General features: G+C 40.1%; 6 protein-coding genes across 26 annotated transcripts in view; 3 read left to right on the top strand and 3 right to left on the bottom strand.

Annotated features, from left to right (window-relative positions):
- The first annotated feature begins 9,786 nt into the window (after positions 1-9,786).
- On the top strand, positions 9,787-10,575 carry LOC108680543 (spidroin-2-like). Its single transcript, XM_018169374.1, has one exon. The coding sequence runs from the start codon at positions 9,787-9,789 to the stop codon at positions 10,573-10,575; it is 789 nt and encodes a 262-aa protein (XP_018024863.1).
- Positions 10,576-14,449: 3,874 nt separating this feature from the next.
- Positions 14,450-21,116, top strand: LOC125178031. Its single transcript, XM_047880904.1, has 3 exons — positions 14,450-14,632; positions 15,083-15,652; positions 16,783-21,116. The coding sequence occupies exons 2-3, from the start codon at positions 15,106-15,108 to the stop codon at positions 21,114-21,116; spliced, it is 4,881 nt and encodes a 1,626-aa protein (XP_047736860.1). The 5' UTR covers positions 14,450-14,632; positions 15,083-15,105.
- Positions 21,117-24,006: 2,890 nt separating this feature from the next.
- LOC108680542 lies at positions 24,007-38,116 on the top strand. Its single transcript, XM_047880907.1, has 7 exons — positions 24,007-26,574; positions 26,936-27,104; positions 28,424-28,589; positions 30,525-30,683; positions 33,480-33,593; positions 34,926-36,732; positions 37,053-38,116. Exons 1-7 carry the CDS (start codon positions 24,465-24,467, stop codon positions 37,970-37,972), a joined length of 5,445 nt encoding a protein of 1,814 aa, XP_047736863.1. The 5' UTR covers positions 24,007-24,464; the 3' UTR covers positions 37,973-38,116.
- A 3,212-nt stretch (positions 38,117-41,328) lies between these two features.
- Positions 41,329-90,886, bottom strand: LOC108680545 (longitudinals lacking protein, isoforms A/B/D/L). 21 transcript variants are annotated; one of them, XM_018169395.2, is made up of 6 exons: positions 90,735-90,873; positions 78,415-78,503; positions 76,993-77,718; positions 76,523-76,738; positions 72,001-72,077; positions 68,403-68,719 (listed from the first exon to the last, which is right to left on the bottom strand). In XM_018169395.2, exons 2-6 carry the CDS (start codon positions 78,493-78,495, stop codon positions 68,467-68,469), a joined length of 1,353 nt encoding a protein of 450 aa, XP_018024884.1. In that variant the 5' UTR covers positions 78,496-78,503; positions 90,735-90,873; the 3' UTR covers positions 68,403-68,466. The 21 variants fall into 21 exon arrangements, with proteins under 21 accessions (XP_018024869.1, XP_018024880.1, XP_018024874.1 ...); XM_018169394.2 differs by lacking the exon at positions 68,403-68,719 and adding an exon at positions 69,463-69,795 and having other exon boundaries at positions 90,735-90,874; XM_018169380.2 differs by lacking the exons at positions 68,403-68,719; positions 72,001-72,077 and adding an exon at positions 41,329-42,469 and having other exon boundaries at positions 90,735-90,881.
- Positions 90,887-92,553: 1,667 nt separating this feature from the next.
- LOC108680547 (protein bassoon) lies at positions 92,554-107,091 on the bottom strand. Its single transcript, XM_018169397.2, has 6 exons — positions 105,229-107,091; positions 99,302-99,417; positions 97,981-98,083; positions 97,459-97,577; positions 96,655-96,882; positions 92,554-96,318 (listed from the first exon to the last, which is right to left on the bottom strand). The coding sequence occupies exons 1-6, from the start codon at positions 106,241-106,243 to the stop codon at positions 96,160-96,162; spliced, it is 1,740 nt and encodes a 579-aa protein (XP_018024886.2). The 5' UTR covers positions 106,244-107,091; the 3' UTR covers positions 92,554-96,159.
- Positions 107,092-143,848: 36,757 nt separating this feature from the next.
- LOC108680546 (protein tramtrack, beta isoform) overlaps positions 143,849-144,179 on the bottom strand; it is a 6,729-nt gene continuing 6,398 nt past the window's right edge. Inside the window, exon 8 of the mRNA XM_018169396.2 lies at positions 143,849-144,179. This exon is cut by the window's right edge and continues 598 nt beyond it. The gene's annotated coding sequence lies outside the window, so the exon portion shown is untranslated.

The raw sequence follows: 144,179 nt of genomic DNA, 5'->3' as shown, positions 1-144,179 counted from the left end.
CTCAAAGCCGACGACCGTTCGCTAGGCCCTGAGGACGAGTGGCCTTTTTTTTAGACCGTCAAGACAAGTTGTGCCTGCTAGACCATCAAGACAAGTGACACCTTCTAGACCGTCAAGACAAGTGGTGCCTGCTAGACCATCAAGACAAGTGACACCTTCTAGACCTGTCTCTTATACACATCTAGATGTGTATAAGAGACAGGTATTCCTATTATCCATCGTTAAGCGAATTAGTTGAGCTAACTAATTAATTTGAAACTTAATTAGCATGAAACGCTCCGCACTATAAACTTAAGCTAACACTTAGCTAAATTAGAGTGCGGCAGCAATGACTTTAAAGGAATTTGCAAGTGCGGGCAAATTTCCTTAATTGGCATGAATTGCGATGGCAAACTTTTTCTTTTTAGCGCATTTTCTCATTTATGGAAAAAATGCACTATTGTGCTCGCCATGTCCGTCCGTCCGTCTGTCTGTCTGTCTGTCCGTCTGTCCGTCCGTCTGTCCGTGACCTCAAGTTTTCGTCGATGAGAAAATGAGCTCTCTGTCACTCACTGCAGTGAGTACCGAGTTATATTTTTTCTGGTTTTTTGCTAGCTACACAAAATAAATTGATCAAAAAAAACGATAAGGACAAACCAATTGTGCAAAAATTCGAAGCTCGAATAAATGGTACACATTACGAGTGGGGATCTGTAATTTCATGCATTTCACTTCAAATGCTAACATCGAATTTAGTCTAGAATTTGTATTCATTATTTTAAAGTTTTTTCTAAAATAATAAAAAATAGGAAGTGAAAATTTATATTTGTACATTACGAGTCGTCAAAACAACTCAGTCTCATCTTTTTCTCAATAATTACAGTTTTTTCTGAAATGCAAGCCCCATTTTGGACATTTTTCCCATTTGGTTTCCCTCAGTCGCNGCTCTATTACTGTCCAGACCGTGCAGCACTATTACTGTCCAGACCGTGCAGCACTATTACTGTCCAGACCGTGCAGCTCTATTACTGTCCAGACCGTGCAGCACTATTAATGTCCAGACCATGCAGCACCATTACAGTGAAGCACTATATAACCGTTCATCAAACGCAGATAAAATTAAAGGCTTCAGCGGGCGGCCGCAGTTCAATCAATGGATCGACAAGTAATTTTTCAAACATAAATGGATTTTTCCAGCGGAATTTCAACACAGACCAGCAAAGAATGACCGTGTTAATAGCGCCTCTATGACAGCATTATTGATCATAAAATGCAGGTTGCTGTGCGAGGATTATTGGTCACCCTTCAGGCGGTCGATCGCTGCCGGACTTCAATGAACATAAATGCATTGCAAATGTGGCACTTCCGGCTCTGGGCGAGCTGTGTGGTGTGTAGAGTGTGGATGTGTTGCTGGTGTGTTCCGTGTGAGTCAACATTCATACGCACTGTGTGGTGTGTTTGGGTGTTGGTGGTGTCTAGTGAATAGATCAACACGCATATGAGCTGTGTGGTTTGTTGGTGGTGTGTAACGTATAAATTAGCACGCGTCTGCACTGTGTGGTGTGTTGGTGGTGTGTATCGTATAGATCAACACGCATATGAGCTGTGTGGTTTGTTGGTGGTATGTAGCGTATAAATTTACACGCGTATGCACCATGCGGTGTGTTGGTGATGTGTAGCGTATAAATCTGTGGTGTTTCTATAGTGTGATGGTGGTGTAGGCTGCATTGTTCACCGCAGTATGACAATCTCCCGTCTTAACTCAAATTTATCGGCATTGATCGCTGCAAATTACCTCGTAATTTATGACTGTCACCTTGGACATTCTCCTCTTTCTTTGTTCATTTTTACTCATGTTTGTCAGTTTATTGCATATATTGTTTAAATTTCCAAATATCATACATTTTCGTGCTATTTTCTCTTCTTTCTCTATTCTATCTACTCATTAATATTTCTGATATCATTCATCTTCTGTATCTCTTTATCTTTATCCTATTATTTTTATCTTTTTATTGTCTCTTTATCATTATTACTTCATGAATTTTTCCCATTAATATCAATTTCAGACAAACTCAAAAAATTATGTTTAAGCGAAATAGGCCGAAGTTATGACACCATAAAATTACCTTTAATAACGTCATCAAAAATTAGTGTCTGTTTTCAAAAGAATTTTTGAACGTATCCACATGTAACAAGCTAAAGAAGCGTTTCTATAAAGACAAAATTTATTCAAAGATTTTCATAATCACGTTTCAATATTTACATACAGGATTGAAAAGTGTATTGAATAATTTTGAGATGTAGAAAAATGTATTATCCAATCCCTTGGTAATGAAAGCTATTAATATTTTAATGACAGCAGGTAACCCCCGAGCGGGGTTATATCTTTATCCGTTTCATTTATATTTCACGTAATAAATCGTTTAATTTATGCATGGCGTTATAAACAGTTTCATTTATGTATTGCATCATAAATAATTCCATGTATGCAAGGCGTTATAAATAGTTTCATTTATGTATTGCATCATAAATAATTCAATGTATGCAAGGCGTTATAAATAGACCTATGTCAGGGTGGTCGGAATAAAGCCATGATGGATTGATCTTCGGCATTGGAATGCCACGGCAAAAACTGACCAAGCTTGAAAAAATCCCCTCGATAAGAGGCTAGGCAGCAGGTGCGCGAAGGGGAAGCTTTCTCCCCAGGTCGATCCCGTGGCCATAACAACCTACTTTTATAGACATGGTGCCCGCATACACTCAGACAAATGAACGGGCCATGTTGTCCAAATTTTGACTCACTTCCTTATGTATCAGCATGAGAAAAAAGCGGACGTAGCATAGATACGTCCGTTCCTTTTTCCTGGCGAAACTGGATCAGAATGACTCACACAAGTTTTTTGAAAAGGTATCACTCATTTCCTTGAGTGTCTCAGTGTATATGGCCAATGATAGGCTGGTGCCGATAAGACGAGCGATAAAGCACCTGCGCCCAGACTTTCTCTGTCGTTGTGACCATCGAAAAAATTGTTGAGACTCTCAAACCTCCTTCAGCGCATAGAAAGTTTTTAAATTTAATTTATAATTGACATAATTACTTATATTATTTACTTAACTCCCACATCAAAGGCCATATGAATATTCAAAGCATCTCTGCAAGACGACATTCGCTTGTACTTCGAGAACTGTAGCTATCGATATAACAGTAATGTTATATATAAATGTTTTCTAAAGTCGTAACATGCAATGTAATATATAAATATAAATTACACGCTTGTCGTTGCTTTTGTACTTGTACCTCGAACAGCTGCATCTGATGGGTATAATATGTACCTCGATGTCGCACGATTAAGTCTTTAATGGGACATTAATTTTTCATTAGTATTATAAGAGGGCATGTTCTTTGGTTCATATTATATTCATTTATAAAACTTTGATTTACCAGAATATAATTCGTAAATTTGGCATTGAACATATAAACTAAAATTAAAGCACAACAGACTTTAAAATTTCGGAACTTCTATAGCGGCCTTGTTGCTCCTGCTCTCTTTTGAGGCTCACTTGTTGGCTATGGTGAGGCCAGAGCCTCTCTGAAAAATTGGGTCAGAGAGGCCATTGTGAGGCCAGTGCCTACCTAAGAAAGAGATGGGTCAGAGACGCGATGGTGAGGGCAGAGCCTCTCTGAAAAATTGGGTCAGAGAGGCCATTGTGAGGCTAGAGCCTACCTATGAAAGAGATGGGTCAGAGACGCGATGGTGAGGGCAGAGCCTCTCTGAAAAATTGGGTCAGAGAGGCCATTGTGAGGCCAAGGCCTACCTATATGAACGAGATGGGTCAGAGAAGCGATGGTGAGGCCAGAGCCACTCTGAAAAATTGGGTCAGAGAGGCCATCGTGAGGCCAGAGCCTACCTAGGAAAAAGATGGGTCAGAGAAGCGATGGTGAGGCCAGAGCCTCTCTGAGAAAGAGACGGTCAGAGAGGAGATTTTGAGGCCAGAGCTGACCACCGTAGTCTCAGGTTAGAGCTTTGCCCTCCAGCTCAAAATAAGCCTGGCACTTCCCAGAAAAAATTAAAACTTGATAAAACAACGGGAAATACGTGCACAGTTGAGATACTGTCTCTTATACACATCTAGATGTGTATAAGAGACAGACCCTAGACTGCGTCAAACATTCTTACGGTGGTCGTAAGTTTAGCCCAAGCCCGCATCTCTGCCCTATACTGCGTCAAACATTCTTACGGTGGTCGTAAGTTTAGCCCAAGCCCGCATCTCAGCCCTAGACTGCGTCAAACATTCTTACGGTGGTCGTAAGTTAAGCCCAAGCCCGCATCTCTGCCCTAGACTGCGTCAAACATTCTTACGGTGGTCGTAAGTTTAGCCCAAGCCCGCATCTCTGCCCTAGACTGCGTCAAACATTCTTACGGTGGTCATATGTTTAGCCCAAGCCCGCATCTCTGCCCTAGACTGCGTCAAACATTCTTACGGTGGTCGTAAGTTTAGCCCAAGCCCGCATCTCTGCCCTAGACTGCGTCAAACATTCTTACGGTGGTCATATGTTTAGCCCAAGCCCGCATCTCTGCCCTAGACTGCGTCAAACATTCTTACGGTGGTCGTATGTTTAGCCCAAGCCCTCATCTCTGCCCTAGACTGCGTCAAACATTCTTACGGTGGTCGTAAGTTTAGCCCAAAGCCCGCATCTTTTGCAGTCGTCGTAAGTTTAACTCAATTCCGCATCAACCTAAGGTGGCCGTAAGTTCAACTCAAGTCTGCATCCATTACGTTTGTCGTAAGGTTATCCTAATAAACTAATAATTGTAATCATAATTATACTAATGTAGCGAACATTCATGCAGTAAACATTATGATTGTTTCTAGCTGTATGAATTTTTCAAGGACACCATCGTTTTTTTAGAGGAAATCAGAGTCGAGGGAAGCTCGATCGAGCCCAAAGGATTGCCGCAACTTGAGCAATTAGCGCCTAGAAGATCCCGTAGCCTTCACCGCCAAAGCGGCCCTCGCATGCCACAAACAACCAACAAACTTCACAAGCAAACTTCCCACCTTCGCCCTTCCTTAAAATTATGGACGAACACAGCAATCGTTTAGAATCAAACCGAAGATTGAGACATATTTTACGTTACAAGAAATTTTTCTTCAAGATAATAAAATCTAATTTAATAGGTAAAATATTTGAGTAACAAAATTAAGGTTAACGGTGGCTCATACAGAATATTTTGGAATTTTTAATTACGCGGATTTCAAATTGTACGGGTCAGTCTTTATTTAAACTAAAGAGCTACGCAAATAAAGTAAAAATGTTTTATTTTTCTCGCCTGGTGAGCCAAGTAATATTTGTCCTGAAAAACGCACCATATTTTAGTGGACTAATTTATTTAATTTCAAACTCTCGGACTTTTCACAATTAGAGGACATTTGAATCTTAATAAAAAAGTATTTGGAATGTAAGATAACTAAATTCTGGATTGAAATTCCGTAGATTATTCTATTCATGAGCGGCAGCTCACAATAAACGGATTTTGTTCCCGACAAGCTTTAAATTTAAGCTGAAAGTTAATTGTTGATATTTCTAACAATTCCACCTCATTAGCATGGCAATTTAACATTGAAAATATCACTGTTAACTAAGACGTATAATGATTTGCATTTGGGCCGGTGTAGGAAAGGAAGGGGTTATGGCGATGATGGTGCAGCGCCATCTATACAGCAGGTGGTGGTGCAGCGCCATCTATACAGCAGGTGGTGGTGCAGCGCCATCTATACAGCAGGTGGTGGTGCAGCGCCATCTATACAGCAGGTGGTGGTGGTGCAGCGCCATCTATACAGCAGGTGGTGGTGCAGCGCCATCTATACAGCAGGTGGTGGTGCAGCGCCATCTATACAGCAGGTGGTGGTGGTGCAGCGCCATCTATACATCAGGTGGTGGTGCAGCGCCATCTATACAGCAGGTGGTGGTGCAGCGCCATCTATACAGCAGGTGGTGGTGGTGCAGCGCCATCTATTGAACTTTAGGCTTGGAATTGTAGCTTTTTTCAGTGTTAACTCAAAAATTTATTGCCCTTTATTTCCGATCGAAAATAATATTCTGGAACAATAGTTTGAATTATATCCATTTTTAAATGATTTTTTACTACACTTTTAAAAGAATGTATGTTCGTTTATGCTGCCGCTGTTCATGTTCGGTATTCCTTAAATTCTTGAACAATCGACAAGGAATTATGTTCGGATTATCGATGTCGGAATATTGATCACTAAATTGCCAAAACTTTTCGTCAATACATCGACGGCGGGCTATCGACTGTATAAAGAGAATGTTAGCATTGATAATAATAAGAAAAAAACGAATAATTGAGCCTAAATCATTATTTCTAAATAAAATTTTTAACCTAATCAATCATTCAATCATTCATTAGAAACAGTTGAAAGTTTTTAATGTAAATAAAACAGCAAAATGTTTTAATATATTTTCAAAAAGCCGTGAAATATTCTATACTAGGTGATTTGTTTCGATCTTTGTGATAGTTTTGATAATCTTTATGAACAGTCAGCAAGGGCTTGATGTTCCTAATGTTAACGCCGTTCAAAAACCGAACATTCTATGGCCGCGTATAAAACACCTATAATTTTCACTCAGAAAAGGTAACACTCTATCTCTGCAAACGAAATGAAAGCTTGACTTGACTCGAAAACTACAGCGCTACCATTTTCTCTATTTTGCCTATTCTACTAATCATTTTTAATGTTTATACCTTGCATTCCTACATTTACTTGATTTCATCTTCTCATGAAAGTCGAGTCTTATCTTGAAAATCAAGTCTTATTTTGAAATTCGAGTGTGTTTGCATGTTGCGTCTTCTCCATTCGTATTTTTTCCCTCTATGATGCCAAAAATTGGATGGCAATTTTTACTATTTACATTCACAATCAGCCTTTCTTTCTTTTTAAGTCTCACCCCTATAGACTATTACGAAATTTAGGATTACTGGACCTTCTTGTTCATTTATTTTATTTGCTTACATCATCGTATTTTTCATATTTGATTTATCCGCTGTAATGTGATGTCGTCATGGGTGTGATGACAGCACTAATGCGGTCACAGCTTTATATCACTCAAAAAAGCGGATGAGTCTTATTGACCAAATAGTGACACAGTTTCTTACGCACTGCACATCTACCACTATATATATATTCATATAGAATGCCCTGCACCACTACCGTGCGGGCGTAGCACATGTGCAATCTATATGAACTAATATCATTTAATTCTCTTTGTGCGTGCACCGGTGAGAAAAAAAGTGTGCTGCAGATGAACGTTCACTAATGTCTTATTTTGATAAACCCGAGACTCGCTGAAAAAGATAAAACCGGCCGTGAACCGTAGCCTAGTGACATATCAGCTCCTGCATTCTACTTTTTTCCATTGTGATATATTATCGAATATATGATCATGTTCCTTAATTATCTTTTGATCTATGATCAAGTTCCTTAATTATCTTTTGATCTATGATCAAGTTCTATAATTATCTTTTGATCTATGATAAAGTTCCATAATTATCCTTTGTATGAGGTCACTTCAACAGTCGCCAAAGATTCAGTACCTACAAGCCTGGTAACTAGAGTGACCGTCAGCCATTACCACTATAAATACAATCACAAGAGTACCTACAGATTTTATCTCTTTTTATAGGTTAATCATTTACTAGGCCGTTAAGAATATCATGAACATTCATTGTCACATTCATTCATACGTGTCACATCAGCGGTCGTTGCATTAAACGTTAGTGAAGTTAACATAGCATTGAAATTTTCAATCAATGCTCTGAAATTCAGTTCATTGAACGGACATTTATGCAGACTATTAAGCACCAGAATTTATATTATTAATTTACTGTATTAAATTATAGAGTTAGAAATATTGAACTTAGTTAGATTGATTGAATATAATAATTAATATTGCGTTTGCAACGTCGCAGACTTTGCCTATATCGGCATTGGAACTTTGTGCAGAAATTGTTGGCGACCGCGAAGACTTGTTGGCAGAATTACGACTTGAAGTTCAACTAAAACTCACACAAACACATCATGTGTGATGAGCATGTCGATGTAGAGTGAATAACACAGCCCCATACATCATGTGTGATGAGCATGTCGGTGTAGAGTGAACAACACAGCCCCACACATCATGTGTGATGAGCATGTCTGTGTAGAGTGAACAACACAGCCCACACATCATGTGTGATGAGCATGTCGGTGTAGAGTGAACAACACAGCTCCACACATCATGTGTGATGAGCATGTCGATGTAGAGTGAACAACACAGCTCCACACATCATGTGTGATGAGCATGTCAGTGTAGAGTGAACAACACAGCTTCATACATCACTCATAATGAGCAATGAGCAGGTATATATATCGTTTGTTAATATTGAAGTCTTATTCATGTGGGCGGAGATGGTCATATTTAATTGCGTACTGAACGCTTTCAATCTTAATAAAACAAAGCATTGCCTTATCCGAATAACGATATTAAATGAGTATGATGAAGCACATACACCAATCATAGCAACCGTTGTAAATAAAAATGTACAAAATTTTTAAAGGCGAACGAAAAATCAAGGAAACTTGTGCTTAACACGAATTAGATAAATCGATAGGAGAGTTGAAAATATCAGAGCAAAACATTTTTTCATTGAATTCATGAGCCTTCTACACGTTTTGTTAATGCGGATAATACAAGGATAGACAAAAATAAAGCGGACGAAGAGCACAGTAGGCTGAGGCTGTTGCTTCATTGCAACACCGCACCACACTTCCGTCACCACACTTTATCCGCCACTTCAGGAGTCACCACCACATCACTGTACGATTATTGATGATGAATCGCTCATTATTATTGATACAGTGAGTCACAATGACCCATTATGGCACCATATTGTGTCCTCGAGACGCCAACGTAGCGCTCCCCCGACGACAGCGACGCGCGAGCTCAACTGGCGAGCCTGGAGGCCTGTAGAGACAGGTGCGCTAGTGCGCCTGCGCACCGTGCACCACTACCGTGCACCACTACCGTGCACCACTACCATGCACCTACCGTGCACCACTACCGTGCACCACTACCGTGCACCACTACCGTGCACCGCTACCATGCACCACTACCGTGCACCACTACCGTGCACCACTACCGGGCACCACTACCGTGCACCGCTACCGTGCACCACTACCGTGCACCACTACCGTGCACCACTACCGTGCACCACTACCGTGCACCACTACATTATCTTTATTTACGTTAAGAATGAAGCGGACTCCGTTTTTCGAGTGGGTTTCGAATTATTTTTAGCACAAAAGGAAATATGGAGTGCGCGCGAGCATGAAAATGCACGCGACATATACGGAGGATATATGTGGGTATACAATATAATGAGTCTGTAATATAAGGCCATAAAATATGGCGCTGACGGTCAGTAAATAGGAGGATACAATATACGAGTCTGTAAAATTAGGGGCTACAATGTACGGGTCTGTATTAAAGAGGGATGCAATATACGGCTAAGTAATATAGGGATACAATATACAGATCTGTAATATAGAGGGATGCAATGTACAGGGCTGAAATATAGGAGGATACAATATATGAAGCTTTAATGTAGAGGGATACATTATAGGGGCTGCAATATAGGATGTTACAATATACGGGGCTGTAATGTACAGGGATACAATATACGGGCCAGCAATATAGTGGTCAGCAATATCAGAGTCAACAATATAGAGGACAGCAATAGAGGGGATATGAAGAGAAGTGCGGCTGACATGCAGGGCCACAGCGCCAGGCTGAGCCGCGATCAAATACTGGGAAGCTCAAGGCTCGGCTGCGCTCAGGTCAACGAGACGCGAGCACGACACCACCTTCCTGCTCACACGGTAAAGGGACCTTGGACACTGGGACCTGGGACACTGGGACCTGGGACACTGGGACCTGGGACACTGGGACCTGGGACACTGGGACCTGGGATCTGGGACCTGGCATGCTTGGGCCTGGGACACTGGGACCTGGGATCTGAGACCTGGGATACTGGGACACTGGGACCTGGGACACTGGGACCTAGGACACTGGGACCTGGGATACTGGGACCTGGAATGCTGGGACCTGGGACACTGGGACCTGGGCACTGGGACCTGGGGCACTGGGATCTGGGATCTGGGACCTGGGACACTGAGACCTGGGACACAGGGACCTGGGATACTGGAACCTTGGATGCTGGAACCTGGGATGCTGGGACCTGGGACACTGGGACCTGGGACACTGGGACCTGGGGCACTGGGATCTGGGATCTGGGACCTGGGACACTGAGACCTGGGACACTGGGACCTGGGATGCTGGGATGCTGGGGCGGGGGGGCACTGGGACCTGGGATGCTGGGACCTGGGATGCTGGGACCTGGGATGCAGGGACCTGGAACACTGGGACCTAGGATACTGGAACCTGGGATGCTGGGTCCTGGGACACTGGGACCTGGAACCGACTTGGCACGCCGGGGCCTGCCAGGGACACTGGGTCACTGGGACCTGGGACACTAGGACCTGAAACCCGAGACCTGGTACGCTAGGCCTGGGCCACTGGGAACTGGGACGCTAACACTGAGGCCAGGGTCAATGGAACCTAACGCTGAGGCCTGGGTCAATGGGACCTAACGCTGAGGCCTGGGTTACTGGGACCTTGGGCACAGGGATCTAGCACGATGGGACCTGAGACATTGGGACCTTCGACACTATAGCCAACCTGGACATAGAGACCTGAAAAAAGCATTCCAGGAACAAGGTTCCTTAATTGGCCGTCCAAGAAACACTCAATAGACGAAATTTTGTTCGAAAATAAGACATTATACGAGTGCGGACCATGACTGTCGCTGAAGGAAATAATAAAAAAGGACTAGGGCTGTGAAATAAATATTACGCGAGCATAAGCAGTGACCGTCTAAGAAGCATTCCACGCTCATGGGGTTTTGGTAAATGAAGAAGTATTCTTTAAACATGGAGCAATGGCCGTAAAAAATGTAAGCAATGAAAACGGTGCCGTGGTCGTCGTAATGATGCAAAAACTCTAGACTTCATCAAGCATGCGTCTCTGGCAACTTTTTAAAATGTTATGAGAACGCGCTTTTAATCGCAATTCACGTGGCCTTTGCCTCTCAAATAAAACTTTATGTTTTGGGCCTGATTACCGGTCCGGCCGTAAACTTTTCGAAGGAGTCCCTCTGGATTGTGACATGCCACAGTGAGAGAAGTGATGCTGCCAGAGACTGTTCAAAACCTTGTCAATGAAGCAGAGAGGAGGTCGTTTACCATTAATATATTCCAGAAATTAGACGTGTTTCTAAGAGCAGTCCCTGCATGACAGCAGCTACCTCTGCGCCATCACCAGCGACAAGCAACAGTATCGTAACATCACCCGGCCCATCTGAAGGCATCAGTTGGCCCCAACTGTTGACATCAGCTGACCCAGGTGAGGGTGTCTGCCGGTCAAATAGAGAACATCAGCAGACCCAACTGTTGCCATCAGGTGACCCACCTGTTTCTATCAACTGACCCAACTGTTTCCATCAGATGACCCAACTGAGGGCATCAGTTTGCCAAACAGAAGGCACCAGCTGGCCCAACTGAGGGCAAATGCACGCTACCTACTTTCAGCGCTCTTCAAATCTCGACGATGAGGACGTCCTGCCTGCCGGCGACGTTCCAGCGTGACCTGGAACTTCAACATCTAAAACACTAACACAGAAACAAGAAATCTAATGTACTCGTCATATAAATTAAATTATTTGTGTTCGTGTTAAAAAAATATAGCCCGTGAAAACGGACATTTAGAAACCAGCTGAGTAGCATTAAAAGCTGAAAACTTTGTATTAATGGGATTTCTGTGGATATTTGTAATCATCCAAGGAGTTCCTTGTTGATAGCTAATCAAAAAATAATAATAATAATAATGTGGCGCATTCATTATGTTCCTCTATAGCAATGTCTCAAGCAACAAACGCCTTTACAATTTATAAGAAATAATGTATGTTTCTTTGCAATCTCATTATTTAAAAATGGAGTCATTCAATTCATGAATCACACATAGGGCAAGAGGACTAGTAACGAAATAAAACAAACTTCAGATTATGCTAGCATTAACAATACATTGTCCTGAAACTCTGCTTTTGCTTAAGAAAACGAATCGCTGACGCGCATTGTGATCAAGTGAATGGTAAATCATTTCATGTAATTCGTTAAAATGATAAGGGCACTTCATATGTTTTTAAAGTTTGATATTAGAATATTATTATGTTTCATGGTCAAAATTTTTATTCATCTATAGCAAAATAGCAATGATGCAGGTTTTTACCATACAAAAAAACGGTTGCATATAAAAATAAAACATTCATAAGTACTACACAAATTTGCAAATGCGCATTTGCAAATTTACCAAATGCGACTAACCAATTCCATGGACATGATCTACACGGAAATTAGAGAAACAAGAAAATGCGCCTACGTTCATGGCTTTAGAGTCACGCTCACCATTTCCTGAAGGTGAATGTTCAAGATTTGTTCTTTAGGAGGCATAAAGAAGGCTTTTACGTAAAGAAACCCGAGGGAGATCTCATGCTCGGTCCCTTTATAGAGCCGGTGCAACGTTTTTTTCCTCTCTGCGCAATCGTGCTACCGTCAACTCTCCATAAGAAGGCATCGGCGACGCTTTTACTGTTTGCTTGCACATTTTAGTTTGAAGCAGTAATAGATTCAAAATTTTTGCTTAATTTCAAGTATTTTTAAGTTACTTTTATTTGAAAGTCGCATGAAGTCATGAGCGCGCGATAGCTGAACTTCTCTCACTTCAACTACCTGCTACTGGATCTCAACTCGAGCGTTCTCTTCAGTGCTTTATCATTAAATCTTATTATTAAGCATGCCATAGACGCACAGTAAGGCAGACATCGCTATAGTTTCACCGGTATTTCAAATATACAACAACACTTTAATCCAATATCGCATTTCTCATTTTTTCAAACATTCTATCTTTTCACGCAGAAAACATAATACATTGGAAACGGATGCACGATTCTGAACTTCCTTACGTTTCTTCTGTAGAACCCGTGTAAGTCAGTTTAAAGCCAAGTTTTGCCCAGTTCGAGACTGAACCGCAACTTAGGAAATACAATTCACCAAGCTTAGGTTTCAGGTGTCGGTTTCCTTTCCACTACGTCGATTTTCACTAAATTTTTAGTCTATGTCCGATTTTCTACAAATTAAGCCTCAGAAAGAAAACGGGGTTTAGTCACGTTCACGGATGGTATTCCGGTCATCATTGTGGTTAAGTGACTTAAAGTCCACCCCAAATGGACACCCTGAAACGAAGAAGAATAGGTGGTGTTCATATTCCATATTAGTGTATAACACTCGTTCAGGGCTCTTATTTAACGTGCCAACGATATGCAAGTTACACAATTAGATTGTATTTTATTTTCAATGAACAAGTGAAGTGGCAAGCGTTTACAGCGTTTGGGATATCAATGCAGTGTCGAATGCTGGGAGGAAGAATCAATAATTTCGAAGCTAATTCCAGTGTTACTTGATCAGATGAACGTTCGGCAACAGCTGGTCAAGTGTACTTACTAATGTTAATGCAACATATGGTAATCTTCGCGTTAGCATGCGTCGTTTAATACTATAATTCATGAATTTCTGAAGACCCGCATTGACCTCTGAAAAATTTGTTCTGCAGGACAGTGCAGACGTACTATTGTAATCCTCATAATCCATATTTTCCAACATTCGTAAGTACGTTTCTTGTGCATCCTCTGGACGAAATTCAGTTCATTCATGTGGAAACCTGTTTAGTTAAGGATTAAAGGAATGAAACTCTGATCGGGAGTCGCTAAACCTAATGTCTACCTGACTAAGTTTGTATTAGTTTGAAGTTTGAACGCATGCACGCCTCGCTAGTCGTCCCGTACTGAGTGAATAGTTATGACCAATGCTGATCACACGCAATGCGTACGAGGATAGTCGAGGACAAGGTAGCTATCGGCCGTTATTGCTGTTCGTGTAATAGGAATTCTAGTTGGCGAACGGCAATAAGAAACAGGGCAAATGATGATAGTTTATTTTTATTAGTAAAATTAATCAAATATTTATATAACTTGAAAGTAAAGCACATCAAAATAAGTCAGTATAGGCTAATAGATGACGATGTAATTGTTTGAAGTAAGTACCTGGTAGCTGGACTGGATGCATCTCGTCTGACCCGGAATTCCTTGAAATTCGGATTGTTATTCGAAATTTAATCACGTTTTAACTCGAATATTTATAGCTAGGTTTTACTTCAGTTCTATGAATCAAGTTTTTACAGTGCGAAATCCTCTTTAGACACGCAAACTTTGCTAATTTGTTCAAATTTTGGTCGTTTCCAGAAAGACGGAAAACTACGTTTACCAGGCAACACTAAGCAGAAAGTTTTTCCCCACAGATTAACTTCGTATTTTTTAGCGGGTAAGAATTTCACGCCGGCGCTAAAATTTTCAAGCCATAAGGATGAGCGTCGTAGAATAGCAACGCAATTCCCCCAGTTTCAAGGTTTTTATCTACTGCCAGGGTAAGGGGTACTTATTAATGGATGTTTAAAAATAATGAATATTACTTTTAAGACGAACCTAATAGTGACTTTTAATTGATCATTCTAAGTTCGATTCTAGAATTCAATCATTGATTTTCTTAACATAAAATTTAGTAAAATATAGAAATGTATTCAGTATTCTTTGATAATGAGCATCTTTAAGTTATATCATCTTAGATCTTGCCTAAACTTTGGTCCGTGAAATTCTATTGATAAAAAATGGAAGGATTTGATTAGGCTTAGAATAAAGCTAGGTGCCCATCTTGACAATTTCTATAAGGTTCTTGCTGGTTGAGCTCTATTAGGTTCTTGCTGGTTGAGCTCTATTAGGTTCTTGTTGACGGAGCTCTATTAGGTTTTTGATGGTCAACCTTTTGTCAGAATATTTTTAGGCTCTAAGTAAGTTCTGATTAATTATTTTTTGTTCAGATCAGGCCACAAATTTCGGTTAAATGGGACGCAAACGGCGTATGCGCGAGCAGCTTGAAGCGGCAGCTCAGCTGTCTCGCGTCAACCGACAACTTGTGTTTGAAGAACCTGTGTTTGAAGAACCTGTGTTTGAAGAACCTGTGTTTGAAGAACCTGTGTTTGAAGAACCTGTGTTTGAAGAACCTGTGTTTGAAGAACCTGCTTTTGAAGAACCTGCTTTTGAAGAACCTGTATTTGAAGAACCTGTATTTGAAGAACCTGTATTTGAAGAACCTGTATTTGAAGAACCTGTATTTGAAGAACCTGTATTTGAAAAACCTGCTTTTGAAGTACCTGTGTTTGAAGAACTTGGCTTTCAAGAACCTGCCTTTCAAAAACAAGTTTCGCATGAATCGAGCCAAGTCGTGAAATTTGACAACGAAACCAATGCATTTGCTCCGCGCTCAGAGCAGCGATCGTCCTCGCAGAAATTGTCAAAAGCGACTAAGAACGAAAAAGCTTCAGCTTCTTCTGTTAAAAAGAAGAAGAAAAAAGAAAAGAAAAAGAAGAAAAAGAAACGGACAAAAAACCGTAAGTAGCTGTTCTAAATTTCTGTGCAATAATCAAGGTTAGGCACGGTGAGGTTTTTAATTTGAAGTTCAACGCTTGAGCATTTACTTTTCAGCTACATATATCCATCAACAATAATAAGAATATCAGTTACTACGATTACATTTAGGAACGTCGTAAGTTATTATACCGTCGAATGAGGATGTGCTAGGAAAAACCTCAAGCCGTATTACAGCCACACTATTTTACTATGGATGCAAGTAAACGCGAGGCAAAAGTGTTATCAGCACTGAAAGTTTGAATTTCCCTCCAGCCTAGAAGTTGAATTCCTTGTAGGTTTGAGAGTTAAATTACGAGAAAAATATTCTCTTTTACGACTAAAAATTTTTATTCATCCACTTGAACATTCCCTCACCATTTGTTGGTACTTTGAATTTACCCTCTGCTCTTAATTGGTATCCAGAATGCAACCCGATTATGTATAGTCAAGTAAGTGCGCACTTATTTTCATACCCTTACTTACATAGGCCTTATTTTTGCATCCCTACTTTCATGGCCATTATTTTCATGTCCTAGATTTTGTAGTCCATGCTTTCATGTCTATACTTTCATAACTCGGATTTTTATAGCCTTAATTTTCATGGCCCTTAATTTTTTAGGGCACGTGTGTTTTTCTATAGCCTTCTTCTTTTTTCTCTTCTAGAGCCCTTTTCTTTCTTCTTGTGTTCAAGAGCTATTTTTTATTCGTCTTTTCTCTAGCCTTTGTTTATCTTCTGCTTCAGAGCCCTTGTTTTTATTCCTCTGTTCTAGAGCCCTTGTTTTTATTCTTCTGTTCTAGAGCTCTTGTTTTTATTCTTCTGTTCTAGAGCTCTTGTTTTTATTCTTCTGCAATAGAGCCCTTGTTTTTATTCTTCTGCAATAGAGCCCTTGTTTTTATTCTTCTGCTATAGAGCCCTTGTTTTCATTCTTCTGCTATTGAGCCCTTGTTTTTTTTTTCTTCTGTTCTAGAGATCCTTTTTCTATTGCCCTAATTTTTTTCTGCGAGACTTTTACCTCTTTATTTCCATACCACTTATTCTCCTGCAGTAAACATTCTCCACATTCCAGGAACGTATCTAGTGAACGCAACCACTCTTATTATTTCCGACCAGATCGTGCCGAAGCTCAGTGCCCCCCTGCACCAACGACATTGCAACCAGAAACTGAAGCGATAAGAGATGTGCTTTTATATCGCAAAGATAGTACAAGGTCAAGAAAAAAGGAATCTATTATTGAATCTAATGTAGTCCAGTCAATGTCAGACAGTAATTCTGTGGCACCAGCAAGCAAAACGTCAGCAAGAGGTGAAAATTATACTCAAGCTGAGCCAGTCAATGAAAGCTGGAGGGATAACACAAAATCAGTGTTTCTGTCGGACCTTACGGAACCGAGTGATTTCAGCATAAAATGGCTTGTGAATCGCCCACTAATTCTAGGAAAATGTGAAGAAGTAGAAGTTCTGTACTCTCCTGTTAGCACAACAGAGAAGAAGGAAACTAATTCAAGAGGTTTAACAGAGACAGTAAACCTACTTGCTGAGGATCGAGGAAGAATTGGTGAGAGGACATCTGCATTAAAATTCAATAACTTTGAAGATGAAGAGTGTTACGACAATCCAAAAACTCCTGAGCATGATTACCGCAAAAATGAGGCCTACATTCGCCCTCCATGGCAAGATTTTGATGACGATCGCATGAGCTTAGACGATGAAGATGAAATTCAGCCAAGTAAGCCACCGACTCCTGGTAAGAATTTTCTGCCGATTTCCATGTTTTTGCCTAAAGTCCCCATCCCAGATTCTCCCGAGTATTATTACACCCCAGCAGTAAAAGAGCTCCACACCAAAGAGAGAGAGAACCAAACCAGGGAGAGAACCAAACGACCGTCAGAAGATTCCGATGAAAATGAATACCAAAATAGGAATAGATTCTCCAAGACTCGAAAATTTGTACATGGTAAAGAGGACAAAATTTCCGCCACTTCACATTTCAATGATGGCAGTCGAAAATTAACTCGAAATTTGCAACAGAATTCAGAACACCATCAACCAGAAAGGGAACCATACGGCAACCGTCGCCGAAACAATCGGAAACGTACAGCCGCTAGAAAGCGACAAAATGAACATCTGGTCCAGCCTGGCCGATGTCCAGTAAAATCTGTACTCGGAGACCTTAGGTTAAGGGAAAACGGTTTTGTCGACCATTATCATCATAGAGTAGCAATGACTACGCATCATTTAGAAGATAACTACATCGAATGCGCTGAAAGAAAACACGTTCACGATACTGAAAACTTTTTTGTTGAAGGTGCAGGGGCTGTCTACTCGGAAAACGTTGATGCAGGCTGTGCACATGCGGTCAACACTGGAAACTTGGATGCTGTCGGTGCACTTGCGGTTAATAATGGATATTTTGATACAGGCGGTGCACCTACAGTAAACACTGGATATTTTGATGCAGGCGGTGCACCTGCAATAAACACTGGATCTTTTGATGCAGGCAGTGCACCTGCAATAAACACTGGATCTTTTGATGCAGGCAGTGCACCTGCAATAAACACTGGATATTTTGATACAGGCGGTGCACCTGCTGTCAACAACCAATACCGTAAAAAGACTTATGCAAGCACGTTGGCAGCAAAAAACTATTCTTCACATCAATTCCCAGCTGATGGCAGGAAAAAAAGAATCCTAGATAATGGGTCTTCAACAGAAGAGAGCGTGCAAATAATTTTTTCGACTGATGTTTGCATAGAGAGTACGAGAATAGTTTGCGAAAAACAAGAAAATGGGTTGAAATCAAGCTACGGCTTCCAACATTCCAGTTGTCAAATGCAAGTCCAGGAGGAATCAGAAAGCGAAGACAATGATTATATTCCAAGAGCACCTCTCACTCCAGGACGAGGACTGGAAGTTACTAAAGGCAGTATCTTCTTTGCCCAACCATCAGGAAGTTCGTCTTTTTGTCCTAATGTTAGCGAGCCTCAAACTTATTTACCGTACTACGCTTCCAGAGATCTAAGTGAACTACATACATTGCCATTTGTTGACACCAATTACTTAATAGATAAAGTGCTAAAATCTTCAGATGATCACTCTTTTCCTTTCTACGACCCGTATGAGGACCAAGAGGTAATCGATGTAGACGATAGCATATTGAGATCAGAAATAATAATCCCTGATGCGTTTGAGCCTGAAGTCGGTTTCGCATTCGATCATTCACTTCTGCTTGATCGAAGTGCTGATGAAAACGAATTGTCGTCCCCGAGAGGAAGTCTTGTACTCAGCAGCGTAAGCGGCATATCGTACAGCCATTACGCTGGTTATTTAAATAAACAGAATTATTACTCGTCATATTGCGACCAAGGCAGCTTCTGTGATAGAAAAATATTGGATTTGAATGAGGATCCGAATAATTATGTGATCAGGCACAGCGTAGCGTCACAGGATACTCTAAATAAATGTTCAAATATAGAAGAAGGATATTGCGGCTTTGATACTCGACAAATGCCAATTTTCTGCGTTACCAGCGCCCGAAATTCCAGCCATGATAGCGACGGTTGGTTCAGAGCTCACTTGGACGATTCTGTACCGAATATTTCAAGTGAGCCCCTAATTGATTCCCTTTCTGACTTGAGGGCTCAAGAACGGCAGGAGACTGAAAATTTTTTGCGGTCATCGCGCTCTGAAAATTCGCTAAGGACTAAAAAAGATGAAAATCGGTTGGGCGAACGGCATTCGTTTTCAAATGGAAATTGTACACCTGCATTTACCAGTGTAAATTTACTGCCACCGGAACCATGCAAGCTTCATTCGAAATCTGAGAAAATGCGTAAAAATAGGGATGATGAGTCCGTTTGTCTTTCACTTCCACACAGATCTAATGTAATGGACGCCTCAAGTTCTAAGTCAAAAAGCAAGTGGATGAAAGATGATAAATTTCATTCGAAGGATGAAAACGAACTCGGAGAAACTGAAGAACATCCTTGCTTGAAGTCAGAATGTGATTTGATAAAGCTTCCGACTTTATTGACTGGAATTTTAATTGAGCCGGAAAATATTGAGAATACTTGTCCCAGTCCCACAGAATCGAAAAAGTTATCGACAAAAATTCCCGAAAGATCACGCCGTCAACTAGTCGAGGCAGAATCTCTCGCAAACTTCCCAAATTCTGGGCCCCACCCAGATCGTGAGTTCATCGCCGGCGAATTTGAAAGTTTTCCAAGTCTGACATCAGAAGCTCCCAATCTCTCGGCCGTGAACGCTTCTCCCACCAGCACTTTAGCCCCAACAAGAATATTGATGAGCGATCGATGTGCTCAGGAAGCTCATTCGACTTCAAGTTTTCTCTCTGTTTTCAAAGTTTCAATAGCAGGTGAAATATCATCGGATAAGTCTAATGAGGACTTGAATTTAATTAGTAGATTTGAAAATTATTCATCAGTCCATAGATCACCTAATGAAGAGTTAAATGATTCTTTTTCAGTAGAGACTGGAGTGCTTTATTATCAAGAACAGCACTTGGAATCACGTATTCAGCCAAAATGTTTCGACGTTCATCGCCCTAATTCTATGGAAAAAAAGTGCAAACAATCTGTATCTTCAAATCCCGGATCCATTTGCAACAATCAATCTCCAGACGCGTCTCCAACTCGCTTCAACACTTCGCAACAGAATTCGTGTACGAGATCATCTGTGTCGTCAAATCAGTCATCACAAATTCAAGAAGAACCTTCAAATGAATTCATAATCCAATCCATCAATCAGTCACATCCTTCATTTCCTCAAGAATTGTCATCATCAGCATCAACACCAACATATCAGCGCTTTTTCTCAGAAAATTTTAAACCTCTGCCGAAAATTAAGGCAAGCGAACAATATTCAGGTTTTTCTCAGAGGTTATCTTCAACACATGATCTCATGGACGAATTTTTAATTCACGAAAATTCAATTTTGAATGACGGATCGTGCTCACTTGAGTGCCATGCGCTCATCCAAGAATGCGACACCCTAAATACTGACCAGGACACGGTTCATGCTAACTACACTGAACAACTGGAGCATAGATTGCCACTTCAAAAAACCAATGATCAAAGAGAAAATGAGCAGCAAGAAGGAGGTCCGAAAGCATCATGGAAGAGGATGCTTGAGTCACTTGAAGGAGAGTACAAATGCTCCTTTCAGGCATCTTATCGCGAGCTGCCGGCTAACTGTTCACATAATTCAGAGTTTGTTTCCACTGGAAACTTTAGAAACGAGAGGTGTCGAAAAATCCGGAGAGAAGATTCAAGTTCCCTCTCATTACCTGAACAGAATTCGTCGCCTACACCTGACCAGAATACTCCGGCTACACCCGACCAGAATACTCCGGCTACACCCGACCAGAATACTCCGGCTACACCCGACCAGAATACTCCTGCTCTCTTATACACATCTAGATGTGTATAAGAGACAGGGCCAGAGCCACTCTGAAAAATTGGGTCAGAGAGGCCATCGTGAGGCCAGAGCCTACCTAGGAAAAAGATGGGTCAGAGAAGCGATGGTGAGGCCAGAGCCTCTCTGAGAAAGAGACGGTCAGAGAGGAGATTTTGAGGCCAGAGCTGACCACCGTAGTCTCAGGTTAGAGCTTTGCCCTCCAGCTCAAAATAAGCCTGGCACTTCCCAGAAAAAATTAAAACTTGATAAAACAACGGGAAATACGTGCACAGTTGAGATAAGAGCTAAATATTGCAGTTGAAAGTTAATTGATTTTTGCAAACATCAACACCATGACTGCTCGCGAAGATGCACGGCAGCTCGTTATGACCACCTTCATTACGAAAAACTTTATATAACTTTGACTGTTGGAAACTATGGCAACTGCATGCTATCAATTTTTTCTATTTTTAATTAAAAGTTATGAATTTCGGGATAGAATTCTCTTTTCAATTCCTACTAGGCCGCCAATTTTTATTAATTTTAGAGAAAAAACTCCTGCTAATAAACTATGGCAAAATAGTTCAGTCTTAGTTTTTTCCAAAGCCACAAGAAAGAGAATATTTCTTAAAATTTCTAGATTTAAGAGAAAAGCACATATATTAATATAAAAATTCTACGTGAACATCGGAGAAGCGCCAAGTTCTCATTTCGGAACACTTTCTTATTTCTCTAAATATTGTGAATATAAAATCATTAGGCTTATAAAGCGCGATCGCTTTGGTAATCCATCATATTTTATTTTGTATATTAATTTTATTTTATAGTTATGTTTTCCTCTGATCATCAAATTATGAAGAGTTTATAAGTAAAAAGAAGCCAACTACATTCATCAATTGCAGTCCTGCCATACTATCTTTGTCTGATCCCACTGGTTGCAATATTTTCAATATATAATTGGAAGTCGACATCGACAAATGAAGCAATCAGGAAGATGTCAGGCAAAAACTGCAAGGTTGCAAGTCTCCAGTTGCACGTACAGTTAATAGCACAGGTAAATCTCTTGCATCTCATGATATTTTAGATCCGATCGTTGTGCGAGATTTTATTTGGTTAAAATAATCATGAAGTTAATTATTTATTAACTTTTTAGTATTATGATTCATATGTTCAAATCTCTGCCTAAATTGAAATTTATTTATTATTAAATTCAGTAGTAGTAGTATTAAATTCTTATATCTCTGCCTAAGTACTCCACTGGCAAAGATTATCTTTGACACCCACATAGATGAATGACTGATTCAATGAAAAAAGAATTCTTTCGACAACTTGAAAAAGTCTTAATAAAAATTACTTCTCAAAATGAAATTATGCGAACCAATTAGCTCTGTCCAAAAAATTTCGAGGCAAAATACAGCTGAGATAGAAAAGAAAAACATCAATGGCAAAATCGTTTCTGGCAAACAAAGATCGACGGTCGAAATGAATTCGAAATGAATTGAAAATTAAATCGTGGTACCTAAATGCAAAGCTTGCATAATTACTCAGCAGGATTTTTGGATCTGCGCTTTGAGGAGCCATCATGGCAAATTAAAAGCTGGCCCAGCACCTAAGAAAATAGAGGGAAGATCTCGAGGCCAAATAGGAAATAAAAATCATTTGATAGCAAAAAAAACTCTGTCTTCAACCAAGTCATCGGGATTTCTCACGCGATCGTAAGATAAAAAATTATCTCGTCCTTTGTCCGGTTGGCCTCATCAATTCATAATGAAAAATATTAATCGACAGTCTGGTCAAATATATCGGTCGTATTTTTGTAAAAATGATCGCCAATCTTGGAAAATCCTGACGAGATAGTAACTCCGAAGCCTTCTAACGAAAACAGGAAACCCGAACCGACGTTCATCGTTGAATTTACGTTCGATGATAGAATTTCCAGGAGCGATCGCATCAAGCTTCCGAATTTTACAGAAGCCAGAAAATTGAAACTGCCAGTTCTTTTTAAGCGCCAAATTGGCTTAGTTTCCACTAAAAAATTGAAGTTTCCTCAAAGATTTGACATTTTTAATTCAAGATTTCGCTTCTTACAAAATTCATCATATTTCACTCTTAATTTAAGATTTCCCCTAACAGGCCGAATGAAAAATAAACATAAGGGTGAAACCTTAAATGATCGTCTAAGCCTTCATTACTAGGTAATACATTATCCAGCTCAGCTCGTTTATTTTGTAAACTTTAGTATTTATGTGAATTGTAATATGAAAAATTATGTGTTTAAAATACAGTTCATATCCATAATTTTGCGTGCTAGAGTATATGTTGCAAACGGGCTCTGCTGTACATGTGTTCGATCGAGCATTCATAAGTGACGTATCTATGTATCATCTATGTGTCATTTATGTGTCATCTATGTGTCATCTATGTGTCATCTATGTGTCATTTATGTGTCATCTATGTTTCATCTATGTGTCATCTATGTATCATCTATTCGTTCTCTATATTCTGCGAGTCAAGACTTTTTTATGCATTAGAAACTTCGCGTTATCCACGCATGCTCATGCCTGATAATACATAATTTTTGCTAGCGTGTACGTGGAAGTACAGTACATACATGTACGCACATCTGTACTCACACGTAAGTAAATATTAAGTATTAAGTAAACATGCACGTAAGTAAATATTCTACTGTGCACGATAAGGCTGGTGTACTCACATTGTGCACGCAACATGCATGCGGGAGACATACTTGCACGATTCAGCGCTCAGCAATGCAGCCACTGCAAGGCAGTGTCAGCTGGTCGATAACCGACCCTAGACTGCGTCAAACATTCTTACGGTGGTCGTAAGTTTAGCCCAAGCCCGCATCTCTGCCCTATACTGCGTCAAACATTCTTACGGTGGTCGTAAGTTTCATCTCCCAACATTGGTTTTCATATCTCAGACCAGCCATTTACATCTCCCAACATTGTTTTTCATACCGCAGACCAGCCATTTACATCTCCCAACATTGGTTTTCATATCTCAGACCAGCCATTTACATCTCCCAACATTGGTTTTTATACCGCAGACCAGCCAGTTACATCCCCCAACATTTGCCACTCTACCTCTGGCCAACAAATTCCATCTAACAGTATTTTTTATCCTAAATCAGACAAACCAATTCCATCTACCGATTTTAGACATCCTACTTCAGACCAACCAATTTCAACTAAGGTTTGTAATCATCCCTTATATGACACAAATCAGTCCCCGAGCCGTAAAATTGCTTCATTTTCGTATTTGAAGAAGGAAGCAATCGACTCGAGATCGGATGAAACAAACGGTAAAAAGTTTACTACTCATGACTTTCCTAATGAGGAAGAAACTTCTGAAACTTCCGGAATGGATGTTGAATTCAATATCTCACAGCAGCATTTCGTTGATAAAGCAACAAAGGAAAATTTACAATCGTTGGAAATTCAAACGATGCAAACGAATTTGCCTCAAAATCCTGCACAAAAACTAACGGCAGCTGCAACTGAAGGAGCATATCTAGCCCGCCTCTTCGATAATAGTTACGATTTTACTAATGCTTCGCCAGAGAAATGTTTCAAGAGACTTGAGAAAGGGCACAATGATTCTGTTCATGCGGTAGTCTCGCCAAATCAACAGGCACTCGGTAACCATGACGATCAGAAACTAAATGAAACAAAGACATCGCGTTTGCTGAACCAGGAACCAAAACTTCCGTTTTCTAACAATTTCGATCTTAAGTGTCCTGAACATAATGATTCTGCGGCTGCCCATCAAAATCCAGAAAACCAAGGTCTGCATGAAGAAGTTGAACCGTTGAAGATGCCCCGAGAAACTTCAAATTTCGACCACAGTCATTCCTCGTTTATCGACACGGCCAAGAAGAAGAAAGTTTGCCCCAAACTTCAAGCTCCACCTCAGCGTTTTTTACCAGGATCAAACGGTCAAAGTTCTGACTTGGGGAAAACATCACTTGCTGCTGAACTAAGCTGTCCGCAGTCCTGCAAACCAAATGCTGATGCCAATAATTCCTGTGACAGTCTTCAGTTTCCTGATTTAGGAGCTAGTGATGATGGATCAGTCTCAGCATCAGGGAAATATTTAAATGATACAGTAAACAGCATCCCTGCAGGAACAGAAAAGCAAATTATTTCTGCGTGTGATAATACTCTGAATGCAAAGGATTCACTCCTAGAAGAACCCACTGAAAGACCTAAACGTCAAGTAACATTTAGCAGCCCTTCAGACAAAATCGCGAATTCAGCAAAAAATTCGTCGGCAATCTTTGTCCCACACTCCGATGAAAGGCAATGTAGTATAGATGAAGATAATCGGCGTGTCAACTATTCGGTGTTTAATCAAGAAGGATCTGTTCAATACTCAATCAAATATCCATTCATTTCAAATGAGAATCGTGATACCAATTTTCCCACATATTCCGGGGAAATTGAAAGTTGTGGCTCGTCAAAACTGCATGCTGATCAGAATATTTCTGGGATCGATAATGCAGATTATCCAGAGATCATCAAGAGCACTGCTTGTCACAGCAGTTCCGAGCCAAGAGGAGATGTACTTGATGACATAATAAGAGAAATATTTAACGATGTTGATCAGCAAAGAGATTATTCACAGAAAACGTCGACATTTCAAGCAACTGGTAAAGAAAACCTCGAATTACCAAGTGATCCAATTTGTGGGGTCGGAGGCACGGATTTCCCTAGAGTGAGGTTTGACTTGGTTTCAAAGCCTCGTAATAACTCTTCTGCTGATACCTTCCTATCGAATGACGCTCTATCAAGGAAAGAAACTACAAAATTTTGTGAAAAATTCAAACCCTGTCATTCCTTCACCGGCAGGAATGGTTCAAATCCTGATATTCCCCCATCCTCTGGTTACGCTAATTTAGGTTCGGCGAAGACAGCTTTCTACACAACTGCACGCGCATCTTTCAAAACTTCCTTTTGTTCTAAGCATGGTTCATCTTGGCCGAAACCTAATATTATTTCTAGAGATTCTTCCACGTCTTCAGCAGTCACTCCAATATTACCGTCTGATTTACTGCGGCCGTCTGAAGAACCAAAAATAAAGAAGGATCTAATAGACGTTTCGAAAAAATCTTCTAATCTTGATCCACTGCACAGGATAAGTCTAACCAACTCTAACGAGAATCAAAACTTGAAAAAATACAAATTGCATACGAATTCAAACGTTTCAACTAATTCCTTTCGAAATGAATACGAATTCAATTCTTTGATTTCAAAATCTTCTTCTGCACTGCCACTACGCAGATCTGACGAGGAACAACAGAAAATTAACAATAATTTTGGAGCAATTTCAAATGAAGCAAAGAAAAATGCCAGCATTAAGGACGCTAATGCTAAAACCACTCAAAACCCTGATCCGAAATTGCCTAACCCTCACCAGTCTTCTAAGGAAGCTCAGGCCCGATGGCGTCATCTCAAGGAGAAAGTTAAGAGAGGTAAAATATTTTAGTCGACTTAATACAGCAACCACATCGCTGTTCGTAATCTGTGTAAATTGGCTTTAAATCTTGCGATGATAATTATTTGAAAATTTCGCTTTGATTTATTCTTTTTGGCCCGTATAAAGATAGCTTTAAGCTCTATATCAAAAGGTTCCTTTAAATTGTTCTTCGTGAAATTAATTTTGGTTATTTTCTACCATTATTGATGTCATACTAACAATAAAGTGGCGTTTATGATCAATTAAAAACAGAACGATAATATTGTAGGATTTCGCTTCTAACCGAAACTGAATCTAACCTTTCTTTCGACGCCAATTTCGCGGCATTTACCATCACTAATTGATTCCTGTTGTAGAGCTCGTCCTCTTCAGCGAGACGGGAGCTGAGTCAGCAATACGCTGCAGCTCACAGCGCCGTCCAATCCTGCAGCACAACGTACGACATTTCCAGATCGGCTGTTGTCGCGTCAAGGCAGACGAACTTAAGGGCAAATATCCAACCATGACGACGTTTTTCCAGGATAAGTAAGTGTTTTACATTACATATCATCTCGATTACTAATATTTCTTAATTATAGTCCATGTAATAAATCAGTCTAGCGTATCGTAACTCGTTGATAGTTTCGATGTTTTAGATCATAGTTTCTACGTCATCAATTCATAAGTTGTGTAATATTAATACAATTTTTGAATTCCGGTCTCGTCTAAATTATTTCAAAATATTGTTGCAACTTCTGTACACCGTCATTGAACTAAATTGCCTTTTTTAGGGTGTAATCATTGCAAATAATATTAAAATATAGTGCAATAATGTGTTGCTATTGCAGCAAAACATAATACACTACTTGTTGAGATTTTACCGTTAAATATATTCTCCAATATTTCTGCATTCCTCCAATCTCTGATAATAGCCTCGGGTCATAAACGTATCAGTCGATTAAGATGAAATTTTCCACTCAAATACGTTTACGCATATAATAAAGTTACTAATATCATCTAAAGGCTTACATTTCTCACAAGAATTATTTATCAGACTTGCCTTAACTTGCAACTTATGCTATTGAAAGTTCTTAGAACATTCACTTTTTATAGCTTTTCTCCCCGTCATTAAATGAGCATTACTGAAGCTTTTCCGCTGACGCCGTGATGCGACAGTTGCTCGGAAACTCCGAGGCGACAGTTGCTCGGAAACTCTGAGGCGACAGTTGCTCGGAAACTCCGAGGCGACAGTTGCTCGGAAACTCCGAGGCGACAGTTGCTCGGAAACTCCGAGGCGACAGTTGCTCGGAAACTCCGAGGCGACAGTTGCTCGGAAACTCCGAGGCCACAGTTGCTCGGAAACTCCGAGGCGACAGTTGCTCGGAAACTCCGAGGCGACAGTTGCTCGGAAACTCCGAGGCGACAGTTGCTCGGAAACTCCGAGGCGACAGTTGCTCGGAAACTCCGAGGCGACAGTTGCTCGGAAACTCCGAGGCGACAGTTGCTCGGAAACTCCGAGGCGACAGTTGCTCGGAAACTCCGAGGCGACAGTTGCTCGGAAACTCCGAGGCGACAGTTGCTCGGAAACTCCGAGGCGACAGTTGCTCGGAAACTCCGAGGCGACAGTTGCTCGGAAACTCCGAGGCGACAGTTGCTCGGAAACTCCGAGGCGACAGNGTTACTCACACGTCTTACTTGTTACTCACACGTCTTACTTGTTACTCACACGTCTTACTCGTTACTCACACGTCTTACTCGTTACTCACACGTTTTACTTGTTACTCACACGTCTTACTTGTTACTCACACGTCTTAATTGTTACTCAAATTTCTTACTAGTTACTCCTGTACCCCACTCTCCTCCAGACTATTTGTCTTCGAGTTCGAGCTCGACCGCGACTGCAGAGGTCGACCTCAGGAGTCCCAAGCCCTACAGCTGACCGACGATGACCAGCGAGTGTCGGTGAAACTCCTCATCAGACTCACGGTTGCTTTCGAAAGCTTGCGGCTCTTCACTCTCAACAGAGCTGTCGTAAGTGATCGCAAACTAAAATAAATTAATAAAATAACACAATTTATCTCTAAAGCTACTTTCATAACACTCGTTTATAGCTGAATAGTTTCACGATATCGTCATTCGGACAGGAGTGGATATTTCTAGATTCCTTCACGCACTTTAGATCATTTTAGATTTCTATTTCTTTCGATTTCTGTTAATTTGTGTCATGAAATAATTATTATGCAAAAATAAATAGAAAAGTTTATGTTCTTTCGACCTGATTTATATACTGTAACTCTTCGTAAATCTTGGTCGACTTGAATGGTCTGAATTTACCTAGATAGTGGATTAACTACTCTGCTCATTTGTATTCCGTTAAATTTATCACAGCTTCGGAGGGCGAGCGATAATTTTACCTTCAAGAGACCAACGCTATTCGAGTTTGAGATTTTCCATAACGTGCATAAATTAAAACATAGCTATTATTTCTTAACTTCAAAAGGTCGCAGTTAATTTAAAGAACTCTGCCACTGTGCCCTGCATAACATAGAACCGAGGTACGTGTTGTCCGAACTCGCTCAATTCGCCGCCGCTTTTACAACAAAGACTCGTGCGAGCTGAGCTCTTTGATGTCACTGAGGGCGGGTAAGCCCAGGAGATTGTCAGCTTAATAATTCAGAGTGAAAGCAATCTTGGCAAAGAGTGGCTGTAATTGAGGCAGGATTGTGATCAGCCGCCTACCTGTTGTATCCACTCTCGATATTAAGCTAGCCTCGAACTTTAGTAATTAACTTGTCACAGTTGGACCTCGGCCAGGCTTTTACGGGGTGCAGTTTCCAATACTTAATTCAATTCTATTGTTAACATTATGAGTATGGCTGTAAATACAAACCTATTTGTGGACATTTTGTTGTAATTCTAAAATTATCGAGTTAATTAACATGCGCTTCATTACTGGTATGAATTTTATGCTCGATAATAAGATTCAACGATTCTTGAATAATTTTTGTGGCTCTCTATTTTTGCCGGCCCTATGGTTCTGAAATTTTTTGTAAGCAATTGATAATTATTTAGTAAGAATTATTATTATTATTTTGGAACTAGTTTCCCAAATGAGAAGAACAAGCGCATGCAGAAAATCTAATTTCCAGGAAACTCGTTTTCAAGAAACTAGTTTCGTTTGCCATCGATTCTCCTCAATATGAAAAAGAAAAAAATTAAGTTAGAAAAATAACGACTTAAATGAAAAAATAATTTTCCTTCAACTATATTATCAATCGATTTTATTTCATGCATTTAACTCGCAAATCTTTAAATCTCAAACAACGCATTTTAATTCGCATGGTTTTGAATTCCGTACAGCGCAGTCTAACGCGAGCAATATTTTTCTGATTTATTTGAGAGATAAATTTCATTTCATTTTCTATAACTATTAACTATTATTAGTACCGTATTACGATTGCATAATATGTTCATGTTTATGTTTCACTTCACTATTGCGAATTTAATTCAATATAATTCGTTTCAAGGAAGCCGGGCAGGAGATATTTACATATTCCTTACAAAATAAATTTTTTCTTATGAATAAATTAAGGTTATCCCTAATACCATAGTTTACTGGCAAGGAATTCTGATCGCAGTTAATCAATTTCCCTGGCTGGTTTAAAACTAAAATTTATTTATGACTAGAATTTTTTACCTATGATATACTTATCAGATTCCTAAAAATCCTGCATGAATTTTCAATTTTCACTAGTTTCGCTTTAGGATCTTTGATACATGTGCCGTGTGATAGAAATTATGCGTGAATTTCTTCTATGTCTGATTTATGTAGCGTGGCAAGTATAATGCAATGCTGTCACGTAAATATAGATACTTAGTGTACAGCGAGTTGATTGACGGTAATATAATTTTTTCAGTTGGCATATATACTGGAATAATGGTTATATTTGGATAATTTTTGCCCAGGTGGAATGCGTGGTGGAGTGCAGTCCATTGCTCCAAGTGTGGCAACACTGCAAGCAACGATCCCACTCCAGTGCCAACTCCAAGGAGCTGCTGAGTGATGCTCAACGACAGTTCTTGGAGCAACTGCAGCAACAACTTCCCAGGAGTCCTATTTTCAGGGTGAGTTTTTGAAGCAGCTGCAGCAACAACTTCCCAGGAGTCCTATTTTCCAGGGTGAGTTTTAGGAGCAGCTGCAGCAACAACTTCCCAGGAGTCCTATTTTCAGGGTGAGTTTTAGGAGCAGCTACAGCAACAACTTCCAAGAAGTCCTTTTTTCAGGGTGAGTTTTAGGAACAGCTGCAGCAACAACTTCCAAGAAGTCCTATTTTCAGGGTGTTTTTGAAGCAGCTGCAGCAATAACTTCTCAGCAGTCCTATTTTAAGAGCGATTTCTTACAGTGGCTCCAGCAACAACTACTCACAAATCTTGAATACAGAGTAACTTCATTTAGCAAAGGCTACGATAACTTGCAAAAGCTCACATGTTCTCGTTCAACTGTGCTCTGTTTTCGTTCGACCGTGAATTATCCGCATGTGACTGCAACCTGTCTTGCACTATTCACTTTCGCCTGTTCACCCTTCTTGTCTGTCCTCTTTCGCCTGTCCGCCCCTCTCGTCTGTCCTCTCTCGCCTGTTCACCTCTCTCTTCTGTTCACCTCTCTCACCTGTCCACTCCTCTCGTCTGTCCTCTCTCGCCTGTCTACCTCTCTCGCCTATCTACCCCTCTCGCCTATCTACCCCTCTCGCCTATCTACCCCTCTCGCCTATCTACCCCTCTCGCCTATCCACCCTTCTCGTCTGTCCACCTCTTTCGCCTGTCCCCATCTCTCGCCAGTCCACCTCTCTCGCCTGTCCACCTCTCTCGCCTGTCCACATCTCTCGCCTGTCCACCTCTCTTGCCTGTCCACCTCTCTCGCTTGTCCACCTCTCTCGCTTGTCCACCTCTCTCGCCTGTCCACCTCTCTCGCTTTTCGCCTGTTCACCTCTTTCGCCTGTTCACCTCTTTCGCCTGTTCACCTCTCTCGCCTACCAACCTCTCTCGCCTGCCCTCCCCTTGTCACCTACCCACTTCTCTCGCCTGCCCACCCCTCTGTCACCTACCCACCTCTCTCGCCTGCCAACCCCTGTCGCCTACCCACTTCTCGCCTGCCCACCCCATGTCACCTACCCACCTCTCTCGCCTGCCCACCCCTCTGTCACCTATCCACCTCTCTCGTCTGCCCACCCCTTGTCACCTACCCACCTCTCTCACCTGTCTACTTCTCTCGCCTGTCTACTTCTCTCGCCTGCCCACCCCTCTGTCACCTACCCACCTCTTTCGCCTGTCTACTTCTCTCGCCTGCCCACCCCTTGTCACCTACCCACCTCTCTCACCTGTCTACTTCTCTCGCTTGTCTACTTCTCTCGCCTGCCCACCTCTCTGTCACCTATCCACCTCTCTCGTCTGCCCACCCCTTGTCACCTACCCACCTCTTTCGCCTGTCTACTTCTCTCGCCTGCCCACCCCTCTGTCACCTACCCACCTCTCTCGCCTGCCAACCCCTGTCGCCTACCCAGCTCTCTCGCCTGCCCACCTCTCTCGCCTGCCCACCTCTCTCGCCTGCCAACCCCTATGTGTATAAGAGACAGCCATCAAGACGAGAGTTATCTGCTAGACCATCAAGACGAGCGGTATCTGCTAGACCATCAAGACGAGCGTTATCTGCTAGACGAGCGGTATCTGCTAGACCATCAAGACGATCAGGATCTGCTAGACCATCAAGACGAGCGGTGTTTGCTAGACCATCAAGACGAGCGTTATCTGCTAGAAGAGCGGTATCTGCTAGACCATCAAGACGAGCGTTATTGCTAGACCATCAAGACGAGCGGGATCTGCTAGACCATCAAGACGAGCGATATCTGCTAGACCATCAAGACGAGCAGTATCTGCTAGACCATCAAGACGAGCGGTATCTGCTAGACCATCAAGACGAGCGTTATCTGCTAGACTATCAAGACGAACGTTATCTGCTAGACCATCAAGACGAGCGTTTTGTAGTTATATAACATTTATTCGTCCATTTTTATGCATACGTTGATAAAAAATAACAATGCTGTGACCCGTGATCGATAAAAATATGGTAATAAAAAAATTAAATGTTAAATAATAAAAAATAAGGTACTATATGGTCTGGTACCAGGTCATGGTAATCAATAGGCAGTCGATCTCTACGCGCTTCAAGTCCACAATTTTCCTTAAAATTACTGGAATTTAAGACATTTTACAGCGACCCTGAAGGCTGAAATACAAGCCTTTGCAACATCGACGAATGGCTGGTGATAAATAATTCAAATTATCCGTTCGAGTTCATGCCGTGGAAATTATCGCCACTAAAAAGTGGATTGAATTACACACTTTGGAGGTCATAGCTGAGACTATAAACTTTCAAGATATGTGACGTAGGAAAACACTAGTTCTTCAAAATATCTTTAAACTTTAGAACGGAGCCGCTTTAGTCGAGTCTGAACATCAAAGTTCTTGTCAATGACAGTTATCGCCATTGAGAGCTAGCGTAAATGTTACCGCCAATGATGGTTATTGTTAAAGTTATCGTTAACGAAAATTTTCGTCACAGTTATCGTCAATTTTATGTCTATGAATTCACACTTTATCAACATTTTTTGCGATGATTTACTTGCAAACATTATTCTACTTGAATGTAATTTATGAGCCAGAACCAGTAGAGCGCCAACCGTTATTTCAGCACGCGCAGCACTATTACCGTCCTGACCGTGCAGCACTATTACTGTCCAGACCGTGCAGCTCTATTACTGTCCAGACCGTGCAGCACTATTACTGTCCTCCCTGTCGCCTACCCACCTCTCTCGCCTGCCTACCCCTTGTCACCTACCCACCTCTCTCGCCTGTCCGTGGCAGGCGGAGCTGTGCAGCGCGGTGCAGGAGAAGGAGCTCAGGTCGCAGTTGGCGGGACGCTGGCTCTGGTTCAAGACGAGCCTCGCGCGCAGGCCGCTGCTGCCGCCTTCCCTGCAGGTATGTCGCTCTAGTGGCCGTACTACGTCGCCTGCCGCCTGTTTTTCTATGATGGTGGTAGTCATGCTGACTATGTTGTTCTGTGATGGTGGTGGTCATGCTGACTATGTTGTTCTGTGATGGTGGTGGTCATGCTGACTATGTTGTTCTGTGATGGTGGTAGTCATGCTGACTATGTTGCTCTGTGATGGTGGTAGTCATGCTGACTATGTTGCTCTGTGATGGTGGTAGTCATGCTGACTATGTTGTTCTATGATGGTGGTAGTCATGCTGACTATGTTGTTCTATGATGGTGGTAGTCATGCTGACTATGTTGTTCTATGATGGTGGTAGTCATGCTGACTACCATACGTACTATAATTAGCTTGATGACGGTCATGCTAACCATTCAACTCATAACTATTACCATCATGATCATGTTTCTGATGTTTGTCTTTTCATGATGATTTTCGTGATCACAAATGAAGTTTATTATGAAGATGCTGATGTATCGTAATTAACACTCTACCGCCTGACACGAGTAACCGGAGCAATATCGTCACAAGCCTATTTCCCAAAAATGGATAGGTTCTAGTTAGCCCAAAATGACTTGCACTGATGGTTGCTGCCACGTACGACAACTTTAAAATGTTCTCTGTTGCATAAAAACGTCCTCAGGTTGCTACAGTCAATAGTTCAAGTATAATTTGAAATTATGTAAACAAACAGTTCACGCATTTAATTTGAAAGTTATGTTTCCGGATAGCGACATACGGCGGTAGAGGGTTAAAGGCTCTGATGCCAACATTCTTAATGATAAGTGCCGAATTATAATTAAATTTATCATTGCAAATATTTGTCCTGTTTTGCCATGGATTCGAACACAATTGAACCACAGTAGAAATTTAGTCAAAATATGCAATGCTGAATGGTAATTTAAGTCAGAAATCCCCTCAATATTTTGCGTAAGATGTTTAGCCCAACGGTATTTTTTAAATCTCATGCAAACTGGTTAGTTAATTTATGGACGCATGTTCCATTGATGAATAAATTACTATGTTTCCTCTATATCATTCATTTGATGAAACAATTGTTGGAAGCTGAAATAATATCGCAATAATTTGGTACCACGCTGGCATTTAACTACAATTTCCCGCTGCGCTTTCACTGAATGTAAACCTTCAAGAATATTCGAAAATAGTTCTCACTTTTGAGTATTTTCGCTTGCATGTGTTTTAAAATATTTACTTTGATCAAATATTTGCAATAAAACAATTTTACGAATGTTTGGAAAGCACCATGATCAAACTATTCCGTTTGTGCCTCTAAATTCTGAAGCGATTCATCCAACAGGCGCTCCCAATGTGGAGCCTTACGCCTGTGTCGACCCAGCCCAAAAATGAGATCAACTCTAAATCCCTAAGTGCAATCACAAATGATTCTAAGGTTAGACATCGTACGAACTTTTCTCGTTATGATGTAAATGTGGACGTTCACAGCGCTAAGCAAATTCAGAAACCTGGCAGTAGAAATGCGGATAATTTAGCAGGTGAAGATCAATTGCATAAAAAAATGTTCGTTCAGTTTGCATCAAATAACGCGTGCACTTCCACTCCTCGACGCGGCAAGAAAAACCAGGACCTCTTTTATGCAAGTGGCGAGACAGTAAATCCCTACGATAAGAATGGTATACCGGATGTACGTGAATCTTTTCCAATTGACAAAATTGGAAATTTAGAACTCCCTGACGCTGCAAAATTAACACGCAGTGATACTCAGGCAAATCCTCTTTCCTTGACTGGTGCAAACAATCGCTTGCAGCAATTGTCTCAGCCTAACAAAGATTTCAGCAATGTTGTTTCCAAAAATGTTGAAATTAAAGCTACTTTACCAGCCAATTTAAATTCCACTGTGAAAAAGCCACTCTTTCCATTTAGTAATCCACGGAAAACTGATGGTAAAATATTCTACAAAAACCTGTCTAGTACGGCGCAAAATTCAACATCAATTCCAGTCTCGATTAATTTTAATTGGGACAAGCAAATGGGGGTCGTTGATCCCGCCGCTGCTCTCTTAAGGCAACCAACGGAACACATCATAAGTATTGAAGAAAAATCAACCAGGAATTATGGCAGTCCACTGAGTCGTAAAAGTTGGGAAGCAAATTCCAAAACTGATTCTAAGAGACTTCTTGAATGTAGCCTTGGACTTTCTGCGGCTGCTTCCGTGCGCGGAGAAAATTGTTGTTTACTAAATGCTGGTCACATCAAAAGGCAATCAGCATTAGTTACATCTGCTTTCCCTAGTACAAAAAACGGCAATGACCGTTTTTCGTCCGAAAACATGGAGCCAGTTGCTGAGTTTGCGAACTTGAAACCAGAGTCTAGAAGGGAGATAAATTTTCTGGCTCACCCAACAACTTTGAACATTGCAAAGCAAGCCACTTTCTCAGTGCAGCACGGAAAAACGTACTATAACATTCAAACTCGAAAGATCAAACGATCAAATGGATATTTTGACTTCTCAAGTATTATCACCAAAAAGAAATCCCGTATTGTGGGACGTAGGTTTCAGTGCAGGACTCACCGTCCTTCAATGTTTACGGAAACTTCACAAATTTATTGCCCTCCAAATGAAAATAAAGTAAAAGGAGTTACTTTGCTTCGTGACGCGTTTGAATCTCGTGATTTCGGATATCAATCATCGCACATTGAGACTTCATCGTTCCCAGCAGTGATTCGTAAGAGATGTAGAGGAGTTGGCGTTCCTCAAAGAGCGAGTTGTTTCCTGATTAATAAAAAAACAAATTTCGCTCAGCAAAAGTCTGAAATTCGCTGCCTTAAAATGAGACTTCATCAAATGTTACAAAAGCTCAGGAGACGAGAAGCGCAAATCGATCTTGCACGAATGGAAAATTTCGAACGTTGTCGATATTTTTATCCAAGTGTTTTGGATGACGCGAGTGATTCTCTCTCAGCGAAAGTTGTAAATTCATCGCATGCCTGGGACGCGGAAGCATTGGCATCAACCCGCAATAATTATATCGATGCGAAAAACGTATCGACCACGAAGGCACAACTCGTGACGACTGTATCCGTCTCGGAAATTACAGACTCAACTTATCCCAAAAAATTAACTATTGGCTTCCCTCATCCAACAGGTGAGCAACATGAAACATCTCGACTGCATCACCGCTAAACAATTTCTTTCAAAATCTAGTTCTGACCGTAAATCATGAACAAACATTCTCTTGATCCAATAAAATGTCAGAGTAAAATTAAATGTCTGCAGGTTTTTCCCCTCAGCTTTTTCTTAATTAAATCTGTTGCATGAGTGTCGTGAACATTATAACAGACCAGCAACAGCGCATTTTACTTCAGTATTGCATCTTCAATAATTATTTCACTTGTTCTGTTTAACAGCAAATTTTGTACGTAAATGTGCTGGTGTTCTTTCGGTTATATTCATTCCTTGTTCTAGGTGAGATCGGTTCGTCGACTTGCAACTTGAAGTCTTCAACTAGAGTGATAAAAAATCCTGCAAGACAATGCTCGAAACTTGTCCCCGTTTCTGATAGCCAACAAGCTACTGAATTGGAGTACTTCATGAAGACAAACGAGCTGAATCAAGAAGGAAATACTACACTACAGAATTCATCAAAATCCACGACGGTTTATGCAAGTGAAAGGGCTTCCGACGCATTTAACAGCATTTCAAAACCCCTTTCTCTGTTTGGTAACAGATTTCCTCTTCCAACAGCTAATTTAGAACCTAGAAATTTTCAGCAAATGAGCAGCTCGTCGCGATTAATTCCAATAAATTCAGCTATGTTGGTACCTGCATCGATGTCACAGGAGGCATCTGCAGCCCAAAAAGGATCGATCGAAATGCCTAATGATACTTGTTCTCAATTGCCACATTCAGAGGCGCCAAAACGAGAAAATTTAGAGCAGGGACCAGAAGAATTCTTTTCGGTACGCGAAACCGTCGGCTCAGATCAATCACTGCCCATTGAGTCCGATGCCCACGCATTGCCCGAGACTTCCGCGAGTGCGAAAACGGGGACACATCGAAGTACGCAGAAGAACATACCCATTATCGACACTGCAATTTTAAAATCTTTCAGAAACAAAGCTCCTAAAAACCTCAAGGTTTCCAAAGTAATAGTCATACATAAAGAGCCGGCCAAGCTGGAAGTGAATTACGATCATGAACGAGTGACCGACTTTTGCGTGCACAATCAAAGTAAAGATATCCTCGTGGATGGCGAGCGTGACCGAAGCGAAGATATCTTCGTGGAACAGCTTTCCGCGTACGACTTGCCAGGCGTTAACACGAAGACTGCAGTCATGACCATAGAAGATCCCGATGTTTATTTTAATAGGTCATTGAAATCGTAACTAAGTTAATGACCTTGTTGAGTTTTTCAGCTTTCATTGGTTTTAGTACAAACTACGATGAAGATCCATTGTAATCTTGCTCTGAAATGTGTATTCTAACCATACGATTTCATTTTTCCTGAAAGTAATTAAATACTTCGAAAACTATGAGCATTTTACCTTATAAAATACAACAGAAATTAAGTTTTTTCTTGTTGGGAGGGCAAGGCTGGGAGGACTTTAACCGGGAAAATTTTATTATCGGGAAAATAGGCTTTATATTCGAACAATTCATGAATCATAAGCATAGAGAAGTAGGTGCAGTTCTTTATGGTTGTGCAATGTGCAGGCATGAATGACAGCATAAGTACAATAACTGGAAGTGAATGAAAACGGGCTGCAACGTGGATGAGAAAACTTATTAAAGAGTAATCCCATGCGCGAGTGCATAAATAATTAATGAATGCCAGTTTTTCACAGTGCAGCTTCTAGAATATGCGTGCACAAACGAAAGTCTGCACGAATTGCGACTTCAATAAAAGATGCATAAAATGATGACTGCGGATAGACAGAGGCAATATATGATGAAAGTGAATGGAACAAAGGACTTTCTACACAGCTCAGTGAAATCATAATAGATTCAACGTTCATGTTCGAGTACTAAGTGGCGTACTGAAGGAGCGGTCGCGTTAAGGGCGCAACCTCCATACGCACCTTCATAAAGGACGGTCCATATTCTTATAGTTCTTGTGTGCTTGGCGCTTACTGCGTACAGTATTGAATTGAAATGGTCTCAGGTGAGGATATTTCATCTGCAACGATTCGGTTGGAACACTTCGTTTTGCCACCTCGATATGGAAATAAAACATACCTGAGAAGATTAAATTAATATCTTTTTAAAAGTCCTGCACTTCGAATTCACCCGTTCCTGTGCGCGCCACCGTTGAGCTCGCGGTGTCTGACTGCAGGTCTCAGTTGTGAGGTTAAGTTATTATGTAGGTAGGATGTCTTACATCAAGTTATTATGTAGGTAGAATTCATTACATTTCCCTTCTCTGTCTCTCTCGTGCGGGCGGCCGACGTCCCGTGTAAGCGACCTCTTGTTCGAGTGTCTTAGTTTCTGTTGCTTGTCACTTCGTCTCTGAGATGCTAACGCTGCTTCTTTCGAGCTAACTTCAACGGCTTGGATAATTGAGACCTTCCGCCCCTAGTGGGTGATGAACAATTTTGATTTGAGAATCTTTCGATATCTGAGACCTTCCACCTCTTTGGTGATGTTTATCTTGACTTTCGGTTCGAGATAGCTAAACAGCTGAAGCGCTAGTTACCATGTGGCCAGTGGCCACTCAGCTAACTAGCTAACTTCGATTACACCCGATCCCACAATGAATCGCTGAATCACAAAGAGAAAAAACTTATCTAGCGACTGAATTATTATGAAGTTAGGAGTAAACCTAATGTCGGTGATAAACATTCACAGTTTGAAAACTATGTTTAATTTGATCTCGCCAAATTCACAGAAATTCAAACCACAATTCCTTAATCCTAAATTAACGTGATTGTAAAGCTGCTCTGTAGAATCAAAAGGAACTTGAAAGCAGGCCATAAATGCTGGAAAAATCCGAGAGGATTTCACAAGTGATGACTAAAAATGACTATTCTTAATAAATACTAGAGTAACTCTTAACTCAACACTCGGAAACATAAGAGTTGAGTTTGGTAATGAGTTACCGGTAAAAAGATTATAATACTGCTAAGGCTAAAGAAAATCATGTATTGTAGTCCCAATGAAACCGAAGTTCGCAAATTGAGTAAACGTGCTTCACATACATGCTTCTGCCACACTTACAAAAATGACTCAGGTCGAGTATGTGACAAGAATGGAGGATTAAGGAATTCTCACTGTCTCTGTTTCCTTTTCTTCTTCAAGAAGACCTCACTACGATGCCTCATGAAGGCAAATGGCTACTAATTCTTTTGCTTTACTTAAAATAAGAGTAAAAATGAATGGATACCAACACTAAAATATCATACCGTTACAGGTTTTACTAAAAGAATCAAAAATACGTCCCTGGCACACGTAAACTTGTCTTCCGTCATAATAGTCTGAACACGTCGGATTTGTAATCATCCAAACAACTCTGATTTAAAATGAAATTACATGGAATATCGACAAATTATACGGCAACCGAAAACAAGGAATGCCAAAAAAGCTAAGAATATTGAATCAAATCACAAGCACGGCACGTTAAGAACACATTATTTCTGCATAGTTAGCATCGTCAAAAATAATTGTTTTGTTAGCAACCCAGCAGCCAATCAGGAGTCGGGTTATTCGCTTAGCCTGCCAATAACCGCACGCTGAGGTGCTCACCAGTAAAACTAGCAATTCTAAGTCTTCCTAAGTATTTTTATAATGATGCAGCTGTAGATAAATCAACTAATCGTCAGAGGAATCAAGTCTTTTCAAAATGAGAAGGTCGAGCCATCGAAAAATTAGAGGAATTCACAGGCCTTTCTCTTGATCGAATATTAACACGTTGACTCCGAAGTGGGCGTGCCACGAAGTGTATTTCTCCAAGACGTAGTTGTACATAATTCAGTGTTGCCAGATGGCCTAACAAACGGCAAAGTCCGCGAACAAAAAAAGACCCAAAAAAGGCCTATAAATCAATATATAGGTACTAGTATATTTGTAGGTTCCGGTGTAAAAATTCCATTTCTATTTTGTGCAGTTTTTTAAATTTAATTAGGAAGTACCTCTATCTTAAATTTTAGCCCGCCAACTCAATTGAAAAAATTAAATCGCGGAATTTGTCTGGAAAAAACACCGTCTGACAGCCCTATTTCAAAATAGTACAAAAAATGAAATAATAGTACAAGATGAAGCAATCAGAATCAACGTGTTAATATCAATCAAGGGACTGGTAAAAAAAAAAGATATTCAGCCAAAAAGGTTTATATCGTGGTATAAGTTTGAATGTAATTTTAGTGAACGATTGAAATGCGCGCATCTTCCTAAACCTCAACGATTCTCCATATTTGAGATATGCTGAAGCTACCAGTAAGAAATACCCATTCTTTCCAGAAATATTCCGATTTTTCAATAATTTGAAAATATAAATGTAAGACAACACTTTTTGATGATATTCATTTAAAATTGGAACTTACTCGTAATTAGGCTAGCATTAATATTTTATTCACCCTCTATAATACCTGAATCAATGAAAATCTATAAGTTACTTCCAGCCACACCGCGCTTCATTACCGAGAAGCTACGAGATTCTGAAACCGTCGAGCGATGAGGCGTGAGGCGTCATTCAATGAGTAAGAAATACTGGCACGACTCATGGAAATATGTAGTTCGATGCTGCGTGATCTCAGGGGCCAGCCGAGTGATTAGATCATATGATTAAAAACTGAAGGTCCAACCGAGTGATTAGATTCTCTGATAAAAATTCAGGGGCCAACCGAGAGATTAGATCATATAATTAAAAACTGAAGGTCCAACCGAGTGATTAGATTCTCTGATAAAAATTCAAGGGCCAACCGAGAGATTAGATCACATGATTAAAAACTGAAGGACCAACCGAGTGATTAGATTCTCTGATAAAAAGCTGCAAGTCCCCCATCAATTACAGGAAATAGCGCTATGGAGCGTCAGGTGAAGAAATGTACGACTATCGTTTAGGAATAGGCTTGCTTGGACTTCATGAGGAAGAAGTAAGGCCTTTTAAGCAAGTGAAATTATGGATCCTATGAGGGTAGCAACTCGTCCTGTGAGAAGAGGATAGCAGCCTCGTCCTGTGAGGAGAGGATAGCAACCTCGTCCTACGAGAAGAGGATAGCAGCCTCGTCCTGTGAGGAGAGGATAGCAGCCTGGTCCTGTGAGGAGAGGATAGCAGCCTCGTCCTGTGAGGAGAGGATAGCAGCCTCGTCCTACGAGGAGAGGATAGCAGCCTCGCCCTACGAGAAAAGGATAGCAGCCTCGTCTTCTGAGCCACATGGCTTCGTCTCGAGCGCCGCCTGCGCGCGGTGACGAAGCATGTGATGGTTCAAGTTGGACCGGTCCGCTGTTCGGTAGGAGCATTTAGAACAGGCGAAGGGCTTCTCGCCAGTGTGCAGGCGCATGTGTGTTGGCAGGTAACTCTTGGCCATGCCATTGCCACACACGGGGCACTCGACTCGCTTGCTGGCAGGCCCCGCAGCAGCGTTGTTGGCGGCTGATGATGAAGATGATGCTTGGCACATGAAGTTGGCACCCGCCGCTGCAAGAGTCAGGGCAGCGGAGGATATGGACGCCGAGTTGACGCTCCTGTTTGAAAGCATTTGTCCAGGGTTGCCGAGTAGCAGGGACTGCTCAGGGAAGGAACCGCCTGCAGGAGGGAGGCTAACGCCACCCGCAGGTCTGTTCACCCCCGATGCCGACGGCAAAGACAAGGAAGAACCCACAACGTCGGTTAGGATACTCGCGGCCAAGAATTGATCTGACGGTGCCAAGGAAGCGAGGTATTCATTCTGTGGAAATAAATCGCTGTTAGCAATGATAATAATGAATATATTTCAGTAGACACTAGAAATACATAAACTTTGAGATCAAGGCAAGGTCGTCACAAGTAACATAAGAAAAATAAGCGTGAAACAAATTGTGGAAATCATTTTTTTGTACTCACTAAGAATCTCTCTTAATACGTGTAGCAAAAAAATACCAAATTGTTTATTTCGCTTAAATTATCAAGCAGTACGTTTGTAACTGAGCTTTAGTAATTCCATTGAATCGTGAGCTTATTTCCTTACTTTTCTCAACAAAATTGTGTTTTCGGGTTTGATTTCATGATTTGAAAAACAGATGTTGCGAGTTGATGAATAAAATAACCGAGCCGAAACTGACATTTCTCACATGAAAAAACGGTGTAACTTTGTGTACTAAGTCAGTAGCTGTAGAGTTTTTCTACGTTTCCTATGTATACCATTACAAAATTCGAATAGTATACCTCGCCTATACCTGTGGAATGGGCACGGTTTGAATGCCCATAACGAAGTTACGGAACGAAGTGTCAATGAAACAAGTGTCGTGGCAGAATATTCTACTCTCGGTGTTTGCCGCTTCAGAATTATATAGGAGTCATTTATTTACAGGGGATTTCGCAGTACACAGATGCTTCTCCTTTTCCAACATATCAGTAGTCGTATCATTTAGAACCATGTGATCTAGATTCTAGAGCAACATGATATAGAACTGCATGAAGTAGAATGGCGAGAGGCTGACTTAAAACACAAGATTTTTAAATTGATAGAAATGGTGCAACCCTCTTGTTCAGTAACAGGAAAACCCGATAAACGGAATTCAAACTGCACTCAACAGCAGGGGATTCAAGTTCCGACTTGGTAACTACATTATAAAGCCGTTAGATTAAACTAAATCGAAGATTAAAAAACCGACAAATTTTATACTGACAACCCTTTTACGATTCAAATAATTTTTTTACACGAATCTGAGTATCTTAAAATCAAATAAAAATTGAAATAAATCCTAAAACAAGCAGAATATGCAGAAGCATTGTACCAAATAATTTAAGGTTTTTAATATATTATTAAAATGGAACACAAACACGCACTTGCATGAGCAATTCGTTCAGAATGGCAAACTAAAACATATTATCCGCTGCTAAATTGAAATGAAAACTTATGTGTAACCAAGTAATCTACATCATAAGGAAACTCAAAGCACTCTACTACCAGGATCTCTCACACAAGCTACTTGAAGGCGAATGGTCGAGAACTCGTAATGCCAGCCTGGAACAAAGACTACTGGGAGCACATGCAAACTTTCCACTTGCTCCGACTTGGACGGAATGAGAAATGAAGAGATAATTGTTATAAATAAGAAATTCTCATAAACTTCTACCGGCGAAAGTTCGAATTAAAGCAAGTAATTAATCGCCAATATCCCAATAATCGATATCATTAATAATATCACGGTGGTTCATCAAACACATTCGAGGTACATTGGCAGCAGTTCAAAATGGAGACCCAGCTTGACAGGCGTTTCCCTTCAGCTTCAAATTCACATAAAAACTAAACTATAGGCGAAATTTCAAGAAAAACCCATCCCTTAATGGTTATGAAAAATTCAATTCTATGTTGACTTAATCAAAAAATGCTAATCGATTCCATTGATCTCGATCATTACTATCTCTTTCTCTTGATTCACAAATGATTCGACGGATCGGCTAGCAACTTTACTTGTCCGAAGCGAAGTATAGTGTAGTAACGCGAAACAAAGTATGATAAGCCTTACAGAAGAAATCTCAGTAATAATTACTCTTTACACTGCGGTTACTTTTTGTCTCCCCAAAATCAACGCTCTAACGTATCACTTTGAAGCGGTCACAACCAAGCCCCTTCCGAGGACGCGTTCAAGTCCAAAGCAGCGCCTCCGTCCGCTGCCAAGAGAGCCTCTCCCTCGAGCGGATGCAGCTTAAAGACGTGCCGCCGAAAATTTGACTTATCGCCAGTTTTGTAGTGGCATTTTTGGCACGCAAAGATCTTGTCGCCAGTGTGGGTGCGGATGTGACGTCTCAGATTGGCACGACTGATGTTGACGCCACAAACAGGGCACGACGTATGAGGTGCTCGGCGAAGCCCAAAGCGATCCTTGGAACCCAGCCCTCCATCATCGTGAGAAAGACTGCGTGGACCGGACACAATTGGATGGAAAACATCCAGCGAAGTGTGAGCGTCCTTGTCACTCCACCAGAAGCTATTGTGAGAAAAGTGAGTGCGTTCGGCCGAGACGCCGACACCGCTTCTTGCCTGCACAACCGAGACCTCAAGTTAGAGCCAAGCACAGGAGAAGCAGCTCCAAATAGTCCAACCATTTCAAGTAAACATGGTAAACATGTACAAATCACCTAAGAGTAATTAAAAATCACCGATTCATGTACTGTACTTAAACTCATTGCGGATTGAAGTACTCATGCTGCCCGATGGATCAACGGCAGCGCAAAATGATACTGGAAATCGACTCACTTTTTTTAATCAACTAGCCGCGTAGACGAAATGAACGAGAAATATATAGTTTTAGGCCCGCAGTATGGATGACGCTTGATAGTTTAATTTTTCAATGAATTTAAATAGTCCCCAGGATTAGAAATCGTCATTCTGCTAAATGCCTTTAGACCCAAAGGCTGATACGGAATAATAAACGGAGTCGCCAATTTATTATTATTGTAAGTCATCTGGAGCATTTTTTCGCTGATAAATTGCAGAATCACCAGTCAATGTTAATTGCGTGGTCGCATTCCCTCGATTAACAGGTCGAAACTGGACACTGATCGAAATTGGTCTCTGGTAGAAGCTAGAAGAATTGAAACTTTCGTACAATTTATTATCCATTTCAAAGAGAATTGTTAACAACAAATTCTCCAAAACGTATACAAATACTAAGCAAAAAATGTGACCGTTCCAGGCTGAGAACTCAGCTTTAGCCAACAAATATTTAAAATAACATAATAAAAGAAAACCGAAATTAGCTACTTAACTTAGCCTAGAAAACCAATTGTATTTAATCTATATTTCATAATACAACTAAACCACATAAGCTTCATCAGAAAATTTTATTTCGTGGATGAAGTCTAACGAAAGAGGCAGAAAGACTGTGCGTACTGACAATTCATTCAACTCAAGCCGATTTGCACAACAATATAAATTAATAATCACTAAAACACAGATTTATTTCGTTTAAAAACTTCACTCAACATCCGGGTAATTATTTAAGAATAAATGCACAAGTTATGCCCTAACATACACATTATCACCGAAAACACTCAATATTCAGTGCAGTTAATGTACCTACGACATTTTTATAGTAATAAATGGAGTACGCAGTAGAAACCACAATTGGAATCTAGATGATAACGAGCACATTTAAAAGGAATCACTGGAAGAGCCAGTTCAAAACTAACAACAACTTGCTCACATTAATTAGGCATAAATTGCAAGTCCCTGTCAAGAGTCCTAGCGCAAGTCACGCATCATGCATGGGGCGCAAATTTTGGCAGAAGCATTAACGCCATTCACGGTTGATAAACGCAATTCGAGTTAATCTCCAGGAGCAAATAACTCGACCATTTTACCGGCGTGGTCAGGCAACGTAGTCAGGTTGATGCAACGCGCGAATGTGTTTAGTCAAATTAGAGGGATCCGAGGCTCGGTAAGGGCAACTGGGGCATGCATGTGGACGCTCCCCAGTATGTGTTCTCACATGCACCCTCAAGTGCGAGCGGGACTGAGCACGATGGCCACAGACAGTGCAAACGTTCGCAGTTCTCAGGTATCGTGAATGGTAGCGGACATGCACGCGCAACTTGGCCACGTCTTCGAATGTCCGGTTGCACACTGGACACGCAAGAGATGCGCCAGAATTCAACATGATCTCAGACGGTAGGGCTTGAGCTGAATGCAGGGCCGAAGCGGCGACAGAAGAAGGGTCCTGAGTGACATAAGCGTGTGCTGAAGTTACGTATGAATGCGCTGAAGTAGCGAGGCTTGGGGAGGTGAAGGGGTTCAGTGAGGAAGATGAAGGCAGCAGGTGCTGCATCACTGCGTCCTGCAACAATAGAGAGCAGCGCTGTCAGAATCATCGAGATTCTTATATTCAACCTACATCCATGATTTGATAAGTAAGCTGCATGCATTGAGAGACAGCTTTAATTTCGTACGACGTAATCAGTCTTCCTAATCTCAAGTATTTTACGCGCTTAAACATGAGCGAAGTCTCAGTTTACACCATTTTTCCTTATTTCTTTCAAGGCTACGAGTAGTGAAGAAATTGAATAAAATACGAGAAATTGTGTAAGGGTACGCACACAGTGAAAGCAGGTTTGCCCGCGCGGGCAACCTGCTCCAACCTGCCACAAGAATGAACATAGGATAATAATGTAAGTGTTCACAGTGAAAACCTGTACGAATAGGCTTCTATATTCTATGGTTTCAGGCGCCAGACTGAGCAGGTAACCAGCACGCTGGCAACCTGCTTTCACTGTGTGCGTACCCTAATACAAGACCTACATTACAAGCTCCTGGAACAAAAAACAAATTCCAGGAATGAAACAATATATCACATTCAGTAACGTCTTAAACTAGCGCTGCAGACTGAAGAATCTTCTATTTCAAATTCGGATTATAGTTGACCGCTTTTCTTTTATGTTCATTTTCGTCGTACAAACTGCACTGCTTTTGATGTATTTAATACTTGCTGTAACGCGTAAAACGCGCGTATGTTCTTCATTTCTCTGATAGCTTTTGAACATTTTTGCTGTTTATTGTGAATCAATGAGTTCTTTACAATTTCGCTGTAAAACCATCTAAGGATAAACAACGGAGAGGCTTGCGCTCATTAAATAGCACAACTTGAATTCGGTATGGAGATAAAATAGAAGGTAACAATAACGTAAAAATACGCCACGATTTAAATTTCAACGAATTTTCAAAAGCAATAAAATTTGAATAAATAAACACCAGTTAATGTTAAGGATACAAAAAAGGGTATTCTTATTTTCATCCAGTTTTTATTCAAAATAACATCAAAGAAGAACATAATACATCTATTTACAGAGGCTCCAGTACTTGTACAGAACTAACTTGTGTAGGTTACCGAGGAAAATAAGAACAAATTAAACAATCCAAATTTGTAACTAACCTCATCTCAACAATAATAATAAAAAAATTGAAGTTTTGTACCCGCACAGTATCATTCAAACCTTTAATTAAAAAAAAATACCAAGCTGAATCAGATCAAAAATCTGTGCAGCAGTACAGTTTAAATCGAAGCTTCATCAATTTTGAAAATATCATCCGCAGCTGAAATAAATAGCATGATCGCTATAGAAAGAAGTTCAAATTATTCCGTTTCTAATACGAACAAGTCGTCATAAGAAATTTTAGTTTGAAGCATTGAAGAACGGAATATGACCAAATCAACTTTGAGTTATTCCGGAACATCCGCACTACGTTTTTACATCATGAAGAAGAAACCAGGACACGGAGAGCACATATTTGTTGCAAGTCCCAAAGCAAGGTTAACTCGGTGATGCGCTTCTCGCTTCCCTAATGTCACGTCATCATGTTTCATCGCTTCAATCTTAAAATCAACATAACATTTCCAAACAAATCCGTGCAAGCAAAGGATACTAAATTAGTTTTTATAGAGAAGGGATCCCCAAATTCAAAAAAAAAATAACCACCTTATGAATTTGTTGGGCTTGCATCGACGTCAGATTTGAATAACAAAAAAATAATGAAAAACATGTTAGCATGTTTAGCTAACGTCAGACCCCTCGGTATCGACGATTTAGTAGATTCCTGGATTAGAACTTATCAGACTGCACTGGCTCCTGATGATGCTTCCTGGAATGCCTGGCTAGAGCACTAGGATCTCCACTGCGAAAGCCGCAGATTGGACATTGTAGTGGCTTCTCGCCCGTGTGCGTACGCAAGTGCTTCCGCAGGTCGGACGCATAGGCACATGACTTTCCACAAACCGAACATTGGTGCTGCCGGTTCCCTGACATTCGTTCATGGTATGCCATATGACGGCGTAGTAATACAGGATGTGCATACTGGCGCTGGCATATGGAACATGTGTAAGATTCTCCTTCAAAGTTGGAGCAGGTGGCATGACCGGCGGGGGTAAGGGCTTCTTGCGAACGCGCCCGAGAAACGTAGCTCGGGAGTAAACTGCTCCGGTTCAACGCTATGTCTGGATCCCACAACCCAAGCTGTGAGTAACCTTCGCTCCCATAGTTCCCCTGTAACGGAACAACTCAGCATCAGGCAATAGTCATCGTAGAAATCTGAGACAGCAACGAGCATTCCAACATTTAATCCTACTTGATACCTACGTTCAACTCAACGTTATTGCACGAGAGAGTTAGTCCAAATTATCGGCATAATTTCATTTCTGTCTATAGCACGCCACCATACCAAGTTCACCGGTTGATTAAACAAACTTTGTGAGAGAAACCAACGCAGCAATCGACCAGCACCTACTTAAGGAAGGAAACATTGCGTCGTCAAACGTCCGCACCGACTAACGATAGATGCATAATTCTCGCGTTTGTGAACGTTTCCATGTTCAATATAGGAACATTTAAGCTGAGACGTTCCATTTATTGGAAAATCTGGTCCGAATTTTTTTCAAAATGAATCCCTTCCTGTGTGGTTTTTGATGTGCCGAGACAAACTGCTTGGGTCTCCTGTTCGGTACGAACAAAAATTGCACTGAAATGGTTTTTCGCCAGTATGAATTCTCAAATGCTTCTTCAGGTTTGCAGCGAAGGTGCAAATTTTGTTGCAATACGGGCACTGATAGCGTTGCTTGCCCATCGTTCTGTGGTACTTCAGATGTCGATCAAGCTGCAAACTATTACTGAAGGTCTTGCCACACTCGGAGCAAGATAAAGAATCACTGTGTTGCTGCATCGTCTCAGAGGTGGAAGTCCTCGCAAAGTAATGTGGTTGCGTTCGATCTGGAGGTAATCTGTGCAGAGCAACTGGCGAGGTCAGAAAGCTGTCAACGGCCTGGTGGTCAACCTCGGAGGGAGGGGCTCTGCGTGGCTGCAGTGAGAAATCGAAACCGGGCCCAGGTGCACGACCCAGAACTGAGCGGCCGGGCATGAGGGCCTGTAACAAAACAAACGCCCATGAGCTCTTTGGCCGGCTGAGTTTCTACTCAATATCCCTCTGCGTCAGACGACAATCGAGTCCAGCCATTCGCCTTGATAATCATCAAAGATTCAATGGCCAGAATAATGACTGACAATCAGAGACAGCGCAGGCATGTAACGCGATGAAGTGGCTCAACTTCACAATAAATGGAAGCCACAAATTAGGCCTCTTGATCATCTGCGATTTCAAAGCAGCATTCACTGTAGGAAAATTTTATAAAAAATAGAAGCGTGGGTAAAGGATATAACACGTTTAATTTGAAGAAATTTTACTTCTGTTACATATTTATTTTTCACCACATAACCTAAGTATTAAATTTACGTTGATTGAGAAGTCAATTTGCAGAATATTTAGCAGCCCAACATTAGAGTTATTTCAAAATTTTTCGATACGAAAACTAGCTTAAATTAAAGTAATGTAAAGAACAAAGTACAGTGCAGATTGGAAATCATGACAGTTCATTGAGCAATAAAAATAATTCGTTGGCAAAATAATCATTTCGGGAACCTTAAAGTTGTGACAAATACGTCATACCAGCAATATTTACATCATTCCTCGCAAGAAACATATTTATAAAATTTATCAGAGTAGGTATAGTAAGCTTGAAATTTGACAGTAATATTTGGTAAAACTAAATAAGTACACAGATCGTTCATAGATTTCCGTTTCGTGCGTGTCATTTTCTGAATGTGCAACAGATAAGATACTATTTCTTACGCAATTAATTTCCAAACTAAGATCTGACGCTAATAATTATATTCTATTGAATTGAAGCATGCAGCACGACATAAGACCAAATTGGTACGTTCGAAAAATAGGAACAAGCACAAAAAATGAAGATATTCTGTCGCTTCCTCAAAAGAATCGAATATTGTTGTTTAGATTCTTTCTACTGTCCTAAATAACCATTTTAATAGCTTTTGGTGACTCGAATAGTTGTGAAAGACTGTAAAAAGAGATTATATAATAGTTATCAGTACTATAACCACAACTAAAGAGCTTGAGGCGCATGAGTGAGGAGATGTTGGGATAAGTTACTGCTATCACCAGTGCGGTATGAACAGAAACTACATGCAAAAGGTTTTTCGCCCGTGTGCACTCGCATATGCTTCCGTAGGTCACTTTCGTACACGCAAACTTTGCCGCATACGGAACACGGAAAACGCCGTAAAGAGGATTGCTTGTGGTAATCAAGATGTCTCTGGAATCGGCGATGAGTTTCGATTGTTTTGCCACACTGAGGGCACACGTATGACGCTTGATCTTCGGACGAATCTTTCGAGGTTGGAGGACCATGGCCACGAGAAAACTCGGAGTGGCGACGAGTTCCATCAAAACTTCGAGAAGAAGAGAGGGAGGGTAGAGAGGTGGAGGATTGGTAGAAGGAGATCGGAGTAGTGCACAAACCGGAGCGGACAGAACCCACAAGGAAGTCCTGCAACAGAACAGGCCATTTGTAAGGCTATGCGGCAGATCCAAAAGTCAAATTAAGTGGTCATTGCAAACGAATCGAACTTATTTTATTTCATCGCATGAACCACGGGAACTAAATTACAACCAAGCGAAGGAGATCAGGGCAATCGAAGACTTTGGCCATGCGTTTTACGATGTCGTGATAAGCTTGATCTATCGGCTGTTCTGAAAGAGCAGACGGTGCATGCAAAAGGCTTTTCTCCAGTATGCTTGCGCACGTGTTTTTCGTGATCATATCGCGACATTGACACCTTGCCGCAGAACGGACACGCATACACTGACATATCCGAGGGAGTACCGACTAAATTTTCGGGCAATTCGAGTCCTAAGGATGAGGTTTCGTGGCTGGAGTACGAGCTCGATGGATCTCTAGCGCGCTTGCTGTCCCTAAACCACTTTTGATTAGCTCCGGAGCAGTAAAAATAGGATACGTCTGCCAAGTTTGAAAGGCTGTAGCTGTCCTGCACAGAAAGAAAGAGAAAAATACAATTGCGTAACTCAGTTTACAATCCAGACAGTCAAACACAATTCTAAACAATCATTGAACCCCATTCGAAAACATAATAACAAAGAAAATGGACCGACGTTGGAGAACGGGCACAAATAAACTCCAACCTACTGCAGATGAATCGCCACTAAGGTCTGCGATGACGATGTGAAGTACGTGATAAAATCTCAGCCGAAATAAAACCGCACACCTTTTTTTTAAATATCCATAATAAGTCTCAACCGATTTTCAAAATTCAGTGCGGGAGTAAACATGAAATATTTAATTCGTGCCCGCTGTGTGAACTACTGATGACTTTTCCCTATCAATAGAGAGGAGGTTTATCCTTGTGCAGCTTGCTGACGTGGGCTTTGAGGTTCCACTTGTAACAAACGCGGGTAGGGCAATAAGGGCACTGGAACTTCTTTTCCTGATGAGACATGATGTGGCGTCTGTAGTAGTAATGAATAAGAAAATGCTTGCCACAGACTTCACACTCGAAGCCGCCAGATCCCGGAGAGATGTTATCAGGGTGTGAACTTTTTGCCATATTAGAAGCCGTTAAGCAGCCTTCCTCAGGCCCCATCATCAAGTTTAAGAAATTCAAGTTGGAAGCGTTGGCGGTTGTCAACCCGGGGTCGTGAGATGATCCAGGTCCTTCGTGATGCCCCGCTAAAGACGACCACATTTCTGGCATATCAGCCACGACTTGATTTTCGAGGCATTGACTTTGACTTTGACCAGCAGAAGGATGTACGCGACGATGCAGACTATGAGTTGAGCTCAGAAGGCTTCGTGCAGACGAAGGAGTCTCTCGCCAAAGCTGAAAAGAAGACACACGCTTTGAACGAAAGATACCAGCTTCATGGGAGAAGCAAGTTTCTACCGCATGAAACTCAACAAAGGTAATCATTTCCCATAGCGAATCACTTGCATTGATAGAGACTGAATTTCAATGCCATGCAGCGAGATTAAAAATATATTATCACTACACGAACAACTTTACAAGAGTTGAACAATACTCGGCATTCGTAATTAGAGATCAGTGATCTCAGTCCGGGACAGGACCGCGACGCCATCCCATACAAGACCAACTTTGCGGGTATTAAATAATTATTTCCGGACTTGTGCAGATTTTTCTCCCGACAGGACCTCTCAAAATTTTAATCGATGACGCCTGCGGATTCGATTTCAGGACCGATCACAGGGCTGCTTTCGAGCTCGGTCATATGGTCTGTGAGCATTTCACGGAAAAAAATAACTCGAACATCGGAAATAATCCTCGAAACTGCAGGAGGGTTGGCGTAGTAGATAAACAAATGAATAAATATGGCTTGCGATATTATTATGGTGAAAAACCGATTTAAATTGAGAAAAAATGGTCCGATGTTAGGCACTCGAAGAGTAATTTCCGACTTTATTGCATTACGACTTGGTCCCCAGCGGAAATTTAGCAACGTACAAGCGAACTGTACAAGAATTACAATGTGAGAAATTGGTAAAAACATTAAAATTCCCGAAAACTGTAACGATTATGAATACCAGACTCAATCAGAGAGCTTCACTTAAATTCGTAGGTAATTATGAAGATACATTAAAAATAGTTAATAGTTCCGATACCAATGTCAAAGGCCAAAAATTTCAAGTTACCGCAGGCTATAAATTTATTTCAAGTTACGCATCACTATCACGACAAGTGCTTGCGATTTAACAATGTCGTCTTAACATTTACTTCAGACAATATTTATAAATAAGAACCGGCACTCGCCCTAATATTGGAAATGCATAGTGATTACTGAGCCCATCTTGTCGCAGGCAGCAAATAGCTACGTAAAATTCTGTTCCACAAGACCATTTAATCATCATTAAGGTTGAAAGTGGGCAAAACAATGACTTACTGTGCCATCTGTATAACAAATTATAAAAAACTTTTATTAGAATGTAGGTGCTCATTTCACCAATAATACAAATTTTATCACGTTAGTTTTCAGTTTTATGCTGCATTATCGCTCAAACTACTAAATAACTCCCTCCTACGAGAGGACCAGTTTTATTTTGCCAACAACAACCATTGCTTTCACAAACGCTAAAGAGATGAAAACATGTCTTTATCAGACGCCTTCGAGTGTATGAGGCTGTCAGACAAAATTGGCAATTTAAAACATATAATGAGCGATGCTAAGCTGTCAGCGTTGATTTCAAAACCAACAAGCATGCATTTGGATGAACTAAATTTTAAGAGATATTCCAGAGCAGTGTTTTATATAATATTTCATAAATAAATAAAAGTGCACAAGGTTGAAGCATAAAGACGCCAACGGCTTATTGCAGCTCGGGGTCATCTGGGCTGGGCTCGCTGGATGGCAGAGAAGCTTCTTGGCCTGCGAGCAGGTGCTGGAGCTGAGACTGGAGCGGTTGTTGCAGTTGAACTAAAGGCACTAGGGCTGACTGGGGAACTTCGAACCCGCGTTCAGCGTCAAGGAAAAGACTGGAGGGAAATTGTTGCTGACGAATGGACTGCAAATGGTGACGCACTTGATGAGGCGAAGTGTACTGTTTATGAACTGACCTCAAATGCACGTTTAGGTTCGAAACCTGAGCGGAACGATACGAACAAAATTCGCAAGCAAAGGGTTTCTCTCCGGTATGAGTGCGCATGTGTTTCGCAAAAGCTGATTTAAAAAGCATGACTCGATCGCACAGAGGACAGGCAAAGCCACCGGTGTTACTGCGTCTTGCACTGCGCCCACTTGACATCGAGGTAGAAGGAAAAGATTCCAAGCAGCTGGGATCATCCGAGTTGCTATATTGGTTTCCTAAATTCGAATTTTGGTAAGCCAACGAGTCAGAGCCACGAACAGAAGAAGCAATGGAACTCATTTGAGACAAGGGAGAAACCACGGCCCCAAAGTCTTGATCAGCCGAGATGCTGGCGAAGACTTGAGAGCTCGAGGTCTGGTTAGGGTACAAGTCAGAGGACGGCAGCGTGGTTACGGCGACCAGGGCATGAGTAGTGTGGGGGCTCGACTTCACCTGCAACAGGATAAAGTACGGTCACTCCGAGGCCCCACACACACCACCTCAATTGTGCTCCTTAGCTTATGCGGGCAGACTTTAGCTAATTCTTCTCTAACTTAAGCTTCGAACAGAAAGTTTCCGGATGCACATTATGGTGAAGACGTCTATTAAAGCTGGAATCAACTCTTGATAATAAGAAAAATTCCTGTGAAAAAATTAGGTGGAGGTATGGATTTTTAAATGCGGTCGCAATGTTGTGTCTCATTCGATGTTGATGTTGGGTCTCATTCGATTCGTAACGAGAATTCTTGATCGTCTGTAGGGTTAACAAAATTTCCTTGTGTTTCCGAAGAATTTCTAAGGAACAAAATCAACCTCAATATCACTAGTATAATAAACTTTAAACTCGAAGTTAACCATGCCCATAATTCTTGCCATAAGTAAAGTTCACCAAGACAATAAAGGTCAATAAGCTAAAATTGATTAATTAATGTCTGGAGAAACTACTGCATATTCGCCGATTAATCAGCTTAATTATTGGGCAGGAGAATCAGAAAAATTCTATTAGGTGAATGCTTCAGCGCGCGCCAGTCAAACATTTTGAGAACTTTAGTCAGTAGCGCATTGTATTTTTTCGGTAGAAAGAAGGGGAACGCAACAGTTTTGCAAATCTTTATTATCACGTTTTCAGATGAATAATGATAACGCGAACATAGCATAGTTAAAAAGAGAATCGATCATTACATGGCTGATAACTATACGATATTCGCTGTAGTTTTATACAAATAACTTCGAGTTCCTTTCGATGTGATAAAATAAATTCCTCTCGAAATTATAGAAGATTTGAAACGGAGCTGCGCTATCTGATGCGCCAGGCCACACATTGATGAATACAAGGACATCATTGCAAGCTGAAATAAATGAAACGAATAACTAGAGCACCAAATGCGAACAACCACAAAATGATAATTAACATTACGAGATACCATGACCGACAACAAGAATAATATCATTACCGCACAGTAGGATAACAAATCAAGTTAAGAGGTACGTTCAACATTCGTTAGGTCAGTTAAAGTGTAACACAGGATGTGCGAGGCGCCTATGCAGTAGTTTGGGTAGCACCAGTAGTTGATTTTCAATATTCAACTCGAAAATACTCTTCATTAAAATCATATTTTTTCCTGACAATGCTTTAAATCAGATTACAAAATGCGCAGTGATATAGCAAAAGCTATACGTATCTGCGATGCATTTCTCTTTCAAGGAAGATCAACAAACCAGTGCGAGACACGACTTCAACGAGAACATCTTCGCTAAAGAAACAAAAAACTCTTAGGCAATGATATTAAAATATTTCTTCTTGATTCAACAATGGCATTTCGCACCCAGATATCCCTACGCAGGTTTGACTTAATTTTTATAGCTAAATAATTAGGCACAACCGCATAAAATTAAAGCAAAAATGTTATAACTAAGTTGGTTTAAGTTTACCTTTTATTTCTCATGCCAGAAAATATAAGGGTTTGAAAATTATTGCGATTGCAGAGTTAATCTGAAATTTTGTTAATTTTTTACGAAAAAAAATAAAGTGCAATTTACTTTAAAAGATAAAAACAAAGCTTGGCATTGACAAAGCATGCGGAATGGCAATCAAAATGACTGCTGCTACTGCAGGACTGATATGGCACTGATCAGATATATAAATATATGCTTCGGTATGAACAGCGGCAGCGTTACTGATGAATGAATGATCATCCTATGGCTAAGATGAATTACATGAATGATGAATAACGAGCAGCCAATAGTTTGAACTTTCATTTCCATCTAAAATCAGTTAAGATTAAACTTATCGAAAACTAATTTCAGACATTGTTACTTAGTTATGATTGGTCGGTGTATGCCACTCAGAGAGGTCATCGAAACATAAACGATTCATCAAACTGGCTGATTAGTCTCTGCATTGCCAGAAATCATGTAAGAAAATTAATACGGAAATAGTTTATAGTTTTCTTCTCACCGAAGTATTTTTAGGGAACAACTATTAAGCAATTGAAAAATAAAGACTGAGTTGAAACACGAACGGATACTGATTTTGAGAAAATACTTTCACAGATGGCACAATCACAGGTACGAGCAACAGAACAAGCTCAATAAATCTGGGCATTGTAGGAAATAAAAGCAGGAAGAAAATCTTAAGCAATAAAAATTAGAGCCTCCACTAAGTCGAATGGAATGATTACTATACATCCTGTACGGAGATTAGAAGACGCGTTCAAAATAAAAAACCAAGAACAATGTCAGCACTAACAATCGACTCATTTAAATTTCTAAAAGTTATGAGAAGCTGTTAAAAATTAAACACAAAGAATGAGTAGGCAAAACATGGGTCCCTCGTCTAGTGAAGAAGAACCAGGAAACTCGTCCCAGAAACTTAAAATCCCATGGCACAGATAGTTTTTCTCCTTAACCACGCCTTGTCATTATTAACATTACATAAATGCTCCACTTATCCACGTTATAATAATTCTTCACTTTTCCACGTTATAAATAATGCTTCACTTATCCTTGTAATGACCACGAAATATTTAGAAGGGTACTTCAGGGTGGTGCGTTCTCATGTGATTCTTGACTTGCTTATTGCGTTTAAAAGCATAGGAGCAAACAGGGCACTGGAACGGCTTCTCGTCGCTATGCACCACAATGTGTTCAGTAAGGTGGTGACGAAGTTTAAAGGCTTTACCGCACACTGGACACCCAAACCTTCGCTCCAGAGGTATTGCTGCGCCGCAACTTGCGATTTCGGTCGCGTGTTGTCTCGACGATGCTGAAGAGGTAGCTAGCATTTCCCTCCGCGTAGCAGTGGTGGCATCCATCAAAGACGCGGTCCAGCCCAAAGAATCGCTCAAGATAGAGTCTGAAGACGCAAATTGTGCAGAGTAGGAAGTAGAGGGAAGAGACGAAGGAGATGCGGGTATCGACAACCTCAAATCGCTTCTCCAAAGGTCGTTATCGTTAACCATGGTTGCGCTGAACGTCGTCTTGTGAGTCATGGAACCACTCGGGCAACCCTGGAAAAAATGCTGCAGTCACTAGAAGATAAAGAAGCAGATGTGGCAGTTCTTCCTCGGGCAGCATCCACAAGAGCCTTCCAGCATGAAGCTGAAGCTGTCTACGAAACAGACGTCAAACCCACTAAGATTAACCGAACAAAGAAAAACCCAAACAAAAAAAAAACAAATCCCGTTCTAAGAAGTTAACGTTTTCCGGTACATGAAGTTCGTGCTGAAAAATTACTTTAACTCCAACAAAATGGAGCCCTACCAAGCTCGAGCAGAATGTTTTCGCGTTTCAGTTAAGCGTCCAAACATTTCAGGTACCTCCAGGAGCATCCAACTTGTTAATAAATTATTGGATATCCACTAATCATACCAGTTTCAATCGGCAGATCTTAACGACAAAAAACTATGCGACATCACGAATATAGGATTCTTATCGCATTCAATTTAGTACGTATTTTAAAGATTTATTTTTCAAACATCGAGTTATTTTCGAGGATATTTGAAAGCGAGCAAAACAAAATCTCGACTTTTCACGAAATTATAAGATCTGCAACACCAGCCCGAAATATGGCTTCGAAAGATTTCAAATTTTGTAAATACAACCTTTTCAACGAACACAAGAAACTCGGACAGCTTTTCATAGATTTGCTTCCGCATCAATTTTCAGGTGATGAGGTGCCATGCTGTTCTTTCATGTGAGCGAACATACTCGTCTCGTTCGGGAATACACTGGAACACAAGGAACACGCACGAGTCTTGCACGAGGCTCGTAATTCGTGCTGACGAAGGTGCTGACGTTGCACAAAGGTCCTCTCGCACGTGGAACATTTGTACGGCCTCTCACCAGTGTGCAGGCGGAGGTGATCACGTAGGTGGCTCGTGTTGATGAAACGTTTGTCACAAAAGTGACAGCCGTGAGGACGAGCGGCGTGAACACCACCTGTGCTTGCCAAAGTAGAGTTTGAGTTCGGCAATAAACCATCAGGCGGAATCATCTTCCTAAAGAGTTGAGAGGCGACCGTTACCACGTCGTAACCCGAATCGTCTTTGCCGTCGCTCGAGTCGATACCAGCATTGATATCGTCTGAGAACGAGAAGACCCGAGGAAAAGCAGAGACGTCTGTCATTCTCCCAAAAGTGGCGGTGTTGCCCACAGTCGAGTGCTGGTTGGCAGTCGCTCCAGAGGAACTGCTTCCATCTTTGGAGGAAACTCCATGGCGACTGAAGTAGCTGGGAGTGTACTGGAAGCGGCCCTGCAAAATGAGGTGGAGGGGTCAGCTTACCACCAGCCAGAATTGTGTGTGTGCTTTCATGGGGCAGCCATGCTCCCCTCCACCTCACGTAACATAATTATATCGAAAAACATTACGGTACGCATTTACTGTTGGACTCAAAATGAGCTAGAACGAGACGGTCGATATTGCAGTGAAATGAATTTTGCGTCCACAAATAATTAGGCCTTTTTATGATAATTCCATAATGGAATAAAATGCTTCATGAACTCAGCTTGGGTATTGAGACATGACAATAAAAATCGAAGGGGAACAAAATTTCCTGACGAATATAATTTTATTTTTCATTTCATAAGTGATTAATATCCCCCCAAAAAATATAGGCTGTTGCTGAATTTTCTGACTAAGGAAATATATGCGCATTGACCCGATACGCGCTTATATCCATCAAGGAGAAAGAATAAACTTTCACTACAAATTCGTTTATTGCGACGCATGATTCATTTAAACAATTTACGACTACGCCCCTAAAACAGCATCGATATCAGGTAATCATTCACTGTGACTAATGGGCGTCTAGTTATTAGTACAATAAACGAAAAGATTCAGTATTAGAGTCACGACAATCGGTAAGGTGCCGACTAAAATAAATATATACATGAAATGGACATCATTAAACTAAGTACATGTTTTTCCTTCGCCACTAGTGTAATGCAAAATATTAAAGCCAAAAATATAAAAATCGTTTCCACTTTCCCTCGAAAAATTGCTTTGTCACACGGCGCATTGCTGTTCCTAAAGTTTCGTAAATAATGCATGTAATAAAAATAGGAAGAGCTCCTTAAGCTCATAACATTTGGATGAGTGCATTATGATAATAAATAAGATCGATTGGAATCAGTTGAATTTCGAGCACCAAAACAGCATGGCTGATGAATCTTACACCCAAATATTTACGACATTGTAAGAAAAAAAAATAATAATACGTATTTTGCGAACGGAACACGGACACTGCAAGCCTTCAATACCTCAGTTATGCCGAAAAAAAGGTCACATTCAATACTGTGGAAACAAAAACGCATTATTTGTGGAAATAAAAATGCATCCCAAGTTCAATCAAAACACAGCCGTCATCCATAACCATTCGAAAAACTCGGTCTTGGCACAGAAGAAAAGTTATAGAGACTAAGACAATTGAGCTCATCAGACGAGCTGTCATGCAAGGAAGACGCATATTTACACTTATTAGTATGGAATGCGAATCACGACTAATTACCACTAATCTAATGAGAATACAGCTGCACTAAACGATTAATAATACTGTTTTAAATCACTAGAGCGTAAACGAAACGCCAACATAGCGTCATGTGAAACGGCTAGAAGCAATACTCCAGATAGACCAATATACAAAATGAAAATACAGTTATTAAACTACCAAAATTACATCAACGTATACTTATTTGCCGCTGTACTCCGAATGTCAAAATCTTTGACAGTTCAAGGACGTTAATTGTGCACCCTCAACACTAATAAAATTAGACACGGATCTCGTAAATTAATTCTTGTGACACAATGTGAAACGTGTACTGGATAAACTGGTCTATCACATTAGTTTGAGGAAACCATTAGCCTGATCTATAGATCCTTACCAGCTCCGAACAATTACTTATTAATTTGGCACAATATTTGAAAACATATCCTTAAGTAATTAAAGAGTACGTTTTAAGAATTGCACGTGAACGAAATTTATAAATGATGTAAACGAATATATATATACGAATAGACCTTGACCAATAACAATATTTCAAAGCGATGGCAAACTTTTCGCCAACTCTATGAAATGTCCTTTCAATTATAATTAGCAATTCCATTAAAACCACTTGTATCTCGTACCAAAACTCAAAGCTAAATAATTTATCAGGTTCCGTTTCTTAGATCAGCTGCAGCGCATAAGCAAATACCTTCACCAGAAACGTGTCATTCACAACCAGCGCAATTGAACATTTGTCGCCCCTTAAAACCGCCGCTGCGCCTGCACCCCAGTAGCGACAGTGGCGGAAGATAGTAAACTCGCTACGGTGTCGGGAAGCTCGTCCATAAGCGCGCTATCAACATCGGTCGCCGTACCGCCGGCGTGCGGCAACAGGTCGCTCCCCGTAGCCGCGGCGTCGTCGCCGTTGCTTTGACTGTTTCCCGAAGTCGGGTGGAAATTGTTTGTTTTAAGAGAACGATTTGAGTTCGACTGCAGCATTGGAAGGAGCGCAAAATGCGGAGGAGAGAGCGGTGTGCTTCCCGAATATGAGCCGTTTTTGTCAGATGGTCCACTCAGAGAGTTCGTAACTCCGCATCGTGGATTATTTAGATGCTTGCGATAAATGTGGTGCTTGAGAATATGACGACGACTGAAGCCTTGGCCGCACATAGAGCAGAGATATTTCTCTCCTGTGTGGATACGCTCATGGTTCTGCAAATGCTGTTTCTTTTTAAAGCGGGATTCGCAAAATGGACAGGGAAAAGGTCGTTCGTCGACGTCATCGACAATACCAAAAGGGATAAGACCAGATAATCCGGCGCGTCCATCGCTCGACAGCGACTTGAGTTTATTTTCGGGGGATGAGGTCGAAGAGATGGGAGTGTGCAGGGAAGCTGATGTGGCTCCCTGCTGCAGAGCAGCTCCCGACAGCGCAAACAGGGACTGATACACGCTCCCGATTGCAGCCAAGTCCAGTGAGTGACTAGCCGAAGGAGCGAAGTCTTCAAAAAAGGAAGCAGAAGTGGGGGCGACAGCATCGGCGGGGGGCGGACCAGCCTGCAACAGACCCCAACGTTTGGTTTACTGCTCAGCGGTGGTATGGGGTCTACATGTCTCACTAAATGAGACATCTACTTTTACTTCATAAACTTATAGGGAACATCTTAATTCTGCAAAAAGCGGTTCGAAGCGCTTACACATAACGTAGTTCTTGAAATGTCGAGAGAAACCAAAATATATATTTTTCCAAAATTCGAATTGAAGTCACTTCATTGCATCTTCACGATTCCGAATCGAAGGCGGTAGCACAACTATGAGAATCGACGCGCACGAATCGTTACAGTAAATTTAGGAATTGATACAAATCGGTCAGCACAATCGACTTGAAAATTAAAATATTTGACCAGAATCAATGTCGTAAATTACAAAATTAAACTAGAATAAACGATAAAAATATAATAACTTCGGTAATTCGTAAGATAGTTTGCAGAGGCGCCGATGTGCTGACTGAAGCTTAAGTATCTATTCAGTTATTATCACGGAGGTAATTTTTTTCAAACAAATCGCAGAACTCTGGGTCTTGTGCGATGCCATTCATGTGAACGTCTATTGATACAAATAATCAGACAAGATATGCAAAAGCGAAAATTTTGTAGGTTATAGAAAAACCGTGGACTCGAGATTTTTCTTTGACAGCTCAATATAATGTCGAAATCAACTAATCAATTTGTCACTAAGAAGGCTGGGATAGCAATGTTTTCACGAGAACGCTTGTCACAAGTGAACAAGATTGAAGAAATAGCAATGCATTGAAAGCCTACTCTCAAAGACAGATTGGCCACCAGCTAATAGCGAATACCATTAGACAAAAAGAAACGTATGATCGCTGGAACGAATTCCAACCTATAACTGAATCAAAAAGTAAAATCCATACAGGCAAAAATATTATGAATGCAAAAACGACCAACAAACTTGAAAATTGTTGAAAGTGATTCCAACAAACAGCTTATTAATCGCAGTAATCAACACATAATTCTAATAACATGACCTGAATCTCTTGGCCTCTAATATAATAATAATTCTAATAACTTGGCCTGAAACTCTTGGCCTCTATAATCAATTATTACGAGAAAAGATGATTAGCACGGTATATTACGGCATATAATCAATACGTAACACTATAACCGTATAAACTATCAAGCATCAAAAGACTAGAGAAACGTTCAAGACACTGACGCATTGACCTCAAACATGTGTTCAACGTAACATATAACATATTGGTTTAATTTGTCTGTTCTCAAACTAAATAATTTCAAAATACGGATAACTGGAGAATAAATCTTGAACATTTTGATGGATTCGTTTCATAGAGAATAAAGAATGCCACAATTCCTTCGCTAGATTGATATACTACCAGTTGAATGAAATTATTTTGAATTAAAAGAAACTTAGACGGAAAAATAATCCTGGGCCTTTTCATCAAAGCTTTCATTCCGTTGTCATAAGATAAAGAGTAAAGGCATTTAAATGATAAAAACGGAACAACGTATATAAAATAATACTAATCAGTTTCGGCACAGACGTGATAAAAACAGTTAGAATACAAAGTAAACGAATGGGAACTATGACGACTCTTAGAACTAAAATTACCAAGAGCACAAATTAGAAAACAAACAATCCCTGCAAGTCAAAAAATAAGGCATATGGTGATAACATATATATCCTTTCAGTAAGCACACAAAATCCTTCAAATAAGTTGGCATCTATTATTAAACCCAACTACAATAAAGAAAGCTCCTTTGACTAGCGGGTTATTCGTTAAATATAAATAAACACAAAAATTTTGCAACAAATAACATGAAATGATGCGCTACGCGCTGACCTCAAAACGACGCTATGAAAACAATGCAAATTTCCCTGCTTCACTAAAAAAGTGAAGTACAAAAGTAAAGGTTACAAGACACAAAGTGATGTCCGACTTTCCAATCAAGGGATGCAACATACAAGATGCTGCTACTAAGAAACGATGTTCCCGTCTAAATTATCGCATCTGTTGGAACTAAGAACCACATAGGTAATATAATATAATATAAACTTTGAACAGCAAGGTTACGAGAGAAGAGCACCGCAATTCTCTACCAACTTTTTATCGTTCGTATCCATCTCTCAATAAAATGGAGTAAGTGGTGGATAGTGGCAGGAAAAGTTTAGTGTCTATGCCCTCGCTATAGAACCGTTATTTGGCTCTTGGTTTACCCATCATACAGCGCTAGACCAGATGACCTGACCAACACCACGATATCACAGGTACACGGTAGCCCCCAACACTCAAAGCTGTTCATTAGTTCTGAGTGTGGTTCCTGGATTTATGATGAAGCAAAGACGACAGCTGTACAAAAGCCATATCGCATAAGTTACAGCGGTAAGGTTTCTCGCCGGTATGAAGACGTTCGTGCTGTTTTTGGTTGCTCTTGCTGTTGAAGCGACTGGCGCAATACTGACATTTGTAAGGCCGTTTGGCCATCTCTTCAGGACTGATGTATTTGGGAGTCCGTGACCCAGCGAAGCGAACTTCAAGTCGTTCAGTGTTCGACGACTCTGGTAGTGTAGGGTTATTCACGCGTCCAGGATTATTGATGTTCGGAATCGAAAGATGATCAATCTTGCAAGGCAGTGAATTATCTAGGTAGGGGGATCGTTGCATTATTTGAGGAGGCGGCAACAACAGCGGCACACCGGGTAAATCCACGAGCGGATGCTGCTGCCACTTAGTTCGCGATGCTGCCACAACTGATGCCTGCAAGAAAGAACGGCTCGCTCAGCGGTACGTGTCAATATGCAACGACCAATACATGCACTTCAACGTTTACCATTAATGCCCCCAGCAGCGTGACCTTTATCACAAAATCTATCGCATACGCCGTTCAACGTACATTTGTACAAAGTAGAGAAATTTTATTGGAACATAACTTCAATGGTTTCTACAAAAATAAACAAAAAAGTTTTTTTCAACGTAACGAATTTCAAAGTGCGGAATTTAGCGGCGACGGTAGTTGCAGAACATTTTTTGAAGTCGCTTCCTAAGCGTTGGGTAGGACGCATAGGAAATAAAGATCAGGCTCTACACTTCTGGCCACCGAGATCACTCGATCTCACCCCATGTGACTGATCTGAAGAACCTTATCACTGCTACGGTGCACTCAGTAACAGAAGATATGCTTTCTCGGGTGTGGAACGAGTTTGGCTACCGTTTAGATGTTCGCCGTGCAGCACAAGGAGATAGTGAACATTTATAAATATGTAAGAAAAAATAAATCTTCCTCTTTACAGCGGTGAATAAATTATACATTTTAAATTTACTTAACTATATACGAATTCACTAAATTGGGTCAATAATTTAGAACAACCCTGAATATTATAATCTGGTTCTGCCTAAACATCTGTGGTCTTGCTGCCTGCTAATGAATTGCAGCAAAAACTCGGCTACGCCCTTTCAATAATTAATGAATATTCAACATCTTTGAACTCGTCTGAATCATTGAAATTTAAGATGAAAAAAATGATATAGTGAAACTCTTCGTTTTGAAAGTGCTCTGGTTAATTTCAAAATAAAATTAGGGAATATGCACGTCTAGTATTCCACAAGAGGTTTCAGTGGCTCACGGTGTGATGCTCAGAAATATTCAACAATTTACCCAAACACAATTCCTTGAACTCTCAACACCGATTAAATCCAAACTAATTATATCATCGATGTAGTAAAATACAAGAAAAAAAATCTATTTTTATTATACTTGGGTTTTCCTTCATTTCAGTGTCAAATTTCGATTTGATAAAAAAAAATATGAAAATATCGCGACTTTTCAGCTATGACTGAAAAAATTTTCTAACATAAGAGGAACTTTTATCGACAGCTACCTCGGCTGTTATTGCAATGCATTGTCTATAGCAATGCACTGCCAGTAGCAGTCTAACGCAATTTAAATTCGTTAATATAGCGTAGGATCCATCGCGATACAACTGATGCACTTTGAAACAATCGTTCACAATTTCAAATTGAAAGGCTATTTAACATGAAGAACATCTTCACACTATGATAATTACTTCTTTAATTGCTGACTGAAACGTCGTGGCGAATAGCACATCGTTTGATCACTCAATTGAGGCATCGTCATCGAGGATCCAGCTTTTAATTCAGGGTGCAGGGCTAGAATCAACATTTTCTTGACTGCATGTTCTCATCGCGTCAGCAATACACCCAGTGTCGATACCCAGGCACGGCTGGGCGCCCGCACCGAATGCATCAGGCTCAGCGAAGCTTGCTCGAAACGAACTCGTATCCTGAGTAAATTTGCGGGCGGTTAGCTGTGTAATCGAGGAAGAGGTGCGGATGGGATGCGGGTTGTGACTGTTGGAAGCTTCGAAATGATGCCGGAATTGATGACGCTTAAGATGTCCAACTTGAACAAAACGAGCGTCACACACAGAACAAACGAACGGTTTCTCGCCCGTATGAAGAAGTACATGCTGCCTCAAATGATGCTTCTCTTTGAAGCGCCTCGAACAATACGAGCACTCGTGAGGACGTGCATCTGCATCCTGCGAGTCTGAAAATCGATTGTTGAAGGACTTGGCGAGATCAAAAGTATTGCGTCGAGCCAGAACAGACGCAGCTCGGTAGCTTGGTCCAGAGTAGATGTCTGGTCTGAGTCCAGAGTCGCGAGGCTGACTCAAGGAGGCGAGCCACTGACGTGCCTGCACAGAGGAAGGAATGCTCAGCACTGCACGTAGAGTTCAGCGCGACTAAGCTCATGTGAACAGTATTGACGGAGCATTCCATTATCAGCACAGATCAAGTGAACGCCCACTTCGACGAAAACGCATCCTGTCGTCAAGTCAACCTTGTTGATGGAATTTAAACTTGCAATGCATCTCATTCTTAGATTCTTCGTATGTCATTGCGCGTTGCATCTCGTCGACAGCCTCTAATCACCAAATTATTAGACGAAATTCATCTAGTAGTCATGAGGTTCATTTGAATCAGGTCAATCGTCAAAGCATTTTGTTAACAAAAGTAAAGAATAAAAAGTGCAAGTGCCAACAATTTTTACTGGAAATGTTGAAGGGATCTTAAACATTGTGCTCGTATCACTAAAGGATAGTAGTTTTATGAATTCAAAATAATGTGAAATTTGTCAGTAAAGATTTATCTGCACCGCTTGAGCAACCATAAATTCTGACACTAAAACCACAGCTGCTTTATCGCAGCTTTCAATAGCAATCGTACCACGCAACTATGACATTTTTCACAAGCGAAAACTTCTTCACGAACGATTACTATATATTCTTTAAAATAATTTTCAAGTACGATGCACAAGTCGAACAAATCAAACAAATACTGGAATTGCGGTAAAATATAAGGGCATAATGATAATTGTGAACAAATTATAGGGTAATAAGCATCTGAATTATTAAATTGAGACGAAATAATTCAATCTCGTAAAGTTGATACCAGATGCAGCTACTCGATTCTCGCAGGATATACATGTACCTAGGCTTACTATAAAGAACGCCCTGACGCAACGTTACTATTACATTCAGAGACATACTCGAACAACTCGTAAAAACGTAAAAAAGTGTCATGGGCAAAAAGCGGATGATTGAATAGAAATAAGGGTAACCGAAATTTGAGCACGGTAAAAATTTTAAGGAAACCGAAGGTAACAATAAAACAAAACAAAATCGATCACGTTCTTTATTAGATAGTAAACTTTCTACAGATACACGAATCTTGATCACAAAATTTCACCGAAAAAAGTTTACTATAGCGCTGCTTAATATTAAAGTATTAAAGGAATCAGTCGGATAAAAAGTAAAAATGTTAAGCTACAATCCATCATCTGCCAAAGCGCAACGAACGCAATTGGGCAACGCACCAACATATACACATAGAAATTTAATACTAATGGGGCTGAAAAACAATATTAACGAGTAGGTACCAAACAACAAAATAAAGGGAATCCAGGTTAAGAATAAATAACGAGCTCCGTATAAGAACAGAATAACTTACAAAACAAGTTATGGTCGCAATCTTTCAACAATTTACTTTCAGAAAACAAGACAATAATTTATACTTCAATGACCGAAAAAATATAATATATAGATATATATCGATCACAACAGTCACGTAACGTGGATCAAAGTTTCCTCGTTGGTAAAATCATCCAGCTTATTCAACTGTGAGAATAAAGATACTAACAGAAGACCGTGATACCAACAGAATACTTAACCTTAACAACTCCGAGTGGATCGCCGACCATCGCACAAAAGGATGCACGAAATGATCACGCTTCCAATGAAAGGTTCAACAGAATGATAAAAAAATTAAACCAACTAAATGCACCAACTAAAATTTCCATGTTCAAAAGTATGCAAATAATACATCTGTGTCCATTAGATGAAAAAAATTGAGAATGCGTAGCATGGAGTCTATCGAAATTTGTCACTCTTGGAGCACTGGGCAGGTTACGGTGGAAGCAAGCGCGAGGACCGGGGCGCTGACACGAGAGCTGTTAGCTGAGCAAGCGGCTCGTCGGCTGCGAAAGGTGTGTACGAATGAGCGCTTGAAGTCCCTTCCCTTCCAAGCCGAGGGTGTGCTAGACGTGACGTTTCGTTAGAACTACGGTTTAGGAACAGGCCAGGGTCCACATACTGGGAATAAGGTAGTTTTTGCGAGGCGGCCGCTGTTGCATTGACATCGGTTACGATTGGTTCTGCTGAGAGATGTTCATGCAGCCGTCGCATATGGCCAACCAACTGCTGTTTTTGCACAAACGATCGTCCACATTCATTACATTTGTAAGGCCGTTCGCCAGTGTGGATGCGTTCATGCTCCGTTCTATGATCTTTCCTTTTAAAGGTGCGCCCACAGAAAGAACACTGATGCGGTCTGAACTCATCGTGATGAGGACTGAGGCCTTGCGAAAGTGGACGGCTGAAGAAGAGCAGGTGATCCTGCAACAGACACGTACGCCATCAGCAACTGCATGGCACCATTAACGCGCACACTATCGGTATATGCCAACACTTCTCAATGGTGCTAAACAACCAACTAAATAAATTACGGAGCAAAATACTGCAGTTCTAGCGAAATTCAAATCTAAGATAATTTGATTTGTCGCAGTTTGATAAGTTTCCTTGTCTGTTGAGATATCAGTCCAATTCCTTCATCTGATATAGGAGTGATACGATCGCTGCAGTGCAGATACCATTACTTTCAGCGCAGTGCAGATACCATTTTTAAGTAACGAATAATCGACGGAAAAAATAACAAATCAAAAACCGATTCAAGTTTGGGCCAGTTGCTACAAATCACGCACGTATGTACAAGCAACGTAAAATCAAATTCAATAAGTAGCTTAAGCTTAAAAGTCATTCAACGGCTGACCTACAACCAAAACAAAAATTTCGTTTCAATTCTCTTCCGTCAGTCCTTCCAACTCGGCAAGGGATTGAGTTATTCTTGCGATTTAGTGCTGGACTCTGCAATGTAAGCGCACCAACTCAAGGGAAGGGAAATGCTCGCCACACACTCCACACGTTAGAGCCGACTCGCTGGTGATGGCCGTGAGCCCACCAATTCTGTGAATCTTTTCGTGCATCCTAAGAGAGTCTTTCCTTTTGAAGCGTTTCCCGCAGATGGAGCATGCGTGAGCGCGCACCTCAGAGTGCTTCGTCATATGATTGCGGAGGTGCGTACGCTGGGCGAACTTGTTCCCACACTGAGTACAAACGAACGGCTTGTCGCCTGTGTGGATCTTGACATGAATCAGCAAATGATCTTTCCTCTTGAAAGATTTAAAGCACAACGAGCATACGAACGGTCGTTCGTTGCTGGGGTGTGGCCAGAGAGCTTCTCCAGGTGGAATGAAGGAGTCGTCGGTGGGAAAAGAAGAGACAGAAGACGAAGTTGAATAAGAAGATACAGATAATGCCGTAGAGGAAGATGGGAGAGGAGGAGGCAGCGCAGTGTTGATACAAGAGGGAGCTGAAGGTGGCGACCAGGAGATAGCAGCTGGCCAAGGCGCGGCCTGCAACAGAAGCATCAGCCATCAGCCCTGATCGGCCTTCGTAGCTTACAGCGGCTTCATTACTGCCCTCCATACTTCGATTTCCGTGTCAAACCTTAATTCCAATCATTTTTATATTCGCTGATTCGTTTAAATTTACACCTTCTATTTCGTTCATTAAACATAACAATAATTTCCGTGATTATTCAATAACCAGTGCTTTAACAGATAGTATAGTAACGGTAGTAGTAGCAAAACAGAGATGTCAGCGACGGCAGTAACATGAGGGAGTAGTATGATGGCTAGAATTCCTATAGCTTCAAAACGAGTTACCTAGCACTGAAACCCCCAAACTATTCATCAAAAACAAGTGTTCAAGAATGTCATATGTTAACTTGCATTAATGAGGGTGACAGCGTAAACATCTGAGATCCTATAGGTGATGAGCTGCGAGACGCTCGTACAAGAAAGAGGTCACTGCACGACACGGCGGCCACCACACGCGAGAATTGCAGAGTATGGAGGTGCGTGGAATCCAAATAATGACACGCCTTAACACCATAACATCGCATTCAGATGCTGCAATTTCTAAACAAAGCATTTGGAGCGTGAACCCCTAGGACCATCTGTTGTACAAGGGCACACGTCACAGGACCACACTTGGTAAAAAATCCTCTCCATCGCTTTCAAGAAAACATTCCAATAATATTGCATCCCTCTCATTTTATTTCATAATGAGAGATTTCTATTATTATGTCCGAGAAAGCGTCACTAAGTACATTTTCTTGAAGGTTTATCAAGGCAGGCAGTGAAATCAATTTCATTGACCGCCTCTTGGTCAGCAGCATTGGGTGGTACGTGTTCCTGGCTACGGTACAGATGATAATGTAAATTTGCCTTGGTGATGAAACTCTTAGGACAAAGAGGGCAGAGAAAAGGACGATCGCCAGTGTGGAGCTTTTCGTGCCTTGAGCAGTTATCGCGACGTGTGAATCCTTTGTTACAGAAGCGGCAATAATAATCAGGCCTCGTATCAGTTACGTCTGTATTGCACATAAGCACAGTAGCGGCGGTAAAAGGATGCAGAGAACTCTTGGCGGCAAGGCTGGCGTCAGTCAAGTTGGTGGAGCGAAAGAAGCCGCACTGTGGGCCCTGACCCTGCAAAACAAACCTCGTCGACAATAATTTTTATACTGAGGATGTTTAAAACAGGGAACGAATGAAATTACAGCATCGAGTATAAGAAGATGGAAGTTGCATTAGACCGTTAGATCGGCCAAAAGATCGTTTCGTTAGAATACGGGACTCTTTTCCTCACTATCACGGATCATAAAGTAACTTCGACATGAATAGCAAGATGAACAGGAGGGCTCAACAGAAAATGCAATCAATTTTGTCGCGGAGAGATATACAAAACATGTGCATGAAAATAAACAACGCCGATCACATCGCGAAATATTACTACCGAGTAACCAGAAAACAGTACACATATCACATTGATTGGACATTGTTTCAAATAGAGTAAAAACCACTACGGGAGATGACACAACCCATACCGGAACATGAGTATTTTGATTGCTAGTACACAGCGCCAATAACCTCCGATAAGAAACCTCAGTTTTTCCAGCACAATAACAATCGCTGTACATTAGATAAGGAGCACGGAGCGACATGACAAATCATGAAAGCCGAGTATGACCAAAGTTCGGTATCGCAACATGACCATTCGTTAACACATCGTTGAGAGTAACTGTACAGAATACCACCACTCAGGGAGCGGTCGTCGGAAGGCAACGAGCGCAGTGCATATTCCAGTTACACCGCTGAGCGAAGGCTTTGCCACAACGGCTACATACGTAAGGCCTCTCACCCGTGTGAAGTCGTTCATGGTCTCGTAAGTGGTCTTTTCTCTTAAAGCGCTTATCACAAAAAGAACAAGAAAACGGCCGCCATTCGGATTGCTTTCGTGAGTCCATGTGTGCCAAAATTAAACCATCTTGAACTCTTCCTGCTGCACCGCAGTCAGATAACGACGACATTTCAAACATTAAAGAATTATGTCCTACACAGTTCAAAAGCTCCGACGTAGCGCACTTCCTGCTCGTAACATATCCCGACTTAGAAAAATTCGCTGAAAGTACAGAATTGATTGCAGCATCAGAAGAGGCTTCACCGGGGAACATAGGTGCTTCAGAAGAGAGGTCAGCCGAAAAGGAAGAGGAGTACCTCTGATAGGAAGAGGTAGTGAGGTTGTCAGCGCCGCCAGGTCGACGGTAAGGTCTTACCCCACGCAACCCCCCCACCTGCAACACGAGACCAAACTGTCACTGGAGAGGTGAGGGGGGGCATGAGGTGCCGGTCACACACACGGCACGACTAAAGCGATTAACCCGTCCATCTTTAAATCACGTCAAAATTCAAGAAAATCTAATAAAAGGAACGCTGACATGATCAGCATGACCGAAACGTTGACTGTGATGTCGAGCGCTTTGTGGTTGGCAGGAATGGTGCATGAAGTATGCGATAAAAACAATTATAGGACTAATTGAGAAGAAAACGTCTTTACATGCAATGCTCATCGATCCAAATATAATTTCAGGGGTAGAATTTCAATTCAATTAATCAGAGCATCGTTAATCCACGCTCGTGAAACAAGTTAATAAGAATTTCGAACTTTAATGCTGGGCGTGACATATCTGCGTCACACTTCGACGACCAGCTCGCGGCCAAAGAATTCATTAGTGGCATTTATCTCAGGTATTCCATGAGCGCAAACTACTACTAATATATCCTACGCCTACGTTCACGTTTTCAAAGTACATTGCTGCTTGTCCAGTTTTGTCAATGAACTTGAGCTGACGATCCCTCGCCAGACCAATGCAAGTAAATATAAGAGACATAATGATACTATCGTAAGGTTACTGACAACATAGTCGTAAGGTTTATGTACACGTTAAGCTTATGTGTTAATTATGGCACGAAAAGTACATGAAATGGCACAAGAGCAAAGGTATGTAAACCCAAGCGTATCAGCACCGATGTTAGATTAGAATTCATTATGTAATAACCGTGATAATTAAAACTATTAAAAACTCAAACCCTCGTAAAATTAAATCGAAAAAAAAGTTTTCATGGAAAACGTTGCTGAGAAATCTATACAAGTCATGGAAATCGTTAAGAGAGCATCAAATTCTTCCAACAAATTACAACCAATCGTAAAATCGGTCATTATCGCCGAAACTTAACTTACATCTCGTTCAAGATTTATCTTGTAAAACAATAAATAATAAGCATTGGATAGTCTAACAAACTTGACTATCAAGATTTCAAACCAGTTTCGATAAGAGTTAAATCATTTTGCTAAAAATGCCAAAATTTTACAACATTAGCCCATTCGTCATGGGTTTTTGCTTTCCTAACGGAACTAACAAGTCAACACTCGCTGAAGAAGTCCATATCGACGTTATCGCTGACGCTAGAACCGACTTCTTCAGAGGCGGAAATCTCAGTTACACGCATTGGCGTGGAAGCATTGCGAAGGTCATCGTTGTTTACTGAATGTTTTTTGCTTTAGTTTCTCCCTGAACTTGCGTTGTCTCAACTGCCCGCTGATGAGCCGATGAAGTCCTTTCTCGAGCGAAATTTGTAGTTGTCGTTTGGACGCCAAATTCTCTTCAATCGCCGGCAGTTCTGAGGGAGATAGGTCGCCTCGTTCCAACATTGACTGAAGAGAGGCTATTTCTTGATGAACGGCACGCAGCTCTTGCCGTACCTCGGCTTGTCTCACTCGCCGCGTTGAGCTTGATGCCAAGTATGCAGCTGATGAAGCCTTGGTGGCATTGGATGGTATGAGGGGTGTCATGCCTGGCATGTGGAAGAAACTTGACGGAGGAGAAGACGAAGAAGAAGCGTGCAGTGAAGCCCAGAATGGGGAAAGGATGCCCTCTCCACCGCCAGCAAGGCTCATCAGCTGCAAAATACGAGTGCAGATCAGCCCCAGGTCAGTGGAGAGGGAGGTAACACGCTGAGCGTAAAGTCCCTCACTTCATTACTCCAGGGATTTCCAGTGCACAGGACACACAAGCTTCTTCTCTCATCTTGATTGCGCTAAATCAATGTATTGTCCTTTCAGAAATGCGGCCATTCCAACAATACAGTAATGCAACGTACAACACACCTACCTACGCTGATCAGATATTACAGCAAATTCGATTTAACCTTAGAAAAGTATTTAGAGCAAAAGTTTGATTTACAAAATAAGCTTCGGGATCATGACTTATTTCGTGGTGCTTCACGAAGCAAGGCTGCATACAACAACATAACCACAAAACCATAAGCACATGAACATTAAATCACAGTATCAACATTGCCTTACGAATTCTCGCGTAATAGGAAATGGTATAATAACATCCGCGCAGCCAGCTCGCGGACAGCACGCGAGAAACGGGATATAGTATTTGAGTCGTAAAATACTGAATATGAATGCATCGCCATCGCTTTCCTCTTTGAACGCACCCACCTTTTGGGTACTCCACATTTCCCACGTACGTATTTAGCAATAGCTTCAACGACCTCTACTCTACAATTGTTTTATGTGACATACGACCGCAGACATTAATCTAAATATAGGTTTCGAATTATAATATAAAAAAATGAACGCATTGGAGTTTGCGACACCAACGTTCGTTGGCAAACAATTTCCAATATAATTTTACCACGGCTGAAAGCAGTAGAAGAGTCAGACAGATCTTCTTGGAAACACGGGGATCACGGCGGTTTAACTTACCAATGAAAACTTACGAAGTAAATTAGAGCTTACTGGGCACGAAACTTCTCATGGAATCACCAGTTCACAAGAGCCGTCTAAACTTATAAAGCAACATCACGTGGAGCAAAATCGCGCTCACGCAGTGAAACCAATGAAAAGATTCGAGCCCAAGCAGGCTAGGAAAAATTATCTGATATTTCGGTCAACTGACGAAGAACAGCTACCATATCATTATTTGATAATTATAGAAGAGGATTCATAGATGTGGTCTCCCATCACTGGACGATCGTATTAGATCAAGGGCACTTATAATTATACTATAAAATGCAGTAATTTTTAAACTTGACAGATCTATCAATCAAACCCAAGGCCAAAAAAGGCTTGGCTGTGAAATCAGCGGCACCGAAATCAGTCGAACAGCAATAAATGTCGATTTTATTTTTTGCTTATGATATTTTTCATTTTTATGTTAACGCTAGTTGATGTAATAACAGGTTCGACTAAAACGTCAAAGGCAATGCGAAAATCGTTATTCAAAGATCAAAAACGCCATCTGATGGATTTCCATGAAATTACAAGGTGATCAAATAAGTCCAGGATGGAAAAACCGCTCACAAAATCCTCAAAATAACAGTATTTCTTACAAAGCATATTACTGAGGCCTGAACTAACGCTGCAGGGAACATCGCATAAACAACTTTCAACCCAGATTGACAAACAAGTTTCCAAAAAAATTACCTTCATGAAGTTATTTCAAAGGTAAACTGGTTGAATAATTGATACAAATTTTGATATATATCTCATATTAGCTCGATATTCGGAACCTTGTCCCTACAGCGAAGTTGCAGATTACATGACACTTCATAGGAGGCATACTCCTCCCCAGCACATGTCACTGCCAGGGAGCACATGTCACTGCCAGGGAGCACATGTCACTGCCAGGGAGCACATGTCACTGCCAGGGAGCACATGTCACTGCCAATTCGGTTTAAATTTAAATCAAGGAACCACCACAACAGAATTTCTCTGCAATTTTTATTTTCATAGGAAAACTCGAGTGATAATTCAGACAAATATAAAGATAGCTTAAATGGAATCAAAGCATTATACAAAGAAGACATGTACAATACAGTTGCAGGTGGGTTCCTTGATAAACTTGCTTATGATAAGGTGCAGAAATTTTGTGGATTACCATGAGGCTGATGCATCGACAATGACATTAAAAATTCAGATAATAAAATTCATAAATATTCAAAGAAGTTGTCAAATATGTAATAACATAACAGGTCTGTGGCATTTAAATTCATCAGCAATATCATTCACCGAAGAGCACATAAAAAAAAGAGCATGAATTGTGCAGAGCTGTTTCAATTAAAAATACTATATGATAAATAGCACCAGCCTACTTGGTTTTCCAACACAAGGAACTCAGGCAGAGTAGTGTTTACAAATTAAGCTTTAATCGTTAATTTCAGTTACTGACACATTGTTCAGCATTGTGCTGAAATTAAAATGAAAATTGAATCAAGTTGTACAGTCCAGCATGCACTGTGAGTGTCATCACATAAAGATTGAATCCTGTACTATGGAAAATGAGTAATCCGCGTATTTGACATATGTATTGAGGATGAACTATTTTGCATCAAGAGTTAGAATGATAGATGAAAATTGATAGTAGTTTTTAAAGAATCAAATAGCAGTTGAAATTTTGTAGCCACACATCAGTATTTCAAGATAGAGAAGTGTATACTTTCCCACCAGAGAATACTATTGAAATGATGTCGATTTATTGTTTTTTCAACGAAATCAACTTGTAATCAACTTGTAATCAACTTTGTTCCAACATCATTTGCCTGGAGTGATATATTGGAAACGATGTAGAGAATAAATGAGATGTATTTAACAAGCAAGATGAATTAAGTGTGAATTTGTAAACGCTAGTCTGCCCTAGAGTCAAAAGCAAAAATCATCAACACTCACCATAGCGGAGTCGCCTGTGCCAGTGCCGTCCATGAGTCCACCCCCTCCCTCAGGAGGAGGTAGCAACACATCGGAAAAAGATACCGAGTTGTCACCAGAGTTGAGGCCATCGTTGTTACCATCACCACCACCTCCGTCATCACCCATTCCCCCTCCCCAGTCAACACCATCATCGTCATCTTCACCCAATTCAACAACATCTTCTTGTTTTATTTCCTGTAACAAGAAATAGTCCACAAAAACCATGAGATATATAAAAAAATTAAACACTCGTCTGCCAATGAAATTCCCTTCCATTGAGATGAAAAAATACTCTTTCTTGATTGGCAATACAAACGAATTTTGTGCTAGAAAATATAAACGAGCTCAAGTTTCACCAAATGACAGACCTTTACACGAATGAATAATTGTTCAATGTTTAAATGTTATTTTGAATAGCTTTTAACAATTAGACAATTTGATGTACTCACCACCTCTTCTTGCTTGGACTGGCGCAAGCCTGATGGGCCAGCATCTTGTTCCGACGCGTCATCAGCACCGGAGGCAGGGTGTGCTTCAGGGTCATGAGATTCCTGGTTCAGGTCTTTATCATTAACTCCTTTACCATCAGATGATAAATCTTCACTGCTATCATGACTGGCACGTTGATGCAGTTTCTTGTTATGCGTACCACTAGAAGAATGACGATCATGATTATTGGTGGAAGGTTCAGAGTTCCTTAGGACTACATCGTCTGTATCATTGTCAAGACAAGCTTCTACTGGAGGTGGAATGGCACGAGCGTTGCTTCGTCGCGGCGGCGGCGGCGGAGAGTTGCGTGATCTTCTTTTTGGAGGCGGACTACGACTTTCATAATGTGAAGATGAACTAGGATCTCTTTCTCTCTTATCTCTGTCTTGCTTCTTACGTGAGGAAGGTGGGTCATCGGGCACAGCTAAACCTTTTATCTGTAAGCCCTCGGCTGTTTTAATGAGAGAGCCAAGACTAGACTGTGGAACGTTCACTTCACCATGGTACATAAAATCCAACAGGGCTTCAATGTCATTGCAGGAAACATCTTTCATGAAAACAATGGGGTTCGTACTGGTGTTTTTGCTGAAGATTTTCTGGAAGTAATCACTACAAGTACTTAGCACAAATTTGTGAGCAGAGTATATTTTTCCACCGCAGGCTAAGGTCACATCAACGAACATCCCCTGTGGAGAACAAGATATTCAGGTTAGAAATAAGCTTTACGTCAAGAAAGCTTAAAATTAAAGTAAAAAATTATGGAATTTAGCCTTAAGTGCTATCAATTTATAATAAGGTGATAATATACTCAATGTGACAAAACTCAAAACCACAGCTAGCAATTAATCACAAATGCATCATGTAATGGATTAATTGATAGGTACTTATGAATATCGTTCCACCTGTTCATAATTATGATTGAGATGGAAACATGAACGATCACAATAATCACAACTAACAAGCATATAATAGTTTACCCATGGTTAATTGTGAAAGAAATCTATTCACATTGATTTCTGACAGTGGATTTGATAGCTGACATTGACATCTGAACACCTTGGTTATATTGAAAATTATTTTATATCAGTTTCTTGGAAAAAAATACATAATATATTAATTAAAAAAATGAATCCTTACATTTTTTCAAATAACAAATCGATTAAATGAAATATTAGAACCACTAATTTAAAAACTAAGTCGGCACTGACAGTTCATTGATTAGCCAATATCATATCTTAATAAAATTAGAACACTCAAAGAAAAAAAAGCATTATCTTGAGAAGGATTTATCAATCATAGCTATTGAATTTACTAACCAGAATATATTTAAAAGATTAATAACTCAGAATAGGCAAGTTTCTAATAGCAGAGATTTTAATCACCTTCTCCCTGAGGAAAGTGAGGATGTCCACAAAATGTGCCTGATGGTTGTTCCACTTCAGCGAGAGATGTTCTTCAGCCATTGTGACAGCTGCACAAGAAAAATTTATAAATTGTAGTAAAAAATAAATAGGATCTTATAAATTTATTTTAAAACTGAAATAATGACTGACTCATTTGAAAAGCTAGACATTTTATGCAACATGTAATATATAAATTAAAGGAATCATACTTAATGTGTAAGAAAATCATACTTAACTAGTAAAATAATCAAAGATAAGATTCTTGGGACAAATATGGATGCACACAAGCATCTTACAGACCAATTTTAGTTATTTTTCATTAGCACCAATCAAACCTATATTTATATATAGGTATGATCTTGGTTATTCTACATGTGCACTGCGAGGCTTAATACCTTGCAATGATTACCAGTTACTTACAGAAATGAACAACTTCCCAACAAACACAAATGAAAATAATTACCAGCAGCAAAGCCACAAGAGAACTGTTTCCATAGGGTTACTATTTAACCAACAATGGAGTTAGTTAGATAGGTAGATACAGTACAGTAGTACCTTGTTATTAATGAATGCCTCATGTGTCAACAATATTGAACAATTAATTTCGAACAATTTTGTCTGGACCTCAATCAAAAACTTTTCACTCCATCAGACATTAGTTCCAACTGATTTGTAATAACTGTTTTAAACACATTTGACACATGGGTCTTCACAAAACAGTAGTAACAGTAGGAGTCAAGACAGGAGAACTGTGTGACCAACTGATCACCTTAAGATGGAAATCAATGCTATATATGAGGAAGCTGTCTTCAGTAATGCTGTCCAGAATTAATGCCAAAATTATTAACATTTGCATTTTTTCAAATATAAATGTTATCAGGATGGCTTATGTTCCAAAAAGAAAGGAGTAACATTAAGCAAAGTCCTCATAAATGTAGGTACCTACTAACTTTCAAGAAAAAGATTTAGTAGGTGAGAAAATCAGTGATGTGTGTTCATGCCAGAAAATACTACAGGATAACAAAAGATTTTGAAAAAAAAACTTGTACAAAATGTGAAGAATGAGTGCAGAGACTAGTTTGTTCACCAATTTCAGCAATAGAAATTTTATTAAATTTTCTACCAAGCAAGGGAAGGTAGAAAGTTCATACAAGAAGGCAGCAAATAATGTTATCTACATCAAGCAATACCATGATTGCTCATCACACACAAAGTTGTAAATGTAACTTTCGTAAAACAATCTCCACTTTTTCATCATAACGTTTTAAGAAATAGATTGAGCATTTTGTTCAAGGCATTTGTGAGGTAAAATTTAGGGTTTAATGTATAATATCAGAGTATAATTTCGCTTAACACAATGAAAAATTGAAAATAAATATTTCAAAGAAAATAATGTGTTTAACTTGTGATTTGAGAATGACTACAATGAGCACATATGACTATCACACCAGTTGAAAATAGTATTATAGTTTGTATTGCAATTAATAGTTACTTCAGACATTGGTGAATTTTTTTTACTGGCATTTAATTACTTGACAAAATGGTTGAAAACATACAAAATAGAGGGTATCATGAAAATCCTCATGAGGATTCAGAAAGAAAGGAGATTTCTAGTGGCATTTTTTTCAATCATTAACCTACTGGCAATATGTCCTGAACAGCTCATAGAGAGTTAGTGAAGCTAGCAGTTTTTTTCAACACTGTAGTGATAGTATTTAAAAATCCAATTTGGTACAAAAAACTAATATATAGCTTTATATAGTTCAATTATTTTTTCTGTTCGCAAATGTGAATTATTTTTAAGAATCCAAAGTTGCAATATTGGATATTATGAAGTATCCAAATAAAATGCTTGAAGAAACTTTGAAATTTAGTTTTTAGTATCAGCCTAGCCATAATTCCTGGGCCTATGTTTTTTTGGACATTTTCCCAGACACTGTTTTGTCAGACAGGACTGTTTGCTTACAGCAATGAAGACAAATTCTAATTTCATCAAAAACTGAAGAACTCCTGGCTGATAGCTTGAAAAATGCAGCTCCAAAAATCCAGTTACTGCTTTAGGGGACTGTTTGGGTAAAAAATTATTTTTTATTTATGGACGATTCGTTATGAACTTGATACACATATGTAACACAAAAATCTAAGACCTTTTTATTAGTGCAACTATATAAAAAAATGAAAGAAAATGTGTATTTAATAGAAAATGTCAAAAAAGGGGGTACAGTGAAAATCTCCTTATTCAATAAATGTGCTATACTATCAAGAGACATGTCATTTGATTTGTAAAGACCTTATCTAGAAACCAGCTGATCATTATTTCCAATTTCTAATTTATTCAAGTGGGAGGGAGGATTTATCTAAATTTTTAAATTTTTGCTACCCTCCCTTTTTTCAATATAAATTAAAAACTATAATGAAATAAAAAAAATCAGATGGATTGTAGAGATTTTCTTTACAAATAGAATGGTACGTATATTTCTCATTGCTGTAGCTTAAAAATAATAAGAGGAGATAGGTTTTTGAGATAAAAATTCCAACTTTTCAGAAAACCCAATGAACTGAAATTTGTGATCATTGAAGGTATAAGTTTTACTTGCAATCGCTTCAATGGCTGTCATGAACATACTGACAAATGCACAAACATGGCTTCAGACATTTTAAATAAGCAAATCTTGGAACTACAAAATGAGACTAAAAACCAGAGAAGCCAAAATTCTCATTTTTGTCCAAAACGGAGTAGATAATTAAAGAGATTTTCTACACTTACAACAGAGCTGAAAACTTCAGATCCATCACTTAGGTTTTTGAGAGTGAGGTTGGTATTAGAGCAGTAAATCCATGTTTTAAGGCATGGAAGACAATATTAAATTATAACAAATTTTACTCAAATCATTAGTTTTACCCTAGATATGTCCATAAAAAAATTCATGTTAGAGACAGAAGGGAAATGTAAAAAAAAAAGTCCTACCTACATAATAACTTAACCCCATAACTGAGACCCCAAGTCAGACATTGCAAGCTCAGCAGTGCGGCACTCAGGAACAATCCCCCTAGGAGTGTAAAATCCCATATGAAATGATGAACATAGACATCTGTCAGAAGTTCCTCCTTATGTTCATAACAAGTGAAATTTGTTACCATCTGCAAGAAATTTAGGCAAATGAGCAATTCAAGTCAATATGCTAAATTTGTTTTTCCCAAGAATTTAAAAGCAAAGAAAACAGCCAAAAAAATCACTTCTTATGAAGGAAAACATTTAAGTTCAGTTCCATTATCAGTTCAAAACCTAAAACACAAGCACAAACAATTAGCAAAGTAAATTCACATTGAAGACCTTAAAACATCAATCATCAAATGAAAACAAATACGAATGAAGTAAATATCAGCAGACAAATGTATCTATTTACAATTTTAAGGTGATATGAACTGTAAGTGAAATTTAAACTAGCCTTTGTTAAAAAATAGACAGCAGTGGTTCCCAAACTTTTTCAGGCTGGCACTCCCTTTGGCTCCCCAGTGAATCCCTAGCCCCCCCCCCACAGGCACATATAAAAACAAACACCTCTTTCTTGATATTTAGTATGCTGCAATTTCAAAAGAGAAAGGATAAACACAAATGTGTATTTTACAAATAGAACCCCATTTAGTAAACTAATATATTTTTTACAGTTTCAACTGTTTCAGCACTAGAAATTCAAGACAGCTTGAACCAATTTAAGGCTGGACTCGTGGCTGGTCTTGCAGCCAGTCTCATGGCCAATCTACAAATTCAGTGATCAAGGAATATCTACCAAACACATGAACACACCTTGATAAAAATTTGAACACGTTGTTAGGACCTAAACGGTGTTGTTTAGCTCTTGAAAAAATGTTAAATTTCACCTTCATGCGGGAGTTATATGATGATAAGGGCCAAAATTTGCAATGATCAAAGAATTTCATCTTCCAAACTACTTAACATATTTGAACAAAATTTTGAATATAAATTCCTAACTCCCAAATGGTGATTTTTAGCTTGTGAAAATTTATTTGACTTGGAGTCACATTCTGCACGTGTTGTGGACAAATCGTCAAACAAACGTACAAACTTCTGACTTCAACTTAGCGGACTGCCGCCTCCCCTACTTCCCCTTTCTTCCTCACTGCCCCCCCCCCAGATCTTTCCTCCGCCCCCAGGGGGGCAATATCGCCCACTTTGGGAACCATTGCTTTACAGGGACTCTAAAATTAAAAGATAAGAAATAATGGTTGTGAAAGCTAAAATTGAAGGGTAAAATCACTATTGGACACCGGGACATTGCACTGCTTGGCATGATGGATGAAGGGGATGTGCAAGCAGATTTTCTGTTCTAAAACTTCTTCCTTTGTGCTTCACTATCCTAGCAGAAAAATTGTGAGATGTCATACCAACATGCGCAGATGCGCACAACTACATTGATAAACTAGGGACAATTGCATAGGAACAGTGCATCTTTATCTTTATACTTGAAAAAAGACCCGATTTTAAAATTATTCACAAGCAATACATGAAGATTTACATTTGGGAGATATTTATAGAACAAGCCTTTCAATTACTTAGACCAGTAGTTCCCAAACCTTTTCAGGCTGGCGCCCCCTTTGGCTCCCTAGTCAATTTCTAGCGCCCCCCACAGACATACGCCTCTTTCTTGAAATTTAGTACACTGCAATTTTAAAAGATAAAGGTTTAACACAAATGTGTATTTCACAAATAGAACCCCATTCAGTAAACCAATATGTTCTTCAGCTGTTTCAACTGTTTCAGCACTAAGAAACCTAGGACGGCGAAGGCAAATTTACAGCCGTTCTCATGACCAATCTCCAAATTCAATTATCAAACAATATCTCTCAAACTAATGAATATAGTGTGAACTAATGAATATAGTTCGCTCATATAATGAATAAATGAGCGAACAGGAGATGAATGGATTGCAATGATTGTGGGACTGTCAACAGTGGTAAGTGCTGCTATGATTGAGAGTGGAAAGCGATTTTTGGAGAATGCTTGAAGGGTGAGGGAGAGGAGGAGGCTGGCTAGAGTGGAGGCTGGGAGCAGGGTTGGCAATGATTAAATCATGTGATTAAATCACTTGATTTTTTTATAAAAAAAATCATGATTTTTTTTTATTTTTTCGATTTTTTTGATTTTTTCATATATTTAAAAATATTAAGTGGCAGTCTTTAATTTATATTGAGGTATTGTTATTCATGGTTTAGTATAAATGTATTATAAATGACAAATTGGTATATAAACTTGTTGCCTTTAGTGTGTATTAGGTTCCAATAAATGGAATGTTTTTGGTGCAGAGGCATCAAGTGTGCAATACATTGTACGTAGCTAGCAGCTTAGCTAATTCTTATAAGGCTATAAGTAGTCTAACTATTTGACTATTTGCTATATATTGATTACAATATACAATTTAAATGTGTTAGCTAGCTTATACAGGGACAGGCAGAACTGATTGAACAGTTTTGAGGCAAAATAAAAGAGTAAGGAGGTACATAAAGAAGAAAGTTTGTTTTCCTCATGATAAGCATAACATACCATTTAAAATACTTATGTTTTAAAACAATATCAGGAAGATGGGTGGATGGGGTTCGTTAGCTGCATCACACTGTTGGAGTTGTTCTGGGAAGTTTCCTACAGCACGTTCACACATATGGCGAGGTATGGCCATAACCTCTGCTGCAATAATCCGTCCCCTTAGCTGTGGTAGGGTGTGAGGGCGACTTCTGAACACCCTTTCTTTTAGATGTCCCCAAAGAACGAACACGCAAATGCTCAAATCAGGTGACCTTGCAGGCTACTGTAAATCACCCCTCAGAGACACCAGACCTATGGGAAACATGCGTTTCAAAACATTGAGTGACATTCGGGCTGTGTGAGCTGTAGCCCCATCCTGCTGGAACCACAAGTCTCCCAATGCTTCATTTTCAACAATGTTTTCCATCATAGGCTGCAAGAAATTTTGCAACATTGCAGAATACTGAGCATAGCAATCGGCATTCACTGTCATGGTTACTCCCTCCTCTGAGAACGACTCCAACAGTGTGTCCCAGCTAACAGCCCCCATCTTCCAGATATTGTTTTCAAAACATAGTATTCTAAATGGTATGTTATGCTAACCTCTAGGAAAATAAACTTTCTTCTTTATGTACCTCCATTACTCTTTTATTTTACCTCAAAACTGCCCAATCCTCAACCTCTAGGAAAATAAACTTTCTTCTTTATGTACCTCCATTACTCTTTTATTTTACCTCAAAACTGCTCAATCGGTTCTGCTCCACCCTGTATATTGAGAGGTTGATATTGTATTGACCTTTTAGGCAATTAGAAAGATTTTCCACCCTAATACGAGTATTCTAATTAAAATATTTAATTTCAATCTTTAAATATGTGAATTTAAAACTCAAAACAATGTTCGAATAGCACACATGTTTATTTCAAACAGTGTTAGCTTTTCTCATAACTTAAGTCTTGTTTCAAGTTGTATGAGGTTTGTTTGGTTGTCGTTCAGTTCATGTTTAGTATTGGTTTATTGGTCTGAATTAAATGGGAACAGTGCAGTCAGTTACTCAGTCACTACTAGTTGGAGTGTATAGAGGGTAGAGTCTGGTAGATTTATAGGACATGAAACAAGTAGATCAATTGATAGTGTTGTGCACTGTGCTATCAGCTACCTATCTGTAATGTGACTCTTCAATGTTTAGGAGATCTGCATTCCTGAAGTGTTTTGTATATTGAAGCCAGTTAAATGGTCAATATTTAGCTCATTACCTTGCTCCATACAAACATTACAAAGCTAATGAATAGACTTATCAATAATTGTTTACCCAAAAATCCCTAAGTGGTAAACACCACCTTAGCCTGTTGGCCATTATTGAAGGCAATAAGTACCCTTTTAAGCCATCCATTATAATCCATATACTGTTATTGTTGGTAGGCTAATTGCAACATTAAAAATAACACCTCAAAAAGACAAAAAAGCTGAAAAAATCAAAAAAATCAAATAAATCATGAAAAAATAAAAAAAATCACCAACCCTGGCTGGGAGGGTGTAAGATAAAAGCAATAATAATAATAAAATTGAAATAACCAAACCATAATAATATCGCACATAGTCACTCAGGGCCTAAGAGGCCCCATAGCTAATATAATTTATCAAATACACAGTGCAATAATTGACAAATAGCAATAATAAACCAATGAATTTCCCCTTGAACTTCTCTTCCCCTTGATTACATCTCACCCCTAACACAAACTTTCACACCTCTTCTCTTTAATGTTGCTTCCACCTGGCTTGGTCTCCCTTTCTTCTTCTTACTAACAAGTGAAAATGTGATGCGTGGCTGCTGGCCATTGCAAAGGCCTGACCCTGAAATTCTTTTTCTCAGAGTCACCATGCCCCAAATTCAAATCCAAAGCTCTATGAAACTTGAAACGCATATTCATCAGAACCTAACGGTGATGTTTAGCTCATCATTTTTTAATTTCACCTTCATTTGTGAGTTACGCATATATTGCAAAACAGGCTGAAACTTGCAGTGATCAAAGAATTTTTTCCAAACCTAACGGTGATGATTAGCTCATAATTTTTTTTTTAATTTCACCTTCATTTGTGAGTTACGCGTATATTGCAAAACAGGCCAAAACTTGCAGTGATCAGAGAATTTTTTCCAAACTATTGAACAGATTTGAACAAAATTTTGACTATACATTCCTAACTACCAAATGGTGATTTTTTAGCTTATAATTTTTTTTATTTTACCTTTGTTTGTGAGTTTTTTTTTTTATTTCACCATCAATCTTGATTTCACACTTCCTTATATTTGGCCCGTGTCGCCGGCAGTGTGGAATTCCAGAGGGGTAATATATTAACTGGTAAACATAGCAAATCGGAAAGCAGGACCCAAAAATCTGGAACGTCCAGCACACTTCCACTTCCAGTCCATCATCATCACTGATGAGTCTCTGCAAGATGCCACAGCTGTTTCATTGAAAAAAACAGCGCTTGCATCATCATAGTAACAAGAATCCAATCAACGCTTGAACGCATCCAACGTACTGTCACAGCCTCACAGGCATCCAATCATCGCTAGAACGTGTGCAACGTCACAGCCACTGGAATCCAATCAGCGATAGAAAGCTAGAAGGGACCGCCTCAAATGCACACAATGTTAATGCACACAATGTTAATGCACTGATGCTAACTTAATGCATAATGCTACAATTCTTATTTCAAGAACGTAATACAATGGTGTAGTTATGTCATTATTGATGGAAATCACAAAGAATAACATTTTCACTATGTACACTCACTCACAAATACATGAAAAACTGCCTACGATTCAATCGACAAATACAAAACTGACCACTGATGCAATAAGCTGAGACATTATAACTCCTATCGTTACGATCAGGATTACCAACTTAATGAAAAACATAAACAAAGAAGGTAGCAGGCTGCAGGGACACCAACCATCAATATACTCATTTGAAAAAATGATAGATACGAATTCTTCTATAATACACATTTATCAGTAACAGGCATTCAACAGAATGGTTTAATAACCTTTGTAAATCGTAAATGTTATACAGTGAGGGGAAATAAATATTCGTACACTTGAAAAATCGTATTTTAATGTATGTAAGTACACAAACTTAACAGGAAAAGTGATTTAAATTATGTATAGAGACGCATAGTATTAAAAAATACTATCAAAATAAATTAAATCTCAATGCAACAAAAAACAATGCAACATGTTCACTTTTCGGGGTGAAAAAAGTATTCGTACAAAACAATAAATCCGCATTATTTTAATTTAATACTTGGTTGAATACCCATTTTTCAGCTCAACAGATACCAGTCTATTTCTATACGTCTCGACCAATGATTTGCAGATGCTGACTGGTATTTTATACCATTCTTCTTGGCACACCACCTTAAGATTCTCAATGTTTGTTGGGGACCTTTTCTTAATTTGAATCAACTTATTCTATCGCGTTGGAAGGAAGGAGAAAGTTATAGGAAGATTGCTAGCCACTTGAATGTTCCTTTTAGTACAGTTGCTTCGTTCATTGGACGCTTCAAGACCCGTGACAGCGTTGAAAACCAAAGACGATCAGGTGCTCCTAGGTGAACATGTTGCATTGTTTTTTGTTGCATTGAGATTTAATTTCTTTTGATAGTATTTTTGAATTCTATGCATCTCTATGCATAATTTAAATCACTTTTCCTGTTAAGTTTGTGTACTTACATACATTAAAATACGATTTTTCAAGTGTACGAATATTTATTTCCCCCCACTGTACATGCAGAATCAATCGTGTGCAACAGCCAAAGTGGCGGGAACGATGGTTAGTGTTTACTGTTTACTTGTTAGTTCTCGTTAAGCAATCGGTGTGTGAGGTAACTGAATTAACTGCAGATAAAGCTCCCAAACTTGGAGACAATAATTGAGTGAAAACTTTACGCGATATATTGTGAGCCTTCTAAAGTTTTAGTAATGAAGAAATCACAAGGTTCGCAGAATCTAAAGGTTTGAATGCTAAATTTTGAGTACTCTATTGACTATTGAGTCTATTCTATTTCTAGTCAGTCAACTGTGAAGTGTCATGTTGTTTGTTGTGCATTGCCTTTTCTTCGAGAAGTTTCTCCAACTGCCAATGAGTTTGTCAATTTGAAAGCTGAGGTAACGAATAGGTGCCATAAATGTTTTTTTTATTTTTTATTTGAAACTATTATGTTGGGAGTAAATAGTAGGTATTTCCTTCTGTAGATCCATCCCTCTTGCTCATCTGTGAGTGATGTGCGCAATTAACAATCTTGCATGGGACCTTCTCCGTGTTGCGTGACTTGACGTTCATACGATCATAGCCATGGTGCCAATCCATAGGTTATTCAAAAGAACCTGTTCTTATGTCATTTTGAACCGATCAACGCTTCTTTACAGACCAATCGTAAAACACACCTTCACCGGCAAAAGCTTTCACAATTCTGAAGAAAGGTGAGCTGACAGCTACACTGGCCGTAGGGCGTGGGTGGACCTAATTTGAATTTGAATGCATGCATCAATTTGAAATCCTATAGACTATAATAGACACAGTATACAAGTCATAGAGCCTAAATTTTTAATATCTATAGAAAAAATGTACGTTTCTGCATGTATTATAATGCTGTTAACATTAGCAAACTTTGAATTATCTCTGATGCAAGAAATACTTGCTTAAATCATTTTATTTACAATATAAGCGACTGGATGCAACAATCGGTTCGCAAGAACCAACATAGCCCAGAACAGCATTAATTTCGAATTTTCGATTGACGTTAATTTCTAAATTAAAATGTATTTAGCCAGTATTTCTTGCATCAGAGATACTGTCAAGTACTTCAATGCTAACAGCATCAAAATCCACACAGAAACGTAAAATTTTAATGAGTTTTACAATGAAATTTACGCTCCTATTCCAAAGAATTGAGACCAATTTCAAATCAAAACCGACTAAATTGAATCCATCGCGCTTTCTGGCATCTTCTCTCACAGCTGATTGCAGTTACAGTGCATTTTTTTAGCTTAAGTTGCCAATACGTATTTAATGTAGACATAGTCTTCCGTTGGTACAAAACTTACAAAATAACCTTGAATTATTGATTGCTAATTTCTTGTATTACGTAAATGTTTATGATTCAAATTAATCATAGAAGATTAGAAGTTGCATCTCCATAATTCCATGTTGAATTAAAATTATTCATAGAAGGTTCACTTACTGATGCCAGCGCTAGCAGCGGCAGGCAAATGAACTACTTTTTTATTTAGTATCTTGACTAATTATATAATAATATTGTATTCTGTTTAGGCACGGTCTCTTAAAGTGTACCAGCAACATATTTTCCATTATTAATTATTTAAATATATTAACTTGTGGTGCAGTAAGATATCATATTGTTTGAATTCTAAACAAACATGGCGCATCCACATCCAGATCCTAGCGCCAGCAGTGGCCATTCAAGGAACTACTTTATTACTTGGTATATTTACTATGATAATAATGTATTATTCTGCTTAGGCACAGTCTCTCAAAATGTTGCAGCAACACATTTTCCATTGCTAATTATTTACATTTATTTATTTGTGGTACACCGAACTAATGCATTTTTTATGTTGATGTTGATATATTTATATCAATTTCAAAACTTTATGTATTTCTAAAGGGAGTTGTGATGAGACCATGGGAGTCGAACCGTTGAGTTTAGACCATTGCAACTTGCAACAGGGGCCCAGGGGCCAAGGGCATGGGGCCTTGCGAAGGGTTAAGACCGCGGACCGCCGCACGGCGGTGGACCGACATAAGTACCTCTCTTCATAGACTTCCACTATGATCATAGCTACCGTAACCAAAGCCAATTTCTGACGGCCTGCAAACCTGTTTCTAGTTGCCTGGAACGTTTTTTTTTTCAAGACGGAACACTTTTTTTATGTGAACCACAAATTTTAGAATTCCAGCCTGGTCACTCACTTGCCGGGTAATTTGTCACTTAAATTTGCGGCGATCAAGAAATTTCTTTTAAACTACAGAACAGATTTCAACAAAACTTGAGCATGGAACCATGAGTGATGAGAATTACAAAAATACCTATATAAAATAACAATTCATATGCATACTTCACAAACGCAATAAACTCAGGAGCATATAAAAACTTTTCTTTATTAATTTCAAGACAATGGCGCCATTATGTCAGCCCATACTGCCACTGCCCACTACAAACACATAGGCCTAGCCTAGGAAAATTAGAAGCTTTTATTTGTAATGATACATTTATATAAATCGAAGTAAGTGTAGACGAGCTTCCCACCTTTATTAGAGCTGATCAAAGGATCAGCAGTCAGTATGGACCAAGAAACGAGTACCAGGCACAACAGAATCGGCAACAGGCTGTGGAAGCCTAACATCTGATGCCGAGATTGCTATGCTATGCTATGCTAATAATTAAAATATTTACAAGCTTTGAAATTGCATAAACTCAATGCATATTACATAAAACAGCATTTTAATACTAGTGCATTCAGCATTGATATTGTTTAGACTCAAAATTCCACTACTTGCCCCTCACCAAAATGGCGTCCGTTGACATCAAATCTAAAGGGCATTCACACTCCAACATCATAGAAAATAGTTTTAGCATTAAATGTTTATAAATTTAATCATTCGTGACCATAAACAGTTGTATTCCATTTTATAAATGTATAATAAAACAAATAAAATGTACAATTTTTCTTACCTAGAGCAAGTGAAACACAGACATCGTCCCTAACAACCCACAGCCGAAGAAACTTCAAGCAACGCCATCTTTTAGGGATTCTTTGAGCGACCGAGATAAATTTCCTGAAAAATCTTGAGCGTTTGATAAATTTCCTCAAACGCTCCCTTATGTAAACTGTGCACGAATAAAAACAAAAAATAAAATAAAAAGTTTAGATTAATGTAGGTTTGGGAAGATTAGACCGATGGAAAATAAAATCTGCATTCAGTTGAACTTAGAAATCTCTCGTAATCAATTATTATTCACAATAAGAATCGATGCTACGAAGTAGATGTTGATCCCACCAACTAACTATTTGTTTTCATATTTTTTTCATCACATAAAAGATCAAGCAAATGATGTTTTCCAACTCAAAATTATTTCATTTCTGTTATTATGTCACCCTGTAAGCTCTTTTTCATGGTTCATCACATTAATTTCAAACAGACTTTAAGAATTTGATGACGGGTGATGGTGGTTATATAAATTTAGATACACTCGCACTCGTAATTTAAAGCTATGCCAGGCTGATGAATGAAATGAATATGTGATGCGTCGCTGATGGCCGTTACAATGGCCTTACTATGAAATATCTTTTTTCTCAGAGCCACCACGCCCCAAATCCAGACCAAGGTTAGAAAAAAAAACTGTTTTTTTTCAATTATGATGATCGGTCTTGAAATAAGAATCGTTCCTCTATTGAGCTTATCGTTTGAATAAAACTGGTCAAGCTTTCTTCTGATGTTACGATATATTTTTACCCTAATTTAAGGACTTTGCGTGATTGAAGCCAAAGCAACGCTAACTTCATAAATGCTGCATTCTGATTGGCTCTCAAAGATCGAATCGATGACAATGAACACCGAACAAAAAATGAGATTATCAAATGATTAACATGAACTTGGGATGGTTTACGGCATATTAATAGACACATTTGAATCCTCGAATTTAATTTTATTTAGTTTCTTAACTTAACACTTCATCAAAGAGAATAGTTTCCAAATTTATTCAGAATTAAATTTCCACCACTCAGACATTGCAATTCATTCTATACAACCTGAATGGGTTCCAATAAAATTTACCTTATACCGCCATGTCACTCTCCCGGAATATAATTTTAAAGTTGTACTTGGCTGCAACCATTAGTGTAAGTCATTTGGGGCTCACTGGAACATATCATTTTTGGGAATTAGGATTGCGACATTATTACCCCGGTTACTCATGTCAGGCGGTAGAGGGGGTTAATATCAAATTGTTCAAGTAAAATTTTTTTCGACCCGGCTCCTAAACTTTATTCCCATTACAATGACTAATGTACTCCAATTCCGAAATCGCTGAAGAGAAATTTGCATCAACATTCAATTTGGTGGCAATTATTCATGAAGCTGCTATCCTCAGCCCACGCGAGTCAAAAATAAACTTCACGCTATAAACTTAGAACAAGATTGAGCGCAAGGGAATTTCTTCTTGTCATATCCAAGAGTAAACTGTCCAATCACTATCCTCATTTCTCGTCTACTTAGCCGACAGTACAATAAGGCCTGTTGCAATGCGATACGGTGAATGACGTGACTTGTTCCGGCATTAATATTCACCAATCTACCCAGCCATCACGAGGACGGCGTTCAATAATTGAGCTAGACACCTTCAGAGCCAATGTATATCTACTGATACCTGCTAGCCTTTCTTTTTAATCACACGATTACAGGTATATGTAATGTACCGAAGGTCTCTGTAGAGTGTTGAGCTGCAACCGGTAGGTGTAACGCTCAGCAGAGAAGGATAATCAAAAGCAAAATCCAGTCAAAGCCTATCTATTGCCGTATCTGTCGACTGTCAAATTCCAGTCCCTTTATGGTCGAGAGCTTCGGACGGGACAGACCAAGCCAGCATGATTCTGGAGTCAGAACAGACTCGAGCGCTCTAGATTCTTTGGTAAGACGTCTAAATGTGCGGTCAAGAAATTATGTTTTAACAAGCCAACCAATAGGCAACAAGAGTTGTCCTACATTTTTATACACCAAAAAATGATCATAATAGAAAATTTCGAAGCTCGCATTCATGAATCGAACTCTAGTATAGAATAAATAATGAACTAGTATAAAAATATCATAAAAACTGAATTTTTCTTCCGACAATGAATGGGATATTCGTAATAAGGCTAGAGTTTTTCAAGCAAGAAATAAATGGTGGGAAAAAAAAATCAATATCCTCTCTGATGCCGCTCAAAACTCATCACAGCAGGATTCCTCATCTCGACAAAAGAGCTCTGAACGTCACAGTCATCGCAGTATGAAAGTGTTCCTTATTTGGTGTAGAAAACTTTTTCGTAAAGCTGCAATGAAAATCATGAAATATAACTCCACTTCACCTGTGTCCTCATAGACAGACAACTAGGAATAATCAAATTCTGAGCAAGCTCTGCACTTAGTCGCGCGCGTGATGCTCGCTTCAAGACTTCCTCTTTCCGTTACACTTCAGACGCTCTTACGATGAGAGCAAAGTCCCTGTACTCCAGTTCAAGTCTCAACCACTAAATAGACGATAAGCAGATAGAGCGCCAAACTGGCAGCCGATTTATAACAGCAACAATAAAGAATTGGGGGCATATCCCGATCAATAAATAAAGAGACGATTTTTTCTGTCTTAACGATTAGCAAGTAACAGTTGCTATACGATACACAAGTAACTCATGGAAACAAACCGAAGTCCAACACTATTCATCCAGTACAAACCAGACAGTAACAAGCATCTAGGATTCACAACAAATAAGAAACTCCATCAAAACAGCAAACCCAACTAGAAAACCACATAAATCTCCTTCGCAAGCAACGAGCAGCTATGCTCCGATAACTGGACAGTGCGACGCTGCCACTTAAGCGATCTCATTTCTCTCCAGTCCAACACTTTAACTACAGAAAATGGCAGTGAAGTTGCTTCAAATGCAGTCGAAGCTCGTCTGCTCCGACTGGTGAGTGAATCAAATGCCCCCACCCAACAGCATAGATTCATGAATAAATCAGTATTTGCCAATATTAGGCTCGTAGTGAAAAATCTGATTTGCAGAAACGCACGCCGTTTCAGAAAACAGATTTACATAGACACGTACATGTACAATCTTCCTTTTACATCACCGACATGCCAGCATCCTAAGAAACTGCATTGCCAACGCGGAGAATGATGCTCAAGGTGAGGTGTCCGTTATACTACCGTAGCGGTTTACACGGCACACGGCGCTCCTATAACTGGGCATTACACGCTGGAATTCAAGCATCAAACCAGAGCCGACAAATAGCGTGAAGTTATTCAAGACGTATAATGTAGTATTTAAACAAGCTACCTCATGGATGTGAGAGCGCTGACGAACAAAGTATGCGCTCATTTTACAGAAGGTAAGTTGCACCAACTATCCACCGCACACGGGCCTGATGAAGCCAGCATTCCGTGTATTTTTTCTACAAATGTCATACAAAATTGAAGTACACATTACTACACATAAGAAATAAATGGAATAAATGTAGAGCACTGCAGGAGCGGCCCCTTTGAGTATTGCTGGTGTGAAGAGATTATCGAGTCAGCACACCAAGAGACTCGCCGCTTTCTTCCTTTAGCTACTAAACGTGAGCTGAGCGGTACAGTGACCCCTACAATGCACGACCGCATGGCGATACAAATCCTCCTGGCATCACGAATGGCAGTTCTAAGTAGCAAGAACAGGCGAAGCCCAGCCCCAGGTTTCGCCCAGACATAAAAATTACGGCTTTTCTCCCTAGATTTTTCACTTAGCAAGTAATTTTGAAACGCCACCTAATCGGCAGATTAGAGATGAAGTCTGAATAGTATTCTTTAGAGATATTAGCGCCCTATTTTGATGGAGTTTTGCTTCTACAACAGGAGCAAGAATCTTATTTCAGGACACGATCTGACAACGTATGTGTGTTAGTACAAAGATATTGCCGTGACTAGAAATAAACTTGTTAAACTGACATTCATTTACCTCTCTATGACCGCGTAACCAGAAAGGTATATCACATAAGCAGTATCATCCAACAGGGTTTGTCAATCTATCTTTTACGACACAGTATTCGCAGAATTATCGAATGTGCTACAAAACGTGTACCCATTGCAAAGGCTCCAAAAGGAACGTAGGTGCGTCAGAAATTCCAAGCATAGGCTTACCGTATGCAAAGAAGGGCACACCACAAAATAGGGAGAAAAGGATTAGTAGTTTAACCGATGGCCGGACTTACAACCCGAGTCAACCGCTGGATCGCTGCAAAACGGTCGATTTAGAGGGTAAATGTAAAACAACAACTCAGGAACAGTGGCAGGTTACGAAGCAATATCCGAACAATTGCAACATAAAATACCTACACCAGCTCGGTATTGATCTGATCAAGAGAAAACATTATAAATTCGGAGACATTAGTGAAGTGCACTAATATGGTTTTAACATGGATAAATGGTAAACAAATGGGAACTTTCCGCACAACGAAAATTTCTGCATTAATGAAAACATTCTGCTAGAATGACTAAGAAGCGTCACCAGGACGGCACCGGTAGGTCAGACATACCAAACGAGCTTCCCTCGCACCGCCGTCACTTCGTTGGGAACTAGTGAAACAAAAAATTGGCCGGCACTTCGTTGGGAATTAGTGAAAAAAAAGGATAGACAAGAATTAAACGACTTTCCCAATTGGCAGGCGTGTGTAACAGCTTCAAACGCGATTCATCTTTGATGAAGCCAATAAATTCGGATACTAACAACAGCAGCAGCAATGAGCGCACGGTTTGATGGTTGGCACGAGAGCCAGCGAGATCTCGTAAACGACATTTGCCACTGGACAGTCAAAGTTAGCTGGCAGTGGCAGCACAAGCTGCATCAATCTTAACTGAAGGTGGATGACCTACAAGAGAATAGGCAGGAGTGGTTTCCCTTGATAGTAACTAATAACACAGTTACTCCTCGTACCGCCGTACTAAAATGAATGGTTCACAGGCAATATAATAGAAGACTCTGGTTATTATACGATTTCTTTACACTTTATACAGCTTATGATGACGCGACACGGGACTTTCTGAGCTGAGAGCCTCATCGTTTAATATTACGCCGAGAACAAAATTGTGAAGAGTGTCCACAGAACAGAAGACTCGCACGAAGTTGATAGCCTCGAGGTCCGTCCAGATATCAAACGACGAGCAGTCACATTGAATGAAATTCCCATTGTTTGCCAGGACTGCCGCACTACCGTCGGTCAACATATACGAAGTTACAGCAGCTGAGCCGCCTAGCCGGCGTACGACGACTCTGTGTTCCTCCTCCACTGGCATACACCGCAGCATGGCGAATCTTAAAAGTTATACATCAAATAACCTCAAAAATTGCCTAGTCATATGAGCCTACTCATTTATTGGGAGATGACAAAGAACTTTCGCCACTAGCTGGAGCTTTTTCTTTGTCGCTGCCGTCTTTCATTTTATCCACGTAATCGGTGAATATATCACGAAACCGAGACCAAGACTTTTCCGGAATCGTAATCGCCGTTCGGAAGTTCGTTTTCACCTGGGGGACAAATAAATTCATACAATTTTTGCAGGAGAAAACATAGCTTCCAAGTATTTTTCTAATTTTTGGTCAATAATACATTCAAAATTGAACAAAAATATCGCTCTGTAGGAATTCGCGACAGATCTTAGTCCAGCATCTACTAGACTTCCTACTACAGGCACGAGTTTCAAATTATGTTTCAGCCATTCCGAGTTATCCTATCCACACAAAAGAGTATTATGCCTCTAATCCACACAAAAGAGTATTATTATCCCGCCTAGATTCATAATCATAACTCAATACAGGCTGTCCTTGCCTATTACATTTAAACTCAGATGCCTAAAATGTCACCTCTGATATCCGCATGTAGATGCCCCTATTATTTTGGCCGATATCAAAGTAGAAGTTCTTGTTCTCGACGCGCATGTGACGCCCCTCTGGCAGTTCTCCTTTGAACCCTCCATCGTCGGTGCCAAACTCGTCCAGCAGCTCCTGGAGCGCGTCACGAAACTCTATCATACCCTGCGCTGGGATCGCAATCTGGCAGCGCGGCCCGCCTCGTGCGATTGTCTGTGATACCTGAAAAGTTAGCAGCTATCATTAGGCGGATGTGTTAAGAAGGCTGAAAAACGATGATGAAGCTAGCGAAGGAATAGACATTATGAAGATAACCAGTTTTAACCAAGTGGCTAAAAACGCTGATGAAACAAAAAGAGGGAGTGCGGGTGGCAACTTGAAACTAACTTCTAGTGAATGGCTGAAAAATGCTTCAGAAAAAGGAGCGATCGTCTGTGAGAAACCATGTTGTAAATGACTAAGAAAAACATCTGGTGAAAGAAATTGTGGCCAATTTGTGGTAAATGACTAAAAAAACTATGCTGAAATAATGGACAGTAATCTATGAAAAACTGTTATAAAAAAAAGTCTGATCGCTTGCAATAACAACCACGAATCGTGTTGTATAGAAGAAAGGTCTAAAAAAAACAGGTCCAAGTTTTATATTTGATCGAGGTCATATCGAAGAAAAAAAATTATTCAGAAAACATGGATCTGCGGACTTATTTGATAGGGGGTCAGATTGTTTAGAATGTTCACCACTCTCGGTTCGTTCAATTAGAGTTGGCTACAATTCTATCTATTAGGAAGAAATCTTACCCTCAGGAACCGCCCTCTCGAATTTTCCTTGAGGTCGAGGTAGTACCGTCTGTTGTCTTTAACCATTGTCTCAGATTTGAGTTTGCCGTCTTCGGGTAGCGTGTCAGGATTCGGCGGTCCTGGAAAAATTAAACATTTTTACATTTTACACAAACTACATGGTAAACTACACTTCGAGCGAATAGAGTTATCGAAATCAAACGTCAATTTATAGCGAAGCTCGATGGAAAAAATTGGTAGAATTCAGTGGTATGCGTCCTCCTAATGTTACAAATCACTTAAGTTTTCAACCTATCTCAAAATTTTAACATACTTGAGAGAGAACTATCACGCAGTGCCAGGTCCGTTTCAGTAGTCATCCTTATGCAAATGCACGCTGGTAGTAAAAACTTTTCGATAAACAGAGGTTCAACAGCGGTTAATTTGAGCCACTTTCGGACGATATTAATGAATCACTAATACACCATAGGCAACTAATACAAAATAATACAACTTTGAACTCGACTGTGCGACAAGACTCACCCAAATTAGAATAGAAATCACTAAATTGAGAAAGGTGTTCTCGAAACTCAGCCGCGGTAGACAATGCTAAGAATACTTGGTTCCTCCGACCGTCAGCTCCGATCTGAAAGAAGATCATGTTATCAAGATATGGCTGGTATGATATTTCGGTCGAGAATCAACCGATCAGTTTGTCCATGAATAAATGCTTTATTATGCGTCCAATGTTCCAGTTCTTCAAGAAGGGAGAGTCCTCTCTAATAAGTCTAATTTAGGGCACGCATTTCCCATTTTATTTGATATAATGTGCACCAAAAATTTTGGTGGGAAAATAATAAATTGTTGCCAATTGAACTGAAACTAGACTCGCTGAAGAAATACTGGGTAAAAAGCAGCCAATTCAACAGGACGGATTTCTTGCGACGCGCACGTGTGCGAGCTTAAAGTAACTGAAATGCAATTTGGATTTCATTGCTGAATAGGAAAAAGAGCCTGATCAAGTTGGTACACGAGGTCACATTAGCACTTGCGACTATGAGCAACCGTAGCGAAATTACACGCAGAATCATCATATTAAAGATTCTACAAAGTCTATATAGATTACATACAAAATTTACTTCGTTTACGGCGTCTTTGAATATTGGCCTACACTAGCGAGGAAGATTTGCTTATTGGTGGATACAAAATTCCGTTCAACATTAGAAAAGGCAAAGAAATAAAATGAGAGTCGAGGATAATTTTCCAGATTTTACTCAGGTTATCTGGAATGTCTCCATTAAAGCCAGAACTCAAAGATCAATCGTTATTCACCTGTTAGTTGAACTAGTTGCGAATTAGAAACCTTCAGGAGTAACGCTAGTTATAAACGCCATTTGGCGCGACAGAATTTTTCATCATTAGTTCATACCAAGTTTTATTTTTGTATAGTCGATATCTTGAACTTGTATTATACGTTTGATTCTTTGCTGATTATTTCTAGTCTATTTCAAATAAGTTTAATTACTTGCTCGAAAATGAGTTCAATTTACTGTCCTCTGGAATAAGGGAGTCTTGGAAGAATTACTAGCCAGAAGCGCTCACGTTTGTCCTGATTGTTCTGCTCAACCAGATGTCAATTCTGGAAAATGCCTCTGATTTTCCCAACTTTTTAGCTTACAACCATACAGATAAGCTTTACGAGCACTGCCAAAAACAAACGTGGTACAAACTATTCTAAAAATTTCAATACGAATAAACGGAGTAGACATTTCAAGTCTTTTAATGAAAACGTATTGATAGTAACTATCTTGAATTTCTTTAGAATCCATTTATAAATAAAACTACTAATCTGTGTTTTTCTCACCTCTGCCACTTTCATGAAGCGACCCCGTCTGTTCTGTTTGACGTCAATGTAAAAACGTTTACTCTGAATTTGAAGCATCTTCGTGGCCAGCTCCTGTTCGCCGACTTGCTGCTGCCCTGAAATCAACCAAATAAACATTTACAATTTTGCCCGAGCCATCTAACAAAAGATGCACATATCAGATTTTGTCTATCCAAAGGCGTCTTCTCAGGCGATGATCGTAAAGCGAACAACGAGCTAGAGGAGCAACCTGAAATGGTAAAGGTTAACAATATGTAGTCAATTGCTTGCAGACTACCGAAGTAGTCGGCTGGAGGCATCGACGAACAAAATAATTTTTGCTCAACACCATCAAGCTAGGAGGCGAGTGCGAACTAGGGTTATAGACGTTACCAGTCAATGAAAGAAGTGCCCAACCTCAAGTTTTCACCGGAATTTAACGGCTTAAAGGCACTTCGATAAATTCAGCTAATTAAGTGAAAGTCACTCACCTTTCTGTGGCATCTCAAACCCCATGGTAGATCCTAAACTCGAAGGAAGAAGTAACGAACTTCCTGAATGAGTGGCCACAAGAGTAGTAGTCATGATTGATCTTGCTTTAACCGACTGACTAGCCTAATCAACGAACGATCCCGCCAATTAAGTCTACCGAAATAAGAGTAAACAGGTGTGAAATTTATACACAAAAGGCTAATTGAACTAATATCTCGACACCATCTCACAACTATGCAATAACCGCTCTAACTGTCAATATCTGGGCAATGAACCGAAACAATAGTCCAATATGGATTATGGAAGACCAACCAAAACCAGTTAATCATTGTGACAACCGACAAGAAATTGAAACGGAATTCAAAGTTCCACTATTGATCAATTCAAAAAGAAAGAGTCGAGTGTTAATTAAATTTTATCAGAGCTAAAGTAAACCTATTTGAACCGGTTGCATAGTAGACGGCAGTCACGGAATTCAACAGTTAGCTAAACACCTTCACCGGCGTCTACGAAACCGCACAAAATTTGTCACGGCGACTTGTGTAGTTCAATGGAGCCAATTTTTTTAGATAAAAATTTCGAAGCTGTAAAATTGCCTCTTTATTCGAGTAAACCGAAAGCAGCTCTCGTTAAATTGTGATAGTCTATAGTTGTTGCATTAGCCTCGTATTGGAGTACGACGGCAGCGTAGAGGGAGTGAATAATCACGCTCAACTAACGAAACAACGGCTCATACGAAACCTCATGCCACCACAGACGCCAGGCATGCACTAGGACTGGACTGGAACTGGAGACTGATCTCAGACAGACTCAGACGCCGGCCAACCGCGCAGCAATGCTACCGACTGAGTCGGCTTCACTGCAACCAACGGTCAAGCAAGCACGCCAGGCGGAGGCCGGGCATGCCTGAAATGTCTTCATTTCCGGACGCGGTTGCTTTCGAACCACCTGCACAGTTTGCGCTTGCTACTCAGGGTGCCTTAGTTACACTTCAAAGTTCGTGATATCAATAATAGAAATTATGGTTTACAAGACGAGTGGACAACATGATCGCTCCAATACATTATATTCAAGTAAGAAAGACACAAACGTCCAATTCTAACCATGATCCGAGCGCGACGCTAGAAATCCGTTGATCGACCACGTGGAACACACACACCGTAATTCCAGGAATTTTTAGCGCGGCAATGGCGGCAAGCACAGGAAACGACGAACGAGGCGCGGCAGACAAACTTAATAACTAACGCCACAGTCAACTGACAAGAGAATTTCAAAACTCGTGCGTTCATTCTAAGCAGACTCCGTGAAAGCTTGAGCCAACGCCACGAGACATTAGTCAGAACCAGCAAAAAAAGTGACAAATTGAATGAAAAGGTTAAATCTAGAATTCCAGTTAGCTTTACGATTTTTACTGTCTACAACATGATTGCGGGTGGAAGATTGCAAGTAGTTCAAGTTTATGCTGCTACATGACCGTGCCGAAAAGCGGGTTTCTATCCAAAAAACGATCATATTTCGTATCAGAATCGCATCCTGATGTACATGAAGAATATTTCAATCATTTAATCGGACTTCAGAGTATCAAGCCGAGTTTAATTGTCCCAAATTTAATCGAGGTTAGTTTTTTAACAGCTTCGGGAAGAAGTTTGAAGCTAAGTAGATGAAGAAGATTAAAGTACCGAGTTAGTTCTAACATGCCCCGATAATAGCCAAAACCAACAATACTTCAAATGGAGAGGTAATATGCCAGTTAAATGATCTGCCAACTAATTAGGGCAGGGTGGCACTAAATTTATTCAAGAATGAGGAGAGATAGACAAAATTTGCCATTTATTATTCGTTGAACAAGTGAGAAATCCTATGCATAGTAATCCAGTTTCCAAATCTTATATGCAATTCTCAAAAACCGTCGCATAGAATACAGAACACAATCACTAACTCGCGATAAAATGCTCTTTAAGTGGGTTAGAGGAGCAAACACGGACAGGCAACTCTTAATTGAAGAGATCGAAAGCAAACACATTTTAGGGCTTCCTCACAAGATTACCACCGCGATCTTCAACCTCATGTCACGTCACTAAGTGATATTATAGTGTAGTATAAACCGCTTGTTCGCCATAGCTGACAATGCTTGCTTCGACTTCATAGTTATAATGCTGAACCCAGCAATCGCCATATTTCTCTAGCAAACCAATCACAGCACGAAAATGTAACAGCGTTCAAGGAAGACGAACAACGTTCCGCACCTCCAGCCGGCGGACTTACGAGCACCTGTACGAACGTTGACTCCTAGACACCCCAGTGGCAATGTACTTTTTCTTTGAATGGTACTTCGCACTGAGCCGGACGATCGTATGTAAGCTTACTGTTGGAAGATTGATAGTAACTGTGTCTATAATCGTCAAACATTATGCTTTTTTGGCTCAATTTAGGATATTAGATATCGCATCTGATAAGATAGTGGAAGCCAGGAATTTTCTAATTTTTATACTCGATGAAAATTCACGCTCTTCGTTCAACAGTTGCTCAATTTTACCTCAGTATAGAGAGGGAATCAACCACAAGTACCGAGCATTCTTTCAAAAAATAAGCATTCTTTTCATCGAGTAACATACGACGAGACTAGCTTAATTGCTGGGTCAAACAACGACGTCAAAACAGTTGAACACCTCAAAGCAAAATTTAAATTAACCCTTTCTTCAATTCGGTCTACATACAATCAACTAACTGGAACTAACAACTGGAGACGACCCTAACAAATATTTCCCACGGTACCGACATCAGCTACTCTCAACTCTCATCAAAACTAATTCAAAAATGGCAGACTTCAAACATGTAGATAGGTACCTCAATTTTCATCAAGGAACATTTTTGGAATGGATCGTGAGGTTTCTACAAATAAAGGTATTTTGCCGACTCTTGTGTTGCTTTTTTTAACTTTGAATAGAGTCTCAAATTTCTCATGTTCTCAACTAGGAAAGCAGGAAGCTTTTACTGATGACAATGAGAAAAAATATAATTTCGTTCTAAATTAGCACACTGCAAGGAAAAATAGACTATTCCATTAAAAACCATTGATTGTGAGCAAGCAAAAGGGCTTGCCGGACATGTTCAACGTCCGAATTTAAAACAAAGAAAAGTTGGCGGCATGTGTTGAGTGACTGACTTAGCGTACCTGTTTGTGGTGGATCGTTCGAAAGATTTTAGCAATACAACCGAGTAACACAGATTCTACTCACCTGTATCATCCTCGAAATCGAGGTGATACGAGGATGGTAGATCCAGATGTCCCCCCGAGGAATGGTATCGGCCGCCCCGGCCCTCATAGGCCATAATGGGGAGCAGAGCAAGCCGCAAGCTACATTAAGGTACACCGCACATCAGTCATAAGTTTCTGCGGTCGACCAGTGAAAACTATATTAGGCGATCATGATGCAGGAACCCTGACTCTTGAGAAGGTGTTTCTTTGTAATGACCAAGACCAGCTGACGAAGGTCGGAAGAGCAGCAAGCTGTTCAGCGGCTCTCGGACTTACACTGATGCTGCCTGCACTCACAGTCCCAAGCCAGATCAATACGAGTAAGTACAAGCACCACCATCACCACCACCGTTCTTAACATCTCAAAAACAATAATAAACATCCATCATTTAACGCACAAGACGGCTTATCTTTTGACATAAGAGAACAGCAAGCAAGGGCACTTTGTCCCGATGAGGATCCATGCAATGAGAGGGCCGGCAGATCTGAGACCGCGAGCGAGGCGACCCCTCGTGAGCTCGCATGCAGTGCCACACTGACACTAGAACTGTGCCAGCTCCGGCCACTGCCTGCTCGGTGCAGCTCAAAGAGAACTATTCTCATCATACCCTAGTGGGATGACCCAAATAATTAACATTCTTCAAAAATTACCGTCCAATGTAGAAGGTTCCAAGATCTTTGCCAATAGAGCCTATTTTCAAAAATCTATGATGGCTACATCATGGATATGCCGGCAAAGGACCAATCAAATAACTCGTTCTAAAGTCCACTATGGGGAAATCAAATAAAAATTATCGTAATTTAACGCATCACTAAACAAGCACCGAGCTGTGCGAACCAGCATTCAAACCTCGTAAAACGTTTAGACAATGCACAGGAGTGTGTAGTGCTTAAAAATCCAAAATCCTCAATTAAAACTGGAATGTTAAAAGCAGATACCTATTTTCGATGAAAAAAGTGCCTACTTGAACTTTTTTGTTTGAAAGAATGAATTTACGACTGAAATATAAGCGAAATACTTTTTATTCGAAGCCAGAATTGCTTCGGCAACAGCGAGATCAAAATGACCTAAGTGACAACAACGAGGCCATCGATCAACAATCACAATCGACCAATACGAGAGATATCAATATAGCAACGCTATTTCAAACAAAATTTTACAAGAATCAAATATAAAAATTCCGCCTTTCTCAATGTACTATTCAGTTTGATATGAATAAATGATCATATGAAAGTCAGTCGTTCGCCGTCAACCATGACTTCGTTGACGCGATTCGCCGTGAGTGATACGAGATGACTGCTACTCTACAATAAATACCCGTCATCTTACCTTCTGTCGTCTTGCACTAGTGAGTCAAGGAGTATGTTGCTCTTGGTATAAAGCAAGCCAAACTTACCGTGGCAGGGAGCCTCACCCTGAACCTAATGACTTTCAGGTCTCACCGATCGACCCGACACTCACCTGCAAGTGAAAAAAATTACCATTACAAGTAGCAAAGATATTAAATCATTCGTTATGCGTATCAAGAACACGATGTTTCGTGCTTACGAAAAATTGAAACAAGAAAATTGTTAACATGACACAGGCATATGTATATACATAAATTAGCAGTGGTGCAAGTGATAATCTCATCAACACACTCAAGTTTTAATCGAGGACATGAAGCTGCCAGATGGAAACTTTTTTTTGCATAATAAGGATTTAATGAATGCTTTCAATATTATGTGCAAAACCAATACAGGTTCATTCACGACAAAATCAAACACTAGAAACAGCAAAGATCCCGCCGAATAGAAATGAAAGTTGATTTTAATTAATAAATTGATCAACTAAATATCAGTAAATGGATAAAAAAATCTCAATTTGAAACAATGCGCGCTGAACGCCAATGCCCAATTCCACGGCTTGCGTGCCGTCGCAATAGTCCAATGAAGTCTCTGGAGCATGTACTTCTAATTTCACTTACTGTAGGGACTACCCTGCAAAAAAATTGTCTTCGGGCTAACATGGCAAAATGGTTCGTATTCGACTTAAATAACGAGTTAAGAGCATATCAAATTCGGAAAGAACTGCAGAAAAAATCTGAATTTGTTTTTGCAGTTCAAGTTACATGGCCCATATTTTTAAATAACCGCGCCACGACGCCCTCACTACGATCATCGTTTGAATACTCACCATCGTCAGGATCAAAAGGTATTGGGTTGACCCATTTGGATATCCTAAGAGTGTTGTATGGCCGACGAGACCCTGGTGGTCCACACTGGCTAGCACCGTCATCTTCATCGTAATAAGAGTATGGAATTTGCTGCTGTTGCTGGAGAAGAGGCGGTGGAGGTGGTGGAGGCGGAGGAGGATGGTGCACAAGACTATGGTGAAGGTGATGATGGACAGGAGGAGGTGGAGGGAAGATAGGAGGCCTGGAGCACACGAGCGTCGTAGGAAACGTAGGAGGCAGCGTCCGGTGAGCCAAAAACATGGGATGGTGAGAAGCAGAAGACGAGGCGGCCGTCACGACGGAGCTCTCGGCGGATTTATGACAGCTCAAGCAAGACGCTGGCATCAGCGTCGGTGGTTCCAGTGTGGGGCGTAATGCTGCTGAAGAAGTGCTGGTCACGCGGGCTCCTGCTGAAGGTGAAGTGTTAGGAACTCCTCTAGCTGCTGAAGGAAGGGTACCGATCCCTCGACCCGCTGCTGAAGGCAGAGGGCCAGTCCCTCGACCCGCTGCTGAAGGCAGAGGGCCAGTCCCTCGACCCGCTGCTGAAGGCAGAGGGCCGGTCCTTCGGGCTGCTGCTGAAGGCAGTGAATTGTCAGGGCCCGGCACTCCGGATAAAGTTGCCGTACTCGTCACCGCTGCCGATGCACCGTGCGCGACTGCAGTGACCACCGTAGGCGCAGGAGAACGAATGGCAGAAGCGACCGCCGCAGCAGGCAACGCGGCAGCCGAAGGAGAAGTGGTCGTGGTGGTGGAGGGAATAGCAAACCCAGCAGCTCCAGGGGCACCCGAGAGCCGCGTGGGAGCAGGATGCCGTGGTACTGACGGTGGCGTCGCTGTAGAGGGCGCTCTCATGCCCGTGGTGGGCGCTGTAGAAGGACCAGCGGTGGCTGGAGTGTTACCACCCGCAGGCTGCTGGGCTGCTGCGGCTGCAACAGCAGCGACAGCCTGCAGCACCTGTTGCTTCTCTTCGTGCATGCTCGTGTGGCTGCTGCACGCAGCGCGGCGCTTCCCAGGAGCAAACGGCACGACGGCAGGTAGTGATGTTGAAGAAAATAGCGCCACCGTGAATTTCAGCAGTGAAACCCGAACTTTTCAAACGTATATTCATGTATTTAATTCAATACATCAAGTTCCTGAGAATCTCCGTACTTTATGATCTTGTTCCGGGAACTCTTGCTGACCAATTTTCTTTTCCCAGCCCTCTTCCTAACATATGTTCGTGTTCCCGGCACTCTTTCCAACTAATGTCCGTGTTCTCGGCGCTCTTCCTGACTGATGTTCTCGTTTCCGGCACTCTTTCTGACTGATATTCGTGTTCCCGGCACTCTTCCTGACTGATGTTCCTGTTTCCTGCACTTTTCCTGACTAATGTTCTTGTTTCTGGTACACTTCCGGACTAATATTCTTGTACCCGGCACTCACTTACCACAGTAATAAACTTTCTGGTGGCAACACTAAATCGAGCAAATTTCAAAAATTTCACGTTCAAAATAGATTAGGAAAAAAATTTCGTTTCTCAGAATAGAGTTACTCTCACAAAATGAGACTTTTGGAATTAATTCACAATCACTTGCAAAGCGTAAGTGGCAATAAGCTACATCCGAAAAGGTGCCGCTAAATATCAAGAAGCGCTGCACAGCAAAATCTTGAGCTCATGGTCGAAACAATCATCAAAAAATACACTGTGCATGTAAGGCAAGTCATAATACGAACAATGCACTAACATTCAAAGTAGCCAACAAAATTACATACAATAAAAAAACACCCGTGATGAGCTGGAAAACTACTGACTTTACTAGAGCAGCTACACTCATCTACTACCCTGAGTGTCCTGGAAGAGTTCAAGAAATACCAAGTGAGAAAAAATATTCCTTTAGCAGCACCGATAAAACATCAAAATAACGAATAATCCTAAACATGACTACTGATGAACGGAACATTATGATGTAACCGCTGTAACGGAACCACGGACGTAACCTAGCGTAACAGGTTTTAACTAATGTCATAATTTTGTTCGATAACTTAGTAAATACATTTTGCAAATCAACTATAGTCACATATAAAATTGAAAGTAAAACCGCAATTAAAGGTATCACATAAAAGAGAATATCGTAACGCGATTCGCTGGAAGATTATGGTACAACATGGGAAGCTACCGTATCAATAACGAAGGTTGGTTGCATGAAAGATTGTCAGTGCCGCACGCCCATCAGAGTAAACCAACTATAGATTCAAAAGCGACCGCTAGAAAACAGCAATGACTAAATACGAGGATCGATGCACGTGTAATTTTATTTACTAGAGCTTCAATGACACTTGAGTCGCCACCTCACTCAAGTAGCAGCGCTCCTATAGACGCGATATATCTTGTTAATTGCATAGCGTAAGAATTTTCTAGCAACATTTAAACATATTTGCGATTCTTTTGTTCAACTATGACATAACAAACTATATTATAGCCAGTATTATATCGTTTATATAGGAAGCGGCAGGTAAGTGGAGTGTTTGAGCATTCCTGGGGGCGGCTATTCGTTAAGGATTGGATTATGGATATGACACTTAACTTGCTCGTATCAAGCATGTAGTTAAGCCTTCACAAACTCAAATTAAGTTAGAAACATCGCATGACACGATCACACAATAATAAAATAATTGCAGTTGAACATCAAATCGAGAATCCGATTTTGTATGAAGTACCCAGTAAATTGATATTAATCTAATAACTTGAAGAAGGATGTTTAGTAGTGTTTTCTGTATGTACTAGTATATGTTGCACCAATTGGAAGGATAACTCTTCCGCACACACCACGCGAGAAACGAAAATAGTCGTAATAAATACCATTACAGGTATCTCAGTTATTTGTTTCCCAGTAGCATACTTAATTTAGTAAAAATAAGAGCCCTGACATTTCACATGAGAATACCCCCAAACTCCCCGGAAATTGGTGGTAGCAACTATAATGTTTAGTAGTAGTGTAATGTTCAATACTTAAACCCGATAAAAAGATTGATATGAATTGGGTTAAGCAGAGGAGAGACTAAAACAGGTGAGAGGGGGAAAAGAGCTTCCTCCCACGCATCTTTGCTCTGAGAGCCGACCTTGTGAGCCACGAGCTGGCACAGCCTCTAACTCTCACGCCAAAACCTCTTTACGAGTGAGAAGATAATAAATACATGACGGTATTTCGCGACAAACCATCAATGTTAAAGTAAACTTCATCAGTCGATTAAATAACAGCATAAGCATACAAAAGCAAGGTAAAATTAGACAGAACGAGAACAGAGCATGCAAAATTGTCTTGTGCAGAACATGGATTGATTTACTTTACGTCTTTCAGGTAAAAACGCACTCAAAAAACTATATCAAAATCAAACAGAAAAAACACCTTTCTCTCTATAATGTCTCTTGCCTTCTAATCTTATTCAAAATACTATCTAGCTGGACAAGCTTAAAGAATTACTAATAAGAAAATCTGAACGTTGACTTCTGTCATATTTTCCGCGAAATGCATAATGTTCAGATTTGCGTTGCGGCCAAAATGGCAATTCTTACCAGCACTCACCATAATTGTCTAAATATCGATTCACTTTTTGCCCTGAGCGGGTTTTCCTAGCCCAGTTTGACTCAGAAAAAGTCTGTCTACGTCTGCTCCCTGTTCATGCTGTGGTTAAAGTGAGTCACTATTTGGACAATACGACTTATTTATTTTTTCTTTGTGTAGGCTCGTGCAGTTTGAGAAAAGAGCCGTTCAAAGCACGAGTACCTAGTTCAAGTGATAGCGAAGATACCACCATCAGCTCCGCAATGCATAACAAAATAACTAAACTGAACCATTGAAACGTGCAACTCTCGTCTGGAGCCAAACGCATCAAATGAAGATTATCTCTCTCGCTGATTTTGAGGGACGTAGCGACTATGTTGACCGCATTAAGTAGCAGATTGGACTCTATCGATTGCATTTAATTATGAACGATCGAGATGATAACCAAGTAGGGTTAGCGATTAAGTTTAGAGATGAATAGAGAGAAGGGCGATGAAATAAAGACTGCTGCCACGTTCAAATCACAGGTAATTTGAGAGGAAAATAAACGTCCGCCGGTCATTGAAGATTCATTGCCCTAGGTCAATGCCCAAATGCGACAGAAGTTTGGCTGACGATACAGCCGCACTGCCTCAACAGTAGTAGCTAGAGAGGAATACATTGAAGCAACTGATTAGAAGTTGAACTGGGAACCAAGTTGTCGGCTCGGGGTGTCTAGTACAGGAGCAGAATCCCTGAAAACTCGATGAGCTGACTAACATGATCAGAGCATCACAGTGAGAGAGTGGGGCAAGTAAAAATAAGGGAAGATAGAGGGGAGAGCTGAGAGTTAATTTGATGAGAAGGGCGGATGTGGTAGTTAAGAGGATGTATAGCGTAGATGAAGGAGGATGGTGCGTTGGAGAACGAAAAGTCTACATGGTGATTAATTGAGTACAGTGTGAAGAGATTGGGCCACGTAGACATGGTGGTAATAACAATAGCAAGAAATGGCGGGTATAGTAAAGGTCACGGTGGGTAGAACAGAGTGGGTAGAGAGCAAAGGATGGCCTGCTGATCTACCAAGAAGCAGAGTCGAATATCGCCATGACAACGCGAGCGTGGGCGTGCAGACCGTCTTCTACACCACACGTTGTCTACACACCACAGCACCTCTCACCACGCGTTGTCAAAACCACACCATTGCCTCTTGAACCACATTTTGTCTACACACCACAGCACCTCACACCACGACTTGTCAACACCACACCATTGCCTCTGACACCACACTTTTTCTACGACACATCACACCACAGTCTTACTCCACATGTCGTCTACGACACACCACATCATCTCACACCACACATTTTCTACGGCACACCACCGCCTCTTACACCAAGCACAGTTGCACATGTTGTCCACACAACGCCACAGCATCATTCACCACGCCACAGTATCATACTACATCTTTTGCCTTGTCTGTCAAGAAACTGCTAAAACATTTAATACCAAATGTATTCTAGCAGCTGGTGTTGCACAAGTGAAACTTTTTATTGAAAATACTCAGAACTCTTGAACGGCCAACGTCACACTGGGGTATAAAGAGATCAAATATAATTTCAGATGTTCATCAGTGCTTGTGCGACCCACAAACACCCATAATGAATAAATTAGGCAGATGTAGGAGATAATTCATTTTTTTGGGTGACATGAATGCCCAGCAACGAATACATCAGGCGGATGTATTAGTTTATCCATGTTTTGGGTGACAAGAGCGCTCAGTAAAGAACGCAAAACACATTTTTGAGGGTTAACTTATGATTGTAACGGGCCGCACGCTGCGTACTGTTCAGATGGGTTGATAATATGATAATAAAAGTTGCACAGTTGGTATTACAAGACCAGCTCCCCCCTGCGCCGGTGCCTGCACACGAGCGTGGGTTGCGCCCCCGCAATAAAGGGGAGGGCGCGACACGAGCGCCCGCACCCGCGTCGGTCACGGGCACGTGAGGGTAGCGTTGTCGTGGCGCTGACGTGGGCACGGTAGAGACGTGGGCAGAAACGTGGGCACGACAGAGACGTGGACACGGCAGAGACGTGGACACGGCAGAGATGTGGACACGGCAGAGACGTGGACACTGCAGAGACGTGGGCACAACAGAGACGTGGGCACAACAGAGACGTGGACACTGCAGAGACGTGGACACGGCAGAGACGTGGACACGGCAGAGACGTGGGCACAACAGACGTGGACACTGCAGAGACGTGGACACGGCAGAGACGTGGGCACAACAGAGACGTGGGCACAACAGAGACGTGGGCACAACAGAGACGTGGACACTGCAGACACGTGGACACGGCAGAGACGTGGACACGGCAGACACGTGGACACGGCAGAGACGTGGACACGGCAGAGACGTGGACACGGCAGAGACGTGGACACGGCAGAGACGTGGGCACAACAGAGACGTGGGCACAACAGAGACGTGGACACTGCAGAGACGTGGACACTGCAGAGACGTGGACACGGCAGAGACGTGGGCACGGCAGAAACGCTGTCTCTTATACACATCTAGATGTGTATAAGAGACAGGACGTGGGCACAACAGAGACGTTGACACTGCAGAGACGTGGACACGGCAGAGACGTGGGCACGGCAGAGACGTGGGCACGGTAGAGACGTGGGCACGGCAGAGACGTGGGCACGGTAGAGACGTGGACACGGTAGAGACGTGGACACGGCAGAGATGTGGGCACGGCAGAGACGTGGGCACGGCAGAGACGTGGGCACGGCAGAGACGTGGGCACGGTAGAGACGTGGACACTGCAGAGACGGGGGCACGGCAGAGACGTGGACACGGCAGAGACGTGGACACGGCAGAGACGTGGACACGGCAGAGACGTGGACACAGCAGAGACGTGGACACGGCAGAGACGTGGGCATGGTAAAGACGTGGGCACGGCAGAGACGTGGGCACGGCAGAGACGTGGGCACGGCAGAGACGTGGGCACGGCAGAGACGTGGGCACGGCAGAGACGTGGGCACGGCAGAGACGTGGACACGGCAGAGACGTGGACACGGCAGAGACGTGGACACGTTAGAGACGTGGGCACGGCAGAGACGCGGACACGGCAGAGACGTGGGCACGTCGTGGGCACGGCAGAGACGTGGACACGGCAGAGACGCGGACACGGCAGAGACGCGGACACAGCAGAGACGTGGGCACGGCAGAGACGTGGACACGTTAGAGACGTGGACGCGGCAGAGACGTGGGTGACAGAGATGTTATGGAATAAGGCTACGAAACCGTGCGCATGGCAGTCAAGTTATCATCAATATAAGAATGAGACGTTATAGTCGGCTACCAATTGTAGCCCAACGACCGACTAGCTAAACTCTAAAGCCTCATCTGTTCATCCGAACATCACAATCTGTTAATTAAACTATTAATAATCTTTCAAATAGACTGCAAGTTATTCGTTAAATGATTGAGGTTATCCAATCAAAAATGTTTCGATGGCGAATTGAAATGAAAAGGACATAGGGTCGAAACTCAGTCAAAAGAGTGCTGCTAGAATAAACAGCGAACGCAAGTTTCTCAACAAGATGCAAAGAGAGAATCACAGAGTCGCGAATATTTTAATATAATGCACGTTTCAAGAAGATTCACACCGGTACGCCTTTATACGTTACCCAGGAGGGAAGGCGGCATAGTTGAATGTTCGTAGCAAGATCCATAGACTTCGCTAAGTTCGCTGCTCTGCGAGCTCACATTCAAATTCGTGTAATTCGAAAATTCAGCTTAACCATCAATTCAGTTAGACTTTTTTATCCAATTTTTGATGCCATCAAGTTGTTTTCAAAAGACACAACGTTATTTAACGCTTAAGGAAATAATTGTAAACCAGCTTCAATTTGCACTACAATCTTTTAACTTATGCTATGCAGCTGCACGTGGACAAAATTTGGGCAATAAGCATGTTAGAAGCAGTACAAACTCCCTATTTATTTGACAGCGTTTTTATTAAGAATATAGCGCACTAAACAGAGTTTAATGAAAACAAAAAAATTGTCGAGCATGATACATTACACACTCTAGCAATAAAACGTAATTGACATTACATTTCTATACATTGAAGCTACACTTTTTGGTTCAGCCATGCATGACAATAAGTCTGGTGAACGGGACCAAAATGGTAAAGTTAACTTTATGTTCAGAATTTCATAATCTTTCAAAAGCAGCAAATCAAGGAAAATCAAAGTTATGAGTACCCGCAGCAGCTACTATGCAAAAACCAGTCAGTTTGAGCATATAACAGGATATTTTATAGATCGAGATGGACGTAGAATTGGGGCAGTGTAGACGAAGACAGACCAGCACCAAAACTGAATGGTGTTCTTTCACCCCTGACCATTAACACCTCTGAAGTAGAAACTTCGTCGAAATTCAGGAGTAAAAAGTTAATTATGCGGCCAATCAGAATTCTCCAACAGAAACATCCAATAGTCATTTCAAGTATTCAAACAAATATTATTGGTTACATGGCATCTATTACCTGACAACGAATGAGTGACAAGTCTTGTACCGTAAGAACAGACTTCATTCCAATTAAAAATCCAATTGTGATAGTATTCGTAATAATTGGGAGTGGCATTTATTTCTTAATGATAGCCAACGTCTCCATGAGACAGGTACAAATACGCCTTCTCAAGAATATCATTAACGTCTATATAATAATGAGGATGCTTATATCATTTGCAGTAATATAAAACAATCTTAAAATTCGAAGAATAACGAACAAAATGCAGCTCACATACAACAAAATAGAATATTCAACCTTTAGCAAAAAGAAAATATTAGATGGCTGCGAAAATCCGGTGAATTTTCTACAATACCTTAGGTTTTTTTTTTATTTTAGCTGATAACGAACGACCGTTAGATTCTGGATTCGATGCTATCGATATAAAGGATGCCTGGCTTTGTGCGTTTAAGATGACAAGCAATAACGTCTCATCATTGCCATAGAATGAAATTTCGTACAAGGTAAATTCGTACTGGCAATGCCTAATTCGGCAAGAACGAAAAAATAAGAACCAAGTACGAATTCGCGAGCCAAAAATGGAGAGCAAACGAGAATCAAAGAAACGAGCGATAATTTAGCGTGAGCGTGCACTTCAATGATATGAAACCGAGTTTGTTTTCAAATAATTCATTAGAACATCGACGAAATTATTAAGATTCTAAATTCGGAATTTACTGTTTGAATCAAGTGAAGAATAAAGAGTCAAGAAAACTGAAGCCTTCGCATCCCTATAATGAAGACGCATAAGAAGAAGAAATAAATACTCCCTTTCTATTTTAATGCTAGTGGTTTTAGTGGAAAATGAATCTCGTAAACACAATAGATTTTTTAAATACTCCTACCTTAGGTACGTACATACGGGCATTAAAGATACAGGAAAAGTTTACATATCTAACGATGCTTTTACGAGAAAATCTTAAACCAATAACCACTTAATAAACAGGCTAAAGTGAATAGGCCCGAGGCCTAGATTTTAAAGAAAAATTGCTATGCGGATAGTGCAGGTAGGGACCGGCAGCGGCGGCTTCATTCACAGAACGGACGGCGGCGAGGTTCATTGAGAAACGCCAGCCGACGTCACTCTCATGCGGAGTCATCCACGCTGAGCGTTACATTACGACCCAGCGCGACACTAAAGACTGCATTTATAGCGGGTACACTGCAACAAAAAGTGAGTTGGAGACACGACCAGCAGATGTGGTACATGCACAACCTATACTACAGCTGCAGGGTACGAGGCATGACCACCGCACGCCACCACTTCCAAAGCTCTACTCTGGACCTGAACACAGCCAGACTTTGTGAATGCGAGGATCACCATCGTCGTCAGCCTCACCACCAACGCACGCCCACGCGGCACTGCAACTATAGTGCCACTCTGGCCAACGTTGTGCCACCTTAATAAGTAGTATAATGCATGCAACATATATATCTTGAGCCATCTTAATAAGTAGTATAATGCATGCAACATATATATCTTGAGCCATCTTAATAAGTAGTTCCGTATATTGCATGCAACATATATATCTGGAGCCATCTTAATAAGTAGTAAAATGCATTCAAAATATATTAGCTTGTGCCACCTAATAAGTAGAAGTACAATACGTAAAAAATATATTATCTTGTATCAAGATTGACGATGCCGGAAGATGGACGCTCCAAAGGACTGGTTTTCAGTGTTCCATAATAATTACGCAATCGTCATCATGCCATGCGATATGAAAAAGTGAACTAAACAGGGAAAACTCAAGAAAATTATGGAGTTTGGAAATTACGCGTTCAGAAATTAAAATAATTTCTAAACGCGTTAATAACCAGCTAATAAATTCTCGTCAAGCAACAGAAATTAAAACGAATAAAATTCAAGGTTTAAATGTAAAAAATATCGCGATTTGAGCATATGAACAGAAAAGCCAAAAATCGCGGGAAACATATAAAAATGAAGTAGTAGGAGTGCTTCTTGATAGATATCTGGATCCCACGTTTAGAGTATAATGTATGAAATTAAGTCCGAATTGATATAAGTAAGAGCAAAACTTACACAAATTAACATTGAAATAATTTTATTTTTCTCATATTCACATTCGCGCGTAAACCTCATGGAAAAAATTTACACGAGCGGGAATAAATCAAATTTCGATTCCTTTGAAAACCCTAATTTAAATGAATTATTTCATATTCATTTTATAGCAAAAAATTTAACATTCGAATCGACGAACTAACACACGTGCGTCAAGAAATTTGTGGATTGCCGGATTTACGATATGTTCTGGCACTGACGATGGGAATATTATAAGGAATTGTTTCGTTACAATATAAAGGCAGCACTTATTGCCAGTCTTGATTATTTGTTGAACGCAACTAGTGAGTTGATAATTTGAGCTAAGTTAGTACACTTCGCATCAACGTTAGCGTAGTGAACGTTAAGGGTAAACAATGTAGTAAGTGGTGAACTAACCCCACAGGCGTGTGACATTGACAACATGCAAGGTTGATTACGAGCTGACTTTGTTGAAAAGTTCGATCAAAGTGTTTCGTCATTTACCTATTGGGATAAAACATGATGCGTTAATATGCTGACGCAAGTAGCTTCGACGCATTAAGCTATAGTACTGCTTGCAATATTTATACCAGTGATACATAAAGAGTAACTCAGCCACTTTGGAGGTAGTGGAGAGGTAAAATATATCTCATAACTTTATTTCAGCAATACGCGGAACTGTTAAGGACATCTAAGACAGATGTAACAGTGGTTACCTCTGTCAGTGGTGCATACAAGTTAATTTAGTTAACGACGTGAAATAAAGTTTGAGTCAAACGGAATACATTTATTAGATCAAAAAGGCGCTTCAGGGCAAACTGAGCGACAAATTGACCTGCAACGCCACCGCATAACTCTTGAAATCCAATCCAAGAATACGAGGACTCGTTACTTCATTTGATGGAAAACTTACAGCAGCGTGTATTCCTTGCATGGATCATATCCTAGAATCTAAATAATACCCAGGCTGGAACCAGGAACATATACAGGAACACTTAGTATTGTTCAAACATATCATTATTAATGCGGTAATTTTCTTAAATTTATCCACATTTGCGATATTAACGTTAGAAGCTACCACCTACGTAATTCTATCTAAACTAAGCGACAGAGAAAAAACACGACGAAACCAATTACCTTGCTACTAGTTAGTGATTCAAGTTTTGTACAAATGAAGTAAAAAGGTTTTTGGCAATACGATCGGCACAACAATGCCATTCCTGCACAGCAACTATTCTTTTCGGAGCGAGAGACACTGCACGACGGTTGCCAAACAGAGGTTAAATCTTTCCATCATTAATTCTTGCTAACTAGCTTTCGAACATGTGAAACAACTTGATGAACCATCGTTTACTAAACGTACAGTAGAGGGGCAAACGAATTAACCGGCATGGTTTGGGATCCGCGAGTCACCCACAAATCAGGCGCCACACAACACGAGAAGAAACATGTCCTAACCGCACGGCGACAAGCGTGCAACTGCCAGATCACCGCAAACGTTCGCGTAAATGTAGGAGACAAGTGAGTGAGTCAAGCAACGACGGGCACTCCCACACAAGCGACAGGAAGTACACTACCCGCACAAAATCTCTTGACTGTTCATTCAGTGAATAAATTCGTACAATCGAATACGTGGTGTCTATGAATCGTTTGCATCAACAGATTGTCATGTGAGCTGACAAAATTCACAAGAAGAACTGCATTTTAAAAGTGAGAAACAAATGATACAAACATGATAAAAAAATCAAAGAATGAGGGAAATAAATTGACTTTAGCTCAGTCTTCATGAAGTCTTAAGTTGAAGCTCTCATAGTTGAACTGAACCGCCATTCTAACTGTAAACCGATTCAAACACCAGAACTGGAATCATCTTATATTGTAGAATCAATTTGTGTAAACGCGGATGTAAAAACTAAATAGTAAGAAGAGAAATGCATGCAACGAGACCTGAAAAAAAAAACAATCAGAGTTTGGAGATTTCAGTGCTGCAGCAACTAATTGTAAAATAAACCAATTATAATAATAATAATAATAATAATAATTTTGAATCAATTCTCAAAAAATCAAAAAGCTAGTATTTTCATCAGTAATACACAAGAGTCAATAGAAGCGTTACTGAAGCAAATGAGAGATCAAACGAAGATGAAGAGCTCGACGATGAGTTTTTGTAATTCATTACAGCAGGAAAATCTTTATAGAATTGAAATAAGAGGATTTCTCGTAAGAAGGAGACGAGGTCGCCTACGCCAGCACGCGTCCGATGCAGTGCCAGGAGAGTGAGTCAGCGGTAGGCAGAAGGCGTTCAACTATTTTCTGTAGCTACCCAATCCATTTTACAGCTCACGTGGGAAAAGCACTTCACGATAAATGATTTGACAGAAAGATCAGTGAAAGGTAAACTTAGAATTCAGGTAAACATAGTAGCATTTAGATCAAGAAGAGCACGACTGTTAAAAACACTTTAATACCGTTTCGTCTTTCCGTTCATAAATTTCAATTTACTATCAATATTCTCATGTACATCAGAACCAAACAGTTTTAGGGTTCAAATTCCAGGTTAAATATGCATAAGCCAAAGTGAAGTTCAATTCCCTTTTAGCAAACTAATAGCCAACAATTCTTACCGATATTTCAAGACAATCATTTTTTATCTAAAAACAAACAATAAGATTTGAAGTGCACTCAAATTTCAGGAGCGATTCTCGATCACAATAAACAAATTAATTTAAGCATAACAATAGATAATTTTCCAATAAGAAGCAGTATAAAACTTGATGGTTCAGTGCCGACAAAAGAAGACATAGCGCAGTGACATTTTGCAATGGACATTCAAAGAAGGCAGATCGGTAGCGCTAGAGACACGTAGGCGGCGCCAACGCTGCGTGCCAAAAATCAACAGAGCCACCAAATTGACACCATGAACGGCGGCGACAAGCGAAAATCAGAACACGATTACAAAAAAAAAAATACAAAGACATATTTTATGGGAACTCTGCAGCGTGGATGATAAAAATTCAAGGAAAACTAAAAACTGGGGTCGATGTTATGATCGTTCCTTTTATCAGAAGTAAATCGAACAACGCGTAAGGATCAAAAAGTTACTAACGGTAGCATTTTAAGATCAATACTTTCAGTTGTTACAATAGACCCGACACAAGTGACAACCAACAGATTATATTAGAGAACTTTGGAAGCAACTATCCGTCGTACCGCCTTTCAAACCAACATGGCGATCCTGTAACACTACTTATGAATCATCTACGACTCTAGACGAGCTAATAATGTTCATCATGAAGCTTTGTGTACTTAAAGGCACTCCACGACGCCACAGCAGGGCAGTTCGCGAGCACGGTGTCACAAATTACCCCTCGGATATAGAAATGAATTTTATAGCCCAAACTGAATCTCAAAGAGCGAAATTTGATGATAAATACGTTTAGACTGAGCGCGACTTAGAGACGAACTCTACATCCCCTAGAAGAACCTAACCGCTAAACGTCAGGAGATAGAACAAAATTTGCTATTTTATTGCACAGGGGAACCACTATATTATTGGATACACCTCAGCAACCTTGGGTGCATATATATAGCTCAAGGCAATTCTGTCTGGACTCAGACAAGTTTATTCACGGTAGCTGATAATGAAACAATATTTCAGTAATTTAGTAATTTAGATAAGGTCTTGAGGTTGATTCAAAGCTATTGCATTGACGTCACATTGTCATCTAAATTTCACGTAACGAAACAAAGTAAAAACTCTTAACGACAAATCGAGATCAAAATTCCACAAGAACTCCTCACCGAGTTTACATTTTCCCACCGGTAAATTGAGATCAGAGTTCAAGATAACTGTAGTAGAACGATAAAATGCAATGATTTTAGGAGCGTAAGAGGGAGCCGCCGAGAAGGGGAACTTCCCAGCCACGCCAGCGGCAGGCGCCGGAACTGCGGAGCGTCCAGCACTCGCATGGTGCTCAGCAAACGTCAAGTCCTGTGATGCCAAGCAGATCAAAGAGAAACGGACACGCGCCTTAGCTAAACTTTGTGCTACTGACAGTATCTCTCGTTACGAGGCATATAGGTAATGATAGCGTTGACAACGGTTAGTGTCCGTATAAAAATGGTCGACCCAATGCCTACTGACGGCCACACTATAGCTGCCATGACTCTGGATAAGGATAGCAGTGACACGGATTGATATATCCATAAATAAAATATTCAAAAGGCGACGAATTTCGGTAATAAAAAAGCCTAATTTATCGAGATACGGGAGAACGACGAATAACAACATCATTAAGAAAAGTTAGACGAAATAATGATGAATTTGGTTTCATTTGTTTCTGCTTTTTTCGTTCGCGACAAGGCGGGCAGGTAAATAATGCATTGACACTACGAACAGACAAAAGCTCCGATACTAACTTTATTTTTCATTACTATCAATCGTTCGATTTAGAATTTAATGTCAGTGAGTGATTTAGATTTAGAACTAGGTTAAGTGTAAGTTATGCATACATGCTTGACAAAAAACTTTTCTAGTCACATAATATATGTTTATCCGACGATCAACGAAATCCCAGAATGTGTCGAATGAAATGAAGTATTTTGAAGCTAGCAAATAAACAATGCAGAATAAGAAAACTATGTTAACAGCATAATAAATGCACTAATAAATGCAGCATAAAGAAATTGTATCTAAATTGTGTACAAAACTTAGCCACTAAATAGCACATCATAACGAAGATGTAATCTGCATATAAAACTAAATAACGTAAAATAACTACATTTATTTAAGATTCATGATATGAGCCAAGGTTTAACAATCATATTATGGTGAAGACTTTGATAAGAGGCTTATAATCGTATTATAATAATCTTATTGGGTGAGTGCCATTACCAAGCATGCGGGAAAAATACTCGAGCACCATAAATATAAAGACTCTATACACATAACTTAAATGTCACAAAGGAACATCAAGCCCCGAGACAAATCATAAGAAAATTACAAGGAACTACTTTTTGCCCGATCTTCATCCCGTCGTCTCTGACTCTCTGAGACATACCCACCAGGCAAATAACGTTGAAACGTTAAGTTATTGCTGATTCCACGAAAAAAAAACGTTTATTTCAACGTCTGCTGCCTGGTGGGTAACAAGCGAATGGCGCCTGAATCTAAATTTTTCGAAAAACACGCGTTTTCCTCGAAAAACGCACTTCTCGATAAAACGTAACGCGATGGGAGCGCCTGCGAGAGGGGCCTATGCTGCTGTCTCTAGCACCGACGCCTGTAAGATACTGAGCACAAGCGGGCTACCGCGTCGTCGCACGCTCCTCGTTTGGTCAAACCCTAGTCCCCATACACGTACCCCTAGCTCCCCTTCTTCAAGGTTCAATGAAAATCGCAATACCTTTAGACGCAAGAATGTAAGGCTAAAACTCTCCAAAACCATTCCGTTTCACACACACGAACAAAGAAATAGAGATAAAGGCCGCACCACCATTTGCCAAGAGCAACTGGTGGATAAAGTTTAAAATCAATCACACTATTATTATGTTTTGCATCAATACCAGGTTTAATCCGAGTAGGCAAATAAAAATAACCCAATTTTTATCAACCTCAATGCAGACACCATCTAGTTGCAATAATTTATTGTAACATTTTTGTCATTGAAACTTAATTAACCAATACCACTTATGGGAGTGAAGCAAACTCTTAGTCCCCACTTCCGTCCCACTTATTTACACTGTCTGAAGTTTAGGAAGGAGCCACCAGAAATTCGGTTTGCATCTAAACCGAAATTCAAAAAATTGGGTTTGCACAAAACAATATTGGTTAGCATCATTAGTTTAAATTGTACAAAATCTGAACCAGTTATTCACTTCGAAAAGCTAAAAGAACTGTTTAGAATATTTCAAAAATATCGAAGTTACTTGTAACGATAATTGCTACTGAAACTTGCAAGAAGTAGAATAAATCAATCAAAATTTTGAAAATAATACCCACATGCGTGAAACCAGCAACCACTCATGAAGCGTGACCAGAATTACCCAACTTATATTACCATTTTGCTACCAATTGCGGGAAATAAATCTTCACAGGAGGGGATCGAAAGTCCATGCGTAATGAGGAGTGCAAAAATGCGCTCTTGGTAGCTAGTTGCGACAAACGATTAGACTTGGCTTGAAATACGCAAGTGATGTTGGCGAGGTGGAGCGTGACACTAGCTCTCTGCCAACAATGACTACGGACCTCAGGCTTTGGCTGCCAGTGTCGTATTGTTGCCCGAGTTCAAGAGGGATGTGCATTCCAAGCCAATATTGCACTCGCCTACTAAACAAGCGTCAAACATTACACAGTTAAGCTAACTATTAAGCAACGGCGGTTCCAAGCGAACGATAAGATATTGCCTCCTGCACAATACAAGCGTCAACCATTACGCAGTTAAAGAAGCTAGTGAGTAACAAGGGGAATTGACATGATCGAATCAAGATGCCCGAATTCAGAACTGATTTGAAAAGAGCGCCTAATTTTAACGGTGTATTCTCTGAACAAAAATGTAATCACATTAGGGAGATGTTTCTCATACGTATATTCTTGGTTTACAGCACTTCTGATATCTAAATAAGTAATGGGGTACCAATTAGCTTCGGCGACACGTTTCATGAAGAAAGGAAGATGATGAAGCTCAGCTTAAGTAACGAATAAGATTTCGGAACCGTCAGATACTATTTATGGATGCTCCATTAAAAGGCTATTAAATTATTGACCAATTAAAAGCAGATACCAATTGACCAATAATGACCAATTAAAAGCAGATACAAATTGGGCATTATCAATACGAAGACACGTATAATAAAAAAGTACTGATAAAAGACGTCTCACAACATATTTCGCCGTGTCTACGGCATTTTTACTAACACCATCTAAAGATACGTCTTGTAATGCAAGAAAGCCAGGGCCCATGGGGCACTGTGCATGACGATGATATGATGGACATGAGAGTGCGGCGAGTCAGTCTCATAAGGCGAAGGAGGTTACCGGTGTCTTTGAGGCGCAATGCACATCCGTCTTGATGCCGTCCTGGCGTTATCGTGTGACGCTTTGAAGCTAATTATGAACCATAGAGCACTTCACTTCATAATAAAAGGACCTTCACACAAAATCAGATAAATTAACAATTCATATGCAGCCGGAGATAACCACCGTACATTTTAAATAAACGAAATTTTTTACCGCCTTCTACGTAATAGATTTGAGCCGCAAACACTAACAATTTGTGCACGTATTTCTAAATGTGGGGCAATGCATGTTTATATGCTGTTGGTCATCACTCTGGTAAGAATGAGGCATGGTGAATGTTTATAATGCGTTAACACAGGAAGTTACGAATTTATTCTCTAGAAAGTTTACACTATTTGCAATGGATAAATTTTACTGTGTAATTCTTTAGAATATTACAAGCTTCGCGATCAGTGCCACTTTTAAATCTTGTTGAACTCAACAGTCGTTAATTATAAGATGTACCAGTCGAACAAATAGATTATTGCCAGGCATAGTGAATCAAATTACGATATAATCATATTTGCCATCGATACGGTATGAGCAAAAGATCATAACTGCAGTACAAATCAGTTTCCATGCAAAACTGCAATTTCAATGCGAGTTCGCGTGCCCATACAACAGTTCGGAACCATCGTTTCTAGACATGCAGACGACTGCTAGTAGGACATATCAGTTGCTCTGCGATATGCATATACGTGGAATGCGCTTTCGCCTTCTCCAAGCACGCTGAGGGCTTCATCAGGAGTGATTACTCAGCCAGTAAGCGCGCAGCAAGCGGATGACGTGGCGCAGCGGAACTATGACGTAACCTCACATGAAGGCAAACAAGTTTGCAATATGATGACGTGATGAAACGTCACAGCCACGCGATGCGTCGTCACTAATATCACCCTATGAACGAGACAGGGGAGCTGGCTCCCGGCCAAAAGAATCAAATAAGGAGACTCAAGTGCCTGGTATGTGTAGGCAAGTTCCTTAATAGAATAAAAATACATGACCCAGAAACGAATCTCTTCGGTATATTAGGAAGAAGGAAGAATAAAGCAGAGTACTATAAGGGCCCATTTACGTATAAATGTGATGAGATTCATGAACAAAACTTGCGTTGCAGTGCAACAACGATACTGTAGCTGGAACAGCAGCCTACTGAGGCACATACAAGTGTCAGGAATTTGTCCTAACTGATAAGATAGCGGATATCACGATATTAGGAAAGGCGATCGAAAACATAGACGAAATCTTACTACGAGCTATAGAGAACAACCTGGTTCAGTTATTAAAGCAATATACTTGAAAATATGCATTTATTTTTTAATGGTCTTTAGAGAAAGCACATATCTCAAAAGGCCAATAGAATATAAAATAATGTATAACGTGTTTCAGAGAATTAGTTTGCAGAAAGAAGGCCACGGAAAATATATAAAGAATGGCGCGGCAAATATATAAAGAGCGTATCCATGCACATTCATTACATGTCGAGTATCGTGGATACATGCAGAAAAGAGGCTAGATGACATAGTTGAAACTCTATTCAGTTAAAACATACGATCAGTAAATGATCGCTAATAAAAAAATTAATTCAAATTCCAAAACACGAGTTGCGTGGGTGAATGTGTTTTTCTTAAATTTTTATGTTAAGAGGCAGATATCTCTTTTTATATGCGAACAATTAATGACTATAGAATGCATTATAATTTTCAAGGAGTCAAAGTTTTTAATTTTATGCACAAAGTCAAATAAGTTCGACATCCGACTGTAAGTTTGCATTGATTCCCAATACGTTTACTAGCAAGCATAAAAACCTCGGAATATCATCCATCCAAGAAAGCACTGAACAATGAGCGCGATGATTTTGTTCTTGAAGCCTCACTGTAACCATACGGTTAGTCCATACTGTAATGGTAAGAGCAAGATGCGAGACTTGCGTGATCGAAACAGGTAATCTAGCCATTTCTATCGTGTCAAGCACCTGCACCTCAAGAGCAGTAGATAATTTGAAGCAAAAATGGCAATAATACAGCAGTATGACACACGCACTGTGTCACAGTATGACACACACACTGTGTCACAGTATGACACACGCACTGTGTTACAGTATGACACACTCGCTGTCACGGTATGACATATGCACTGTGTCACAGTATGACACACGTACTGTGTCATCACTATTAGTGCTGCGTGGCACCAGGCGTTCAAAGCAGGGTTGGGGGCAGGTCATTCATAGAAGCGGCGGCAGCAGAAGTCCTTGCCAAAAGATGACTTCATGTGTGACGTCACAGAAACGTCGTCATGACATCACTGCAGCCGTGTGTCCAGTGGATGAGGCGGTGGGCGCGAGAGGGAGAGAACGCGGTTCCGGGGCGTCGACCTGGCAAATTTGTATAGCAATTGTGAAGGAGAATGCGGGTCTGTCCCCGCATTCTTACGGCGATTGTAAAGCGGGGGTTCGTCCCCGAAAATTTGTTCTGAATGCATTGTTCTAGGGAACTCGTAATAAAATTTACGGTCGTTGAAGTACCAAGTTAGTTTTTTCAGTGGCCACAATTGATTGATTGAAGTGCCAAACGTGTAGGATGGAGACCGGAGACGGTTATATTGAATCAAGGTTCCACTTATCAATTATTTACTTCATTTGGAATTTAAAATGAAGTTTTGAGCGATACGACGAGGCATTTACGAGATTTAGGCCCAACGTAAGTGCAAGGGGGCACACAATCACTCCGGATGCCACCCGCAACATCGAGGCAGGTGAAATGTGAGATAAATGCGACCGATAGAAAATGAAGAATGTACAAATGAGTAACGATTAAAATCGATGACGCACGAATATTTACTTTTACTTACTTTTATAATCTCTTTCCACCTGTTTATTTATTCTAACATAAACCAAGTGAATAGACTTTCGTTCGAGGACAAGAATTTTTCAGAAGTGTGCACATCGCACAAAGACATAATAAAGCTTACATAGCAATGAGTTCTGTCATCTACGTTAGTTGAAGTTGGAACCAACATTTTCGTCGGGAAAAATATCTCCTCAATATCGCTGCACAATTACACAAATTCATTTAAGAACACTAAGATTTGATTCTAGAACGGGATACACTTCTCAACAGAACAATTGGCGGCGACGGCAACAATGAATGTGTGTGGTCGGTGGTCTACTATAACGTTTATATGAGCCGAACAGATAGAAGTGGGGCGACATGACCCCGGATCGCGTTTGGGGAAATCCTTCGTGCTGGTATAGCACGGAAAGCGGACCACGGCGCCAACAATGATGTCGGGAAATACGTTGCTCTGATCTTACGCTCATAAAAATGTATGGGTCATATTATCCAAAAAGTAACGCACTTTCTCACTCACAGCACGAGCAAAGAGCGGGCGTAGCACTGATGCTCCCTTTTATCGAGCCAAACTGGGTTAAGACGACCCACACAGGGGTTAAAAATGCCTCGGTATTTGGACGAGATCTCATTTCTCTGAGTGTACACTCCTGTCAGGCTTCGTCGCAGACAAACAAACGAGAAACGCGCAGTAAAAACGATACAAGCAGTCGAAGATAACATAGGCAGATTTCTCGCGCGGACGCACTACTGAGCAATACACGTGCGACCACATGGCTCAGTAACACCAAAACCACTCAATGAGACCTTTTCCTTTTTGTCTTTCAATCGAAACACGTAAATTCCCAGGAAACTCAAATATACGCACAAAGTTACATGGAAAAGCAAGAGCGCGACCAACGCACTGGACATTTTATTCGCTTTACGAAAGGTGTGGTAATGCATGGCTCTAACACAAGTCAGACCTGCGCAGCAGTAATTGCAGGGTGGGACTTGAAGGATTATTCCAAATAAATGTCCATTAAAAGTAAGACAAATGCAGATGCAGGAAATTATATTAATAGAAAGTGTAAAATACTACAATTAATTGATACTAGGATGAGGGGAACGAGACAGATGTAGAAGACAATAATAAGTAATATAATATTTAAACTAAAATTCCCTTTGGAAAATTAGTATTGAATCCTAGTCTGTCAAACGTTACCGGTTAATTTCGTAGCGTTAGATATTCAAAAGAGCCAGGAGGTGTATGACTGGGTTATTGCGACGAAGAGGAGTAAAACTGGGAAGGTGTAAGACAGGGAGTAGTAAGAACTAAGAAGTGGAGATGCAAGATGAAGAGGTACATGTAAGTCAAGTGTGAGTGATGTAATACGCGTGGTGTAAAGCTATGAAACGTGACACTGTGCGTCTTTGATGCGTTCGTCAGAGCAGCAGCCGCGACAGCGAGCAGCACACACACATGGTGACTACGCACACTGTGACACGCACATGGTGACTACGAAGCAACCAGCCTCGGAGTGCCGGAAATGACGTGACGGCAGCAGCTGCAATGCATCACACCTGAGTAGAGTAGCCCGTATTTGCTGGCCATGTTTGTACACTGATGTTACCTCGCGTGTTCAATAGATCGCTAACATATTGGGCAACGAAATATTGTCGAGCAAAATCATATAAACTGATCTAAATAATGGAAATAACTTTGAACTTTTCATCTTAAAAACCATAGAAACTGATCCTAATAACGGAAGTAAACTTTGAACCTTTTCTCCTAAATTGAGTTGAACTAAAGCTATCGATCGTCCATCGTTTCAAATTCAGGCTGAAAGGAGAACAGAAATATACTATTTAAGTATTCTGAAATCGGTTACTAGTCAATAAAACTAACACGAGCGATTGACGTCAGCATTACAAAATCAGTAAGCAGTTACAACAACATGACGTAACAACCAAGCCAGCTAAAAACTATTTATGCACGCATTTTCTGTTGATTTGTTCTAAGATATTACGACGTGGTATATTATAAGATTGTTAAAATTATAATTAATTTATTTTAATTAATTATAGGCTTGGGACTCGAACTCTGAATTCGTACACCGATTACGGTATAGTATAACGATTTTTTTACTTCAGAAAAACTGCATCGCAACATGTTCAAGGCGAGGTTATAGTTTACGATACAATGGGCGGTATACGCACCCTTACCGTATACGCGCGGCATACGCACCCTCACCGTATACGCGCGGCATACGCACCCTCACCGTATACGCGCGGCATGCAACGCATGTTCACCGGCTTTTCTCTCCTAAAATGATGACCTGTCAAGCAATTCATGCATGAAGCTTCATACTTTACGAAGCATTCACTTTTCCAACACTATCAGAATTGGGACATATTAAACTCTTCAGAAATAACAAACTATCTGCAAGTTTCATCAACTGATGCAAGTGATAATATGAAAAATAATAACAATAATTAAGATGTAAAACAGAAATAGAATAATTGATTGACGTAGATTATTCGCTGCATTAATGTAATTGAAAGCCATTAGTGCAAATGGACGCTGCAAGTAACAATAAAGCACTTTCACAGTAATCCGCACGACATAAAAGAGCAACAATTACAACGAAAAACTAATACCGGTACACAGGTCTACGGCCTGAAATAAAGAGCACTCAAGTCAAGCCAGATCTTCTCAGCAAATTGTTACAGAGAGAAAAACGTCAGGTATTTTCATCAGAAATTGTAAATGACTCGTGAGAGTAGAACATAGAAAATAATGGAAAAAATAAATCAAAGTTGTGAAACCCTAAAACGATACGAGTGCAAGAACCTATTTCGAAAGTAGAATGCGTTGTATGCGTGGAAATTCGATAGTGCGCTAAATGAATGGAGTCAACTGACTACAGCTGTTCATAAACTGGTTCTTGGACTATCTTAGAAAGTAGACCAATATCGATCTCGTGACCAGGCAGACAGCCGCGATGGCACCAGACAGAAATCAAACTGATCAAGACACGGTCCAGGCAACACTCATATACTCGTGCACGTAACCTTCATTATCCCTGCCACTATACAAGGGAGGGGACGATCTTTTGCGATGTCGTATTAATTAAGCGTTAGCATTCTCGTCACTTTATATACAAGTCCACACCCGCCGCCGAAATACGTCAGAGGGCGAACAGCATTAAACCGCAGTGGCTCGTCATCCAACTTTGTTGACAAAATCAAGTAGATACATGGTCAAAAATAATCCGAAACTTTCATTCAAAAACTAAATCTTTATTCTCAGAATGTGAATGGTGATCATTAAAACTAAACTGAGATTGAGAAATATTTACAGGACACGAAAACTTATCTCATCATTTCAAGGGCACGGCAAGGAACGAAAGTCTAAAAGTACGTACTCGAAGCTGTCACTATTCTAGTAACAAGGCCACGAATTGCACAGCTAAGTCCGTCATTGACGCAAGCTCAACATTTGTGAATGAACGTCGGTCGCACTGACGTCAAGCGCCAGCCATACTACGCCGCTGCGGCTTACTGCCACACAGCCTTCCCGTTACACGCGCCAGCCATACTACGCCGCTGCCGCTTACTGCCACACAGCCTTCCCGTTACACGCGCCAGCCATACTACGCCGCTGCCGCTTACTGCCACACAGCCTTCCCGTTACACGCGCCAGCCATACTACGCCNTCATTGCTATATGATCCACCACGGAGGTACGCGTTACTTTATCATTTGGTCTGTTTATTTTGTGATCATTTTCTGTTGCAATTCAGTGGTGATGTTTAGATTTGTTCATGATTATGGTTATCAGTCTATAAGTTATTTATCTGACTTACGTAATATTCTGCTTTTGTTGCTCAAATATTGCTAGTTCTAAATTTTCGCTTATTTCTTAATATCAGAAAGGCTCCGAATCTTGAGAGCGAAAGTAAGAACTTGAGCAAAGGGAACACACGGTTATATTTTGTCTTTATTTGTATTTGTCGTTTGCTTATTATAGTTTTCATTTATCGTTCTTATTAATCCTTTTTTACCACTATACCCACGACAATGAAATGGTGAAATTTTGGGGTATTTCCTTTGCTTTTAAATTCACGGTTCAATCGGTATCAGAACAACGGTTCACACGGTATCAGAACAACGGTTCATACGGTATGAGAACAACGGTTCATACGGTATGAGAACAATGGTTCATACGGTATCAGAACAATGCTTCATACGGTATCATAACAACGGTTTAAGCGGTATCAGAACGTTTTACACCATTTATACCACTCGGTGCAATGCAAGATAAGCTTGCCATTAAACCATTTATAGTTCCACTAATTACTCGAGTTAAAATACCAAAGAAGTTCCAGGAATGTAATTAATAACGCGTATAGTTATCCTAATGAGGATACATAGCTCAAAGCCAGGTAAATATAAATCAATCCTTCATCGTAGCAAAAATTACGAGATGCACGAGTTTTGCAAGCAGGCGGCTGACGTACAATGTCTCCTCCATCAAATATTCAGCACATGAAATACTTGTCAGTCCCGCCACGAGCGTATCAAGGAAGGCTTCCAGGGATTATACAACCGTTTCGTTACGCGGCAAATATAAACAATTGTTGATGGCCACATATTTAGGTGCACACTAGCAGCATATGACGCAGTGGACATGCAAACATTGATCATTAAATCATAAAGGGAAGAGTACATCATATTAATAAATAAAAACAGCGCAATTAAAAAAGTAGCAGGTCAATAGAAAATCAGCATGAGATAGCATTAATGTCATAATAAAATGAGGAATGGAAAGAAGAGAAGGTGTTTATCAGTATTTCCGGGACAATCCTCGATACCTGCATATACATATGGATGTTTCATTAAAGACCGAGAATTTTTTTATTGACAAATTTTATTTGTTTTGTGTTCTACGTTTCATTGAAAAAAACAATAAGAAAATCGGCAATAAAACAAATCCTCTGGTCTTCAATGAAACCTGCTTAAAAAATTCTGAAGAATCTATACTACTACATAAGGATGTGAATAAATTTGCGAAAATCTAAGACCCAGCAAACAGCACGATAACAAGAAAGCATGCATTCAAACGCAATAAAAGGTTTGCATATTCTCAGGCCTTGCAAAACGCGTTGGAACCTTCCATTCAACAAGTGACACCGACTATCCTTAAATATAAATAGGCCAATTGAATCACTAGAAAATCAAACCGTCTTCGTATTGAGCCCTGAACTCAAGCGAGCTACGACGCCAGGCTTCTCATCATGCTTCAATGTTTCAGAAATTTGCCCGTAATAATAGCAGGAGTAAGTCCATCTCTTCGGAATACTTTTTCAACCCTAATTATCGCTTTGCAACCATCAGCATCACTTTGGAATCATCATTATCACTTTGCAACCATCAGCATCACTTTGGAACCATCAGCATCACTTTGGAACCATCAGCATCACTTTGGAACCATCAGCATCACTTTGCAACCATCAGCATCACTTTGCAACCATCAGAATCACTTTGCAACCATCAGCATCACTCTGCAACCATCAGCATCACTTTGCAACCATCAGAATCACTTCACAACCATTATTATCGCTTTTGTAACCATCAGCATCACTTTGCAACCAACATAATCACTTCTGCAATTAATATTATCATCTCAATGCTGACGATAAATCTATCACTTAATTTATGATTCGGAAAAAATTTACAACTCTCTGTATACAATAAGATAGTATATGATCCTTCATTTATTGTAAAATAATGCAGAAGTTTTTCGAAAAATAGATCAATAAAAATTGTGCGAACTTGCTCTACTAAAAAAGCATATATAGTAGTATAGGTATACTACTATAGTATATATATTAACATTTGGAAGAAATGAAAGATTTCGAATTAATGTATGCATTATTTTTAATTAAAGTTGAACACGTTATCTAAATACACAAGCGAAGGCAAAGCTTGCGTGTCCATCAGACTAAAATCATATGTAATAAATCATAAATCTTTAATCATCAGTGATCGTTCGTTGAGCGATGAGCCTAAAACTCAATGAACTAAAATAATTGAAATCTAAATTACATTCTTCGTCAATACATGTATCCGTTAAATTTTCATTTAGGAGCTCATATATGAGAAATATTAATGTAGCTCAACAACTTTGCTTCAGGGAAACGAAATTCGCAATGGAAGGAAATCCTAGGCACACATAAAATAACGCTCCGTCGCTAGGCATTAGCGAATTGTTCGCAATACTGCAATTCAACACTCAGAAAAGTGAGCGAGATTTTGTCCGAATATTGATGCACTTCTTGTTTGTGTGTGAGTCATTGTGGCCCACTCAAAAGGCGTATCATTGATACGGGAAGAAAGTGTGCCAGTTTTTGGACACAATGACCATCATTTATTTCAGTGAAGCCTCTGCAAGCCGTTGCATACTGCGGAGCGGAAACTCGAAGTCATTTTTTATAAAACACAACCTGGCATTCCATCCAAGAACGAACCACATTCAACAAATTGCAACAACTCAACACGCATCACCAGCCAACGATCGGCCACCCAAACCTCGATTTTCATCGCATGGAATAAGACTTGAACTTTATTACGAAGAATCAAGGGACGTTGAGTGCGGGTTGCTGATTGCGTTGTCCTTGCTATAGTCCAGTCGTTACTAAACAATAAAAGATGCATTCCAACCAGGAGCAAGGTTATAACATAATGGACATCAGGAATTCTCCAGACGCGGCATACACACAAAAAATTACCAGACAAAGGTTGGCTCAACCACAGGAATGCTAACTCATGCAGGGAGACGCATCGCAATGCTGGGCTATGGAAATGCGGGACGCACAAGCCAAAATAGATGTGTATAAGAGACAGACTNAATAGGTGGAGTGCGGTGCAACAGACCATAAATAGAGAGCCTAATAGGTGGAGTGCGGTGCAACAGACCATAAATAGAGAGCCTAATAGGTGGAGTGCGGTGCAACAGACCATAAATAGAGAGCCTAATAGGTGGAGTGCGATGCAACGATTTAAAGAGAAAAGCGTGGATTCTCAACGAAAATAACTCAAAGAGGGAAAATGCTGAAGTGCTGAAAATACAAAGAGGGAAAATACTGAAGTGCAGCTATGAAACATCACAATTTAGCGTCTATTAACATTACAATTTCAAAGAGAACTTGAGGGGATGGGTCGAATGGGTCGGTGGTAGAATAGAATAGAAGTGTCGGCACTGAAGAAATGGGCCCATGGCCTGTTGCCGGCCTATGGGGGTTCATTTAATTTTGTCATCAGGTGGGAGATGCAAAAATAACTGAGTAGGTAAATTGACAAGCAACAGATACAAGTTGGACAAAACAAGTGGCGGGAAACAGGAGGGTGAGGGCAGGTGGAAGGGACAGTGGAGGGGCAGGGAGGCTCAAGGCCGGCATGTCGGCCGCTGGTGACGCGGTAGCGGCGCCGGAAATCCGCGTGCGAAATGCAGCGATGAGCGGCGGCAGCGGTGACTTCCATCGTCACGAGTTCCATACCAACGGCCGCTGAATATCAGCGATATATGTAGCTCATTAATCGACCTAAACCCTCTGTCTGCGGACACGTTAACCGTCGCCAATGCTATTCTTACCTGAGTTTCTGGCAACGAGGGTTACCTTGAGTTTACAACCCTTCGTCTGCGGACACGTTAATCGTCGTCTGCAGAGCTATTCCTACATGAATTTCTCGTCAATGCAATAGTGTCTTTATCCATACTTCCACCAAGTATAAATCAAACGCACATTAATTTTCGAACCGGTTTGTACATAACATTTGAATATAGACAATAAATGGAGCGACGTTAATATTAGCGCAAACCCTAAAACAAATCATCAACAGAAATCGGCTGCAGGTCAAAGCGTTGGTCACAAAACTATTTTGTGAACCTTCCAGCTGAATGCCATACTTACGTTCAACGTGCAAATCACAAAAATTTCTCTCATCATTAGTTTGCTTTAATCGAGTTCATCAATAATTTATAATCAAAGAAAAGCCAAGTAAATTCCCCATATCGTCATTGAAAACGTCTATAATGAAGATATGGTAAATTTAAGTGCCGTTTTCTGAGCTTCTAAATTTTGACGAAAATTTCAGTTAATGCCTGCCTGAAATTACGACAAGTTGCCGTTAAGATTTGTACTCACATCCTGGCATGTCCGATGGCCCCGCTCCATGACCTGAGGCATGAACAACACAACTGTTACTTGGTGACCCACAATTGTTACTTGGTGACCCACAACTGTTACTTGGTGACCCACAATTGACCCACAATTGTTACTTGGTGACCCACAATTGTTACTTGGTGACCCACAATTTACTTGGTTACCTAGTGCGATGAGCGAGAAATAGTCAGACCCTGGAGGTATAAAAACGATTACATTCAATAATATAATAATAATAAATGTCGCTCCCCTACCTTTGTTCCATCAAATTAAACCTTTCAAAAGTTCAACAAAATCATTTTTTAATTTATTTTCTAGTGAATCGCTGTTGAAGTAATAGACAACTTGAAGTTCGCGTAGGAATTGATGAAACGATAAATGAGACGCTAATCTACGGAGCTACTTTCAAACTAACAAGTTCTGTCAGAAATACATTAATCAAACGCTACACTTGAATTCAAATATTTCTCCAATTCCATATAGGTACTTTACATATATTCAATAACTTTACATGGAAGCTTCACATCTTCACGCGTATCCAAAAGCTGCTAATACAGCTGCCAAATGTATATCCATGATCTTCCCGTATGTTCAGAAGCTACTCATACATCTTTGATATTTTCGAGTACCCAGAAGTAATTCAAATATCCATTAATTTCACGTGCATTCACAACGTGCCACTTATCCTCACTCTCTATGAATGTTGAACACAATCATGCTACGCATATCCTTATTGTCAACAACTAAGACCATACTATAGATGTCGGGAGGGCAGCCGGACACCACAACAATGATTTGATGATAGTGTAGGAGTGTTTACATGACACGAAAATAATTGGCCTGCTATGAAGTACTATATGTCTGCGGTTAAACCTGACACGAGCTTGATATCTAATAACCAAGAGGGTTCATCAGGTTAAGCAAGATTGATATTAGATGGCCTTAAGTTTACCTTTATGGGGATGTGAGAGGTAGAAGAAGTTCGAGGGATGAGAGAAATGCAGCGGCCTAGTACCGAATCTCCGCATGCCGACCGACAAGTGATCGCGCGATGAGAGGGAGTGAAAAGAATGGAACTTATTCACTAAGAGTACGGTAATGGAAAACTCAGGAAGAAGCACGCACGCGCATCACCGTCATGACAAAGACTACAATGCAACCGGCGACAATGAGGGCATTCAGAGATAACGATAGCAGTGCAGTTGTTCATATCGTGATAGCAAGGTAGCCAGCAGCCGGCATGGTGAAAACATGGTTATCGTGATAGATAGCGAGATAGCCAAAAGCCACCATGAGTAGAGCACGGATATACAACACATTGATAATGGATATGGACCATTACGAAACAAAATGTAATCCTGACTACTGACCAATCTCAACTCAGCTAAGGCCTGCGCAGGTCTTAGTTAGTAATGTAACTTGGTAGTTAGTAGTTAATAGAAATAACTTAGTAGGTAGTTATTGTCTTAGTTATTAACGGTCTTGGTTATTAACGGCCGTTCCTCCAATGCACCAGCACAGACCAGGCGCGCTCGACGTCCAAATCCTCGTAACGAAATTCTGCGTTGAAGGTGTCTTGCTCAACAAAATGCTTCCCTGAGAGCAATTATTACTTAACGAAATACTTCATTAAGGACGATTATCACTAAACGAAATAAAGCATGTATTAATAATCTCTTAATTGAAGAAAGCTACATTGATACAAGCTTAATTGAGGAAAGCACAGTGCGTTCATGAATTCAACAACTGCCGTGACGGAGAAACAACTACATTTAGATGCCGCTCGATCGTGTCAGACGAGAGGATCGTGTGAGTCGAGAGGATCGTGTGAGACGCTGTCTCTTATACACATCTAGATGTGTATAAGAGACAGGAATAAACATTCTCCGTACACACAGGCAAGGAAACAGTCAATACAAGCAATGTGCATGCAGGTGTTCAAACAGTGTCTTCACCGGCCACGTCTCACGTGCACGTGCATCTTCCCTGCCTTCACCTGCCACGCATTAGGAAGGTTTCGTTCATGTCTCCTCAATTATTTTTTTCCTCGTTTCAGCTTATCGCGGGTTAGGGTAGTAGAGCGCATAGCCGAAACAACTATTTAGGATATACCACCAGCACTTCTACAGGTGCTTATCAAACAGAACGTCAGTCTCAACAATTACTGCTTCAATCCAATGATTATAACAATTAACCCTTCTCAGCCAATTCAAGCCCAAAAGGGAGAAAAAAGAGAGGTTCGAAGAACATCATCAGGACTGAATAATTGGTAATGATTGAGGATTCATGAGAATTAAATGTTCTGCAAGAGAGAAATAGTTGCGATGCCACTACTAACGCAATTATATCAGATGCTAAAGTTACTACTCTACGGTGGTCCCCAGGTAAATTTTGATCGGAAACGTAGGTAATTATTTATTACTAGCACGTCTGTGATTTCAGAGGCCAATTAAAAGGTATCCAATGATAGGCAGCTTAACTTAACGAGAGCGTACAATTTTTTAGGGCACAGCGCCAAATACTCTGAAGAAACTGAGCCATGAGAACGTATGAATTAAAATCACTTGTTTGCTTACATCTTAAATTAACCTGGAATTTAAAAGAAAAGAAAATACCACAACAGTTCCCCCTTTCTCTATAAGAGAAAACGTTTCGGAGTCCAGCTCTATCGTCAGTTCATAACACAAATTCATCGTCAGACAAACACAAGTGTTTCTAGGACTAGTGTTATGAACTGACGATGGAGATGGACTCCGAAATGTTTTCTCCTATAATGATGTTAGGGTACGTAGTGTAATAGCACTTTTTTACAGTTAGACCTTTGGATTTTTGGTTTTAAGTCACCTCGGACGTGACCTCGTTCAGATAAGCACCGAAACTTGTTCATTGCTATATGATCCACCACGGAGGTACGCGTTACTTTATCATTTGGTCTGTTTATTTTGTGATGATCGTGTGAGACGAGAAGATCGTGTGAGACGAGAAGATCGTGTGAGACAAAAAGACCGTGTGAGACAAGAGGATTGTGCGAGACGAGAGGATCGCGATAAAAAATCATCCACAATAAAAGAATCAAATATTAACAAGAGTTTATTCATCAGGCAGTAATGAAGCCCCAGCGCTACTCCACAGCCAGTCAACCAAACGACCTCAGCAAATTTCCAATTAAACAAGCAACAGTGGACAGTTTTCGAGCGGAACGATGCTCAGAATTACGTACGAAATAGAAATATTTCGTTAGTGCTCCGAAGGAGTTTGTAAACTCTAACCACTGGCCTCTCCCTTCGATTGGTCAGAGTATGAATTGCCGTCAAGCAGGAACAGGTAAAGTAATCGTCGGGATTATTGCAAATTTTATGCGAGTTAGTCACGTGAATGACGAGTGCTTTGATAGGATCACAGACTTCCGTTGGTCGATATAGAAACCCGCGTGGACCCTGACATATATCGAATGCAGTGTTGCAAGAAACGAATTCCCATTGATTAGTATTGAATAGATTATATCCATAGCTCAAATTATTCAATTAAATCAAAGTTTTTTTAGCGATCGGAAAAATTCCGACGTAGTGTTGTGTATAATAACGTTGTACAGAATGCGGGAGCAAATTGCTGAAAAATTAGCAACTACTTATGCCAAAACAAGTAACTTTTCAGTTCAAATTTATTATCCAAGCTTCACAGTTTACACCATTTAAAGCGGTGAAGTGAATTCAAGATATCTGAACCTCACAACGATTCACAGCAATGAACGTGGTAGTCGGGATCAGCAGTGACTTATTCACATTCCTAGTTTCGTTTATTTCAGAAGTCACCTACGATGAACACGTATTTATCTCAATAGAAACCAATTAAATTAAAACAACAAAAGGCTAGGTGGTATTTCGCGCCTGAAGGTCGTTTGCAATCGACTTGTATATTGTATATTTCTCAGTTCAGAAGAGCGTCTTCAGCCAGTGTCGCCCAATCTTGTCTGCTTTGTTATCCAACTCAATATGCCGCAGTAAGAAAATTGACCATTGAACGTAAACATTGATAGGTATTAAGTTAAGAAATAAATCTGTGACCTCCTTATAACCTTCGTAAGAATTAATATTAGGAATCCTACTCCCCTGTGGAATCACAGTTACAAGCAGTCAATACGCCCAACCAGAACCTGTGCGTTGACCAGCTTTGTACTAGTTAGACCATTTTTCAATACTAGGTAAACCAATGATTCAATACAATAAATTTTGTTTTTCTATAGATCAGTGTATGAATCAGGCACTTCCAAGGCAATGATAACATCAATTACTCAACGTAAGTCAGTTGGCTGATTAAGAGACCCAAGCTGATTCATTTTTAAATTCCGTTCATGTTGCAATTAGATTACAGAAAAGTTAGTTTACAACTCTTAGGCGATCCTAACTGCTGAAATGTCAAGGCAGAGAAACGCGCTTAAGAAATGTCCCAACAAAACATGAACTTAAAATGCAATCCCAATGGGTGAATTAAGGGAAAGAGAGCTAAGAAAAAGAAACAAAGGGAAGATTAAAACAACAATGATGTTTAATAACAAGACAAAATTGGAGCCTGCATAGCGGACCATCTTCAGAAGATTCAGTTTCCAAGCTTCTAACAAGAAGAAAATAAAATGAAAATTGTCACCACATTGTTGAAGTAACCTTGTGGCAATTATGAATTTGGAATGATGTATTGCAGTACTGGAATGATGAGAATGGTAACAGTTTATCAACAAAGAAGCTCCCTTCATTTATGACTTTTTTGATTCAGTAACATCAATTCACTGGCTTAGCGGGCTTGATCCTACAGTGCTAAGAAGTGTTTTATAATATTCAATTATCATTTAATTATATTTCTCCATGATAAAAAGTCAACAGTTCAAGTAGAAATGCTGATAGAATTTCATATCATAGTTAATATGTCCGATGAAACCAAATAATTTTGTTTGCATGTTATATCAAAATATAAGATGTGAACAGCAAAATTGATGGAATCAAATATATGCTTGCTCCCCTCATCAGTAATTGTACTGGTACATGCCACATCCTAAGGATCCCCAGTCCCAGAGTCTCATTGTGCCAAGGACATCAAAACCTTAAATGCCTGGGCTGAAGGTCAAACAGAGGCCTATTAATTACATATTGCAGAGACTTCAAGGTAGAAATTTTTCAGAGGAATCATATAAATAACTCAGTTTCTGAAAGATAGAGTCTATAAGTAAGATAAGAGATAATAAGATAATATTATTATCAAATAATAATAAGAGTCTCGAGAAAATTATTCTAACAGATCAAATAATTTCATAGTTCTATTGATATCAATATACCTAGTAATAGGAGACTAAAGACTTCCAGTGAACAAAGACACTCATAACTTGTGTCATGCCCCTAGAAAAATTAATAGGTAATAAAAAATATGTTCTGATATACAATACGCTATTATTTTTTAACCCCAAAAACAGCAGAGAAAATTTCATCATGCTTTCAGTTACAACCGTAAATTAGTCAATATTCCAAGAAAATAATACTACCTAAAGTTACTGATAGATTGAACTAAAACCAGGTAGGTGACTTTTGAAGCATCATTATTAATATAAAACATCTCATAACTTTCTTGCAGCAATGCACATAATGTAGGTTGTTAATGAGGATGTAGAAAAACCGTTAAATTGCACCTGTAAGTAATTTTGAGGGCTATTCCCTGAAAAACTTGGGTAGCAGCACTACTAGAAGCCTTTCAACATCTCAGGAGAAAAAGCATCCATGATAGTAAAATCAGCACCAGTAGCAGCAGAAATAGCAGTATGATCAGTAGCAGTAGCAAAGCAGTAATACTAATACAGTCATCAGCAGCAGCAGCATAAGAAGTAGCATGAGCATCAGCTGCAGCAGTGGTTGGCTGGTGGAAGTTCAATATCAGCTGCAGCAGTAGTGTTCAACATCCACAGGATCACCACTTATTTGGAGGCAGACCAACATTTGCAACACACAACACTCACCTGCACAAGAAAATGTGTGTAAGTAAGGCAGATATATAAAAAAATCAATACATGCATATCTACATTGAAAGAAATGATAAACATTCTTTTAATAAGTTATTGCAACAATAGTGATCTCATTACAAAATATAACATTTATATTAATTTTTTATTATGAAGAGTTTAAGATGGCTTGAGAGATTGATAGATGGCTTTCACATAATAATAGGCCTGATATGGACAGGCTACAATGAATACCATGCCTATAATAATAATTTCTTAATCATTGGCGGCTGGTAACAGGCCTATAAGATACTGTACTTATGCCAGCAGATGCTGCACTTATCATGCCATTCCTTACTGAAAACTGTACATGTACAATACTTGTCAGGACAACCTTTCATATGTTTTGTTTACTACATAGGTAATTATGAAACTTTTACAATCTTTTAGAAAATTAGGGTTCAGTTTCAATTGCATAATGGACTTTCTTTTTCAAGTCTGTCAACTTCATTTAAGGAAATTGACAGAAGCAACCCACAAATGGGGCAAAAACACCTATGCTCGTTGTCAAATTCATGTATTATTCTTGCCCTTGTTTAACATTTCACAAAAAAAAAATAAGAAAAATTACCTCTGGTAAATTTTTCCATGAACTGCAAGTAAAAACTGTTGTTTAGTCAAGTTCCAAATACTATAGGCAAAAATGTGTCAGATTGGCACTTTTTGGAGGTTTTTAACTGTGACCAGAGTACCATGGGCCTATGGCAACAATAGGAGCATTGATGGTAGATGAAATGTCAACTTATCAAGTACGGTATCAATTACTAACAAAAGTGCACGATCAAGCCACAAGATTTTAAATTTATTGAAAAATATTTCATTTATGAGCGATGAGAATTATGAATAAAGCAAATAATTTCTAATCTTTTAATTATTCTTGTTTGCTTTCAAGGGATTTAGATATTAATATAACAATGATTCATAAAGTTACCCATTAGTCATCTCATTACACAGAAAGCCATCCAAGAAAAACATTATAAATTTCATGATGGAGCAACAAAGAAACAAATTTATTTCTGATATAGGCCTAGGACTTAAAATTATCTTTGGAAGTTATTTTTAATTTCAATCAGTTCCTGTACCGAGTTTAATAATTGAGCAATCTATGAAATAAAATTCAATAGAACTGAACAACAGTAAGCGTTAGGTATTGAACAATCAACTTGAAAGTTGAAGTAGCCTAGTTTTGATCCTAGATAAATTATCATAAAATCTCATAATAGGCTAGCCTATCTTGCAATTTGTTACACTAATAGCCTTGCTTAATAGGTGAGTATTTTTTTTTATTTATAACATTTGTAATGATAAGTACCTAATTGTTAATAGGTAGTAATTGTAAAAACACCAGCAATGACCAGCTTATTGAATAGAATTATTGTTCCACACTCCACAGTAATAATCTTAAAAGACTTTTCAGACAAGCTACGCATAGTAATTCATGACCAAACTTTCGGACAAATAAATTATATTTGCTAATAAAATTCATAATTCAATGAGGTATACTAGCTATTAGCTAAAATGTGATTTGGTTCCAACAATGGTTAGCTCAGCTGGGATAAGCATGACCCATACTACAAGGCCACAACATGAATTACTTCAGAATCGAATCTACTAGTCGGCATACATATAGAGGAAGAATTTAAAAAGAAATTTAATATTACTTGCCTGGATTAGGCTGCTGAGGATTGTCTTGACCACCAGTTTCTCTCTGAGCCATGGTTTGGAGCAAGATCTTTCATGCAACTCCAGACAAAACTTGCACGATCTTCTGCAGGCCGCAGAACGCTGTGTCTAGACGATAATCATGATCGCAAACATGCAATTCTAAAATTAAGTTGCTTTTATATTGCTAAAAGTTATTGCAATCTTTTTCTTTTTCATTAATTTGAATTTTCCTACAGTATTTTATTACATTTTTCGCCAATGGATGTAATTTTATTGAAAATTTCAGTACAAAGGTCCTATGACGTCATATGGCACCAAAACAAACCAACTGCGCAACAATACATGTCAACAATTCCTAATTAATGGAATGAACAAAAGTCTTAGTTACTAATAATGGTAACTCGATTTTTTAATTATTATATTACCAATATATCAGAATACTGCAGCAATTTAAGATCCAGCTCTGATACTACATAGTTATAGTAAAAACAATTAGGCTAGTCGAAAATTATGAGAGTTAAAAATATAATTGACAAATCAGTCGAAACATAAGTTGAAAAGAGTGTTACATGGTAGCTGCGTTTTAAGGTTGACAAGTGTCAAGTACTTCACTTCTGTAAGAAAACAATAAACATCAATCATAAATCATGCAGTTAGAGAAGACATGGTTGCAATAATAATAAGGCGGCATGCAGGGTTTATATCTTGGTCTGCGACTTCTTAGTTCGTACAGCTCTTCTTGGCGATATGAGGTACGTAGTGCATGTTCACGCTGAGCGATGGCTCTTGGGATATTTTACAAGTTAATTTTGTTGCCAACGGCTGCGCTACCGAAATTTCAACGAATCCAGCAACGTAGCTTGAACTATGCCGCTGTCCATAACTGCTGTCAAAAGCCGCATTTAGATTGACTGGGAAAATCATTGATTAGAACGTAGAATTAAGTGAGTGATATTTTGATCAATTTTATGTCAACATTCCTCGAACACAGCTGAATGCATTGCATTTTATTTGGGCATGCACCGGATAAGACCCCCCAAAGGCTGAAAGGCGTTGATGAGAGTAATGAACATGTCTCAACAATTTTATCACTTTATTTCAAGAATTTGATATTACCTTCAAAAAGACAGCAATTGAAAACAAATACATGACATTTGCAAAATGCGCAGTGACAGCTGAATAATTAATTACCATTTAATATGTGGCCGTCTCAAGTAAAATGAAATTGTCAATACAATTCATGTATTATCCCAGCGAGGAATAATTTAAACAATTATGTGTCACCGTTCACGTTAAAAATAATTGAGATAAGCAGTCTTGCTGTTTCGGATACCGTTCTCTTGAGTGCATGATACAAAAAAGGCACATTTTTAGTGTCTAAATTTATTAACAGTTAATTATTTTTGTACATGGAATGAAGCAATGCGCATCAACATGGCGGCGATGGTTACAAATTGGTGAAAAAAATTAATTACAGTAAGAATTCACCAACCAACAATTAATTATCAATGAACTAATTATCATGAGGAAGATATCATACATAAAATAAGCACAAAATAAATCAAGTTAAATTATGGAGGATGTGTCAGCTTGGTTACAACGTAAATCGATGTGAAACACATCTGATTGTGTAAAAATCAATACATTTCAATGAAATCATTCAAATCAACGAAGACAAGAATTACATTCTTGCAAAGACCTTAAAATCTCCCCTGGTAACATGTTCTCAGAGTTCGTTTAGCGAAACCAACCGAAGGCCATACTGCAAGTACCACCTTCGAAGGCAATCAAGTCGCCAACCAGCGACTCTGAGAAATAAACTGAGCTTCTTAAGACTCAAACCCGCGACTTGTTCCGTTTTTTTTTCTGTGCCGCTATCATTGCGCAAACAGTACCGCAAGTCACAACGCTACAGCGGCAACAAGGAAGAGTAACTGACTAAAGAGAAATAAATTGATCCCACAAGTGAAAACAGGCCAAAGGAAACAGATTTGAATCGAGTAAGTTCGATTGCTGGCACCGCAGGTGCAAAGCAATCGAACTTGCACAGAAATACATAGTATTAATATATAAAACATCAATTCTTCCTGACAATTGATAATTAATTACACAGTCAATCAATTGAATATAATTGCAGTCGTAATTCTTCAAGTGAACACACACCGAGAACACGTTGGTCGATATCATGAAAGTCGAAATGAACACACTTTTATACCAAACCTTCGGTGTCAAAAACTTATTACAAGACGATGCTCGGGAACTCTTTTGGTAAACAATTAAAAAATCTCTTTCCCCATTCATAATAATTTAAAATCAATTACAAAATCTCTTTCCCCATTCATAATAATTTAAAATTTAATGTGTTCTTTAGCGCATTTTCTTATTTATGGAAAAGATGCACTATTGTACTCGCCATGTCCGTCTGTCCGTCCGTCTGTCTTTCCGTCCGTGACTTGACGCTTTCGTCGACGAGAAAATGCGCTCTGTCACTCACTGCAGTGAGTACTGAGTTACATTTTTTTACACTATACAGATGCATATAAATATCTACAATTTCAAACAATGATCACCGCCTATTAATCAAAGAACATAAATTAAATCGATGTAGCCAAAAATTTACATTCGGTGCCAAAAACTAATAACAAGCCGAAGCTCGGGAACCGTTTTGGTAATCAATTACAAAATCTCTTTCCCCATTCATAATAATTTAAAAATTAATGCGATCTTTTTACACTACACAGATGCACATAAATATCTACAAATTTCAAACAATGATCATCGCCTATTAATCAAAGAACATAATTTCATGGATGCAGCCAAAAATTTGCTCTTGTTCAATACAGTAAAAGCGAAATTACTAAAATTATGCTTATAGTCTCAAATTCGCAAAATGAATTTAATTGTGGTTGCTTAGAAAATGTTACCTTTCATAATTTTGCTACGTTAATTTG

The sequence above is a fragment of the Hyalella azteca genome, unplaced genomic scaffold, assembly GCF_000764305.2.
Source record: "Hyalella azteca isolate HAZT.00-mixed unplaced genomic scaffold, Hazt_2.0.2 contig6573, whole genome shotgun sequence".
Lineage (NCBI taxonomy): Eukaryota > Metazoa > Arthropoda > Malacostraca > Amphipoda > Hyalellidae > Hyalella > Hyalella azteca.
This window is presented reverse-complemented; position numbering and strand designations above follow the sequence as displayed.

Bases quoted from the DNA above. Each gene is read 5' to 3' on its own strand.
- LOC108680545 (XM_018169375.2), bottom strand. From the start codon at position 78,495: ATGGCTGAAGAACATCTCTCGCTGAAGTGGAACAACCATCAGGCACAT. The intron at 77,719-78,414 runs GTGATTAAAATC...TGTTCTCCACAG, and splicing joins TCACTTTCCTCAGGGAGAAG to GGGATGTTCGTTGATGTGAC. The intron at 76,739-76,992 runs GTGAGTACATCA...TTCTTGTTACAG, and splicing joins AGTCCAAGCAAGAAGAGGTG to GAAATAAAACAAGAAGATGT.
- LOC125178031 (XM_047880904.1), top strand. From the start codon at position 15,106: ATGGGACGCAAACGGCGTATGCGCGAGCAGCTTGAAGCGGCAGCTCAG. The intron at 15,653-16,782 runs GTAAGTAGCTGT...ATTTCCGACCAG, and splicing joins AAAGAAACGGACAAAAAACC to ATCGTGCCGAAGCTCAGTGC.
- LOC108680542 (XM_047880907.1), top strand. From the start codon at position 24,465: ATGGATGTTGAATTCAATATCTCACAGCAGCATTTCGTTGATAAAGCA. The intron at 26,575-26,935 runs GTAAAATATTTT...TTCCTGTTGTAG, and splicing joins CAAGGAGAAAGTTAAGAGAG to AGCTCGTCCTCTTCAGCGAG. The intron at 28,590-30,524 runs GTAAGTGATCGC...ATTTTTGCCCAG, and splicing joins TCACTCTCAACAGAGCTGTC to GTGGAATGCGTGGTGGAGTG.
- LOC108680543 (XM_018169374.1), top strand. From the start codon at position 9,787: ATGAAGAGAAGTGCGGCTGACATGCAGGGCCACAGCGCCAGGCTGAGC.
- LOC108680547 (XM_018169397.2), bottom strand. From the start codon at position 106,243: ATGCACGAAGAGAAGCAACAGGTGCTGCAGGCTGTCGCTGCTGTTGCA. The intron at 96,883-97,458 runs GTAAGATTTCTT...CTAACTTTTCAG, and splicing joins CGAGAGGGCGGTTCCTGAGG to GTATCACAGACAATCGCACG. The intron at 96,319-96,654 runs GTGACATTTTAG...TTTGTCCCCCAG, and splicing joins TCTACATGCGGATATCAGAG to GTGAAAACGAACTTCCGAAC.